The sequence below is a fragment of the Populus nigra genome, chromosome 1 (genome assembly GCF_951802175.1).
Source record: "Populus nigra chromosome 1, ddPopNigr1.1, whole genome shotgun sequence".
Classification (NCBI taxonomy): Eukaryota; Viridiplantae; Streptophyta; class Magnoliopsida; order Malpighiales; family Salicaceae; genus Populus; species Populus nigra.
The window spans coordinates 39169193-39296119 of NC_084852.1; the positions used below are offsets into that span (position 1 = coordinate 39169193).

The following is a 126927-nucleotide window of genomic DNA, read 5'->3' on the forward strand; positions in this document are numbered from 1 at the left end:
GTCACTCGGGCTTGCAAAAGATCCTACCATTTTCACATTGAAAAGGTAGAGAGGACGTCCCCAACAAACAAAAACGTGAGGTCTATATTAGGAATTTCTTAATTCAAATCTGGGAAAAGATGGAACGAGAATCTAATTTTTATTAATGATAATTGCAGAGCATAATCATGAAAAACATGAAGCCATGAGGGAGATGGCCTCAGGGCATGCATTAATGAAGTACCAAGGATGAGAAATTAATAAAGGAAAAGGAAAAAAATAAAGAGGTTTGGATATATACGTACGTAGAGAATTGCGTATCATGTCAACCCTAGCTAGCTAGTAATCTTTCAATTTATTTGTCTGTAAAGATCGATCCATTTAGACCGGCAGATTACAAAAGGGAGATGTAAGAATCTAAAACTTTCTGTAAGAAAAAGGAGACATGCATTCCTAGCTATAATCAGCCAAATTAAGGTTGCTTGACGACGTACGTTAACCTATCTAGCTAATCATCTGCAATCATGGCTTGGATAGAAACTTATGAAAGCAGTAATTAAGCACTAATGTCTAAAGTTATTGCTCTAACTATTATGCCCATAATAATTTATAGAAACGTGCTCCACAAACCAAGCACCTAGCGAGCTATATATATTCAATACTATTTTATTCTCTTTGTGTAAAAGCAGTGATGTAATTTTCCCTCTTTATAAGCAGCTTCTTCTTCAATTATAATCATGCATGCAGCAACCACTTTCGGCCATTTTCCTCGAGTACCTCTACATTTTTCTTCATTTTCCATTAAATCTAGCTAGGCCCTCTAACCTTTAACTGGTATATATTGGTCCTTTACAAAAATAAAAACCACCGCGCGCTAACGGTATTGAAAAAAATTTAAATTTGTTTTGCTTAAAATTTATTTATATATATATATATTTTTAGATTATTTTGATGATAGGGGCGGAAGAAAAGAGGGGCAAGCAGGGGTCAGGCCCCCCCTAAAATATTCCGCCCCTATATATATATATATTTTGCCCCTATGTGTGTGTATTATTAGGTAATTAAGTGTGAAGGAGGTTTTTTATTCTATAAAGGTGAGTTTTTTTACAGTAATTAAGTGTGATTTTTCAATTTGATTTTTTTAAATTCAATTTATGTAGCCTTAATATAAATCTTGTAAATATAAAATTATTATTTTACACAATAAATTCTACAGCCGGTCAAAAACAAAAATATAAATATAAATCATAAGTAAAAATTTTTGACGGAAAGATTGAAGCAGAGTCATCAATTAATTTATTTTTTATCAAAAAAAAATAAGGTAATTTAAATTTAAAATCTATTTTTATTTTGTTTTGAAATGTTTGTTAATAATTTGATGAGGTTTTTTTTATATAATTCTACAATTTTTGCTTCATTTTTTTTCTCAGATCTGCTATTTTTACCAATTTTTTTTAAAATTCTTGTTATAGTGCTTTTTTTAATTAATTAGATATATTTTATTGGTTTGTTTTGATTATACTTTGATTTTTTTTTGTTTTGTTTTTAGCAGAATCACCAAAATTATCAATTTGTTCTCACGATATATGTTTTAATTTTAGGTTGAACCATGAACAAAATAAGAAGAATTTGTTTTTTTAAAAAAAAAAATATTGATAACTTGCAGCCTAGTTAACCAACTCCAATGTGCAATGTTAAAGTTATGGTTGAGCAACTCCAATGCGCCTCAGTTTACAAAGAACCTGCGTTGATTAGTGAGAATAGTTCTTTATTATTTTTTGTTTTATTTCAAAGTTTATCGAACATAAATAATGCTTCGTTTTAACTAATGTTTCTTATATACTTTGTATGTTTATATTTGATAGATATAAAGACCAACAACATTAAAGTGATGAATATATTATGAAGATGAAATTATTTTCATTGCTTTGACTCAATTTGGTATTTTTTCGAACCTTTTACCTCATACAAAGATCAATATGTTCATAGTAAGTTATTTGAATAAAACTAAATTATATAAGTTTTTTTTACAACTCATGTATAATAAAGTAAAATAAATATTATATTTTATTATATTAATTATGGCCCCCCCTAACAAATAATTCTAGCTCTGCTCCTGGTTACCGTGATAGTTAAAATAAATATATATAAAACATGCTTTTGTGGTTCCTATAGCTTTTGAAATTGTTGATATAGAACTCCTCTAGACTCTATCAGATATGACTTCTGGTTATAAAATAGAATCAGGTTGTTTTATTGGGAGGAAAAACCAACCCCGTCCTTGATACTTTTTTTTTTCTAGATCTTGGTATCTAGAAGTTCACTAGACTTCAATTAATTTGATCGAGTCGAAACAATCTATTAAGAGGTAAACTTTTTTTAATAACAATATACTTTATTCACGAGACTCGAACTTAAAATTTTATTTAAAAAGAATTAATATCGAATTACTTAAACCAATCACCGATTATCCTTAATACTGAAAAGCGATTATCCTCAATACTGAAAAGCTACGAAGCTATGAAACCTCTTTTCTTTGGACTCAGTCAATAAACCATATTGTTTATGAAAAAAATTGATACAGCCATGCAGCATGGTATGGTGTCTGGTGTGTGTGTAATGGATAGAAGATTAATTGTTTTGATTTTAATTAAAAATAAGCTATTCTTTAAAATAATGAGAGGAAAAAACACTCATGGAGTAAGATTATTCTTTCTTGCAAGGAAAAAGAACACTGAGTGATCGGCACGACATCACATCCCAGAAAGTAAATTACTACTTGTTATTTTACTAATATGATTTACAAAAAAATAAGTTTAAAAAACTCTTGAGCTCTTTCAAGACAAAATAATGAGAGGAAAAAAAAAACTCATTAATTAATTAATAAAACCCATCATGTAATGACAGAATCTCAAAGAGAGATTGAATGACATCACATGATCTAGGGAGGTTGGCCTGTTGGCGCTGAAGTCAACACGTTACTAGAGAGACGCGTTATGCTAAGAAAGTGATTAGGCGCTTTTGTTTTTTACCTTTTTTCTTCTTTTTTTGAAAAAATTTAATTTTTTTTTATTTTTTTAAATTAATATTTTTTTGATATTTTTTTATATACTAATATTAAAAAAATTTAAAAATAAAAAAAATATTATTTTAATATTTTTATAAATAAAAAAACACTTTAAAAGACAACCACCTAGAATTCCAATAAAGTATTATCAAGAGACAACTATTTAGGTGGTGGCATGTTGGTAAGAGTTTAGGACCAAGAGATTTGCTCCCTCTGTGGTCTCAGGTTCGAGCCTTGTGGTTGCTCATATGATGGCTACTGGAGGTTTATATGGTTGTTAACTTTATGACACGTGAGATTAATTGAAATGCACGCAAACTAATCTGGACACCCACATTAAACTTAAAAAAAAAGAAAAAGAGAGATATTATCAAGAGACGTCCCTGCACTTTGATTTCTGGATTAGATAAATAGATGGAACATGGCACCAACAATCCCCACATGTCATGAGCACATCCATGTGAAAGAACCCTAACAATTTATCAAATGGCAGCTTTTTGTTGACTTGTGCCATGGTTCGTCCGGCAAGGAAGGTGAGAAGGAACTAGCCGATGCATAATACATCTCCCCTAATACATCTCACCTTACTCCTGTAACATGCAAGGATGAACGGTGGCACGAAATTATGCAAGGCAATCGGATAAAAATAATAAAGTAAATTTTTCAAACATAAAACAATTTAAAATTTAAATAATACAGATCTATGGTATAAAAAAAATTAAAGGTTAAATTAAAAAATAAAATAAATTAAGAAAATGATAAGAAATATAATTGAAAGAATGACGATTAAAATTAAATAAAAAATAAAATAAAATATTGAGAGATAAAATTAAAAAAATCAAGAAAATGATAAGAAAATAGAAGTCAAAAGAATATTGACCAAAATTAAATTTTAAAAAAATACAATAAAATGATAAATGAGAAAATTAAGAGCAAAAAAAATCAAGAAAAGTATATAAAAATAGATAGAGAGTGAAAATTGCATAAAAAATAAAAATCAGTAATTAAAAAAATAATGAAAAAAATTGATTAAATAACAAACTAGAGAACAATGTTGTTTTTTGAAAGGACTAGCGTGAATTTCAACGGTGTGAGAGAGGAAAGAGAGAGGAAAGAAAAAAACAAACTACAACCCAACCGGATTTTCACCGTGAGCACGCACCACATTGCTGGAAAAGGATGATTGGTTGCTCCCAACACCACCACATATAAAGAATTTTAACAACCGTTCAGCCTCGCACACGCTGTCTAAATGACAAGGGGCTGTCACATGCTGACGAGCGCATTGCATGTTTCAGCAATTTTTTTATAATATTTAATTACTTAAAATTATCAAACAGCACAAAACCAAATCCAAGAAATACAAAGCAACCAGAATGAAAAGACTAAAACACCCTTGAAACCAACTTTATTTTTTTTCTTAATTCAAGAGTAATTATGTAATTTAATTGTTAAAAAAATAAAAAAGATAAAGAAACCCCTCCATGTTTACGCTTTTTTTCCCCCAATGATATGACCGTAACTTTATTATGCACTTTCTTGAAAAAAAGAAGAAAAGACGAGCCAATAACAGAAAGGTTAATATTTATTTGCTTTCATGGGAAAAATTGGTACCTTCCGATGAGGTACAGGCTGAGAATATACAAGGAAATATGCATGATATCACATGTGGGTCGGTCCTATCATAATTTATTTAATGGACTAACTTTTCTTATAATTAGACATCGCCCAAGAGCCTAATCTTGACAAAATTCAAATGGGTCTCATCCAAATCCTAAGAGGCAATTGATGGCAATAAGAACCGACTAGATCAGAGGCCTCTTGCATGAAGTTATGAACGACGAAGCAGCTCATCATGGCATCATACCATGAGCTGTTCCCCTAAAACTGCATGGCTTACACTTGATTTCATGAACATAATTTTGTTTTCAGGTACCTCGTTCTCAACATTAAAAAAAAATAGGTAGCTTCCGATGAGGGTTTGGGGCCAAGGGGCGGATAGCAGCATGTCATTCGACATATATACCTTCATTATTTTGTTTCCCTTTCAACCATTTTATTCCTCTGCGATCCTCCAATATTGATCTGTCTTAGATTGCTTCTTGTCTAATTTATATCTCTCTTTCCCTTTACACATCCCAGACTGTCTTCTCATTTATCAACTGTTCTTTCTATCGTGGGGCATGCAATGCTGGTTTAATTTCATAAAGCTGCATCCTTTACTTGCAGGGTGGGTTAATATTTTATGCGCTTGCACGACAGCCGTGGCCAGATTGTGCATCCATGATCCATCGCTGTCGGTTTGGCAAATTGGAGAAGCGAATTAGGCAAGGGCAAGGGTAAATTCCCAGGAATTTTGTGTTTTAAAGGAGTGGGAAAACGAATGGACTCAAGAGGGCTTCGGCCCCCTCAGAATAGAAGAGCTCGAAAGCATGGTCCGCTAGAGATCATCAATTACTAGCCCATAAGAGGCAGTACCTAGCCACAGGCAATCGAAATCTGGATGACAAAGCCCATCTCCATAAGCAATAAAATAAAAAAACAAAACCATATAACTCAATTCATCAAATTCTAAATTATTTTTTAAAAATCACTAATTTGAGTTTCATAAATCTCAGGATCACTAAAGACTTACATGGTCGTTAACTTCAAGATCTATAAGATTAGTTGAGATTCTCGAAAGTTAGCTCGGACACCCACGTTAATAAAAATAAAAAAAAATAAAATATAAAAATAAAAATATGCTAAGAAAAAAGAAAACAAGACCACGTACGTACACATGACTTGATGCCTGTAGTGTCCAGGCAAATATATGGATAAGATTTTAATTCCACACACACACATGTGTTAAGAAATTGCTTCTCATTCAATCGACACCCACGTCCCTTTTGAAATAAAGAAACAATCCAATAAAATATAAATATTTGCTGTTATGATAAATACTCTCTCTTAACTACAGGAAATTAATGAGCAGAAGGATCATAAGATTGCAGCAAACAGGAACAAAAGGGTGGTGGTGAGTAACAAATAACAAAGCAAGACAAGTACTTGTGTCTTCTATTTTAAACTTCAACTACTGAAAATCATGTATTAGAGACCAGAAAGGAGGAAAACGCCAACTCCCTACTATTTTCAAACCACCCCAGTTCCATGTCCCCGTCTATGCTAAACTCTGTTCTACTCCGTTGCATCCACACGCCAACTCCTTCTATTCGCAACAACCATTGTTTTGTATCTTTTCTCATTCGTCCTTGGTTCCACGTAATTGGTCCAGTGCCTATCCTGACCATCCATCTGTTAGAGGACTGAAAGACATAAAATATCGTGTGTGACGGTAAGTAACTTCATAGAAATATTAAATAATTCACTTTCACACTTTCATTTTGAACACAAACGTTTCTTAAATATTAAATAATTCACTTTAAATATTTTAAATACAAATATGGATTATATATTCATATTCAAAATTAAAAAAAACTAGTTTCTCTAACCATCATAACAATTAATAATATTTCACCTTGCAACTAGCTATTAAATTCTAAATAAAAGAGTTGGGTCTAAAGTGTTAATATCTATAATCTCAAAGATCAGGTTTAAAATGTTTATATATAAACCTTAAAAATTAAGTTTCAAAAGTGATTTTTTATTTTTTTTGGATTTGACGGAATTCCACCATCCGTCCGAAAAACGTACTTTGTGGGTTCAGGTGAGCGAGTAAAACCCCGGCTGTTTCAGGCTCTTACAAAAAATACACGTCCTAACTCGAACTCGAAACCTACCGTACAGATTTTAAACTTTTTATCATAATACTACGCCTCTTGTGAACCTAATTTTTCATATTCCAACCAATCCACAAGCGATTTCATGATATAAAACATGTTTAAGTTCTTATTCAAAACATATTTGCAAGAATACATGGTATCCTTTCAAATCATATTCAAAATGCATTCATATTTTTAATTATATATATTAAACAAATCCTAAAAGGCTGGTAAAACATTGTGATAAAAGACACATTGCATTTTTAATTAACAATATAATGATATTTTTGTCTTTCTTAAAAAACTAACATTGTGATAAAAGACACATTACATTGTTAATTGAACAATATAATGATATTTTTGTCTTTCTTAAAAAACTAGCAAAACTTGCCGTTAGGGTAAAATCATCTTTCAAATGGATTTATTGGGCATTAAAAATTTGCTTGGGGATAAATTGATTCACATATGTTTTTTTAGCACAATGAAATGATTTTGTAGCTCTTAAAAGCAAAAACTAAAAAAATGTATAACTTTCATCAAGGGGTTTTTTTTCTTTCCAATATTTTTGCACAATGAAATTACATTAGCACCCTTAAAAGAAAAGAAAAAATATTAAACTTGCACAAAGAGGCTTATTTGTCTTTTTTTTTTTTAACAATGAAGTCATGGAATTGCCATTAAAAAATATATATATAAGGCTAGTTTCAAGGGCATTTTAGTTTTTTCATTATGTTTTTTTTTTATTATTTTAAGGTTTACTCAAGGATTGTTTAATAATTTTAAAATATTAAATATTATTAAAAAAATATTAACATGTCAGCCCATGACGACCCCGTGCCCTTCAAGGTTTTATCCCGCTACCAAAATCCACCATTCGTGAAGGTGTTGGGAGCGACGTGTTGTCCTCTTCGCTTTGGTGGGACGTGTGTTCATGATGGAGGTGATGTTAGGCTCCTATAAACTTTTTTTTCTTTTCTCTTTCTGAATCTAGAAATTTACCTCCACCCTTCCAAAAATCTATTATGTCCTCTAGTTTATATTTCGCTTAATTTGAGTTTTCATTCTTTTAATCATTATTTGTTTTGCTTTTAATGGTTTTTGAAGTTTAATTTTTCTTCAATTTCATTCATAGGCATTTTATTTCATTTAATTTTTTATCTAATTTGGTCCTCATTCTTTTAATTATTTTTTTTTGTATTTTATCCTTCTCTTGATTTTTTTTATTTCATCCCTTATCATTTTATGTGATTTAATTTTTTTATTTGATTTTGATCTTCAATTTTTTTATTGCTAATTTATCATCCTTTTCTTGAGGTTTTTTCTTTTAATTTTTTCTCTTTATATTTTATTTCATGTAATTTTTTTATTTAATTTTAGTTCTTATTCTTTTGATTGCTTTTTTTTTCGGGCCTTGAACTTCATTATTTGTTTCATTTTCATTTTTTACGTTATCTCGAATAGCGGTTTAATCGAGCTCCTTAATTGGCTTAGATTTTTTTCCCAATGTTTTTTTTATGAAATTGGTTTTTTATATATAATTTTATCATTTAGTGTTAAATTATTGGCTCTTGAGCTTTTTGATTATTTCACTTTTCTTTTTTTTATGTGGAGTTATTCCAAGTGTGAGTTAATGAAGTTAACTCAGGTTAACTTTGGGTTTTTTTAGCATTTTTTATTTAACTTTGATTTTTTTTACCAGGTTTTTTTAAATTTTTTTTTATCTAGATCTCATATCACAAGTATCGATGTTAGTTATGTTAAATCGGGCTAACTTGAGTATTTTTCTTTGGCGTTATTTTTTTTGAAACTATTTTTTTTATTTTATCCTTTGACTTTAAATTATTGTGCTTTGTAATTTATTTTTACTTTTTTTATTATGAGTTATCTCGATTTCATATCTTGAGTTGTATGTTAGTTAAGTTAACTCGAGTTAAAAAAATTATCATTGCCTAGACATTTTTTTTTTATACAAGAAAAAATTTGACATGATATGTGGCATAGCATGGACCAAATATATATATATATATATATATATATATAAAATAAATAATAATGATCATCATAAATCATAGGTTCACTTAGATAAAAATCAATGCGCGTGCTTCTTTTTAATTCTCAACTTAATCAAAATTTTTATACCACACCTAACTAGAATAACCAGTCCATTGCACCATATCTAGCTAATTGATCATAATTCTCTTTAGGAAATTCAAAATCATGTTTCAATCATTGGATTAGAATGAAAAAATTTATGATGCTCGGGCAGTCACCCTTCACTCTTTTAATAAAGAATTCTTTTTATGAATATCACATAAATACCCTTCACTCTTTTAATAAAGAATTCTTTTTTTATGAATATCACATAAATATGTCATTTACGGTATTAGAAACTAGACATTATAAGATTTCTATACATATATTATGTTTGCCACAAATAGCACCAAATAAGTGCGACCCTCTGCAAGCACCTAAATCCAATAATTTTAACTTTGTTTACTTGCTAATCCAGTCATTTCAGATCGTATAATAACTATTAAGGATTCTTAATCCAATTTTAATGATCTAATATTATCCATTACAATATTTAGATCTATTCCTATATATAAGTGCTCTTCAAAACTTTTTTTTTTATCCTAATATAACTTTTATGAAGAAAAATCCTAATTAATATATAATATTCTTTTAATTAAAAGAAATATATATTACTTATTTTAAATTCAAGAAAAGCAACAATGAAATTTCAATCCTTTAAGATTTGTACCTTATATCCTCCCACATGATTTCTTATTTGCTAAGCAAACTCTCTGCTTCTATCTTCTTCTTTTTTTATAAGCATTTATGTGGATTCTACTACAAAATCCTTGTAATGAGCTTAGTTATACTCTAACATAATACTATTTGGATAAAGAATTAATCAAGTTAATCTCATATCCCTAATTAAAATAAGAAGAAAAAAGTTAAAGTGGGTGCATGCCTCAGTTCTAGGCTTCTTTGGTTGATTTTATTTTACCTTTATATATATATATATATATATATATATATAGTAACTATCAATTTTTATTTAAAAGCTTATTCTCTCTCAATTAACTCTCTAATATTTTCTCTATTTATCAATAAAGTTCTTTTCACTCAGGGAGTAAAATGAAATTAATCAACTCAAGAGGGTAGAACCCTTTCAATTTTTTCACCGCAAATCACTGACCCTTGCTAATAATAATGGGAGAATTTAAATTTGATGGAAGTAACTCAACTGGTCAGGTGCTAAATTTATTTATTAGAGATCATTCGTTCGAGTTCTACAAATCTCAGGACCACTGGATACTTATATGATTGTTAACTTTAGGGCCCGTAGGTTTAGTTAAGGTACGCGCAAGCTAGCCCGAACACCTATATTAATAAAAAAATAAAAAAAATTAACTTAGAGCTCGTAAAATTAGTTAAAATATATATAAACTAACCAAAAATTTATATTAATTAAAAAAATAATGAGAGAATTTAATTGACGAGACTTTGATTGCTTATCCCATTTGGGCTCCCACCCTTCCATTCTTATCACAGGTTGAGGAATTTTATATATTATTATTTCCCATCAGTGATTTTATGTATTCGATACAACAAAATCAAACAAATTTGGTTTAAAGAGACAAAAAAAAATAACACAGTAAGCAGCCACGTGTCTCTTTTTTCACCAGTGGAAGGGGAACTATAAGACAAATGACCACCCTATCATTACGGAAAATGGTCCAGCTCTTTTTATTCATTTATTTGTCTTAAAACCAAAAGGCAAGTGTGTGCGTCTACTTAACACAATTAGGCTGTGTTTGGAAGACAGGACATGGAAAAGGTGGTTCGAATGAAAATAGAAAAGAGAGTTCGCACTTTTTTACTTCTTTCTGTTTCAAGAAGAAGCGCTTCACCTCAGATATGGACGGCTTGCCTCAAAAAATTAGCTTTCATATATGAGTTAACTCGATGGTAGTGTCTTCATTGTTAAAACAATATTCTCTTATTCATGAAGATAAATATTCAATGTGAAGACTAATTTATGGAAATAAATCTTTCTTAAAAAATACATATTCCTAAATAATTACTTATTCTTCAATTTTTATATTAAGGCAAGATCCATAATAATTAGATATATTTTATAAATAGAATGTTAGAATTATGTAAGATATCATATGATCATATCTCTCAACACTAAATATATAATTAAATTTATGACAAAATAGATACAGGATATTTACTCTTCTTTTATACTATCTCTAAATTAACTAAATATTAATAAGTACATATTTATACCAAATCCAATAATCACTCATCTTCTTGATAGAAGAAGATAAAAATTTAACTTTTTAACTTTTATAACTTACCTAAAACAGGTGTAAAGTTGTGTTAGTATTTAGAGTGTTTGTTTTCTCAGTGCTATAATTAACCAAATTCCTCATTTGCACATGATTATTCGAGTATGAAACCTAAATAGACTTTATGCTCAAAACTTTAATGTTGAAGAAGATTTATTTTGGAGGGTTTTTTTCATCATTTCAACTTTAATTTTTAGTAAAAATAATGTAATATTTATCCTTATATATATATATAAATAAAATATTTTTTTTATATATCAAATATATCAATATAATATTTTTTTTAATTAGTTTTAATATACTCACTTTCAATTGTCCATGTTAACTCAATGTTTTCTTCTCTGAGCCCTAAGTACAATCACAACTACAACTGCAACTAACCACTAAACTAAACATTAAATTAATGTTAATAATTGGTTTTTTTAATCATTGCTAGATTTATTATAAGTAAAATCACAACTACAACTAGAATTAACCTCTAAAACAAATTAATGTTTATAATTTTAATTATTTTGACAAGAAAAAGAAATCTCTTCTTATTTTCATGTACATTACCAAATAATAAAATTTTAAGAAAATGATACAAGATATCCCTATTCATAAATGGGATATATATATATATATATATATATATATATATATATACCTTTTCCATTTCAAATTCTTTTCTTTGAAATAACCTTTTCCATTTCCTATCTCCCAAACAGAACTTAATTTCCAACCACATGTCCAGAACAAGAATAACCCACGTGACAATTGACCTGCTAAGCCAGTCACTTACTGTTCATAGCCTATAATACCTGCAAGGCCCCGAATCGTTTCGTTGTGTAGGTGTCCGTGTTAACCACACGTCATTCCCAATTTTCTGGTTATTTCCGGCAGCAACCGACGCATCAACTTCTTCTGGTACAAATTTTTCTCCTTTTTTTCACCAAAATCCCACAAGACTTTTACCTCAGATTGGCTTCTTTATGCAATTATATTTCTGGCTATTATGTGTCATGTCATAGAATTATATTATTGCTGATTTAATTTATTTTTGGCATTAATTTGTTGTGCTTAAAGTTATTGTATTTATTGTAATCAGAATTTGAGATTGCGATGTGGTTAATGAATGAGAGGTGGCGAGGTTTGGTTTTTGAGATTACATGGTTGATCATGGTGATTAGTTTGTTTATTTATCTTTTTGGGAAATTCTGATTGATTTGTGTATCAAGTGATGCTCTTTATGAATGGTGGGTTTTGAGTTTTGAGTTTGTGGTGAGAATCCATGAAATTTTTATCAAGAAAGGATTGGGCTGTTGTTAATTTTAGCTAAGTTATGGCTTTATTGTTCGCAAGATTTATGATCAAAGTAGTGATAGGTTAATTTAATTCCATGTGATTTAATGAAGATAGAAACTTTGCAATATTTCTTTGTTTTTTTGCCTGTCGTGGTAGAGCGGATGTTGTTCATTTTACACTAAGTTTTTCGATTATTTGCTGCCATGGATGGGTAGAATACCATTTTTTAATTTCTGATTTCATGGAGTACTAGGGATTTTATTTATTTTGACTGTGATTGGAAATTTCATTTATTTTTCACCTTTTCTGTTAAGTTCTCAAGTGGGGTTTTTTTCTATATTGTTTCCAGAAAAGGAAGCAATGGATTTTTTGCTTGAGGGAACAAATGAGGACACATCTGAATGCCATTTTGATGACAAGGACATTCAGAGATGCCCATTTTTGAGGAACATCAACAAGCCAACCAGCTTTTCGTTCTCTCCTGTGAATTTCCTTAATCCTGTCAGTTGTTGACCTTTGAAATGAGCACCATCTTGCCTTTTGATCTGTGCAGTTGGTTTATTTTATTTTTTTGGTTGCAAAAGCTGGTTAAGTACCTTAAATTTGACCTCTTATCTCTGTTTCTTAAGGTACAAGGAGCTAAAGGTCCAATTTTTGAAGATGGTCCGAATTTTGGTATGGCGTTTAAGCTCTTTCATGGCAAGGATGGGGTTGTCCCACTCTCAAATCAGTCCAGCTTTCATGATAACACTTTGGAACCTGAGCCTGCACCTCAATTCAATCCCTTAGCTGCAAAAGCTGCCACCATCAGTCTCTCCGCATTTGGTCCTGGTGGACCATTTGGCTTTGGTTCCTTCAACGATAAGTGGAAGAATCAGAAAAAGAAATCAGAATCAGCTAGCAAGAAAGAACCATCTTCTCAGGTAGATGCACACTCTTTACCTGAATATAATTGATTTGGATGTAGGGAATCATTTTGAACTCAAATGTAGGAGGAAAATATGTTTCTTGTTCCCGTGTTATAGCAAACATATTTAATTCAGGTAAATGATCCAATCATGCCATCTTGAAACAAATATATTGAGGCAACAGATTTCAACAATGGCTTGTTTGTGAAACTTGGTATATAAAATAGAAACGGATATCCTCTTGCTTGTGAGGACTGAAATTGTTCTTTTTGACTCTTGAGTCACTTGTCTTGCAAATGACCATAACCACAGTTTTATTCACAATGTGTTTTGTTTTTTAATTTTCAGAAAGGAAACACATCAAAACATGAGGCAATGGGAAACGAATGGTTGGAAACAGGCAACTGCCCCATAGCTAAGTCCTATAGAGCTGTGAGCCGTGTACTCCCTCTAGTAGCATCGACTCTTCAGCCACCCCCTAGCATGAAGCTTAGGTGTCCGCCTGCTATAGTTGCGGCAAGGGCTGCCCTAGCCCGGACTGCCCTTGTTAAAAATTTGAGACCTCAGCCACTACCTGCAAAGATGCTTGTCATTGCTCTGTTGGGCATGGCCGTGAATGTACCGTTGGGCATGTGGAAGGAACACACAGAGAAGTTCTCTCTTCAATGGTTTGCAGCTGTGCATGCAGCTGTGCCCTTCATAGCCATGCTAAGGAAGTCTGTCTTGATGCCAAAAACTGCCATGGCTCTGACCATTGGAGCTTCTATCCTAGGGCAGATTATCGGTTCTAGAGCTGAAAGGCACCGGTTGAAAACTGTGGCTAGCAAGGACAGGTTGAAAGTAAAAACAGCTATTGCTGCTGCCGTTGACAGATACAGCCCAAGCCAGGTCAGTGGCAATGCTGGCAGTAATTGTGGTACAGAGATGTCATGGGACCCTCTTCTTATTAAGGCTAGTGGAAGCAAATCATCTACCAGTGTTTGTTTCTAACAACACAAACTGTGAGTGGAATGGAATAAAAAATACGGCAGCAGTATTCATGGCGAATAATGCCAAGATTTGGAGATTAAAACATCCAGTTAAGCCTATAGCATGTAACATATGAACTGTTTATTTCTTGTGCTTTTTATGTAACATGAGTTGCAACTCAACTATAAGGGCATCTCCATCGTAGGAGGCAAAAGAAAAGTCCTACATATCTCCATCAAAGTGGAAACAATAATAAAAAAAAAGCAGCCATGTGGGAAAAAAAAAAAAAACTTCAAACTCTTTAAAGAAAAAGTGAAAGTATTTCTTTCTCGCTCTTCAATACAATTAGTTCTTCAAATGATTTTTTTTATTGGAGTATACAATAAAAAAAAACTACATTTATACTATTCAAAATATCATATTAACATTTTGGGACTTCAAAATAGCATCTGAGATGCTATAATCAAACGATTCTCAACCTTGTAAGCAGACAACTATTTCCTTCCTGAAATAAAATATCAGAATTCATTTAACTTTTAATTTCGCCAGTAGCTGTGCAATTTCTGCGTGCACATGCGCGCGCACGTGAAATTTGCTGCTTCTTTTTTACTTGCATCCCTTGCATGTGTGCTGAAATAATGATGTGGTGTTTGCATTGCCTGACTATCTTGGCGCTTAGAGCTATCGCAAAGGCAAACTTGGGTGTTGGAACTGGCGTAATGAGTTAGAGATGGAGGCTGAATAATAGCACCTGCTATGTGGCTTCGGATATAAGAAAACCTACAGGCCACAAGGAACACTAAAGCAGGCGGCAGGAAATTCGCCATGTACAGGATCGTTCTTTCAATGCCTGGTCCTGCCGGAAGCTTGCTTTCCGGTAGGGGCATTTTACACTGGTACTTCAAACCCCTTTTCTATTGGCATTAGTTGTTTTTTGTTTTTGGAACTGATTTTGGCATGTAGCCCTAGTTTTAGTGTAAATCTTTGAGCAGATATCTACGAAGAAACAATGCCATTGATACTTGACAATTGCTCTCCTCTGAATATTAAAACGTGAAAGATTTTGAGACGGCGAGGTGGGAGTTTCGTTTCTTTTAAATTTGCTCTTTGTCCGAGGGTATTTGATTTCCAACTTTAGCACGAATTTTGGCTATTTAAAATAGCTCGCTGAAAATCTTAATTAACTGATGCACTCTTTTCTTATCTTTTCTGGTTTGATTAATAAATCGTCGTAAATCTTAACTGAGTTTCTGCACCATTTTTCCTCATTGTAGAAGCAGTGGGAGTAATGGATTATACCACGCCAATAAGATTAACAACACTATTGTTCTTCTCCATGTCTTCAATATCACTTACGGTACGGAAATGAGATTGCTGACTTGGAATTGTGCTGTCATCCTCAAAGCACAGCTGTATGGTTGAAGTGCTCTCCAGGAAAATTTCAAGATCATGACGGAGGTGATTGAAATTCTTTTGAGCAGGTTTTAAATTTCCCTTGGAAATCAAATAAATCCTTCCAGCTTCAATCTGGTTGTAGAATTGGTCAGCCACTTGATTAGAGCAGGTTGCTCTGATTTCTCCACCATCACAATCAAGAAGATCAGAGGAGAGAACTTCGCTATCCCCACGAGTATTATTATAGTGCCTGAGTTCTCCTTTTGTCATCGCCCTGGCCTTAATTGTCCACCTACCATGGTATGGATTCAATGCAGTAATTGGAACGATCCTAGGAGGAGCTTCTTTCCTGGCAACTGATCCTCTGTTACTGTACATCAGAGATGGTTCCTGGTATGCTGACTGCGGGGGGCAAGAATAACCGCCCATATGAGGCTGTGGAGTTTCTGATCTAGGGTTGCGGAAGCCTGCATTCTGATTAGCATACAACCCACTTGATGGAACTGATCCAGGTGATCCAGCAGCAGCTTCTACTTATAGATAAAATGGAGGAGCATTTGTTGGAGCAAACCTTCCTGAACCATAATTTCTAGAAGAAGTATCATGAGACTGGTTTATCTCAGGGCTGTGTGCAAATGGCAGAGACATATTTTGATTTTCAACCATGCCACCATGAACTGAGCTGGTACCAAATGACTGAAGACTTGCATTGACTCTTCCTGGTTGATCACCTGATGATGATGGAGGCCCTGAAGATTTTTGAGCCGATACCGGATTTCCAATTAGCACACATCCTTCTGCTATCAGAGCCAATTCAAGAACAATAATAATCCTGGATTCAATGAACAAACAACGACATCACCAACAAGAACATAGCATAGCACTAAAAAATGAAGTACAGTTTAATTGCTCCAAAAACTACCGGTATTATTAAGATTTCCACTTCAAGATGCGTGCGTAAGTCTACATTTTTCACATAGATTCCTGAGGCATATGCACCGGCACCCACACAAAAGCTTTCAAAAGAAAATGTTGTGTCAACACTACAGCGGATACTTAGCACTCAACGAGCAAGTTACATCAATAACAGACACAAACCTAATTTACCTATCATCATCAGTTTTCATAGTGGGTTTTACAAGTTAATATGTATTAACTTAAATTTTTATTAATTATATTTTTTTTAATTTTATCATTCAACATTAAAATTACTAGAATTAGACTTCATAATTTATTTTGATTTATTTTTTATGAGATTATAATAATCTCATAATTAAAATTGTAAATTTGACAGATTAACTCGAATCAATTTAATATTTTATCATTTTAATATTTTAAAAAATATCATATTAAATTTTTTATTTATCATTTAGATTATATTTAAATTTATCAAGTGGGTCGTTAATCCCATGTTATTTTTAAAAAATATTATATTAAAAAAGGCATTAGCATATATCCTGAATATTTTTTTAAGATTTAAAAAACAGGATCCGACTGACTCGAACAGTAACGCAAGCCAATTATCTGATACAATCGTATGTATCCTGGCAAAGTAAATGTGTGATAGATGTTCAAGAGTCTTTGGTATTTACCTAAGCAATGAACTACTTTTGTTTTATCTTTGCATCAAAAGGTATTGACTTCTAAAATATTTAATTTGACTGAAAAACGTTATTGTTAATATCTATTTTTGAAATAGAAACCTCTTTTTTCCTAGTTTGAAATAGAAACCTCATTTGCCCCTTCTGGGCAAAAGGTAATTTTCTTAAAGTTCTGCTATAATGTGTATGTTATTATAGGAGGAGGATTATTATTGAGTTTTCAGGGTAAAACATATTCCGTTGAAGTGTAGGAAAAATTTGTTATAAATAGTACTTTTTAAAAATATTTTCAAGTCATCTTGAATATCAATCAAAACTTAGTTTCTACTGTGAACCTAGTAATTTTTAAGAAATTAAATTCTCTTAAATAAATTCTAAATCAAATTGGGCTCAAGAGAGCTTTAGATCGACCTTGAATAACTTGGTCTGTCAAGGAAGGTTGATGCCAGACCTTACCGAACAAACGGGCACCAAGCAAAGCTGCAAAATGCAGGTAAGAATAAAATGAATCATCATCAAATCCTTTAACAAAGGCTTTTGTTTTGCCTTCACACGGCCAGCTAAGTTCACTTTAATTTAGCACGAGTTCGTAATTACACTAGGGGAACCTGAAACATTTTGTAATTGTCAAATTCCAATCATTGTAGCATAAAGCACATCTTTCCAGCCCAGCATGAAATTCACATATTCCAGTCCAGCATGAATGTACACATCTATCGATTTAGAACAGAGACAACCAGCCAGGCTATGATGGAAGAGACAAAACCATGCAATAAGAACTTGAGCATGTTCAATATATTAAAGCATGTCCGCAAACTACGAATCCTTGAAACTTCTAAAACTCAATTGGCATTTTAAAAAGTTATGGTAGAGACTAAATGTCGGAAATATGATAGAACCCAGTTCAAGATTAAACAACAAAAACTCCACATCCCATTCAAAAAACCCACTTGACAGTGTCAAACTCTACTTCTTCTCTTCCTTTTCAGCTTCTGCAGCCCTCTTCAACCTGACACCAACATGGCGTGCATTTGTACGCTCTGCACGGAGCTTGTCATAAGCCCTGAATGACTTCATCTCTTCAGTGACCTTCACAAGCTCCACAGATGGCTTCTCGCGTACAATAGGCATAAAATGTCCTTGCACTTGGGTAGCAGTTGCCAGTTCCTCAGGAGCAGAATCACCAGCCTGCAAAATACATGTATAAAAATGAAATTCCATGGAAAAAGAAAGACAATCATACTATTACTCTGCCATACCACAGAAAGTACCTTGGACTTGCGAGCGCGTCTCGGAAAGACGACCAATTTGGCCTTGTATGTTTTCAGCCTCTGAACATTAGTTTGGAGACCCTCCAAGGAGCGATTCCTACGACGGTGATCAACAGCAATTCCTATTGTGGGAGCTAGTTTCTTTGGAATACCAGCAGCCTGGTGTAGCAAAAAGAAATGGGTTATTCATCATACAATACTAATAAAAATATCCATAGTGGCCATATAACCACAAATATGAAAATATTAGATAGAAAGAGAAAACTGTTCTAAAGACTTGCAAGACCTAAAACAAATTTACATATTCCTGCTCACAAAGCAATGTACCACGAATACTAGATATATATACATATCCATCTCCAATTACTGTTAACACAAAACACTACATGTTATAATCTGAAACTGGGTACAGAAAAAACACAGCCCTGCATATGAGTAAATACAGACACCATAACCTGGAATATACAATTAATTGCAAAAATAACAATTAGCCATTTTGGAGCCTAGAAAATGATTAAACATAAAAAAGTAGTCAACAAAAACAGGAAAAAGAAACCCAACTGACCTTGAGTTCTTCAAGAGAAAACCCCCTACCAGCTCTCACTTTCATATTATACTTCAAAGTCTGGCCATGTACAATGGGTCGAAGAGGTCCAGCTGTAGGCCGGGGAAAGATTTTGACAGCCTTCTTCTGACGAGCTGAAAAATGTTACATAGATAATAAAATAGTTACTAAAAGTACACAATGGGTCACATGTGCAGTATATGCACATACAAGGATCAGGTATGAGCCTGTTCTATCACAGATATTAACAGGAAAGGTTAGCTAGAGGCTTCTCACCAATGCGTCTGCGGGTCTTCCGAGCAGGTTGGTTAAACCATGTCTTGACATAGTTTTGCCAGTGCTTCTTGAAGTGACCATTGGGCACAACATTGTTATGCTTAACCATGTCTTACCTGAAACAGTATGTGAGTTGAGGAGTTAGAAACAGGACATTGTTCTACTGATGCAAAAGGAATGGATCTGGCAACATCGAGAAGGCAAAACTTAAAGTAATAATAACACAATCACAGTAATTTCAATTTGTTCATACCAAAACGCTGTAAGCACTACCTTCTGAAAACAAAACTACTTAGTCACTTAGGGTAACCATTAAAGGTCTTCAAATTCATTCATAAATAAAAATATGAAACTTAAAAAAAGCATTCAATGGCAGGCTGGCAAGAAAGCAAGGAGAGCAGAAAATAACTCAACCCACAATTCTAACGACCTGTCGAGGTCGTTAGAACGCAATGACTCAATCATTCCAAAGCATTAGACTCATTCAAAAAATTGAGAATTTAAATATCGTGGTGACACTAGCGATTCGATACAAAATGAGCTACACGTCGAAGCAGCAGGATGGAACACAGAGACCAAAAAAAGGAAAAAACCCAAAACAGAAAATCACTTAGTAACTCTTGTGAAAAGTAAGGTAACAGACATCAACTAGTTTGAAAATAAAGTGAACACAATTCCACAAATAAAAGAAGTAAATCATAGTTTACTTTATAGCTCTTTACCCCTTTCACTTTCTCAGGGCCCAAACATGTATAAGCGATTACAGAAAGAAACAAAAGCATGAACAGAACAGTAAGAAATCCTTAAAAGTGATCAGATCCAACAACGTCCTTCGCAAAGGAAACAGAATACAAGGCAAAGATTACCCAAGTTCTGGGTAACTTACAAAATACAAAAAAAATCAAAAATCAAAATCGAAGTAAAAGAGGAGAGGAGATGCCGAGAGATACCTGTTAGCGAGAGAAGGGCGGCTATCAATTACAAATGAAAGCTGTAGAATTTTTTAGGGTTAGCTTCGTTTATATTAAATAAGCTTCTCAAAAAAACCTAGGAACGTTTGGGCCTGGGGCTCGGTTACTGCCTATCTTCAATGGACTCTTTTGAGCTATCAAATTCAGCCCAGCTCACCATAATTTTTAATTATTTTATAAGAGCTTTCCTAAAATATATCCTTGAATTATTTATTGGAATAATATTAATTTTGCTCTCAAACTATTTTTTATTAATTTTATTATTAAATTATTTTGATTTGTCAACTAAGATACTTTTGACTTAATAAAAAAACATTACGCTTTCAACACATAAAATTAAAGCTTTCATGAAAAATTAAATTGAAAAGTCCATGAAAAATATCATCCCCTGAAGTATGTTTTCGTACTAAATCTATAATTTTATTATTTTTCAAATATTATTTGATCATTTTTAAAAGGCTTAAATGATCACTGAGTAATTGATAATCAGTTTTTTTTATATCAAATAAGAAAAACAAATAATAAATAAAATTTAATTAGTTTTTTATTTGTATTTTGAATTTTAAAATTAAAATATTTTTAAGAGAATTCACTTTAAGCATCCCAAACTTTGCTTGAGATTAGATTTTCTCTTTATAATTTTATAAATCACAGTTACATGCTAAAGTTTCTAATTTGTATAGGAATTTACTTTCTCATTTAAGTAAGATTTGTTTTTTATTTTTAAATTATTTTGATATATTAATTTTGGTTTTTTAAACGACAATTAAAAAACTTCCAATCACCCCAGAAGTGCTGACTATGGATGTCACCAGTCACGATGATCACCAAGAGAAAATCCCGACAAAAACCTTACGCCATTGATCGAGTAGAGTGATTATTCTTGACTGTGCTTAGCCCACATACCTACCTTCCCTCTCAAAAAACAAAAAAACAAAAAAAATAGCTATATCTCTTCTTCCTTCTCTACACAAATAAAAGAAAACACTCTCACACCCGAATCTCCGATCACCGGATTAATGATTCCGGTGACCGGCTTTTTAACCCAAATCCCTGCAATCTGTGTGTACTGATAATAGTATAGTATAGTATAGTATAGCATAGCGGTAGTGATGGATGTTAGTGATGATGAAATGGAAAAGGAAACAGAAACCCCTGAAAATGGGAAAAAGGGTTTCATATATCTAGCTTTTCGATTAACTTTAGCTCTTCTTTTCCCAATCTTTGCCTTCCTTTCCTTGTCAATATTATTAGGCTTTTTAGCGATTTTCATGGGTCATTTGTCAATTACAACTCCCCTCTCTCTTCCCTCTCAGTGCAAGATACTCTCCAGCAGTACGTCCCTCTCCCTGTTACCCATGTGATTCTACACTTGAATTAATATCTGTTTTTTTATATTTTTTCGTTTTTGATACATTGAGTTTTTGTTGATTTATTCATTTGTTTTGGTTTGTTTTTGAATTGTGTAAGCGGGTTGTTTTGTTTTTCAGGTGTGGATCTTAGATCATCTAAGATTTGTGAGCCTGGGTTTTTGAATTATAAAGCCAAGCATGTGTTTTATCCATATAACAGAAGCAAATTTCGCTGTCGCTATGATTACTATTGGGCTTCAGTGTTTGAGGTGATTTTATCGTGTTCTTTTTAGCAAGTATACATGATTTCTATTTTGCAAGGGATTAGGAGTATCTGCTGCTAAAATGATTTCTTGTGATAACTGAGGTCCGTTGTTTTGCTAGAGTAATGCGTAGTGGGAGTGGAAAAGAAAGGGAGAATGTACTCCTTGAATACTTGAAATACCAAAAGTAGATTTGAACTTAAAATTAGTTAGACAGGTAACTTAGAAGTTGAGATTATGCAAGCTAAAAACTATGGTGATTCCAATAATTCATTCTCAAAACACGTGAAGTTTCTGAGAGCATGGTCTTGTGCCATGATGTGGAATGGCATTACTTGGAACGTTTCAGCTTGAAATTTGTTTTCGGGTTAATAGATGTACAGGGGCTGGTGTTTGTATGGAATGTCATGATCATTGCTGGTCTTGTTCATTATGCAGAAGTTCCAGTTGAAGGATATCCTAACTCCTTACTCCTTAGGAGTATCTTCTACTTTCAGTCATCACAAAGTTTGTATACTGATAAATAACATTGGTTTTCTAGTTTGGTTAAGATTAACATTTAATTGATAGGAGTCCAGACCCTATTCTAACTCAAGAGTATTCTAATCTTCAAACCTTTCAATGCAAAAAGGAATATTTTGTATAGTTCTTTTGTATTTGATTAGAAGCATCCATTATCCAAAGGGAGAACGGGTGTAAAATCTGGATACATCACTCCCAATAGAGGTGATATCAAAGGATGAAACGGGGGACCTCTCACTATGATATAAACTCTTCTCTATATCAGTGGGTGCTTTCAATCCTTTGTTTTATCACTAATCTCCAAGGATCTATGATCCAAAGGGAGATCAGGAAGTGCAAAATTTGGATTCATCATCCCCTATAAGAGGTGATATCAAAGGATGAAACAAGGGACCTCTCACTATGATATAATATCTTCTTTATATCAGTGGGTCCTTTCAATCTTTTGTTATGTAACAAATTTCTTAACTTTGTTATGTACTATTAAAGTTCCTATCTTTTTGTTTAAAGAAGAAACACCATATTTGTTGGGTCTGTGGAAGCTGTATTTGAAGAAAATTGCCTTGTTACTCATTACAAGAGGAATTTAATCAGTGGACAGCGGAAGGCTTGTTTCTTACATGCCACCTTAATAATCTTTATATGATGCAACACTGGTTTCTTGTTGTTTGCTATCGTACCTTGGATTATGGTCAATTTACCCCACATTCTTCGAAGGAACATGTGCAAATAGATAGTTGCCTCTGTTATTTTGTTGTCATCATTGTTCTATATGACTATTATTTCAGGTCATGCTTATGCCAATGTGAAAGCTGTCTTCTATGTGCCATCACTACATTTTCTGGATGAATTGGCACAAGACTTCACTTCCCCATTTTACTTAGCTTAGCTGATGATCTGATTGAAGACTTACTCTAGATGACTCATGATCAACTCTTCCCTCTTTCTCTCTCTCTCTCTAACACATAAATCCATAATCCTGCTAAATCTACACCGAGACAGATTAGATACACGAGAGGGCAACAAATATTCTGTTAATTTGTCTCCATTGCCTGTTTTTCAACCTTTCATAACTGTCTTTGATCAATAAATTCTAGCAGATTAGAAAATTTGCTTTTGATTTTTGTATTATATATCTGAACGTTCTGTTTCTTTATTTGCTTTGATGTAGCTATACAGTTGACAATATCGTAATATAAGTTTTACAGTGCACAGTCAATAGAAAAATTTCAACATCTAGCATATGGCTATGAAAGAAAATGGAAATATATTACATGTATATGAGCAGATCCTCTAATAATATGTTTGGAGCTCCTCATTTTCCCTAGTTCAGAAACCTGTCAGTGGCTGTAGTTTCACATGAATCCAACCTGCGCTTTTAGATCGGGTTGAGTTAGGATCTCAAAGTACCACTTCTGCAAGTTTCATGCTTGCACATTTCAAATTCTCATTACAACATATAGTCAAGTTTTGCACACTTGAGCATGTATCTGACTAGTTTTAAAAGTGCAATGGGTTGAGGCATTGGTGTAAAGAATGGGTCTTTTTAATATTATTTTTTGTCAACTTTCCATATGCAGGTGGAATACAAAGATTACTCTTTGGGTCAAACACAATTTGCATTAGCAGAGGCTCCAAATGAGGCCCTACCTCTAAATTGCCGGCCTAATTTTGGTGCTGCATGGTTGACCAAAGATAAATTCAAGGTAGGGATTGCAAAGCTTCCAGTCTCGCTCATTGTATTACATTTTAAGTCAAATTCCCTCAAGTCTATTATTTTATTCTTTTCTACTCATTCTCTTCAGGTTAATAAAACCTACGACTGCTGGTATACATCTGGCATTTTGAAAGTGAGCTTATATCGTGATGATCTTTTCAATTGTCAAGCAAAAGATCCATCTCAAGTTGAGATGATTAAACGTTTTTTCATCCTGTGAGTATTTTTTTAATAGAAAAATAACACTCAATCTTATTTACCTTATATATATTCTGTGCATTTCTATGGCATTTGATGTCTTCAATATAGATGGTGAATTTACGTATCCAAACTAGATGATGGATGGCCAAGGGATGATCTTGAGTGTGTAAAACAGTTTGATTCGACTGTCATGATAGATACGAGTTAATGATAGTTATGTATTTGTGCTAATAATAATGGCCATTTGTTAACGTGGATATGCCTTTTATTTTGACAGTCCTCACCCATCAGAATGACTCATCTATCATTGAATGAGTTGAATATAATTTTCATTTCTCCATATGTTCTGGTAGAAAGTGAATTCCTTGTATGATTAAACCTATACTGCTCCTATACTTTTGGAAATGGTTAGCTGCAAATGATGTAAATGCTAGGCATCTGTTTGCAATTGTTGTGTGGCTTTGGCAGTATTTAATGTAAAATCGCTGGCTTTTATATGTTCAGATCTAAAGAGATGTTACACTCCTCGTTGGTCCAAAAGAAAGGAAAGGCTGGCTATTGGAGGTGGGAAACCATAGCTGGAGTTATTGCTGGTTTTTCAACTTCTATAATCACCATCAGCTTTATAAGAATCCTACAGCACATAAAATCATGGTTTCGTCTACCCTCTGTAGCTAGGATGTTTTCTCACAACAATATAGTCTTCTTCAAGCGCGCTTGTTTTCTTGTGGCATACATTTCTTTTATGGGTTGGTTGACAATCCAGTATGGGAAAAGGCTTGGTCTGCCTGAGATTCGCAGAGTTTATAATTACTAGCAGCACTCTTTTTGCAAGTGCCAATTCCTTTTTTCTCTTCCTGGATCCTGGATGCTGCAATTCGAACACATTCCTGGCCCAAAGGTACATGATTCATGTGGTTGCTAGATGTGTTTTGATAGAGTAAACGCTGAGCAACTTATGGATGTAGCTGAGAAAGTCTTTCATGTAGAGGTATCATATTATACGGGAAAAAAAATCTCATTGATGTATTATATTGTAAAATCTTGTTTTGAAGGTCATGTTTAATAGAAGAGAGAATAACTGTCTTTTCTGCTCCCTGCGAAGGATACGAGCACGACAGAGTCTATGTCTACTAGTACTCTCTTATGCCTGGGAAAGATGTAAGAATAAACTTCCTCAATCCTAAATATGTTGAATGTGGTAGAACCTCAAGGGAAACGCAAACAATCTCTTACAAAAAGAGGGATGGAAGTGGTTCAAAATTATCCACGCACATCAGCGATCATCAGAAGCAAGTTGACTATTAAACACGGAGACTAGAACCATCTCTCAGGATAAAAGCCTCCCAGCTTGAGATTTACACCCTGCTGGTTCATCCTTCCAGAAATTTAAAAATTTATATCGCTTTCACAGTTTATCAGATACGGCTGCAATTACCAATACCATACAGTTACATTCATGCACATATGATGAACAAACAAGTCACAACACCTACACTGGAATATTGAGGGTAGGTTTAACATCTTGGGTAGGGTTTTCTTAGATTACTAGATTGGGTCTTCCAGAATTACTGCAGCTTTCGCAAAAGATTTGCCGCTTACACGTTGCACCAGTGTGTGGTATGCAAGAGTCAAAGGGAGAGTAACTTTTACCACATCTTTCCTGTGTCTGCTAGGATCCTCTCAATTTCTTCGAAGAGGCGTTCTTTTTCATCAGTCAACTCTTCATTCTGTTTCTGAAGCTCCTCTATCTGCTTAGTCTGCTCAGAATCCTTCCTGTAGTAGTATTTCACAGTAATTGATTACTAGACAAACAATTTCTAGATCATAACGCAGACAAGACCTACAACTTGGAAGCCAAATGTCCATCAAAATAAACATGATAGGAGAAATGAAATCTCAATGCATTCCTTGACAGCTCAATTGGAAGCAGTTTAGTTCTAACCCTGTCATTACCTGTTCATGAAAGACAAGTTCAGCTTGAGTGATCGTACTTCCTTCTCGAGATTTTCACATCGCTTAAGGATTGACTGCATATCGGTCGGGATTGCTGGTGTCATATTCCGTTCCTTTGCCTCCGCCATTCTAACATCACCAAAGAATTCAATGTAAATCAAACCTAGCAGGAAATAGCTATCCTCTAAAACCTGTACATGCTGTCTTTCTTTGTAAGACTAATTTCGAGTTACTTTTGTTATCCTCGTATAGCTCATGAGGTCTAGTGGTGCAATTTGGAGCAGTCTGGATCTTCCATATATCCTTATGCTAAAAACTTCAACGAAAGGATAATTAGCCATTTGATTTTCTCAGTTGTTTAACTGTAATGCTTGAGTCATGATATCGTAAGTATCTGACAGTACAACCGCTAACCATTAACTGACTGATCAATCTATTCCTGATGCAGGTCATATCAAAATGATTCTGAAAGTTTGAATAACAGAGCCAATAAAGCTGAGAGATTAAGTTCAGCTTACTTCCGCGAACGTTCCACTCTCCGCTTTTTAGTTGGGTCCCCCTTGTCCACTGCATAAATCTGGTTGGTCAGATATTGCATACCAATATACTAATGCAGCGAAGCATCTGCATAGGTTTTATGCTTTGCTTAAATCACAATAAGCATACCAGATGAAATGAATGAAGTTTTCAAGCACAATATTAACGGGTGATAATAAAGAAGAAGTACAGGAAAATTCTGTTCCGCAAGCAAAACTGGCAGTTGCAGATTTATGATGGCACGAGTGATTTTAGTATTAAGTTTTCCTGTTCAAGAACTACGTTTCTGTATCATGAACAAATCGAAACCAATAGTGCAACACATTCATGTTGACTCCTCCTTTCAGTAATGCCAGGCATAGGAAAGCCAACTGTCATGCTGGTGAGATTCTTAAGGATAAGGTGATTACCTGAACCTGCCGAAGTCTCGGATCCATATCGGATGAGCCCCCCCTTCTACAAGAGAGAAAGGAAGTAGGTAAAGAAATTCATATTTAATCAGAATACTTTATTCTCCATTGAAGCGTGTAAGATACCTTTCGATCATCCTTCAAATTGTCAATTATCCGTTCTCTAAAATCTGCGTTTGAAACGTAAGATGCACGAACAAACTTAGAAACTAAATCAATCAAGTTTCAAGATAAAACAGAGGCCATTCTTTAAACTGCACACCTTTGGCTCTAGAACCATTTTCTGAACTCCTACCATTTCCAACTCGTTTCCTTGAGCTCTCACAAACGCTTGGAGTTTGACTTGAGTTGCTGGGACCATCACATGCATCAAAACCAGATGAAACTACTGGCGCAGCAGCAGAAGATTCACTTTGAGAAGGTTCTCGAGAAACTGTGCCCAGCTGAATTGGGTTAATTGTATTTACAAAACCTTCAAAGTCAAGATCCATGGGTCCTTGAACTGTCTGCAAAACCCCAGGATCCTTAACTTGACCAGATGATATTTCTTGAAAACTTTCTGGAGGAATCTCATAAATGCCATTCCCTTTTCCTTGATCGGAAGTAGAGTTGATTGTAACTTCTTGAGAATGAAAAAATACATTAAGACTATCTTCAACTGTTTCCTTCTCAATTTGGCTACCTAGCTTCTTGCGTTCCAGTGTACCCTTTAGCATGTTAACAACAGAAGAAACTTTGTCTATGCTGCTCATTTGTGGGGTGTTAAAAGTAGATGAGGATGAATTGGATGGAGACATGAACGGGCCCAGCTGATTGGCTGTGTCATGCATAGGAGGGTCATTGAAACCATTTCGATTTCCAAACTCATGTTTCAAATTTTTGACACCATGCCCAGAAACATCCTGCATAGCTTCCATACCTATATTTGTCTGAGCACATTGCATAGCAGCATACCTTCTCCTGCAAAACAAGTTGGACAATGAAGCAAAGAAAACGATTTTTCTTTGTGTTGTTGGAGTAAAATTTATTTCTATGACTTAAAGAATGCATTCCACTGACTTCTGCCAGATGTAAGATAATCATCTGCGTGAAGAATTTGCAGCCAGTAGCACACTAAAGCATCACTAACTAAAACTTATCAAGGATGTGATTGTTGTGAATGTGTGCACCGTAATGCTAATACCTTAGTTCAGAGGATCGACTTCTTGTCATGGGCTGAGAGCTGTGAAACCATGTCTGCGTAAGAGATGAGACACTGTCAGAAATCCAGAGTCTTATTTGAACAAAAGTTTCTGCAGATAACAAATTATAACAGACCTTAGCCAGATATAAATTACTAGCCTGCATCGTCCTTTCAGCAGCATTCCTGCTAGAAGTAGTAACAACAAAATGATAAATCAGAATCGCTATTCTCTTGACGGCAAAGTATACCGACTCTCTTGGATCATACGATATCCATATAGATTATTGAATCTGGAAATCATGTAACCTTGTACAAACAAGAGCATATGGAAGAAGGGTGCAGCAGCTACCTGGCTGATTGTTGATTGAGGTCATTAGAAATATCATCAGCTATTGGATTATTTTGTGCGAATAAAACATCATTGCTCCTTTTCTTTTGTGGTATGCTTCCATGTTGCTGACTGGTCAAATTGACTAGTTCGGTGGATATCCTGTAATTGTGATCACTCGCATGTAATTGTCAGAAAGAAAACTTCTATTTCCTAACTAAACATTTTTTCAGTTATGGAATCATGATAGACAGAACTCGGTGCTCAGAAATTTTTCCAACTTTGAAGGAGCAACAAATTAGATGCAAGGTGTGAAGAATTTAAGGCTGAGATTGCATGACCATATTCCTTAAAGAGTATCACGTGCTACTAGGGAATATTTGAGGAACTGAAAGCTTGACAGAAGGAGCAAAGTAGCTGTGGTTGAGGGTGCAGAAAGAAGAATTCCCCACAGAATGGTGGAAAAATAGTTGTCCTCTATCAAAAACCGATCAGTTGGGAAGGATCTATTAAGCCATGCTTAGTTACAAGGGAAAAGAATTGAAGCAAAGGAGACATGCATAGTTGCCAGAACCCCCAAGAGGTTATATAACCTCAATGGCACATGAAGCATTACGTGTATATTCGATTACCGCCATTATGACTCACCTAGATGATTCCATAACAATCTCAAGCTGGCCATGTGATGAACAAGAAGGGTTTCAGAATAAAAGCTTTAAGAATTCAGAGATCTGCAGGGAAGGAACTCATATTTCTGCTATCCGTATTTCTTAACTCTCAAATATGGCATTGCTAAGTCCGTGAGCAAATTAAGTTTTCCTAACAAGCCAAAGGACATCAGGTTTCAATTTCAGGCATTCAACTCCAGAGGACTCAAGAAGAACTTGCCTTTCGAACGACAGTTTTCAAATTCCAATACAGAAACAAATTACCTATGAAGCGCGCCAATTGTTTAGATACTTAGAACTGAGAAGGGTAGATGATTTTCTACTATGTTGTTCTTATGCAAGGGAATTATGGGCCGGCCATGCATTTCAATCGGCTGGAACCTACTGGGTGTTTCCCAAGTTTGTGAAGGATGAATTGGTAATATAGCTTCCTTTAAGTCAAACAAACTTGTAACGTAGTTGCACGGAAATGTAGCTACATTTAGCTCCAGAGTGTGAGTTAATTATGCACTTTCCACCATTAAGATTTACTTTGCTGTGTTCGAGATTTTAAATTAATCAACACAAGGAAAAAAAAAAAAAACCATGGCAGAAAAACCCTTCAAAACAATCTTAAAATCGAGGGCAACCTGAATTTGGAGCATGGCATGGTTTCGTCGATTCTCTATCAAAATTTACTATTTCAGTCTACTCACCTTCTTGATGTTTGTCGCGTCCGATGTGCTATGCTTGTTGAGTTATAGCCATTCTGAAAGAGGAGATATCACTCGGTTAGGGGGGAAGAATCACAGGAGGAAAAGAAATATAAAGGAAAGTGAAAACAGTGCATGAATAACAGTTTATAATGGAATGTGGCTTATAACTTCATGAAAAATTCTTATTTTTCTGAATAACACTGCAAGGCAAATGCTTTATTGTTAAACAGTCATGTACAGATTTAACAGATGAGCTGTGAATTTTTTTGGTTTAATAACTTGTATAGCCACTTCTTCAGATTATCAACCACTTGACAACAATCAATGAATCGAAAGCCTGGCAAAACTCAAAGCTGACCAATTAAATGACAAAATAATTAGACCATAACCAAGTCCATTTAAAAAAAAAACAAATCATAATGTTTTGTCAGTCTAATATTGGTTTTCTGTCGAGGAAGATCTAGCGCTAAAAGGCAGCCAACTACATGTAATTGAGTTTTAAGTTTTGAAAACAAGAACAGAATACTCATAGATGATCAGTCAATAATCCTGCGAAGGCAGAAGAAGCATATGATGAGCTCGAGGTTTTGATGCTGAAATCAAGATTAAATTTTCTTTCTTGCCTCTCCATTTGTAAGCCAGCTTTTGAACAGCTCCTCACTGTCAGTACGAAAGTTGTGAGAGAGATTATTGAACCCCAACATCTCCATGTTGGGTACTGGCATCCCAATTGAGGTCTCCATCAAAGATTTGAGAAACAACTCCTCACTGGAATTCCTATACAAGTCTGCAAACCCTCTTCCGTCTGTCTCCATCACACTTTTCTCCCCCTCACGTCTCTGATAAAAACTGAAGCCGTGCTGCTAACCACTTTCTGAATTTACAGTTGAATTGCCTGTCAAGCTTCCCTTGTTTCTATCTATCATTGATCATATTACCTTTTCCAGAAGCAAGTAGATGTGTCAAACCTCCTCCCTCCTCAAAAAAGGACTAGTAATACTTGCGACAAAAGAAAAGGAAGAAAAAGAATCCTTTCAGAGAAAGAACGATCAGAAACTTCATAGGCCAGAGACCAAAATACGAAACTGGACTTTAGATCCCTATAATTAGGAGTTGAAAATCTAGTCAAGAGAACATGTACAAGGACAACCCTTGTTCAGTTAAAAACAAAATAACCTCCAATAATTTTGACAAATATAGGGAACACATTTTTGCAAGAAATGGCACCAAGACAACCTAACTTCTACTTTTGATGTTGCACAAAAGAGACAAATGTTTCGTTGTCCATCAAACCACAGGAACTCTTGATCATTAACTGATTATTATATTTGTCCCCAAGTTGACTTCTCCGATAACAGTAACAACAAAATAAAATAAAAATAATATAATTTAAAAAGGTATTTAAAGGTCTAATAACAGTGTTTTTCAAAATATTTTTTTATTTGAAATTTATTAAAATAATATACTTTTTATTTTTTTTAAATCATTCTTTACATCAAGACATCAAAACAATACAAAAAAATTAAAAATATATAATAGGTTGTTGATAGAAATTCTTTAAAATTATTTTTCAAAATTCTTTAGAAATGAAATTCCTAACAACCTCTTAATAAGCAATATAATAATAAGAAATCGAAATTCAAACCTAATTAAAGACATTGAAGAAGTAGATGCTTAGCTCAAACAAATTAAAGAAATGGCCTGATGGAAGCAATGAAAGGGACCTTGTGCACTTGCCATTTGTTTTTTGGCAAGTGATTATATAACATGGTGGCAGTTGAGAAGGCGTTTTCATGCCAGGGAATGCCTGATGTATGTCACTGTGTATCTTTCTGTAGGTCCTTTGACTAGCTTGCGCGTTTGATTAAGAAAATGACCAAAATTATTCCAACTTTTTCCTTTGATACATGAAATTAGACAGCATTATTACATGATAACTTCGTTCGTGTTAAAATAAAACGAGTTGCTTGTTACTAATACACCAACTTTGGTCCTTGTAGTTCTTATGAAATTTTATTTCGGCCCATTTTCATATTGAACTGAAGTTTTAGGTGAAAATCCATTTTAGTCCCTCAACTTTACATATTTCCACATTCATTCTCTATAGTCTTGAGAGCGTTTGGAAACACGGTTGTACCCGCGTTTTCAAAAAAAAATAATTTTTTTATATGTTTTGGATCGTTTTGATACGCTGATCTCAAAAATAATTTTAAAAAAATAAAAAAGCATCATTTTGATGCATTTCAACATGAAAAACACTTTAAAAAACAACCGCAAACACACTCCTAAACAGTCCCAGTGATAATCCTATAGCCATGCTCAAAAAAATTGCATATTAATTATTAAAAAAATAAAAATAAAATATTTTTGACGCTTCGTTTAACTTTGCACAAGTTCAATTCAAAGTGGATTGTACTTTAATAAAAAAGAAATTCTTATAAGCTCAAGTGACAAAAATGCATCCACTAACAATCAGCCCAAGGCTCAATTAGATGTACTCACTATGAAAACTCCAAACATAAACAGCAAACATGTTTCAAATTACATAAGTATTTATATTGGTGGCAGGATTTAAAGACCTAAAAATAACCCGAAAATCTAATGGATCTGGTCGAGTTGCTGTAGTCAACATAGAACTTGAATACTTTGGACAAAAACTATCTACCATGCTCGCGGTATATTTCTTAACTTCACTATTTGAAGATCCCACTACTCTTAGTAAATCAAGTAATTATGATTCAACTCTTCTTATTATTAATCACAAAGACTACAATGATGGGATAATTAATTGATTTAGGAGTCACTAGCCATGACATTCGATTAAAAAGACTTTAATGACATCACACCACTCAATATCTTTTTCCATGTGATATTGAGATTCTTCTCACATATAATCAAGAATTTTACAAATATTTCCACACACACACACACGATCTTTTTCATGAAATATTTTGTATTCAAACACCTTAATAGAATGATACTATAAAAAGAAAGAACATGCATCTTAAAAATAGTTAGGGAACTCATTATTAGAGCTCACTGCTATATTATCACTATAATAAGGTAGTTGTCATCACATTATACCTAATGAATCCAAAGCCTTCAAAGGTATTAGATTTTTAGACTTCAATCCAACATATCTTTACATATAAAACTCTCTCATCCATATTAATTCTTACTCCTTGTATCTTTAGTTACGTTGCCTTTGTTTATATCCATAAAAATTAATACACTAAGCTTGATCCATATGTTGTTTATTGTATTTTTCTAGAATATGAAACATGTCAAAAAAGATATTGTTGTTATCATCCACCTACTTGACATATATATGTCAATATAGATGTTATTTTTTGGAATTAGAACAATATTTATTAATAAGGTACTGACCTGAACCGATATCACTATAGGTTATTGAGACAAAAAAAAAAAGATCTTTTCTTTTCAAGAGTATCAGAAGACATCTCTCGAGAATATTCCTAAGAAAATTCACTAAACTTAATTTCCTAATATAATAATACTTCTAATAGATATAAATTACCTTTTAGGCATAATCAAGGGAAACCACCAAATTGATATTCTCTATAATATATAGCTAAGAAATCATAGTACCTAATTTTCAACCATGTATGATCCCAAAAGCTATCATAATCACTATAAGCTTTTGTACACCAATTCTCATTTATGCATGTTCCTTGCAACCTATAAAAAGCCCTTTTCTTTATTAGAGTGAACTTATACGATATAATAGAAATGGGGCGAAGAACCACACATGGAATTTTTTTTCTCTACCTAAAAGAAAGAAAATTATAGGATGCATATAGGTGTTTTATATAAAATATAAGGTAAACGAGACCATTGGAAGGTATAAATCAAGACTTATGATAAAAGAATATATTAAAACATATGATATAAACTACTAAAAGATATTCTCTGCAATGAAGATCACATGAAAACAGTGAACCAAAATCCTAGGTATTTGAGATTAGCTTCTAGAAAAAGGCTTATGATCTCAAAGAATAAGGCACTTGAATGTTGATGGATATACAAATATATATTAGGAAATTCACATCAACCTATTTTACCTATGTGGGAAGTAACCTTGTTTCATGGAGAAGTAAGAAGTAAGAAATAATAGCATTATCTAGTGTAGCAACCAGGTTCAAAGGAATGACAAAAGATTGTGTGAGAAGTTATGACTAGATGAGCTACTTACTAAAAATAACTACACATCGAGTTATAGGATAAGATTATATTGTGACAACAAGACAACCATAGAATTAGCTCACAATTCAATTCAACATGACTGAACAAAGCATGTTGAGATAGATCAACATTTTATTAAAGAAAAACTCGAGAACCAGATAAATTTAGTATTCATTCGTAAAATTTGCAAACCAGTTATCAGATATACAAATAAAAGCAGTCTCACTTAACAAGTTGGGCATCAAAGACATCTACGCACCAATTTGTGAAGAATTAGAAAATCATGACTAACAATCAATTAGAAAATATAAAAGTTGTAAGATAAGGAGGGAACAGAACACTCAGAAAAATTAATCAATATACAGGGATGGATCATGTGCAATTTGGTTGTTAATTATGGAAAAATCTTTCTTGGTAGAGCTCTTGGGAAACATGACATGAACAATCCATTTAAGGTAGTGTGCACAATAGAGAAAATTATGTGTAGTAACAAAACCTTGCAAATCCGAGGTCTAGGTGTGCAAGGGTCCCAAAAAATGAGAAGCTCAAAATTTCTAATTGTTTTTAATGAACAATTAAAAGACCTAGGATTAATATATTGCATTTCAGGATGATAACACGAGCAAAACAACACATCAATAGTTCTCTTTAAGAGAAAAGAAAGAACATGTGCTCCTTAACTATATCAAACAATTTTTAGGATGAATCGAGGATCATTGATCAAATGTCTATAATGAAGAGGAACAATATTTAAATGTCTAGTTATACCTTCTGTTTTAGGGACAAAAATAATTAAATTTTGTTTTCAAGAAAAAAAAAATTTCCGAAGGAAGATCAAGTATATTGGAGTTTATTTTGAGATTTTTAATAAAAACACTTAAAGAGAATAAGCAAATTAAATAAAATACTTAAATATCATTAGAAATGAATTGAAGAATGGTATTATCAATGTTTATTATGTCTATGACAAAATTGATTAAAAAAAATTTGATATTGATAATATGGTAATACAAGGTTAAATGTAGGTTTTCCCATAACTATTTTAGCATTTTGTTGTTTTGTCATGTCTAAAAGTGTGATTATTTTTTTATTCAAAAAATATTTTTTGAAAAAAAAATTAAATTTTTTTTTCTGCTTCAAATTATTTTTTAAAAAAATGAATCATTTTGATATGCTGATGTCAAAAATAAATTTTAAAAAATAAAAAAAATTATTTTGATATATTTTTAAATAAAAAATATTTTAAAAAATAACTAGTACTATGATCCAAACACTATTTAGGATATTTTCTTAGCTTTCTTTTAATCGAGATCCTTGTGAAGATGACATTATTAATTTAACTGTCCACTTTTCAAGCTTGTTTTGTAATATAAGAAGAATCTGGATAAAGTAATATTTTTGGATAATACAATATATATATATATATATATATATATATATAATTGTAACGAGGCATGATCACATCATGTCACGAAATTGAGTGATAAGACTACAGAAGTTGTTCAGAAATACGTATTAAACTGTGAACAACATTAGCTTAAAGTTAATTATGTCACAGACAACGAGCAGAGCCAATTTCTGCTACCGAGTTCTTAACTTGCAATGGTATCTGAGAATATATAGCAAATTAGGTCTTGGAATGCATAGAAGCACAGCCCCCGGAGAGTTCCTTGACCACCGTAAGCACATGAATTTGTGCCTCAACAACCAAAGTATTATTAACTAGAAATCCCTTTGCAAGAGTATTGAGCTCATCGAGAGACATAAAGTTAAAGTGACCCCAGTCGTTGATTGAATTAGAAAAATGGCAATTAGCTGCAGCATATGATCAATTAAACCATTGATTAGTAAGAATAAAATTAGTCCCACCTTTTGTCATTCCGCCATGCTCAATAAGAAGTTGAATAAGAATATCAAATTTATAGAAAAATTTCAGCTGACCAGTTTTTTCGAGGTGTTTTCCGAAAAGTTGGTCCCTCACGCGCAGCGTGAATTCTGCATACATTGTTCGTCCAGATGGAAGAGTTTCAGAATCCTCCAAGGTTAAGAAGATAGACAAGCTTTTGCCTTTAAATGTTGAATTCCCTTTGGGATAAACCAGCAGAGTCCTGCGTAAACAAATGTAATTGAAAACACATTAACACAATCATTAACCCGGCCCGCCCGCTTGATTAATGCGCGCGCGCGCACCATTTCTTTTAATTTTACGTACCATTTGTGCCCTCCAGTAGCAAACACTGGGGACTTGCAACATTCTTGATCCAGTGCTGAAAAGTTTTGAATGCTCCAGGTGAAAGAGCTGTGGAAAGGTTGCTTCATCAGGGACAAGCATTCACCTTTGCTAGTATGTTTTATAACAAAAATCTCAGCTCCAAATATGCAACAGTCATCGATTAGATATCCCTTTGACTCGTCATTGAAAAGAGTCAGTGGAAGTAATTGGTCAAAACCCATTTCTGTTTTCAATCCATGAAAGCGTCTCACCCTCCCATTAGCATCTGAACAGCAAATGTTCAATTACCAAAACAATTAACAACAATGGATAAGCCCTGTCTCACAGGACAAGTTGATGAGTTGACAAGTGGTGTGCTAGCCTACCTTGGATGGTCAAGTACTTGTCATGGATTTGGTTATAAACAAACAGCTTGAAGTCCACGTTAACTTCCCAACCAAGAGGGGGGGCATTCGATTTGGAAAATGCTAAATATAGAGATATGTGTCCATCCCCATTGCTTTTCTTGTTTCCTTTAGGATGGAGGCATAATCTCCTGCACGAAAAAAAATTTAATCATGGAATGAAAGGCGGCAAAGTAAACACAGAGGAAGAAGAAACCATTTGAGGCAAACTACATATGCGTGCGACTAAAGTTGAGCCCACGTACCATTTGTAGCCGTCAACTTCAAAGTCACCTGTTTCGACGATGTCTACCTTCGTATTTGAAAGTAGGGAGAAGTTTTCGATCTTAAATGCGTAGTGAGCAGGTGGAAGATCCCTTATTGACCTTGTATTTTCTGCTTGATCATTAACTTCCGTCATTCCTTCCATGACTGGTCTTGGGGCCGTGTTTGCTGATTATTGCTCTTCGTTCTGGTTTTTATGTGTATAAAAATGTTCTTAAATTTGTAAGTTAACCCGGTCCTTGGTTGAAGGAAAGAAAAGCATAGAATCCATGGAGGAAAGATATAGGGAAAGAACAGAATAATTCTTTTCCCTAGCCGGAAGAAGGGGCTTTGTTGTGTCGAAAGGAAGTACTTGGAGTGCTTTTAACTCTTCAAGAATAAAAATATGGAATGACCTAAATGAGTCCTCTTCCAGTCACCGAGCTGTTTACCCTGTGGTGGATATCTAGCAAGGAAATGCAGAGAGAGTAGGCACAAGGAGGGCGGCGATGCCCAGCGATGATGCATTAATCAACTCATTTCACCAAATTAGAATGCATCGTCCAGCTGACCAAATTAACTTCCAGATCCACCTCACCAAATCATCTAGCCGATTGGCCATGGTGGCAGATGAAACGCTCTCCAAGGACTATCGCTGAAATTACTCCTAGGACTCTTGTGGATTTTTTTTTTTCTTTTCCTGGTCGGGGGAGGGAATAAGGTCGAAAGTGAAATGAACCAGGACGGAGCTATTAAGCGTGTATCAACTTTAGAGGCTGTTTGTAAACATGGCAGGGGCTGCGTTTTGAAAAAATCACAAAAATAAACCGTTTGGTGTAAAACACGAATTATTATTGGTGGGACCCATGACTATTTTGCGTTTCTGCCGCAGGGTAGCAAAAAACACCTTCAGGCTGCTGCTTGACAGATGATGGTGAGGAATGGCCTGGTTAATCAATGCTGCTAGTGGTGAATTCAGAGTTTTTTTTAAATGAGAGGGAAAATTATTAATAAATATTATATTATATAAATATGTATTAAAAATTAATTTGAAACAAATATACTAACTCATATAAAACAAAATTAATTTAAAAATAGTTTTAAAATGAAAAAACTTACATTAGAATTGTTCTATTTGAGTTTTCATAATAACAAAATTCAGTTGAGTTACACAATAATTGTAAATCTTTCATATGAAATTCATAGTAAAATACACATCAATTGATCAAAATCCATTTCACACCCCATTACCATGTAGCATGTTGTACATAATGCATGGATATGAATCAAGATTGATAGTCTAAATTTATCATGAGAAATCATTTTTAAAAACAAAAACATTGTTTTTTTCTTTTTTTTAAAAAAAAAACCAACATGCACTGATTAAATTCAGGCTTGCACGCACGTGTTAATTCTTCTCCAGCAACGAAAACAAAAAAGAGAAAAAAAAACAAATAAAATATGAATTATTTAATCATCTGTCCTGATTATTTTATAGGAAGGCATAATGAAATTAACATCATAAAAAGGACCAATCTCAAGCTAAAACAATTTTAATTCTGCAAATATCAATCTTTACTTGCTGACAACAATTTGAATGTTTGCTTGTTCATCTCGTGAAAAAATTTAGTTTCATATCGTAATCAATTCAATTGGAAATGATATAACCTTTAATTAATTCAAAACAATCAAATCAATGCCTATTGTTTAAAATCTTGCATTTCAATTCACTACCATTTATCTTTAATTGATTCAAAATATTATATATATCAAAACCTCTAAATTATTATAAACAACATTTTCAATAACTAATTATAAAAGAATAAAACTAAAATTAAATAATGAAACAAATAAAAAAGATGAAAAAAATTTACCTAAAGTTACGTAACTAGACTCAAAAAAAAAATTGTATAAAAAAGAGAGAAGCTAAAAAAAAAGTAGAAAAGCTCTTGAATAGTTAGCAAAAAAAAGAGGGGGGAGTTTGGGGAAATAAGAAATGAGCTGGGGTGCTGCACATATATTATATATATTATTTATTATATTAAGACATAAGTCAACAATAATAATTGTGTGTATCAGCCCCTCACCATATTATTATATTAATATTCTAATATAAAAAAATATTTAAAAAAAATTAAGGGCAATTGCCCCCTTTTGCTTCTATGTGGCTTCGCCACTGAATGCTGCCTCCTCTCCTTTGTTCATTGTGCTTGCTGGATTCTCTCCAACTCTACTTCTCTCTCTGGTCTAGGGGACACAGTTGAAGACGTTGTCCTTCTCTTTCTCTTTCATCTTCAAGTTGCTTCCTTGTCTCCATTGTTTACGTTGCATGTGAACAGTGGAGAATGACTGACCTTCCCCTTCACTGCTCACATGCACTGCTCTTCCCCTTCCTCTGTGCTCCCCTTCCCTTACGTTGCTCTTCCCCTTCCCTTACGTTGCTCTTCCCCTTCCCTTACGTTGCTCTTCCCCTTCCTCTTCGTCTTCGTTTGGGCTGCTCTCCACTGTTCTGCAAAGTGAACAATGGAGAGTATCTCCACTATGTGAACCAGGTATGCGTTTGACCGGTCCAACCCAGTAAAATAAAAAATTTCAACAAAATTTCTCAGATATTGTATTTTATTAAAAGAAAATACTGTGTAACATTAATCAATGACACTATATAATTTCATTAGACAGAGATCGCTTGATGACATAGCATTTGTAGAATTTGATCGCAATCCCAATTTTGTTCCGATGATATTTTACCTGATGTTATTGCACGATCAGGAAGCCATGAAAACTATAGTCCTTATCGAATGGATTTCATACGTTATGGAATTACAGATAATTTAAAAGAACAACAAAAAATATTTTATATAAAGTATTGTTTATTTCATGATATAATATCAATAGTTAAATTTACAATATTAAAATTAAAAACCATCAATACAAATATATATATTTTTTAGTTATTTTATAACCTTAATTTCAAAAGTATTTTTAACTAAACACATTAAATTACTTTTTATTCGACCACAGTTTTAACCAAACATATATAAATACCAAACCAACCTCAACCAAAAATACCTTTTATAAAACAACTTTTTTAAACCACAACCATAAAAATTACCACAATACCAAACAGATTAAAATGCAATCGTAATCCTGTACCCACCGTCAAAAGGTCCACCCCTTCTACACATGCAAACTAGTCCCAGAGCGCGTTCATAGTACGACTGGAATAATGATACGCTTCACTTGAGTAGAAAGATTTGCGTCACTCGCCCTTTTCTTTTCCTGGCCGATTCATCTGAAATTAGTAACCAAATTTTTAAGCTCGGTCAAATGCACTAGTTACTCATAGTGAGATACAAATTGAAGAAGATAATCAAACAATTCTCTTTTTATGGAGAATATATCAAGGTAACAAGCAAGATAGTATCAATCTACTGAATTTGCTAGGGTCCAGGCTGGTCAGCAAAGCAAGAAAAACCGTTTCAAATCCTGCAGGTGACCCTTCAAATGCAAGGACAATTCATCAACTCCATGCCCTGATGAATATGCCTGGTTAAGAGAATTTCAAGAAGGGAAAATCCGATCAATATTTTATAAGTTTCCTTGATCATCATGCACACTCACACATAATACCCTACATCATAGAACTATGCTTTTATCCAAAAGTTCTCAGGATGAACAGTGGTATAGAGGATTGAAAATGTTATCAAAGTCTAACATTATTATAAACGAGCATTTCCAAGACAATGAGGCCTTAAACAATTCAAATGACTGGGCAATGAACAGTAGGGCAGGGAAGTAACTCGAGCTTCATATTTTAATAAGACATTTGTTTTTATCTAAAATGAGAAAATGATTTAAGAAGACATACAAGCAATCATTTCCTGCATCTGTTCTCAAAAAATCCCAGTTTGGCAAAAAGACAGTCCTCAAGTTATAACATGTAATTCTTAAAGCTTCATGGAAGTTTACGTTGCAAGGAACACATATAGAGTAAGATACCTGTAAAGAATGCTCTGAGCTAGTATATCTCACCATCAGGGACATCTGGATTCAAGAATTTCATTGGATCTTTACGCATGTCCTCATAATTCAGGGTTGGTGTCACTCTTTCTGGCACTAGAGCCAAAGGAATGATGATATCTCTATCAATAACTCCATCAATTATGCCATATATTCAACTGCTTCAATTGGAGACATATATCGATCTCTATCAATATCTTTTTGCACTTGCTCAATTGTGCGACCAGTGAAACCTGCAACAATTCTAATTACATTTTTCTTGTTTTGCATAATTCTCGTGCTTGAATTTCCACATTTATTGCTTGCCCACTAGCTCCTCCAAGAGGTTGATGAATCATTATCCGTGTGTTGGGCATTGCAAAACGCTTGCCTTTCATTCCACCACCAAGAATTATAGAAGCTGTTGATGCTGCAATGCCAAGAGCAGCTGTGGAAACATCAGCCCTCACAAGCCGCACCACATCATAGATAGCCATTGTAGCACTGTGCATAGTAGCATTAAAAGCGAATCGGCAAGGGCACAACTGTGCATAATAACATTAAAAGCAAATTAGCAAGGGCACAACAAACAAATTACATTTCCTTTACTGTAGATCAATCGAGTAGATCTACAAACATAAACTTCCCAAAGATTTTTATGCTTTAGTTCCCTTTTATATGTTTTTTATTTATCTTGTCCCCACAAGATGAAGTTGATACTCTATAATTGTTGGAGAGGACGCATGACATCATGAAATGGGAAGCCAATGTAAGAAACAAGACTAGCCCCGAATCCAACCATAAATCTATAATCAGTTCTCTTGCAAATGTGAAGCCTTGAAGAATAACTAATGACTGTTTAATTATATAAATTGGATTAAAAAATATATTACTAAACAAAATAAGATTAGAACAAATAATCATTCCATAGAATTTCTAGACCATTTTTATCCCTGTTGAGTAAGATTAAAACCTAATACATTTCCCTAATCCCACCTCAATTCAATCTCTTGAACCAACTAATACTGCTTCAATAAAAAAAAAAACAGCATATGGGTTGTTTCATTTTCAAAAGAAACCATTAAAAATAAAAGCAAGTATCTTCCTTATAAAAATGTAGGTGTAAGTAAAAATGGATTCAAACTTCAACCTCAAAATAAGAAAGTGGAAAATGGGTGTTATTTAAGATTACCTAGGAGAACCACCAGGACAATTGATGAAGAGACGGATATCTTTAGTAGGATCCTGAGCATCAAGAAGCAACAACTGGCTAATAATAGCATCAGCCACAAAATCATCTATACTGTTCCCTAGAAACACAATCCTCTCCCTCAACAATAGACTCATAGCGTCCGTCTCAGCCCCTCTCATGGAGGTGGCCGGTGTTTGAGGAGCGGCCAGTTGGGGAATTGGAGTTAGGGTCTTGGAGGATTTCAGGGAGGTTTTGAGAGGTGAAAGTTTTGGAGAAGATGGTGTTATGTGTTTGAAACTGAAGGGGAAAAATGAAGTGGGGTTTTGGTGGTGGTGGTGAGAGAGAGTGGGTTTTTTTGAGGAAAATTGTGAGGTTGCTGTGGAGGACGAGAACGAGAGCAGATCCATGGCCTTTTTTTTTTTTTCTTCTCTTCATTCTTTCCATTTGGCGTTTCAATGCTTTCATTTCATGTTTTTTTTTTTCCCTCTCAATTTACTTCCTAACAATTACGATTACGATTACATTATAAATTACAATCACGTTACATTAAAATTAAATTAAATTAAAAATAAACTAAAAGTATCGTTTTTTACTGTTCATCTTATTGTAACAACAGCAAGCATACAACGTGGCTGTTGTATATCTACAACACGAAACACAATTTAATCCTTCAAATCTTTTATTTTTTCATATTTGAACCCTATAATTTTAGGTATTTATATTTTATTTTAAACTTTATTTTATTATATTTTAATTCATGGATATTGAAAAAAAAAAGGTTTTTGATCAATAATCACATTTTGATGATAAAAAATGTCAATCATTGTGTCAAAATAGAGGAGAAAAAAAGTTCCCGATCATCCACTTTTCAACAATAAAAAACATCAATCATGAAGAGTCCATTGATATTAAAAAAGTATCAATCTTATTTTGATTTACATTATGAAATTTGATTTACATTATGACGTCAAAAGTAATCACGTCACACTTAGCTGCTGCATTATACATGATCTGTTGCTTTTATCGGAGACGAAATATAATGGAAAGATACATTGGCGTTAAGTGCAGGAATCATGCAAAATGCCTCGCGATTAGTAACTTTGTTTTGACTTTCGATGCATGAAAAGGATGGAAATATGAAAGCTTGCACAAAGTAAGATGACTAGTAAATCAATCGGAGGCGCACACGCAAATCCATGTCCAAAAGCAAGTGCAAAAGAAGGATTTTTTCAAGTCATACAAATGATATACCCTAAGACAAGAACATTGTTGCTGGGATGCTTGGTTAAAAGGTCGGTTAGCCCGCTATCTTATATACTATCCTCACAGGTTTTCTTCTTCGTGAGTGTCGTCTGCGCTCAGAAGATGATTGAGTGCAACTCTTGCTCTCTTCGGTTCTGACAAGGTTTCCTTAGTGTCATCTGCTTCACCCTTCCTCTTAACACTTTCATTCACTTGTTCTTCATGCTCCCCAGCAGTAGCTTCACCACCAGAATACTCTGATTTATCCTCCAATGATGTCTTTGGTTCAGATACTTCAGCTTTGTCTTTTCCATTCAGGGTTTCTTTCTTCGGTGTCTTTTCACTTTCTTCCAGAAACGAGCGGATTTCTTCATTGGTTGCAAGATCAAGAGGGGTCATTCCTGCTTTTGTCTTGACAGTAAGGCTTGCTCCTTTCTTTACCAAGTATTTGACTAGCTCAAGATGGGACCCTTGAGCACCATAGTGAAGCGGAGTAAGGCCCTTTCTGGTGGAAGCTTTGATGGAAGCCCCAGATGAAAGCAGAGTTCGGACAACTTCTAAATGACCCTTTTGGGAAGCAAAGTGAATTGCTCCCATGTCATCCATGGCAGCAGCGCCAACATCAGCCTTGTGCTTGCAGAGATAAGTCACTGCCTCTGCCTGCCCAGACCATGCAGCTAAATGCAATCTATGAAACGAGGGTACTGTGTCAAGGAAGCAAAATTCTAAATCCTGCAATTTCATTATCTTTTGAAGTTCTGATCAGAAATTAGCACGAAACACCAGAGCCAGCAATTTCATGAAAGAAAAGAAGAAAATGAAGAGCCAGCGTAAGATTGAAAACTGTAGATATGATGCCTGATATGATTATTTTCTTATTTCATTTCATGACACAAGTTTAAATGGTTCACAATTAGATAGGACATTAGCAAGTATCTTTTTTCCTTATAGATAAAAACAATTAAAGACCGATCAGCAAAGTCTGTATTTTGACTCCTACATCAGCGGTAAAACTTGCTATTAATAGCAAGTTCTTCTGCCACCCTGTTCTAAAGCACTATTAGTATGGATTCATATATATTCCTCTGTTCCAAAAATATCAATTTTTTATTTTTTTTAAATTTACAAATAGAAACATTTTCAATCAACTCTTGAGTATGACCAGAGAGGAATTCTACCGTTCCATTCCCCAAGACACCTCAAGGTTATCCGAGATTAAGAACTGTACACACCATAAAGAATATATATATATATATATATATATATATATATAACCTCAATAATTAATAACCTCAATTAAATAATATTTTTTTGGTGTCTACTTAAATAATATCTCAATTAATTAATAATGTTTTTTGAAAACTGTAGATATGATGCCTGATATGATTATTTTCTTATTTCATTTCATGACACAAGTTTCAATGGTTCAAAATTAGATAGGACATTAGCAAGTATCTTCATTTGTACAAAAAGCTTGAATTATTAACTTCAAAGAGCCTTTCCCTGAACTATAAATTTCAAATATGTCAATAACGCAAACAAGCTAGCAAATGGATATAGAGCAAACATAGGACTTCTCTCCAGTCAATCCTTCAGCTATAATTCCATTATTTTGTAGTCGATAAGTGCTTAACTATTTATTCCTTGTGCTGATATCTACATAGAAATTTTAATAGAGAACAAAAGAAAACTACATAGAAATCTAGATATACAAAAGACAGAAAAATTCATTTACTCTCTGAGTCCTTTCCGAAGATAATTGGACAACACAAAAGATTGTTCCACTCATATCTATTGTCTCACTAATGTGCAATTAGCTAACATTTCTACCAAGATTGACTGTGTTGGTATGAAAAATTGTAAGTAGGGAATTTCCCTTTCAAGTCATCGCCAAATGACCCAAAATACTAGTGTTGGTATGATCACACACCGGCTATCTTGACATGCAATTAATTCAGAGAAATTTAATGAAAAAAAAGGTTTGCCTTCATCTGATTGATAATCTAGTATTTCAACAATTGAAAATGAACATCACAGTAGATTAGCATTATATTATACATTGCAAAACACAACAAAAACCCACAAGTTTTTGTTTCGACTTAGCAACATGAAATATGAATATGAAAGAAACCCATGATTTATTTTAACCAATTAGCCAAAAGAGTATCCAATCAAAAACTCCAAAGTAGAGTTACTCTAAAGCTAACAAAATCTTGAAAAAATGCGATTAAATGGATCACAGTAACCCCAAATTCATAGATAAATTTGATTAAAATACTGCATCAACGTTTGAAAAAATAAAAGGGAGGAGGATACGGAGTTCTAGAGTGCTTATCTCTAGAGTTAATAGCCAAAGGGTTTGAGCTGACAATTGTCTCCATCGCTTTCATATCACCTGACCTCGCAGCCGCGTGAAGCTCGGCGTCTCCTCCTCCTCCTCCTCCTCCTCCTCCTCTGCCTCTACCCATTCTTGTTGCAGAACGCAGTTATGTGTTGCTGTTAAATTTTTAACTTTCATTTGTAGAGTCGGGCTCTCAATGAGCTAGAGCATCCTGTTTTACTTTTTGTTTTTTCTTGAGCCTAAATGACATTTTACTCCTCGCTAATTAACTAGCTCTCTTGTATTAACAAATAATTAATTACTTCCTCGACGTGCTCTCTCTCTTTCTTTCTTTTCTTTCAATAATGTCTTCTTCTTCTTTCTTTCTTTTTATCGTAATTTTATTGACAAAGTACTACGTTGTAGTCAAGATTCTTTTTATTAAAAAAAAAAACAAAGAGATTGAATAGATAGTTTCTGAAACTACAAGGATTGATTAATTAATTAACTTCAATAACGTATAAGGATTAATTTATGATTAACTCAACGTGTTTACAAAGGAATTAAAAAAAAAATCTTTCAAAATGTTGAATCTTGCTCTCCTTGCGTGGTTGTGGTTACTGGTTACTACTCTACCCCATGGTTGGAGTTTCGTAGATTGCAGGCCTTTACAGCATGAGCAAAGAGCTTAACATTAGGATTTAGGACTTTGCAGCCTGTTGGTTTGAGTTCTATATCTCAATGTCGGTTTTTTTGTTTTTTTGTTTTTTGAGGTTTTGCATCTGCAAAAGGATAGCTATGGAGCCTCAGGGTTCATTCTCATGTGCCAATAGAGACAAGTAATGATTTGCCTTTGAACACTTTCTCACTGAGTGTGGCCACCAAATTATGTGATGCAGCCTTGCTGGGTGGACTTCCTGCTATCAGAGCCTGGAGATGTTGAGCTGAAACTTCAGAATGTCCCATTTGGAGCTTTCATCTACGATGGAACGAATTCTGCCTTTCTCTTCCATTTTCTCCTCTTCATTCTTTCCAATCATATCACAAAGATGTATCCTCACATTCCTTATGGTCTATTTATCAGTACCAGAGCTTTTGGACCCACATCTTATCCAAATTCTCTACCCTCAATTCTCTTGGAGCATTCAACAAAAGTTTGTTTAAACAACCAGCATCTGGGACCTAAAACAATTGATGGAGTGAAATCATAAGCAAATGATATAATCGCCCATTTCAACCCCTTTTTTTTTTTTGTAAATCCTCCAGAGCAGATGACAAATACTCACACAAAGATATCAAAAAATCAATCAATCACAGCTTGAAGTCATACTTAAAACCCAGAGCAGAGAGAATTCAAGCAATTGAGATTCTTTCAAGTAAACATTTGACATTTGGAGCACATCCATAATGAAACAATTTTATGAGAAAACCTGCTTTAATATAATCAAATTTATGTCTTGTTGCTAGATTTCCTGGGTTTGTTTTTTTTTCTTATATAGCTCATCATCCAGTTCCATCAACATATTTCATCTTGAAAAAGATTGTAGTTCAAATTCCCGAGGCATAATAGAACAGAGAACAGACCTACATCCAATGACAGAAATTGTTTGATTGGAATTGTGAAGCCAGTTTCATATTTACGTTGTTTCCCACAGGGCAGATGCTAAAGTCACGATAAATGATGCTCACAAATGTTGCAAAAGCATACATAGGTTTCTTGAAAGTATTGCAACCCAAAGAACGGACAAGCAAAGAAATTCCATAAATTTGTCATAACAGTGGCTTGCACATATCATACCGTGGATAGAACAGTTTTTCTGTTCACATTTTGCTCAAAAGTAAAAGCGCCTTCATGATCACCATATCTAACAGGTTTTGCATAGTGTAACATTTAAAATCATGATATACCCAAGTATATAGGATTTCATAGATACCTTGCATGGATTGAGCACCTGACCAGATACTATGGTCTTAATTTCTTGGGTCAATTTTATTTTCTCCCTGTGATCTTACAGTCAGTACCCTCAACATTGCCCTCATTTGCTGACTTCCATTACCATCACAGAACACTATCATAAGATTGATTCACTGTAAAGTAGAAAATCCTAGATTATAATGAGGAATCCATAATGTTGCTCACTCCCTTTAATTGGTATAAAATCACCAAAATCACATCAGACCATTGAGCATTTCTTACGATTCAGATAAAATTGTATTAATATGTTCTTAAAAGAAACATCTTACTCCATACCAGAGGAAGGACTATGAATATAATTCCCACTTGATGGGGGCAAAACAGATTGTAACTTCTCTATCATCTGATTGAGCTCCCCCAGCTTGTCCGTCATGTTAGATTGTAGTAAGAATCTCTCCAACATTCGATACACTGCTTCGCTGACATGGATTCCTCTCTCCAATGATTGCTTGGAGCACTTAAAAGCTTCATGCGACCTCCCCCTGGAACACAATCCTGTTACCAAAAGGTCCAATGCATGATGATGAGGACAATACCCCTTCCCCACCAGATATCCCCAAAAATTCAAACCCAGATCAATCTGGCTATTCACGCAGAAGAATTTCATCAGCATAACCACAGTTCGTGTTTTGGGAACAAAATTTCTATCAATCATCTTGTGATAAAGCTCACAAACCCCCTCAATACTACCTGATTTCATCAAGCCTAAGAACATTGTATGATAGGTCATATCATCATAATGAATATTGTTCTTTTCCATCTCATCCATCAACTGAATGGCAGACTTTACTTCCCTACACTTAACTAGTGAGCTAATCAGTGCATTATATGCCCCAGTATCAGCTTGCAAATTCCTCTTAGGAATTTCATCAAACAACTCCCTGGCTTTCATTGCGCTTCGAGCAACCCCTGCTCCGTGAATCAAAGTGGTGACTGTTTCCAATGTCGGCAAGCAATTAGCCTTCTCCATTTCTTCAAAAATCCTCAAAGCATCAGCAAAATAACCCTTTTTACAATAAGCATCAATCCTAATACCATAACTTGAGCTACTAGGCTTAAACCCCCTCTTAACCATCTCATGATAAAACAACTCCATTGCAGTAACATCCCGAGATTCCTTGAACCCCAACAGCAAAATATTCATGGTCTTAACATTAGGAGGGAACCTCTCATGCATCTTTACAAACACAGATTTCGCCTCTTTCAATTTCCTCACAGTGCAAAATGCCCGAAGTAACACATTAAACTCTTCAACGCCAAATTTCCTCCGAACAAAAACCCTCTTCTCCATTTTCTCAAACGCGTCAAGGGTCTCCTCATAAGATCGAAATTTAGCAATTTTACATAACATTATGCTCATAGACTTAAGGGTAAGCAAAAAAGGATGCGTCTTTCCAATTTCAACCATTAAATCCCAAGCTTTATCAAAATATCTCATCCGGGCAAGTATGTGAAGCGTCTTTTCGAAGGAATCGGGACTTGGGGAAAAATGGGTTTGATTATTGAGCGAATATTTGAAGAATTCCAAGGCTTTAAGGCCATTAGAGTGAGCAGCAAAGAGGCGGCCAAGAACGTTTTCAACAAAAGCGGTGGTAAGGAGAGTTGGTGGAATATGGCGGGTGAGAGTTGGATGTAGAGGTTGATTTGGAAATGGATGGTCATTGATTATTCTTGCAATTCTTTCAACTTCTATGGATTGAGTTGATGTTGCTGTTGAGCTAAGAGCAACAAATAGTCTTTTGGGATTTTGGAAGAGATGGTGATTAGTACTATATGTTTTCTTTAAGGACAGTAAAGAGAGCATGTTTTTAATGCGTTTGCTTCTTCTTCTTCTTCTTCTTAAATGGAATTAAAACAGTATGCAGAGTTCCATTTCAGGGCTACGACGTGATGTGCCAAGAAATTGAGCAGAGATTTGCTTACTGAATTTGGGAGGTTGGCTTGAGGCAGAGAGGAATGGAGCATTGAGTTCGAGGAAGCAGGTCGGATTGGGCGAAGCAACAGCAAATTAAACCACAAGAGGGCTTATGAGGTTCTTGTCCTCTTCAACTAAACGGTCCTATGGGCCGTCAAAGAGGGAGGTCCTGTTCTCTTCACTTGGAGACTTAATAATGTTAAGGGTAGTATATGCGAGAAATATATTTTCATGAACGTGTTAATTAATTATATATAAAAAGGATTTAACTTGTTAATCTAGGTGTGTGGATGATTTACTAAATAATCATTTAAATAAAAACTTATTCTTAAAGCATTACTACTATGTGCTAAAACAAAACCGATTTTTAAATAATGAAAGTATTATTCATTATCAGGTGATAAAAAAACAGATTAAACCGAAAAAATTAAACTGAAAAAAAAATAATTAAATTTATTATAATATTTAAAAAGAAAACTCAATTTAATTTGGTTTCGGTTTTATAATACAGAAATTGGTTAATTCGAACCGAATTGAACCAGTTCAAAAAAATATATATAAATAAAAAATGAAGATTTGCTAACCCTAGCTACCACAGAGCACTCGCCCCCTCTCGCCTCTCCTTTCTTTTAGACTTTAAAAATAAAAATACAAAGATCTAAAACAGTTTGTATTTTCATCATCACTTGGAAACAGAGAGAAATAGGCCTTCGATTTGAATAAAAAAGGAAAAGGAAAAGGAAGAAGAAATCATGGCTTTCAGTTATCGCCTCTTATCCAGATCCAAACAAGTTTTGCCTTTCTTCTCTCTATTCCAGATCATTTACCTCCTTTCCAATCATCCATTCTCTTCTTGACGCTGGATTCTGATTCCTCTTTGATGTCTGACATGTTATCGAACAAAGTTAATCAAATTCTAAATCCATTTACTCTGATTTTTTTTCATTATTTTTTTGCTTTAGTGGACAGGAAGAAATATCAGGGATTTCTTTGGATCAATGTGATGCCTTTTCTTTTCCTATAATTATTTTTCTGATGAAAATGGAATTATAAGTTGGTTGGGATTTTTTTTTTATGGGAAATTCCAAATATCATGCGGGTTTTTTTTAGGGATATAATTTTGGAATTATTATCAATTTTTTATAAAGAGAGGTGCGGGGGTTCTTCGTTCGATTACTGGGATTTTGTATTCATTAATAATGATTTTGTGAATTTTGGGTTTATGCAGCTGTGTGGAAGTCAAGCCATTTTGAATCAGCAACTTGCTTTTCCAATTCGTTATCGTGCGAAAGAGGCGGCTCCCGATGGGTTTAAGGGAGACTTAGCAGGATTCCTCCGCGCTCAAATAAAATTAAAAAAAAAATTATTAGAAAAAGAAAAAAAAATATTTCCCTATTTTTTTAAATTAAAAATCAAAAATAGTTGATTTAATACAGTTTCAGTAATTTTTTAAAAAAAAATTATTATATTTTATAAATAAAAACCGAACCGAACTGAAAATAATCATTCTTATACACTTTGATACAAAATACATTTTGATCCCTTAATTTTTTTAATCTCTTTGGTTCTTTTGTTGTTTAGGTATTTACATTTAAGTCCTAAATGTCATTGTTCTCACGCTTTACATTTAATTATACTTTTATATTATCTATCAAAAACTATTGAGTCTTCATTTTGTTTTATTTATTTATTTATTGAAACTTGTTTTTGTTTTTCAAATAATGATATAATTTCATTTAAGAAATGATATTTATAGTATAAAATAATATTTTTATCAAAACAAGAAAGAAACATATGATTAAGGAATTGGAGCATTGATTAAAAGGGTATATTTCTCTCTTCTTAATTTAAACCATCGAAAGTCTTTATAAATATTTATTTTAATTACCTTGGTTTTTAATAATAATAAAACATATTACTAATAAAAAAAGATATATATTTCTTAAAAAATAGATGAATAAGAAAAGAAAGTCAAGGCTAAAAGAATTCATTTTTTTAATCTAATATTTAAATGGTTGTATTTTTTGTTATGAATATCCATTTTAATCATCAAAATATTAAATAAAAAGAAATTAAAATGCACCCCATAACATCATGCAGACACACTCACCAGTTTAAAAAAAAACTAAAAGAGCTCAAAATTTAATTTACTTACTTTTGCTGTGGAGACTCGAGCAGTATTTCTCGCAAAAGATTTCCTCCTGGCTCGCGAGAGATTTATTTTTTTTTTAATTTTTTTTTTTGGTGTGGAAGTGTCCCTTTCTCCTTCACATTTTCTCATGCCCTTTCTGACTTTCTTACAGTTGCCATCAGGTCTTTCAAATCAACATTTTAACTATGGAACAAAAAAGGAGAGAGGAGAGGGAAGAACATAACAGGCAGAGAAGAAGAAAAGATGAGAGGCGAATCGCGTACGGTTTTCATTTAATTCCTTCCCTCGAGTCTTTGAATCTTTCCACCCATCTACTGCATTTTGGTTCTTCCCTTCTGTTTTTTTTGTTCAGGTATGTCAGTCATAGTAAATGCAAAAGAAATCTTCAATTACATTCATGTTCATGTGATAGATAGTGTTTGGCAATGCTTATGCGACTGCGGTTAATAAAAAAGCAGTATTACACCTGTTTGGTTAACTACAAACCGCATGTTAATTTGGCGTGGGTCCCATTAGAAATTGTGTTTCAAATACAAAAAATGAAAAGTAATTATCTTTTGCTTTTCATGCGTTTCTGCTCTCTCTTATCACCGACGATTTCTAATTGCTTCCCAACTCTTCTCTCTCACCCTCATCAATTTGCAATAAACTCTTCCCAACGGTAAAAAAAAAAACCCAAAAAATTCACTGGAAAGCAGTGTTGTGTTGATCTACCAGTTTCCTTCATGCGATTTTCTCTCTCACCACCAAACTTGCCCTAACCACCAACGCCAGACAAGCTTTTCTTCCCCTCTGTCCATTCAAACACAAACCGTCACCGATCCGTCCCTCCATTGTTACAATTGCAGAAAAAAACCAAGAGATTGGTCCCGGGAAAGGTCCACGAGCGAGATACCAGGTACTGTCCGTTCCCTTTGTCAATTTCTTTTATGTTTCTCAAAATCTAATTTCTGTAATGGGTTTTTTATTTTGCAGAACACAGCTGCAACACCGCTGGGGTTTGCAGCACAAAAACGCAGAGACTGAGGTAAGTTCCTCCCTCATCTCCATCTTCTTTTTCAGTTTTTTAGATGAAAAATTTCATTGCTGCTGCATGCTCGATTATAAATTTTTTATTTGTAAATCTTTATAAAAGGAACACTAATGGCTTTCTGAAAAACCCAGCCCTAAACCGCCGTGAACCTTCTCCAAAAACCCCCTTTATCTTCCCCTCTTCTAATTATTGCATTGATTTAAACAATTCTTTGAATTTATTTTTTTCAATCTGGAGAGGCAAATGATGAATCTTTTTAATTGTTGAATGCTCAGACTCTTGGGTTCTTATGATTTATATGCTTGAAAAAAAACCGATCTGATGCTCTCTATCTTTCTGCTTTTATGTCTTCAAGTCTCAGCTTTCATTGTTTTTTTTTAATTACTATGCTGCCAGCCAATGATGCAAACCCTGATTTTCACTGAAAACAGGGCTATCGATCTGCCTAAACTGTTGTTAATTCATGAACTAGGACGGTCTGAGGCTTGAATGGTTTTAGTTTTTTTTTTGTTTTTCAAGATTTTGTTTTCTATCTTCTTGTTCGAAGGCTAAAAACTTGCTCTGGACTCTGTTTTGTGCATGATGAGAAACATAAAAAATAACAGTTATCCCTGGCTAATTCATCTGTGCTGATTCCTTAACCGGGAAAAAAATTAATTTTATGTGTGTTTGCTTGATTCCTTTACGGCAGCCAGCAGATTAGTTGTTCTACTCCTCTCTTTTTCGCAAAAATTCCCATGTTATACTGAACTTTATATTTACAGTAACTTTTTAAAGCTATTTTGAACAGAAATTTTTTGATCACCAAACGAGCTAGACTGAGGTAAGTTCCTACCTTATCTCCATCTTCATTTTCTTTTGTTTTAGATGAAAAATTACATGTCTGTGTACTTGCATGATCAATTACCGTGTGTTCGTCAATTGACAATTATCGTAATGAGTTCCTATTAGCATGTCGTGTAGGACTGCTTTTATTTATAAATCAAAATTTTTTGTTTAGTTTTGTGTGTTTGTATGCTGCGAAAGAAAGCTGGGTTTCTTTGAATGTATAAATAAATTCTGTTCTGTTTGTTTTTTCCCTCTATTTTTGAAAAAATAACAGCATGCTGGCAATGAAGTTTTGCATGATCATTCAAATATTATGGCTGAAACTGAGTTTCTGAACAGTTGAAAATTTATGGGTTGCAATTACATTTCATTACAAATTAACATGAACATTCTCATTGACATACATGCACGGTTAATGTTTTTTGCCAAACACACAGCTTTTGTAAATGCTAAACATTGAGTGCTTTATTATTGTATTAGTCCACGGTTTATTTATGTGCCACAATTTAATTGATATCATTTTTATTCATTTTAAACTTTTGTTAAATGTTTTAAAAGATATCATGGAAGGTCTTGAATCTTCTGATAAGGCTGCTTGGACAAAGGAAATGTTGCATATATTTTGTGATATATGCATTAAGGCAATTGATATGGGAATGAGACCTAATACTCATTTCGATAAACCGGGGTGGAAATTTCTTATAACATCATTCAAAGAACAAACTGGGCATGCATTTACTAAAACACAATTGAAAAACAAATGGGATGGATGCAAAAAGGATTGGAGGATATGGAATAAGTTGGTTTCTGAAACCGGTGTTGGCTGGAATAGTGAATTAGGCACAATTGCAGCTAGTGATGAGTGGTGGAAACAAAAAATTCAGGTACATTCCTTGTCATCGGCACAATTTATTTTATTATTTTCAAATTCCAGCCCTAAAATTTTACTAGTCTTGATCCTTCATTACTTTATTTAATTTATATGCAGGAAATTAGAGGAGCCAAAAAATTCAGACATGTCAGTATTGAGCCGTCTTTAAAGAATAAATTTAACCGAATGTATTCCAACATTGTCGCAACTGGAGCGTTTGCATGGACTCCTTCATCAGGTGTACCTGCTGGCAGTGGTGTTGATCCTGGTACAAGCAATGCCGACATTGCTGATGATGGTTTGGAAGAGGGCAGCGGTGATTCGGAGGAAGATGTGATTCCAGATTTCCAGACTGATATGGCTCGAATGGTTGGAGGGATACATATGTCTAGCAGCACCAATACAAAAAGCGGCGAGAAAAGAAAAGAACGAGATCATTATGATGTGCGAGGTAGAAAGAAGAAAACATCTGGAATTGGTGTTAAGTTGCTGACAAGGTGCAATCATCTACTTGAGAGTATGTCAACTAAGAGTGATTCGACGTCTGTTAATATGGATCGTGAAGGCTGTAGTATTCCCGAGGTCATGGCTGAGCTGCACTCCATTCCTGGAGTTTCAGTTGACGATGATTTTCATGACTTCGCTACGGAGTATCTTAGTCTAAGAAGGAAAAGAGAAATGTGGTCCAGTATGGGCGATATGCAACAGAAGTTGCGATGGTTGCAGCGAATGTATGAACGAAGTAAACGTGCTTAGCTGACAAGGTATTATTAAAGTATATTAACTGTTAATCAATTAAGTATGTTCAAGTGCTTACAATATTTATACATGTTTTGTTTTATTGTTGCAGAGTAATGGGATGCCGATTTTTAAAAGAGTAGTTTCCATTTGCCGAAGTTTGTTCGAGGCATTGTATTTGCGGTAATTGATGTACTGTTATATTTATTAAACTGCTTTACGGGATTTAACAGACTTGTATGAGAAATTGTTGGTTGTAATGTTGTATTTTATCAATGAATTACAATGTTCAATGGTTAATGTTCAATGGTTGACATTTTAATGGAATTGGTTGGTAATTTACCTTAACTGATTTGTTAACTATATATTTGTATTTGCTGCCGTGAGGTCTGCTGGGAATAATAATACATGCTGCTGTGTTTCTTTTCTTAGCTGTACTTTTTTCAATTTGTTAGCAACTGTTAGATTAGGCATGAAAGGAGAAACCAAGATATATGCTTTGTATGAGATGGAGAGAGTAATAATAATAAAGAATCAATAGGCAACATTTATGTGTGCTGAAGGAGGGAATATTTGATGATATTTGCTGCATTGTTTACCCCTTTAGGATTCATTGTCCAAATGGGAGAGAGGGGGATAAAAATGAACCAAGACAAATAAAAAATGACAGATTGTTGCTTATAATTTACCTTTACTGTTGATCCTTCTTTCTTTGCTGCCATGAGCTTTCATAATACATGCTGCTGTGTATCTTTCATTTGCAGTAATTTTTTCAATTGGTTAGCTAGAGATTGACGTGTTGCATACTGTTTTTGCCTTGGCTGTCTAGTGTTAGCTTGTGAGGTCTGAAACAACAACATCTTTTGCAAACTGTTTGTGTTTTTTTCATTGTTGCCGTGAGCTGTGATGGGACTAATGTTGTTGCTTTTTCTTCCTTTTCTGTGTTGATGGTCTTCCTACTGGTTCAGTGACTTGTAATTGTTAGGAATGGGCAACTACTGTTAGCATGTGAGGTCTGAAACAACAACATCTTTTGAGTAATTGTTTATGTTTTTTTCATGGATGCCGTGAGCTATGATGGGACTAATGTTGTTTCTTTTTCTTCATTTTCTGTGTTGATGGTCTTCCTACTGGTTCAGTGACTTGTAATTGTTAGGAATGGGCAGCTACTGTTAGCATGTGAGGTCTGAAACAACAACATCTTTTGAGTAATTGTTTGTGTTTTTTTCATGGTTGCCGTGAGTTGTGATGGGATTAATGTTGTTTCTTTTTCTTCATTTTCTGTGTTGATGGTCTTCCTACTGGTTCAATGACTTGTAATTGTTAGGAATGGGCAGCTACTGTTAGCTTGTGAGGTCTGAAAAAGCAACCCCTTTTGCAGTAATTGTTTGTGTTTTTTTCATGGTTGCCGTGAGCTGTGATGGGACTAATGTTGTTGCTTTTTCTTCCTTTTCTGTGTTGCTTGTCTTCCTACTGGTTCAGTGAGTTTTAGCTCTGTTTTTTTTCCTTTAAACATGTCAGGATGGTGTACATGCATGTGCTGTAAAAGATGATTATATGAGCTGTAAAAGATGATTTATATGCTACTTTCACAGCACATGCATACATGTGAATGTACTGATTTTGAAAGCTGAAAAATTGTAAAATATACGTAAAGAGGATTGAAATTTTCTATATAAAGAGGAATGTGTACATCATATTTTACAATGACATAGCTTTCTATAACAAGCTTCTAAAACCTTTCAATTGCACCAAATACAAGCAAGTAGAATACTTCTTTTTTGCTGGCTTTACAGGTATGGAAAAAAAATTATGTCGCACCAACTCTATGATAGTATTTTTATTGAATGTTATTTAATTATTTAAATATTTTTATTAACAACATATAATTTTGTTTTTGTTTCCATGTAATTGAAGTTATGGATGATCCACGATTTAATAACATATTTAATGAAGATTTCGATGGTAATTATGATGATGTAATGAACCGGATTGTAGATCAAATTAATTATCCTAGTTGTGGAGTTAGTGGTGCTTCAGTTGATGGTGCCGGAGATGATAGTAATGGAAACGACTCTGACGACAGTAATGATGACGACGATGATGATGCCGACGATGATGATGATGCCGACATTGACGGTGATAGTGATGATGACGATGCATTTATTATAAGGAGGCATTTTGATAGGAAAAAATTAAATTTATGCACAGCTGGAGCTATAAACGCGTATTATATTAATTATATGTATAAAGAACCATGTATGGTTTCCTATAACACAGGGATGCGTTGGTTGACGGAGGTTTTAAGAGGTCATTGGAAACGAAGTGTTAACATGTTCAGGATGGACGCAACAACTTTGTTGAGTTTGTGCACCGACTTGGAAACGCACCATGGCTTAAAACCGTCAAGAAGAATGAGCGTTATTGAAAAGGTGGCAATGTTTCTATTTACAATAGCAGTTGGGGCGTCAAATAGACAAGTGCAGGAAAGATTCCAGCATTCAGGTGAAACTGTTAGTAGATGTTTTAAAGAAGTGCTTAAATCATTACGTTTGTTTGCTGTAGAAATCATAAAACCAGTAGATCCACAATTTACGAGCACACCAAGAGAAATTGCTATGAATCCAAGATTTATGCCACATTTCAAGGTAAGATTAATTTTTTTATATATATAATTAAGTAGTTTAATTAAGTTGTTCGGAGGAGTATGAAATATATTATAAATGTTTATATGAGTACTATAAATGTTTTTGTGGCATGTAGAATTGTGTTGGTGCAATTGATGGAACACATGTTCGTGCATGCGTACCAGCTGCAAATCAAATTCCATTTATTGGAAGAAAAGGTGTACCAACACAAAATGTAATGGCCGCTTGTAGTTTCGACATGCAATTCATGTTCGTGTGGGCAGGATGGGAAGGCAGTGCACACGATACTCGTATTTTTCTGGAGGCTATTGACAATAGCACTATCAACTTTCCAAAACCTCCAGAAGGTTGTGATTTTGACTAAATTGAAGATTGGGTAATTGAAGGAATATAATTATTTTTTTTAGTTTTGTTTAAAATTACAATGTTATTTTTTTCAGGAAAATACTATTTGGTTGATGCTGGATATCCAAACGAGTATGGATATTTGGGTCCCTACAAAGGCGAGAGGTATCACTTCCAAGAATTTAGACGTCGTGGACAACCAAGTGGTCGGAAAGAAGTGTTTAATCGTGCACACTCGTCACTACGTAACGTGATCGAACGTTCTTTTGGGGTATGGAAACAGAGGTGGAGAATTTTGCAAAACATGCCTGCTTATCCATACAAAACACAAGTTGAAATTGTAGTTGCATCAATGGCACTACATAATTATATTAGAAGGAGATCGCAAGATGATGCAGTTTTTTCTGAGTATGATCGCAACCCCAATTTGATTCCAGATGACTTTTTGCCTGATACTGTTCAGGCTTCGGCCGTTCAAGGCTCACAGAGGCCTTCACGTATGGATTTTGTACGCGATGGAATTGCCAATAGTTTGATGGAACAATAAAAAAGTACATTAATGTATGACAATTTTTCATTTTGTTATGTAATCATAATTACAAAACACCTATGTTTTGGAATTATATATATGTGTTTATACATGTCATTTTAATTAATTCCAATCAAATATAAAACACAAACCATATTAACAAAATACAAGAAATTTTTTTTTGAACCACAGTTTTTACCAAACACAAAACTGCTTTTTTTCAACCACAATTGTTGAACCACAGTTTTGTAACCAAACACCTAAAACTGCTTTTTTTAAAACCACAACTTCAACCACAGTTTTTACCAAACACCAATTTTTTAAAAAATCAACCTCACAAAAAGTACTTTTTATGAAACTGCTTTTTACAAAACGCAACCACAAAAGCTACCACAATACCAAACACAACTGAAGGAGACAGCACAGCCCAAAAAACACAGCAAGAGCAAAAGCACGGTGCCCTGAAACCAATCCACCAGCTAGCAGACCAACAAAATATAAGCAACCGTGATGGTGAGAAATGTAAGGTTTCTCCGGTGTTACTAACTATTATACATGCACCTCCATAACTTTCTGTGACGTGACTCTCTGTTGAATTCCATGACAGTATCATGAACGAAATGCAAAAAGTAATTAATTCCATGGCTGGGCTGGTGAGATGAACAGAGGTCAAGTTGACTCTCTCTGCTCATTGATTCTAGAACTATGGATAGTAGGGTGTAAGTTTTGTTTTGCAAGCTTTGTTTTGAGTGTAAGGATTTTACTCGGTGCGTGCAAATTCATCAAGCAAAAATTTGGACGAATTTAGGCCTTGGAATCTTATATTTGAGTGGTGATTAATGTTGTTCGTGTGGAAGAAGCCGAAGTGAAGGAAAAATACGTGTCCAAAAAACAACACAGTAGCTGGGCAAGTAGTGAAAAGACAATGAGTTGAGATGTAAAAGAAAAACAAGACCAAGAGTTGAAAAAGTTACACAAACATCATCTCCATCCTATTTTAGTTTATGTGATAATTTTTAGATAGCTTTCTAACTATTTTAGCATAAATTCAGGAAACGTGTTGTTGGTATTTTTAAATTGTGTTTGGTTGGTGTTTAAGGTCAAATTAATATATACATAACAAAAATAGTTAGAAAATAATTTTAGAATAAGTTTTTTTACGTTTGCAAAATAGAAAAGGCACATGTAAACATGTCGAATATATTCCTCCTACAATTTTATTTTTTTTTTATCTTAATACAGTATCTGTTGAGTGCATCCTGGATGGAACGCCCCTGGCCCTTAACATTTAGTTCAACCAACCGAAACAAGCCACGTGTTGGAACAAGGTGAACTGACATATCCTCCTCAATCAGCAAGTGTTTTAACTCTGAAACTCTCGTGTGTAATGCACGCCTCTTCTTCTTTTTCGCTATCTGACACGCAAAAAAAAAAAAAAACAAGAAGCAGAGCGATTACATTCCAAGTAACGCGATGGGTTTGCAGGTGTGATAATCATGATCTTGTAAATTAATCTCTTGCTCACAGTAATCAGTCTTTCTTGATTAGATCTAACATGGGATTTGATCGATCGATCGATGGTATAGGATTGGCTTATGCATTAGAATTAGATCATGCGGATTTTTTACCTTTTTTTTTTTTTAAGGGGCAGTCTTAATTTTCATGCTTATTAGCGTATTTAGTGTGTCAGTGTAACTGCATGAAATTCTTGGTCACTCTGTTTAATATAAACCTTGATTCTTTGGTTTTCAGATCTTGTACTTGTAGTTGAGGATCTTTGTTTCGACCCATTGCAGTAATGACATCTTACTCTATTGCTTTAGTCAAATTTTAATATTCTGCAGTCAATCTTATCCATGCTTAGAGTCACGGTCTAGTCATGGATTAATATAGATTTAAAAATCAATTTCAGGCTCTGATCTCTTTAGACGGTGCATTTCTTCCTTCCTAATTTTCCAAGACAAGAGATTTATGAAATCTTATGTGCAGTTAGATGTGAAATGCAAAGAACTTTGCTTTAGCCAATCGGCTTCAGCTTGCTTTGCATGCTTGACGTTTAAGTTGTTTATTTGATGTCACAATTTGGGTTTGGTTTCGCGCAGGAGGAATTTCAGGAGCATGCTGAGAAAGCCAAGACTCTGCCAGAAAATACAACAAATGAGAACAAACTTATTCTCTATGGGCTCTACAAGCAAGCCACTGTTGGACCAGTGAACACCAGTGAGTACTTTGCTCCCCTCAGATAGTATTCCCCTGATGCTTTTCTTAAACATAAAGCGTTTTTTTATTGGAATCAACATTTTCTCTTCCATCTGTCCGTTTTGACCGACCCTTTCTATTTGTGGCAATTTGCAGGCCGCCCTGGAATTTTCAACATGAGGGACAGGGCAAAGTGGGATGCGTGGAAGGCTGTTGAAGGTATTGATTCTGAATTTATGCTCTTAGGATGTTGGTTTCTTGCATGGTTTTCTTAACGATTGCCACTCTCATTGTCTGATACATTTCTTAACTCTTGGATATATATCTTTTTGGTCAGGAAAATCCAAGGAGGAAGCAATGAGTGACTATATCACCAAGGTTAAGCAGCTGCTGGAAGAAGCTGCTGCTTCTGCCTAGTGTCTTGACCTTTTAGTTATGTTCTTCATGTTTCCTTGTGTTTGAAATAGTTAAAACGCAAGTTAATAATCTGTTGTATTGAAACTTTTACTCTGAATTCTGCTCCTTTGAGTTAGTTTTATTAGCATGTACTTTCATTAAAACTGGTTTGGAACAATGAAATATTGTCGGGATGGTTTTTATAGTGAATGCCTTTACATCATCTGATCCATACTGCCATACTGGGTTCCCACAAGAAGCCAAATATCAATCTACAGAAAAAAAGAATGCAGTGTTTACATCAGAAGATGATTTAAACTATATATTTACAAACTTATGGTTGATATATATGATGATTCGATTCACTTTAGCTAAATGAACCACTTTTGCGAGTATCTGAGGCGGCAGCGCCCCCTCCTACCTAAGGTTCTTGCATGAATTGGATGGCAGCTTTAACCCCTAATTCTTTTGGGAGACAAGATTAAGCATGTTGTTGTTTGCAGATTGTAGCTACTGTAAGTTGAGCAAAACTGCTGGATTTGCATTTGCAAGTCAAAAATGTAATATGATCTAACATAGTTAACATCACACGAAACAGAGTTTCTATGTGTTTCTTGCCGCCCTGTGTAACCTCTGTATGCACATGGATCCATGGATATGAATCAAACGGTGTGATGGGGGACTTCCCACCCAAAATTGTACTCCAGAATTAAATAGCATTTATACTTCCTCCATGTGTAGGTAGCTGTCGCTATCATTGAAAGCAACGGACAGAAAATAGGCAAATCCTGTTCAAGAAACAACAGTAAATTGACAAAACGACAATGTTGCAAACAGGGAAAAACAATAGCACGAAGTCTACAGTTAATTACTAGAGTCAGCGCTGCTTAGCGATTGGCCTGTTTTGACGGAGCTGTAAATCGACCATTGTTGGGGTCCTTTGCAGTGTCCATGAACAGCTACTTTCTTTCCTTCTCTATGAATGGACCACTTCATACCAACATATAGTTCCTGTTATCATGTAACAAAATGGTAATGATCCTTTCACTACCCCCTCGTTGCCAAATCTTTACATGAAAGAGCGTTGAATTTTGCCTTGAAGCAAACATACTAGACAAAAAAGTGTCTGTTTTGCATAATATCTTCTTTTGGAAGAGTTATTGTCGATCTGTTGTGTTTCAATTCCAAACCATATTTGTAAAGGTAGAAAGGACAGCAGATCAACTTTTAATAACAGTCCTAGAACTCCAGGATCAACATATTTACTATTCAACTAGCGAAGACAGGTTGAAGCATGGACAATTTGTTTTGACTGGTGATGGCTTATATTTAGATAGATTGGTATAGGAATGCTGCCATAAACATAGTGGAAAGATCATATTTCCATGTGACTGCTGACTGCTATTTTCAAGCCTTGGATCAGCATATTTACCAGAAAGGGCTAATATATTTCAGTTAGATCAGTACTCGAGACTACCAGTCAGAAGATTCTATTGAACAAAAGGATACCTAGAAATATAATATTCACGTTGACATGAGGCACCATCTCTGGCCAGAATCCCTTTAAGATCTCCAATAATTCTGGCCAACCATATTTCCAAGTTTCTCTGAACTTCTTTTAAATTGTTCCTTATGGCCTCGAAGGAACGTCTCGTGGTGAGCTTGGCCTGGCTCCCCACCTCGTCCCCAGAGTAGCTCTTACTGATCTCATTTTGTAATGCCAACAGCTTCTGTCCAGTTTCAGATGCCCGTTCCTTGAGCCGAAATGCTTCAAGCAAAAACTCTGTCTGCCTCTGTGTTCGAAACTCTGGACCGAGTGTAGGTTCACATGGATCACTAGCTTGCTGTAAAAGCAGGGAAAGATTTTAAGCAACAAGCCTGACATAGAAAAGAACTCAAAATAAATATTACAAGAGAAGCATAGGACACAGAATTACATTTCTGTGTGAATGTGTTTGTGAGAGAAAAGAGTTAAGATCAACATGCAGACTAGGGTTTAGTTTTGACCCCAAACGAATTTTCACAAATGAAACCATCACAAATGCACAAACTAAAACTACCTTCAACAGTGCATTTGAGGGAGCACGAGAGATTTGTTATAAGTTTCTTCTCTAGAGACACCTCCATAAATAAAAACTTATCCAAATGAAAGCCTATATGGAAAAAAGACATGTTGGGGCAGGTAGGAAGTGGAGCGAACATTAAACTCATCAACTCATGGTGGATTCACTTTAAAGCAGTCTACATATGTGCACTATACACCATATAAGCAATCATCCGGAAGAGATTTAATGGATTTCCTAATAAAAATTGTTCACAATGCGGAACTGAGAACTTTCCTTTCAATTTTTGTTCTCAAATAAGAATAAATAATTTCCTTGGAGACCATGCAACTTGCAATCAAAAAAGGTTTAATTAGATAGCTCAATGGGGCAAACAACTCATCATTTCAGCTTCATCCTAGGTAAACAAAATTATGAGCAAACCCATATCAAATGACAAGCATGCTCTACCATATCAAATGCTACATGCTCAAGGACAATGTAACTATGCAGTTTTTTTGCATATTTTAGGAACAGAATCATGCTTAACTTTAGGTAGATGGTCCTAAAAGTACTAAAGGATGAAAAACAAAACAGAAAATCAACTTATAAAAAACTATATGACAGCACATCATAAAAAATAGAGGATATATCACTTATGCATTACCATTCTTCTGCAAAGATCGTCAATCTTTCCTGCCAGAGCTTGATATCTCTTTGACTGCTTCCTCATTAGTGATGGAGCCTTTGATATATCTGTTTTTCCAGCTTTTTCCAAATTCAGAAGTTCCTCTTCGAGTAATTTTAACTTAGAGGACACACCTGTTGAATCACCATCTACCTTCCACGGGGACTCTCTTCTGATCAGGAAATGTAAGTTGCCCTTTCATTAGTTATAACACTGCAGCAACAATATATATATATATATATATATATAGAGAGAGAGAGAGAGAGAGAATGTTAGATTTACCTTGCTACAAAATGTTTCATGTGATAGAGTGATTCGTGGGAATCATATTGTACATCCTGCAAAAATAAATATTTAAAATTAAAAAACCATGGAAATAAACATTTAAAATTGAATTACTTTGAAAAAGAATTCTGCAATATATCGCTTTTTTGCATTAGTTTCTGAAAACTCAGAGAATCAAACGCCCCACCAACTGTTACAGTGGATACAAGGTAAAGGGTCAAGAAGCAGCCAATGGTCTCTTAACTAACTGATCATATTGGTACCAAGTTTGCCAAAACGTTAAAAGGCATTTGCTGTGCAAAACAGGTAGAATTTCAACTTACCATGAATTAGATTCTATGGGTAGAAATTTCACAAAACCATATCATTTTTTGTGTTTTTAAACTCTAAAATTTCAACTACATGATTTTTTGATGAAATCTAGGAAGGCCAAACTGAACGGGCACATGATCAGTGACTATGGAGTTTAGAGGGCCAAATGGGCCCTTGTGTTTCACTGACAAGTCATCTTTAGAGAGACAAGTCGCCACAACAATATAGGACAATAGTCTACATTCACATGGAAAAACAAGCATGATTATAACAGAAGCAGATGCCATGTTTCACCAGCCCCAGGAAAAAACTAATTATGTAGCTGACAAAAAAAACTTGCTTTAACCATAAGCAATGTTCCTGAAAGTATACTGGATCATCATCAACTGCAGGGTAACTCCACCGTAGCCAAGAGATTCATATTTGTTGTAAGAAGAGATAAGTGCCAGTTAACCGATAGATTTATCTAACTATCTTAGATACTCATAACCACTGATTTTGTCTATATAAGAATTTATTTGCAGATGTAGAGAAATCATAACAGACTTGTATTTTACCAGGATCATAACACCATCAAAATCATTTCATCCTTCTTAGTGGTTTTCGTGGTTATATCATGCATGATCACTTGTGTTAAGTTGAAATCTAATGCCACATCAACAGTGTCATTATATATAAAAACAAACTTCAGTTGTCATGCCTTGGATAAGCATGAGTGGTCCAGTGAAACAATGAACTTTATATGGTGAGAGTAGCACAACTAGTACATCTACTTTTCACGCAGGAACCAAAACTAACATATATCCAAAGCCATTTTTTAAGTGGGCACCAAAAACTAAAATATGCACCAACAAATCTCCTAGATGGAAAAAAAAAAGGGGGCAAAATGCAAATTAGGGATGGAGAAAGAATCAGACAATTGAAGGATTGTTTGATTCACTCAACAGAAGATGCAGTAAATTAATCCATGCTTGAGGCTAAGATAAAAATTGAATTGAAAGTCAATAGTGACTAGATAACTTTCTGGATTGGCTTGTGAAAAAGGAGATGACTTCAACCTTTTCTCTTCCTTCTCTTCAAAGAAAATGCAGGGATGAATTTCCATGTCAAAGGAAGATGTCTGTGAATGACAATTGACAAGGGAGATCCAAAATACCAAAACAGACAACATAAACTCATCTTAAGATCCTACAATTCTGTTAACTTTTCCTCCATTTTAAAATCCCAAGTCCAAACACACCCAGGAAGATAATATAACTTCCATCCCCAAAGTTCAAATGAATCTGAAGTGAAGGCACAGAAAAGATCAAAAGAAGAGCAAAACCTGCCAGAGAGTACTAGCTGTCTCGCTCCAAAACTTAGACGCAGAAGCTAATAAATCAGAACTGAAACCTCCATCACTCCCTTGCTGCTGCTGCTGATGCAATAAATGCTGATAATACTGTTGACCATAAACAAAACTGCCATTCTCCTCATCCTCTTCCTCCCCGCCATAACATTCCCCACTCCCACACCTACCAGATTCCTCCTCACCACCCACAAACTCACTACCACCAGCAACAGCATTTCGTGACATAAACCCAATCATTTCCTCTCTCTCACCAACCTCTCTCTCCAAATCTTGAATCTTTCCTTGCCACTCTTCCTTCTCTCTCTCAAAGTCTTCAACTTTAGCTCTTAATGAGGACACTTCTTCACTTGCAAAGTCGATCTGTTGAAGCAACCTCTTCTCTTCAGCTTGCCAGGCATTCCTGTGGCTAGCAAAGATCTCTACAACCCTTGCATTTGCTTTTGAGTCCTCTTTTCTCCTTGACTTCATTTGTTTTAGCTGTTCTTCTGCTTGTAAAAGGCGTATTGAGAGGTTTCTGATCTGGGTCTGGAGGTTTGGTATTAAGGAAATGGAGTTTGGAGGCAGAATCGCTAAAAAAAGAGAGAAACTCAGGCCTAAATAAGAAGAGAGGAGCTTGTCGTCTCTTGGTTTTTCTTCTTGGTCTTGTTTTGGCTTCGCTGCATCTCCTCCCTGGCCTGCCATTTACTTTCAGAGGAGCTTCGCTTGCTTTGGTTGGGTTATGGGAACTGTAGTGACTAGTGAGGGACGCCTTCCAGGTACATATATACACTGCCAGTGGCTGCTACACCTTTTTGTTTATTTATTTATTTTCGAAGACAGCTTTCTCTCAACTTTTAATAGTTTCTTTTGTATTTTATCCCTTCAGTTCGTGTGGACTCGTAGTTCATCTTGTTTATCGACAAATACATCTTTTTTTTTTTTGTTTTTGAAGCTTTTTATTATTAAGTGAAGTTGGATTATTTATTATTCAAGGGGCCCTTTGCTTAACGGGGCTCTGTCAATAACATTAATAAAAACCTAAAAGAAAAGGCATTTTCAACGTGTAAGTAAAATTGTAATGGTATTCCTTTTTTTTTTATCCAAGCATCAAATTTTTCTTAATTTTGATCTTTAATATTGCATTTTTTAGAAATTAAGATTTATAGTTTATTTTATTTTATTTTCTATTTAGTAACCTCAAAAAACAACTTAACATTAGGCTGATGCTGAATTTTATAAAAATAAATTTGTTTTTGTTACTTGTAAAAAATTAAAAATATAAAGATAAAAATTAAAAAAAAATTTGATTTTTGAAGGTAGCCCCATGTGTGCTAACCCTTTTTTTTACTAGGCCAAGCACATGCGACCTTGTCCTTTTCTATATATTTTTTTTTTCCAAATTTTCAAGGAATTGCACTATTAAAAATATTAGCATGATTTTTAAACTACGATTTCATGTTTCTTAGATAATATTATATGTTTCTATGGGAATGTTAACATTTTTTTATTACAGTGTACCTAACATTCTAAAAATAAAAAAAATGAACGATTGCTCCCGAATATTCACAGAAAAATAAAATTCTTTTTCTTTAATTTTTTTCGTGGATTTGTTACATTATTTCGTTAATTTATTAAAAAAATTTCCCTTCAAACATATACAAGATATTGATATCAAAAAATCATCTCAACTCAATAACTTATGCTATTAGGTGAGATCTCAAAATATAATTTATATTATTCTCTAATAATTGAGACATTGTCTTAGCTTTTTTTATATAAAAAAAAAACTTACTTTTAAAATCATAATAGGTTTTTATTTAAAAAACAATACTTAAAAAAAAACATGTTTTCATTCAAATCATCAATAGATGCATTAGTAAGGAAATTAAGTTTAGGTTGAAGCAATGCATTTCTCATTGATAATTTTATTCATTATCTTTCCTGTAAATATTTGTTTTTATAGTCATTTACTAAGATAAAAGATAAATCCCAAAAAATTAAATTATTAAATAAAGTTAAGGTCATGAACTAGATCATGGATTGAGAAGTTCAATTTAATTTAACTAAGATTGATTCAAAATCCCATCATTCTAATTTTTTTATTTTAAAAAATTAACTCAGCATTGTTTTTAATTTTTAAAAAAATCAAATTGAATCAATCATCAGATTTTTTAAGTTATAGCAGTTAAATCCCACGTAATTTACTTTGAAACTCAAACCAGCATAAAGACAAGATCAAATCACACATAATTTACTTTGAAATCAAATTGGATTATGGCTAGATGTAAGTGCACTCATCAGGTTTTTTAGATTAAAGCAGATTAATTCTCACATAATTTACTTTGAAACTCAATCTAGCATAAACACAAGATCGACAAGTCACCGTGTTAACTCAAGCGAACTTGACTGAACTCAATAACATTGTCAAAAAAAACAGAAGGAGAAAATATCTAGCATAAAGATAAGATCCACAAGCCACTCACTGTGTTAACTTTAGGAAAATGGCTGAACTCAATAACATTGTCAAAAAGAAGAAGAAGAAGAAGAAAATATCTCCGTTATGCATGCGAAGCACTGAATAGTAGTATCTCCTGTGGCCCTAAGAGACACGTGTCCTTATCCGATTTATTTTGGTTACTAAACAGGAGATGACAGGCAACCCACCTCAAGCTTTGACCAATGCCGATCTTACACTTGCCATTTACCCGTAATTGAAGGTGGCTACTGGCTAGCCTTACGTCACAAATTCACAAGGAGACAGGGCTCTGCTAGTTGCTATAATCCAACTGTGTTCATAAATGAGTCGTAATATCCGGTGTATTCAACCACTATCCTCGTGGCATTTCTGGGGTTTGCTGCAGCGATGAAGACTCAAATGGTCCTTTTCTATTATGGCACACGACACGACACTCTTGTCCGAATCTGTTTAACAGTAATTATTTTTAAAAATATTTTTTCATTTTTTAAAATTTATTTTTAATTCCAACATTTTAGAATAATTAAAAAACACAAAAAAAAATCAAAATCTTACAACACATGACGAGAACAAACATGCCCTAAACCAAAAAAATTATACACTAATAATCAGGTTTTAAATGATTTTAGAGATGTTTGTGAGTGTGAATCGTGCTGTGATTGTTTTTAACTTAAAAATATATTTTTATTTTTTAAAGTGTTTTTATTAAAAAAAATATTTAATATTAAAATATCAAAATAATTTTAAAAATATTAAAAAATATTAATTTTTTAAAAAAATATTTTTAAAGCATCAAAATAAAAAACTTCTGTCATTATTCAATTCGTCTGTGGACAAGCTTTGGCAGAAAGAAGCTCATTAAACGATCTACAGTTGAAAGTTGATTTTTCATCGACATTGTTGGGATATGTAAAGGCAATTATACCAGAATGTTGCATAAACAAAATATCGATCAAATTTTTCTAAAAAAAGTCGATCTGATTAAACTACTAAAGCTGAAAATCTGACCCCCCACCCATGCATGCATACAGTTGTTCTAGAAACGCCAGAAAATAGACAGCAGAACACAGATAACATGGAAAAAAACAGTGCAGTTTTGGCCATAGCGAAATGATTTTAATTGTTCTTCTATCTCTTTTTTTAACTTTTCATACCTATCACTCAGACTCTGATTAGTGCAATCAGCTTTCTCCTCCTTTCTACAGAAGAAAAAGATAAAACCAAGACGAAGACAGAACAACCAGCAGCCCCATCGTCCCATATGAAAAGATTCTGCCATGCAAAAGAGGTTAAGTAGTAAAGGGCCTTCTCCATTCCCCATAGAGATCCTTTCTTTTTCATTCCTTTATTTGCCACTGTAAGATGCACCCACATGCATCTCATAAATGGGTTTTTAAATGATCTAACAAATCATAGGTTGCTGCTTGCTGTATGTTGGGGATCGGAATTAAAAAAAAATGGAAAAAAAAATATCAAAGTTGCACTGAATTCAAATATAACCTCACAAGTTAACCTTGAAATCTCTTGACCTAATTTCTTATGTGACTCGAGTTTCAAATTAAATCATGTGAAAAATTATCTCAATATGATGTAATTAACTTAACGGGTTTAAAGACAACCTGGATGACCGGTAAAAATATAGTCTAATTTTTTTAAAAAAAATCAAGATGACTTATTATTTTTAAAAAAATATTAAAACGGTGACATATTAGATGGACTCAAGCTTTGTGGCTTCACCCTCAAACCCGTGACTTGATCATGAACTTCTATGAGTTTAATAACTCTTTTTAAAAACTTTTTTTGCCCTTACATGGATTGACTTGGTGGATCCTAAGGTTGTCTGAATGACCAGTATAAATATGGATTGACTTTTAAAAAAAATTCAAGATGATATCTTGTTTTTTTTAATATTAAGACGATGACATGTTAAATCGACTCTGACTTCGCATCTTAACTTGCGAAGTCCACGACTTGAGTCTTGGACTTCATTGGGTTTAGTAACTCTATTTTCTATACCATTTTTTACTTAATTATATGATACTAAAGATAGAAGCTCACAAAATCAAGTACCCACCAAATATCGGGATATTTGTTTAAGATTGTGATAACCTTATAAAAAAATCAAAATATATTATGAATAGTAATTTAAAATCAATCAATTATAGAAGAATGAAATTAAATAAATAAAGTAAAAATTAAAGTAAAAAAAGATCTCCTTCCATTATTCATGTAAGTAGTTTTCCCTCAAATCTTTTAATGTTGCTAGTAATTAATGTTAAAATTTTATTAATTAATTTCAAAAATAGTTTTCTATTTAACAAATGCACACTTGATAAATATGTGATATATAAATAGTCTATTTAGAAATAGGTCCTCTCTCAACCTTATAATTGTACGTTTTATTCCATCAGAAACCATAGTTGTAAAGTCCGACCCGGTCGGCCTAAGGTATGGGTCGACCATATTTTTTAAAAAATGGATTCAAAATGACATCGTTTTGACTATATCAGACAAATAAGTAATGCAGCTTAACCTAAGTAAGACGTATTGAGGGTGCTAATACCTTTTTTTATGTAATTAGTCCCCTTACTCGAACTATGATACTAGTTAGGATTCCTAGTGACCAAAATAATAAGTGGCGACTCTCATTTCCTCTTTATACCGATAAAGAACAAGAATTTTTTGTTCTTTCCTCCCACACCATTCCCGACAACCCCGATTTAGGAGGATAATTGCAAGGCCGCACACATGAGACAATATCAATGTTTCCTTCCCCATAGCTCAAGAAGTAGATGATTGGTGGTAAAAAAATCCAGCACTTGCAAAACAATACCTTTTAATATGATACAAGGATCCTCAGATAATAAAGCCAATAACTTTTAAGTAAGGAATTGTAATTAATGAGAGAATGAGATCTAAATTCCAAGAACAAGAGTTTGTTCTTGTTGTTGTATGATAAATGCTTAGAGAATTAAAGTATAAGTACTTAAATAATAGAAATTATAAACTATTTATCTAGGTGGTTTAAGGGATATTTATAAACCCAAAACCTTATCATGTTGCTGGAATAGAGGGGATGAAGAGTCATTTCCTCTTGATAATATTAATAAGAGATAAATATCTCTTACACAACATTAAACGATGGATAAATATCTATTATACAACATTAAATGAGGTATAAATATCTCCTATACCATATTAATGATGAATGTATATCTTTTACATAATATTAATGATGATGAAAATATGATAGATTATTATAAAACTTTTATATATTTAGAAGTGTAAAGAAATAATATTATTTACATTAATATTTTATGTTAAAAAATGCATAAACATACATCAAAGGTGGAAAAATCATAAAATTTTCACCGAATCAACAGTAGTAAAAAACAATTTCTGCCTTCGTGAAAAGTGCACACATGACAACCCCACCTCCTTTAGATCTTTATCAATATCAATATTAACAATTTAATTATTATTCAAATAAACTAAACTAAACTAAACTAAATAGTCTCTTGAAAGTGACATTGAATTTATGAAAAGGACTCCATGTGAACGTGCGATCGAGAATCTCAGCGTTCTTCAACATGCATCGACTTTAGTCGGGACCGTGGTTTATCCCGCAACCAACAGAAAATAAAAAGACTTTAACTAAGTCTAATTTTCAAATTAGTTGGGGTCAAGTTAAAATACCGAATTTCGGTTTTCTTAAAAACCAGCTCAAACATTGTAATAAAAAAATCAGTTCAATCACCAGGTTTTAAATGTAGGAAGCTTCGTGAATACGTCGAGATTTATTGGGGTGATGTCACTATGCAGATATTTTAAAGTATTTTTTATTTAAAAATGTATTAAAATATTTTTTTTAATTTTTAATGTAAACTCATTGAAATCATCATAAAATATTAAAAATAAATATATATATAAGTTGTTATAGTTGTTTTTTTTGAAAAACCCAAAAATAAATCTTGATTGGCAATATATTCACATTTTCACATGTGTGCGTTAATAATTAAATATATATTGAAATTGTCAAAATATTATTATTTTTTGAAAGATAATTTTAAAATATAATAATCAATATGTTCACCACATGAAATGCATGAGAAAAGGAATGATTAATATATAATTTAATTATCATCATTTAATAGTTTCAAAGAATTATAAAAATCAAATTATAAATAACTCTTAGATGTATATTATTTTGAGAAACAAAACTTCACTTATTTTCTATTTGTATAATATATTTTGAATTTTAATGAATACTTGATTTCATTTTGTTTTCAGCCTAACCTAGCATGCTTTTCTTTCTCTCTCTATTTCCCTCCTGATTTTTGCTTTTAATATTTAATTTTTGTTGATTTATTTATTTATTTTAATTTCATCGGTAAATATTTATTCAGTTTGGAATTGATTTTTATTTTTTTATTATATAACTAAATTAAAAAATATTATTGGATCCAATTAAATTAATGATTTAAATCATTAATATTTAATTTTTGTTGGTTTATTTATTTATTTTAATTTCATTGGTAAATATTTATTCAGTTTGGAATTGATTTTTTTATTATTATATAACTAAATTTAAAAAATATTATTGGATTCATTTAAATTAATGATGTAGATCATAAATTTAATAGATTAATATAAATTGATTTAAATATTAAATATATTGTTTTCTAAATTATCTTGAATTTTTTTATATTAATTAAAAATTTTGTAGCGGCCTCCATTGTATCACGATAAGCAACATTAAACCTCATTCACTACTAAAAACAATGGATAAACAAACAAATTGTCCTAACATGTGTATATATCACAATCAAAGAACAAAAAATCAAGAATGGATAAAAGACATTGATATACCTAAGAATGTGAAACCTGATGCTGAATAAATTTCACAATTGCATCATATTATTATTAACTTGAGCTTTTTTTATATGAGCTGCGAAGACCCTATCCATTTTGAAAAAAATTAATTTTAATATCAGGCTGACTTTGAATTAATCTTTATTAATTATTTAAATTTATTTTTTAAAAAATTATTATAATTTCAAATAAATATTTGGTTGATGTTCTTATGAGTTTCTATTATTATTATTATTATTAAGTACAAAATAGTTTCCAAACAATAAAGTTGTTAATCATAGTTTGGTTTATGATTCAAGTCGCATATTTTACAGGTTAAGCCGTGAGGTGTGGATTGATCAAATATATAATTGTTAATCATTTAGTAGGTGATTCGGTGATAAGAGTTTGTGACCAAAGGGTTTGCTCCCCATATGATTTCAAGTTCGAGCCTTGTGGTTGCTAATATGATGGCCACTGGAGGTTAACATGGTCGTTAACTTCAGGACCCGTAGGACTAGTCGAGGTGCGCGCAAGTTAGCCTGGACACCCATATTAATAAAAAAATATAATTATTTTAATATTAAAAGATATGTTATCTTGATTTTTTAAAAGTAAGACTATATTTTTTACTAATCATTCGAGTTATTTTGAACCTGTTAAATGAGTTATATTGAAGAAACTTCCACATGAATTGATTTAAAACTTGTGTTAAACTAAAAATTAAATCAAGTTAATATTAAATTATAATATTAAATATTTTGTTTTATAATATTTTTTTTTAATTTCAAATGATGGACGAATGAATTATTCGTACACTAAAATACATACGCATTAATTATAAAAATATTTGATATTGAGGTCAAAATACTATTAGTTAAAAATTTAATTTTTTTATTTAAAATTATTTTTTAAATATTTTTAAATTATTTTAATATGCTAATATATATATATTTTTAAATTTTAATAGTAAAAAATATTATCTTAATATATTTTTAAATAAAAAATATTTTTAAAAACCACTATTATTTAACTCGCCAACCCGCTTTATATTTTAAATGTTTCTCTATGACGTACGAGAAGATTTTAATATTTTTTTAACCAAAATTTATTTAAAAAGAAAGCATGTCTTATTAAACAAAGGAAAGTAAAAATCAAACGCAAAATCTGACCTTTTTTTCCTTGAACCCATTGTCCAGTCTCCACCCATAAGTACGACTTTCCTTTCAACAAGAGATACCTGTCTTGTCCAAGAAGCAAAACCATAGCGATAGAACCAAAAGCACAAAACACAACAACATCATCAAAAAGCACACGCCTTCCGTTCTTTCTTTTTAAAGCCATAGTAGATTCAGATTATATACAAAGACGTTATAAAACCCGAATACGGCACCATAAATATGATGTTTAGTGGTGGAGGGGAAGGAGATGGGCTAGGGCGGATAAATATGATGCCAACGGCGGCGATGCTAAGTCCAACGGCGGAGATCTCGCCGAGGGGTCCACCTCAACAACAACCACAGTGGGGACAACAAGAAACGAAGGAGTTTATTGGGATTAGAGCGGAGTTGGAGAAGGATTTTACTGTGACGAAGAGGAACAAGACTTTATGGGAGATAGTGAGTGCTAAAATGAGAGAGAAGGGTTACCGAAGGACACCCGAACAGTGTAAGTGCAAGTGGAAAAACCTCGTCAATCGCTACAAGGTATTGTTTTCATGTGTCTTTGGATATAATAAGAAATGGGTTTTAAGAAAGTTGTGTCCTTTTCACCTTTCTTCCTCTTTTTTTTTTTTTTTTTCTCGGGGGGGGGGGGGGGAGGGGGGAGATTATTGCTTGGTAAATCTAGGATTTGCTAGGTTTTAATAGGGTTGTAAAATGAGTGTGATTAGCTTGATAGGAGATATTTGTGACCCATAATTTGTTAATCAGTTGAGTTGAAATGATTGTGTAAAGTTTAGCGTGTAATACATAGAAATGATGCATAAAAGAGGGAATGAACTTAGTTAGGACACGGATAATGCTAGTGGTGGAACAAAAAGGGAATGAAAGGAACGGAGAAGGAAGATCATTAGAAGTTAAAAACTCTGACTTTAGGAGCAGGGCAAGCTTGGGGAGGTAAGTTCGATCTGTTCCCAGATTGAGTGTAGTTGTTTACACAATTGTGTTTTAGTGTAAAAGACGGTCCTTTTGGAAGCTAGATTTTGTATGGAGCGGTTAGCCTTGGATGATAGACTGTCTAATGATTCTGCAATTTGAATGGTTATCCAAATACCTTGTTGTTTTGAGGCGATTTTTTCTAGATTTAAAAATGCTAGGGCATGTTGCATGAGAAAAAAACAAATGCTTGAAATGTTTTTCAATGTCAGATTTTAAATATTACTTTTAAAAGTAATGGAGGAAAAAAAATGATTAACTGTGAAGTAACTCAACGGGGAAGGATACTAGTTGTGTTTTAGCTGTTAATTGCTGTTGCTTACTATAGCATACAACCTTGCAGTCTGTAAGCAAATTCTATATTTTGTAAAATCTTCTCTATATAAGGTTGTAGCATGGTCTTGAAGTTATATTGTGTTAGTTTGAATGTGTTATATTGGAAGTTTGTTTCTAGAGTTGCCAGCACCCCCTCAACCTATCCCATCTCCTCATGCTAGATTTTCAACATTCCTTCCTACAAATTCCTTTATTTATCTGATTTGGAACCAACCTGTGCTCTTTTACTCATCTATGCAGAAGGTTATGGAGAAAAGGGGATAGGATGTTATTGGATTCTCTAGCTATCAAACGCAGTTTCAATTATACAACAACACAATGAAAAAAAAACAAAAAACAAAACATGTGGCTTCTTGTACTTAACTTAGTAATTAAGGGATTCTAGACCACTAATTAGCTACATGGGATGTGACCTTCGTGCATCAGCTACTTACAACTTACAAGTTGCATGCTTTGAAGCAATTAAAAGTAGCTGCAGCAAAGGGCATCTAGCTTGCTTCACCTTGTAGGTATGTTACAGCAATTTACCTTGATAGTTTCACAGTCGATAACCTGTTTCCCATTTACCTTAATCAAGGAAACAACTTCAGTCTCTGAGAAAACATTAAATGTTGAACTGATACCAATATAAGTTACAAATCACGAACTTGCTGGTATCCCTAAATTTTGACTTTTCTGAACCTTCTGTAAAATAGGTCTGAAACAAGTTAGAAAGAGTTATGCGAACATCAAATTAGCTGCAGCAGACCTTTGTGTCCTTTTCAGGCTGATTTTCGCCATGGAGCACCTGATATCCTTTGGGCACCTGATATCCTTTGGTAATGTTTGGTAGAATGTGATGTGATGTAATGGAGAGAAGAAACAATCAGAATCTCCTTCCATTGTATTACGTTGCTTTCAATTACCTTTTTCCCCATGAGATATTTTACAGCCATGTTATGCCTTATACATCAACGTCTTCAAAATTCAACTTCAAATATTGGAAGGATTTTTCTGCTTTTTAAACTTCTTTCAGATACTGTTTATATTCTCATTGGTGAGTTTTGGTTTAGTTTAAAGATGGTCAGTTATAGGCTCTATTCTCCGTGATGCCTACTTACCTATTCTTCTAATACAACTGAACTTTCTCTTATAAAATTACAGGTAATGCTAAGGAGTGCCCATGTGGCATTAGTTAAGGTGCATTTATTGTGCATTGAAAATTATAATTTAATACTGAAATTTGATATGTGAATGGCTCAACAATGATTAGAATTGCATGTATTGATTACCAAACACTATAACAAATGCACCTTCACAAGTGCTCTAGGTGCTCGTTAGTAAAACCCTTCATTGTAACTTCTTGTTAGGAAGGACCATCCAACCACTGGCTTGGTTAGCCAAAGATGTTTATATGGGCATACATGATAAAAACTCCTTTGCTGCATCTTTTGGTCTAAAAACTAGAATATTAATGAATACCCTCTACTATATGTTCAAAATGGTTCCATTATTGTAGTCTCTTAGGTCTTTTGAGCTTTTCACCCAACAAGTGATTGATATATTAAATTGATGTATTCATCCATCCGGTGCAGCATGTGCTCTTTCTTAATCAGTACTGTTGATTGCAATTAATCAGGGAAAGGAGACATCTGATCCTGAGACTGGCCGACAATGCCCGTTCTTTGAGGAACTGCATGCAGTGTTCACTGAAAGAGCTAAGAACATGCAGCGACTACTTCTTGAATCTGAGGCAGGTTCTACTCAGTCAAGGAAAAAGATGAAAAGAACTAGTGGAGATAGATCCTCGGATGAATTCTCAGAAGAAGAAGATGAGGATGAAGATGATAGTGAGGAGGAGAAGCCAGTCAGAAGCAATTCTAGGAAGAGGAAGGTTGAAAAAATTATAGCGGAGAAGTCTCCAAGAGCAAGCAGTAGTACTGTTGGTGGCATTCAAGAAATGCTCAAGGAGCTCTTGCAGCAGCAACAGAAGATGGAGATGCAGTGGAGAGAGATGATGGAAAGGCGTTCTCATGAGCGGCAGATGTTTGAGCAGGAATGGCGACAGTCAATGGAGAAGCTCGAGAGGGAGAGATTAATGATTGAGCAGGCGTGGAGGGAGAGAGAAGAACAGAGGAGGATAAGAGAAGAGAGCAGGGCTGAGCGTAGAGATGCCCTGCTGACAACCCTTTTGAACAAACTCATCCGTGAAAATAATATATAAAACTAGCAGGTCAAAAAATTTCTCAGATTGATCTTTCGTTTGCTTTTAAATTGTATGGTTTGATTAGGATAGTCAAGAAAAGAAGTTTGCATTGTGGGTGACGAATAGCAATAGGAAAAACTGTAGTGAGAGGAGGAGGGAGAAGAAAAAACGTATGAACAGTAAACGTACAGACAGTTGCCTTTTGTTTTGGTATAATACCAGAGGAACTCTTTTGGCTAAGTTGGACATCAGCGGATGATGGAAGAAATTCTTTTGGTGTATCAACGTGGGGAAATCTATACATGTATTAATTCATGACTGTATCTCCTGGAGAGAAATGCTTTAAGGAACAGGTCATACCTGTTAACATTTTTCTTCTGTGGAGAAGATAGAACTGAAAATGATTGGAGCGTTAAATACAAGATATTTTTTTTCCATCTCATTGATGATTCAACATTATCTCATTGTTTTATTGCAGTGTTGTGTGCTTGCTCTTTGTGCGTTCATTTTTACTGCATGAATAAAGAGAAAATCCATTAAAAAAAATATAATGAATCAAGTCATGCGGTGACGAAGTGTTTTTTAAAAATATATATATTTTTATTTTAAATTATTTTTTTGTTTTGTTCTGATGTCTTGATTTCAAAATTAAAATTTTAATTTTGGGATGACAACAGGTGGAGTTGGGTTGAATTTTCATCTCTTGCCCCCACATTTCACGACGGGTCAGGACTCAGGATTATACAGCATGTTTGGGACGGATCAGGTTAATGTTTCGTCTCATTTTTTTATTTTTTATTTTTAATCTGTGTAAATCAAGCATCACCAATGGAGCCAAATTGGCGAATTGTAGTATATATCTCTTAAGCTTACAAAGGTATCACCTTTATGGTAGTATGATATTTGTATACTTGACTTGTATTAAATTAAATTAAAATAATAAATCTCCTAAAAAAATTATTGTAGCCCTTTTCAACGTGGATTACAATGGAAGGAGAAAAGAAGAAAATGAAAATAAATGAATAAAACTTGTTCTTTCTTGTTTTTATTCCCTTCATTTATTGTGTTTAAAAGGTGAGGAAACTTATTTGAGTTTGGGTTGAATTATTGATGGGAATTGATATGTTTTACAAGTTGGAGTTTTATGTAAATTGTGTTTAAATGAATAAATAATTAAATAGATGTCTTCGTGTTAGATTAACGTTTTTAATATGAGAAATCATAGGGTAAGATATTAATTGAAAAAATTAAAGAAAAACCTTTTTCCACCTTAGTGTGAGGTTCGACCAAGATAATGAAAAAAAGAGGATGAGGTTGTTTGAAATTTGAATTATCTTTTATGTATTTCATGTAGAATTATGTTAGTTTGATCCTAAACGAATAAACAATGCAATGATTTCAAAGAAATTTAAGAAAAAATTATGCATTCCTTTAAAAAAAGAAGTTTGGCCAAACATGCTAGGGTGAGGGGGTGAGTTTTTGATAAATTCTTGATTTAATATTGACTAATTATATGATGAATCATGTGAATTGCAAACAATCAAGTTTAATTTGCATGAAAAAAATTAAAAAATAAACCTTGTAATTTATGATGTAGGTTTGACCTACATAGGAAAAGTGATGAAAATATAATCCATGTATGAATAAGTTTAAATTGCATGAAGAATTTAATTGGAAACCATATTTCCTTGGTCAGTGCTAGACCAAACAAAGAATAATGGATGATGAAGTAAGTTGAATTGAAATAATAAGAGGAGTTGAAATGAAATGAGTGAATAATATTCCATGAAATGAAATTTAAAGAAATTTCATGAAAGATTGGAAATAACATATTAGAATCATTTAAACCTAAGTTGGCATAGGGATAGAAAATGAAAAAGTTTATGGTTATAATAAATTGATGTGAGTAAATGAAATTTGAGTTATCTGAAAATAATTGAATGTGATTTGAATGAGTGAAAGGATTAAACTACTTGAAAATAATTTGTGAAATTTCTTGAAAATAGATGAGAGTTGATTGAAAGTTGAAAAATGAAACTTTTGAAATAAAAATTTTGAATTAAAAATAATTCTGATTATGATGATATAAGAAAGGATGCAAAAGCTATACAACCGTTAAAAATAATAAGATAATAGTAGACTTGAGATAGATGCTAACACCTTAATAACTCTTATTTTTTTTTTAGAAGTCAATATTAACTGTTGCTTTCTTTGATTTCAAGATTTTATTGAAATCATAGTAGTTGGTAATATGTATGTTGAAGTAAGAAATTTATGCTGGAAAATAGAATTATTGGTTTCCAAACTGGAATGCTGGAATAATTGGCATTCAAGCAAAGTTGTTGGACTAATTGATATCTAGTTGGGATTATCAAAATTATTAGCTTTCAAACATGAATGCCAGAATAATTGATACCCAAGTAAGTTTGTTAGATCGATTAGTATCTAGTTGAGATTAATAAAATTATTGGCCTTCAAATAGAATTGTCAGAATAATTGACATCCAAATAAGGTTGTTGAATTGCTTGGTACCAAGTTAGGATTACCGGAACCTGAAATAATTGCCATCTAGGTATTGTTGTCAGATTGATCGGTATCCAATTGAAATTATATGAATTATTGGCTTCTAAACAGGAATTCTTAGATAATCGGCATCCAAGTAAGGTTGTTAGATTAATTAGTATTCAATTGTGATTACTATAATTATTGGCTTCTTAATAGAAATACTGAAATAATTGATAATCATGACAATTCATTGAATTTATGGATAACTGAATAATGGTTTCCAGATTAATTAGTATTTGTAATGAACAACCAAATTAATTAGCTATGAAGTAGGATAGTTGAGTTACTAAGCAATTAAAAAAAGATAACTAAAAGTTTGTTGTTTGAATGATTAGAATAAAAAGAACAAAGTATAAATAAAGAAAAAATTATAATTGGGAATGGATTCTTTAAGAATTATTTAACATAATATAAATTCATATTGAAAAAATATTAATGTATTGTCATTTTAATTCTTGTTTCAGGTCTTTTACAAGGTTGTCAAGAATGAACTTTTGTTATTACTTCCTTGTACTAATTATTAGAAACAAGATGTACATAATTTTCTATTTATGGGCAATGAATCATAATGTCTCAAGTATTTCTTTTGGTGTGTAAACTAAAGTAAATGAACTTTAATGTTTTATTAGAGAAGAACTTGTATTTATATAGTAATTATGTTTATCTTATACCATTTCTTTATTATTCAAGTTTTACATTGCTTTAATAGTGTAATATATTGATTATGTTAAAATGATGTGGTGGAATATTATTGAGATATTAATGTGATGAGATTCTGTATAAATTGGATTGATGAATCAGATTGATTTGCATAATTTATATTGATGTTGACACTTGGGATCATTATACATTAAAAAAAATTTTGCTTAAATTTTGATATGAATAAAAAGATTTACTCTGGTTTCAACAACCATGACTTTATATGTTGTTAGAAGTTGATATAAAAATTAGAGATGTTACATTTCCAATGTTTTTTGTGGGTATTGATTATGATTGAATTTGTCCATTTTGACAATGATTGCTAATAAAGATGTACAATTTGACATCCCGAACTTTTCAAATTTTGTTTTCAATACATGCCTTTGGAGATAGTTCTAATTTTTTTAAAAAATTTATGTTTGTGAATCTCTATACCAATGACTTAAGAGACTTTACCCAAATCCTCATATTAAAGTTTTGAGAAAGAAATTGTTTAGTCTCATGTAGCAAAACCAAGTTTTTAAAACTCCATCATTCATTAATTTTTTTAATTCTTTCAATGGAGATGTGACCTCATCTCTTATACCATAACATAGAGGGATTCTCATCAATTTCGCTCCTTTTAATACCAGAATTAACATGCATTGATAAATAATTGAGCTCAAAAGTGAGGTCTAGATCAATTTTATATAAACCATCAATTAATGTTTTATCACCAACATAAAATTTATTTTTTCAAAATACTAAAAATATTTCAATTAAATGAAAATCCTTAACTAATATTATAATGTTTGGAAATTGAAATCAAATTTCTAGAAAATGATGGAACATAAAAGATATTTTTCAAATCCAAACTAAATCTAAATTTTAAAATTAATCTAAAAGTCCTCGAAACTTCAATTTCAAAGCACATACTATTTTTTAAATAGATGCTCTTTCATTTTCTTTCGGCTTCCTTATACTCGGAAAGCTTTGCATGGCATTAATAACATGGATTCTAAAACTAGAATCAATTCACCATGTATTACTAAGAGTTTTAATAATAATAAAAAATATTCATCACTTATTAAAGATATGAGTTTACCTTTCTTGACAATCTTTCTTAACAGGTCCCTATTTCTTGCAGAAGAATTATTTTTTCCATGCTATTTGTTTAACATATCTATATGTTTCTTCTTTTAAAGAGTTATTTTACCCTTTTTGGCATTTCTCTAAACTTACAAAACCATATGAGCACTTTCAGATTTATCAAGTTTCAATAATTCATTAATTGATTATGTTTTCTTATGTATGTTATAAAAAAATCTTAGACAAATCATTATACATAGAGAGGGAGTTTAAAATGAAATGAACTAAGAATGAATAAAAAACCAAACAAAATTGAAGGGTAGTTAAGTAATTATCTTGTGAAAAAAAATAAAAGTTAAAAACACCCTTGCCACCAAGTTATTTTTTATGTGTTTTAAAGGGTAAATTAATAATTTTTTTATGCAATAAAAATATGAAAATAATGATTTACCTCATTTAAATTAGTAATGCCAACTAATAAAAAGATCATTTTACCTTTTAAAATTCAGCTCTCCACATGAAATTTTTTTAATGCTTTATAGCAATCCATAATGCACTTAATCTTGCTCCAATATAAAACATTAATGAGACTTAGGTTTTTTTCCAAAAAAAAACTTATATATAATAGAATTTTTAAGTAAAATACAATATAATAAAGAAAAAAAAATCAATATACATATTTTTTAGAATGTAAACTTGATATAAATCGTTTTTATTTCTTAAATAATAATCAGTTGGGTTAGAAACATTTTTAAAAACTCAATATACAAATTTTTTTAGAATTAGTGTATTTTTAGACGAGATGTACCTGCTGGGATGTAACATATACTACTGTTACTGAGGCCAGAAGGTAGCAAGGGTGGTTCCATGGTCTAGCGGTTAGGACATTAGACTCTGAATCTAGTAACCCGAGTTCAATTCTCGGTGGAACCTATATATACATCCCTTGTTTTTTTCAATTTAAATTTAGGTACCAATACGCAGCGTTTTGGAGGGAGGCACCAGTTAATAATAAGGAAATATAAAACACGCGATTTGTGATTGTGGGTGTCGTAGGCATAACCTTCTTTCCTTCCCCCAAAACAAACAAACATAACTCTCTCTCTGTCTCTGGGTATTGAAAATTATTTAGGGTTTGGTTTGGGCGTCAAAGAAATAAAAAATCAATTCCCTTTAGTAAATAATCTCCATATCATATCATATCCGGATTCATTGAAAATTAATCGCCTCTTAAATATCAATTAGGGTTCACAAAAATCCATTTTCATACTATGATTATAATCTCTTCACCTCTCGCCTTTCTTATCTGTGAAAATCTTCGTGTTTTCGGTCCCGGCCTCAATCCTTTCTCTCCTTATTGTGTTGATCATTACTCAACTTCTCGCTAAATCGATTTTCTTTTCTTTGAAAACTGAACATGTAAATCTGTCGTTTGCCCTTTTTCTTGCTGAGCTTTTTTGTTGTTTTTTTTAATTAAAAAAAGCTAATTGGATCTTATTGAGGACTTGATTGAAAAAGAACAGGCACACGCTAATTGTCGGATTGTGTTTTATTTTGGTCTCTCTGTGTGCGTGTGCGTATTTTTGTTGAAATTAAAAATTATGCCACAGGAAGATTGTGTTGCTGTTTCGTTGAGGCGTAACTTGTCGAGAAGACGGTCGTTTAGGTCAGTTGGGGGTGTTGACAGAGATGATAGAGGCTGGACTTCGCTTCATATTGGTGCTAGAAAAGGTGATCTCAAACAGGTAATTATTGTATCTTCCTTTCTTTTTTTGGCTTTATTTATTTTCTCTCACTTTTTTTTTTTTTTTCTCTGGGGCTTGTTAAGTTTGCTACTTTGCTACTTGTTGCGACACTGGTGTTTATACTTTATATTGATGAGGAGTTGTATAGTTTATATCTTGTTTATGTTAATGGATGTCCTTTAAAGATTTACTTGAGTCTTTTTACGAGTTGTTGTTTGCCAGGGCAATATGACGGGAATTTCTTTATAAGCTGCAAAATAATGTTCTTTCTTTCTTTCAAAGTTGTAACCTTGTCTTTAGTTACTGACTTTATTTTAGTGGATTGGACATCAAAAATTCGTGGCTCAATGAGGATAAAGTGTTTGGATTCTTGAATTAGTTAGTTAATCCCCGCTAGTTATTTTGAACAATTATTGGAAGGTTCTGGTCTGATTATTGGTAGCTATTTTGGCATTGAACAACTTTAATTAGCTGGCACCCTAAACACCAAGATGAGATCTTTCGCCATAGAAGTCTCCTTTTCATTTGAAGTAATTTGAGAAAAAAAAAGTCTCTGCTCTCCCCTTATGCCCATGCCTACATTAGATCTTCTACAATCTGCTACATACACGTGCTTTCCTGGAGTTGTTGGTACAATAATCTGTTCTATCTCTTCCATTCCAGGGGTGGAAAATTAGATAGAAGAATGGGGTTCCTCGAGAGCCAGTTTTTTTATGTTGTTTATGTCATATTATCCTCTCATTTTAACTTTAATTGCCTTGCATCATTGTGTTTGTGTATATTTTCACTTACGCAAGCTTCCATGTAAATATCAAGAGGCGCTCTTTTGTACTGAAGGAAGCTGTGCAAAGAATTAGACTGTGGGTAATGGGTAGTGTTTGTTGATTGAAGATTTTTTTTAACAGGTGAAACATTTACTCGATGAAGGAATGGATGTTAATGTGCCTGCATGGGGCCCAAAATCAAAAGGCCTGACCGCGCTCCACCTTGCTGCTCAGGGTGGTCACCTTGAGATTATGGATGAATTGCTCGCTCGTGGTGCTAATATTGATGCTAGAACCCTGGGTGCCTGTGGTTGTAAGTATCTTCAACTCATGGAAGAGAGTTTTCAAGCACCTAACTCCCTCTCTGTCCTCCTTTGTTTCTCTTCTCAATTTATATTCTGCGACTGTGGTAGCTGATACATATTTTTTCACATTTCACAGGGACACCACTTCACCGTGCTGCAAAGGAAAGGAAGAAAGAAGCAGTCAAATTTCTAATAGAGAACGGTGCATTCTTGCCAGATGATATGAATGATAGCAGATTTAACCCGCCACTCCATTACTGCACCGGTCTTGAATGGGCATATGAGGAGATGAAGCGTCATCAGAGAGAGAATTTGTCAGCAGGCGAAGCATCCTACAGCTCTGAAAGCTAATACCTTTAATCATCGTCACCTTGCTGCTTTCTGTATTGCACTAAAAAGTTCAGTGTGTTGTATTACTGTGCTTACCTGGGAGTCTTGAATGTTTTTCTGTTATGATGTGAAACTTTTCACATACACAGAAACTACGTTGTGTCTGATCCATCCAGACATGAGTTGTAATTTCGAAATTCTCTATATTTTTAATCGAATGGTGTGATTATTGTGTGCGTGCTTATTTACCCAATTATCCTATTAATTGAAAATATTTTTGGCATGTCTTGGTTTAAAGTTTGAAAACACTTTTATTCAATGTTTGCCACATTTTTTTATGAATGAAAAGGAAAAAAACATCTCACTACTTTTTTCAGGTTAATTGAAATAGTGTTTTCATGATTTTACTCCTCACCAAAAGAATTAAAATCCAAAAGAATTAAAATTGGTTATTGGGAGTATTGAGGTATTTTTATAAGGCTTATTAATTATTATTGAATTTATAAAAAATAAACGAGTCTTTTCATTTTAAAAGCAAAGTGAAAATACATTTTAAAGCAACAAACTTAAAAATAATATGAAGGGGTATTTTATATTTTTATAATTAATTATTATTATTATTATTATTAGGTTAGAAAAGAGGCAATTTGGTATTTAAATAAAATTTAAAAAAACATAGAGCACAAAAAAATGACTAAAAAGTCTTTAAAAACAAAAAATCTAAAACTTTTTTTTTTATTATTACAAATTAGTTAATAAACAATTTGATATTTGACTAAATATAAAAAATAAAAAATAAAAAAGCGACTAATGCATGCATCACATGTGTCAGCTTGTGGGAGGCGCCTACGCCATTCAACCGGTGCATGCGACGCCTCCTAGTAGCCAAAATCACTCTTTTATTGTGTCGTTAGAAGCGCTGTGATATCCTCTTGCTTTTAAAACGACACATGTGGTTAGTGGTGACACGTTTTGTCACTGACAACACTTGTTTTTTGCCCTCATTTTCTTTCTCATTAACTTGAAATTTGTGCTAGCCATACAAAATTTAAAAGCTATCCTTTGATTTCTTGGGATTTACATTTCGATCCTTATATTTTTTATTTTTATTTTTATTCTTGGTCCTTTTGTAAAATTTTGATTCGTTTTCAATTTTATCATTCAATTTTAATTTAGAATATGTGGTTTTGTCCAATTTGATTCTTAATTTTTTTATTGTTTTTTATTTCTTTTGGTAAATTGATTTTTCTTTTCAATTTCATCATTCAATTAAAAAATTAATTTATTTTTTATTTCAATTTTAATCCCATTCATTTGATTATTTTAATTTTTTGGGGTCTTTTTGTTAAACTAACTTTTCTTTACAATTTCACTCTTTAATAAAAACCAAAATTTATTTTTTGTTTCAATTTTGATCTGTATTCCTTTAATTGATATTTTTTTTTGTTTTTAATTCTATTGTATAATTGAATTTTTTTTTTCAATTTCATCTTTCAACATTTGATTAATTGAGAATTGAGCTTCATAGTTTTTTCTAGATAAGTTTCTTTTAGTCTAATGATTTAGGCCACTAGCTTGAAAAGTTAATGCGTGTTGAAATCGTTTCTATTTTTTCTTACTTATTTTTTTTCATTGTACTTTTTTATTTTATAAAAAAAGCTTTGTGGTTTTCTTTATTTTTTCTATGTTGAGTTATTTGATTTCATAACTTAAATCGTAAGTTTGACGAGATAACTTGGGTTGACTCGACCATAATTACTGAGGTTACAGGTTTGACATGCTAACTCGAGTTGACTCGATGAAATTTTTAAGGTACTGTTTTTACCCAAATTTATCCTTGTGTATTTAATAGGCGATAAACTGAGTTACATCATTTGTTCTCTTTTGAAAATTTATTTTTCCCCAAGTTATCGTGATCACTTCTATTTTTAATTTGGTTCATCTACTCTCATTGCTCATTTTTTATCATCTAATTAAAATAAAATGAACTTATTTGATCAAGTTAGGTTTATGACCAAGTCACATATTTTTCTTCCTTCTTTAAAATGCTAGGACACCTAAAAATTATTTTTTATGCAAAAAATAGTTTGGAACCATAGCGTAACACAAGTCCACACCTAGAAAAGGACTCTGTTTGTTTGCTAAAAATAGTTTCATTTTAGAAAGTGGTTTTCTTGAAAAGTAAATTCTTAAAAAGTGAATTAGTTTTTTATGTTTGACACTGTTATGGAAAATTGGAAAACACTTTTTAATATTTGATTGTGCTATTGAAAATAACTTATTAATGTTTTTTTAATTTATTAAAAGAATGAGACCAAATATGACAGATAAAAAAGTTAAAAGAGGATGAAATTGAAGAAAAAACAATTATAATTTCATAAATTATTTCAAATAAAACAAATAGCAATTAAAAAAAGAAGGATCAAATTGAATAGATAAAAAATTTAAAAGAGGATGCAATTGAATTTTTTTTCTTTCTACTTTTATAAATTATTTCAAATACAATAAATAGCAATGAAAAGAAACGAGACCAAATCTGATAGATAAACAAAATGTTAATTAAAAAATGATAAAAAAACAAATAACAATAAAAAATAGGACTAAAGTTGACATAAAAATCAAATTTTAAGGGAAAAATAAAAAAATAAAAAAAGATTCAAAACAAAATATATAGTAATCAAAAGATTAAAGATCAAATATGATATAATCAATAAATAATAAGATATTTTTGAAATTTTTCAAGGAGAAGAAAAAAAAATAGTTGGGGCTCAACTGCCGCACCTCTACTGAATCGCGCCGCATCACTAGAAAGAATTCGACGAGACGCTTCGAATGCTGCCGCAACTCTACTGAATCGCGCCGCATCACTAGAAAGAATTCAACGAGACGCTTCGAATGTCACACTGGAAGCCAACGTTTGGTTGACAGGGCACACTGCATGTGCTGATTGAAGAGTGTGGATACCTCCCACACATCGGCAAGTCCACTGCACGAGCCGATCGTCTTTTTTAAAACAATATTTTATATTTATCAAAATACTGAATTGCCCCATAATCCACTTGATAATTACAAAAAATAATGAAACGATAAAAAAAAATCTAAGGATATCAATTTAACAAATTTTACTTTTAATGGTAATTTAACAAAGTAATATAGTGATTTTACTTTATTTTTATTTGCTTTTTTAGAAGTGTATACCATTCAAAATTAATATTTTTCTGAAAATCAAAACATTTTTCTTTTTAACTGAATTGTGTTTTTCATTCAGCCAATTTTTTCCCACTAACTTTTCTAATGTAAACAAGTTTAACAAACAGGAAAACACCCAGATCAGTTAATTGATTTCTGAAAAAAAATCTGTGAAACCCATTTGGATCGTCCATTTAAGCCAACATTGAATAATGGATCGTCCTCTCATGGCGACACACACAAAAAAAAACTGGGTTTAACCCATTTGGGATTCTGCCCAAACCATAGGAAGGAGCTTTTCCCCATTCCCCATGCTTTGTTGTCTCTCTTACAAAACCAATCTGTTTTGTTTGTTTTAGCAGAAGACGACACCGAAACACAATCAGAATACCGGGAGCACTCTTTCTGACAAAAGAAACAAACAATGAAACTAAGTTGAAGCTGTTCAATACCAGATAAAGTTATTACTAGACAGAAAAGAGAAGTTGTACGAGAGAATCTGAATTGAAGTTTTTATTAGAAGCATGTAAAGCATCTCGAACTGGGAATTCTGTCAATGAACATGCTTCTCGCTCTTGTTCTTTGGAAGACAGGTCAGGTTCATTTGAGAAGGATTCTCACGCTGAGGATGTGCTTATGGTTGTTAGGTAATGCAAATATATTTTTAAAAAAGAAAAAAAAATTGCAATTCAGTGATAGACCGGATTGGATCAAATAAATTGAATATAGTTTGAAGAGATTATATATATATAAAAATTAAGTAATGACAACAAATGGACTAAATTAAAAAAAAAGTCATAACAATAATACGGGAAAAAATATTTTTGTAAATAAAAATAAATGATATAGTTCAATTCTTAACCATCTAAATACAGAAGGGTGAAATTGATAAAAAAATAGTTCAAATTAATCCAAGTTAACATGACAAGCCTGTAACTCGAGGAATAAGGAGCGAGTTAACCTGAGTTAACCAACTAAATCCACAACATAAGTCATGAGATCGAGATAACTTAATAGAAAAAAAAACGTAAAAATTCACAAAGCTAGAAAGAAAATAATAATAATAAAAAAGATGTCAACCCATATTAATTTTTTAAACTCGTGACCCAAGGAATTAGACTATAAACACCATATTTGAAAAAATTATGAAGTTCAATTTTCAATCAATTAAATATTGAATGATTGTAGTAAAAATAAAATATCAATTACACCTAAAGATCCAAAACAAAAAAAGATAATTGAAAGAATAAGAATAAAAAATAAAACACAAAATAAATTTTACTCTTGGATGAAACATGAAGTTGAAAAAAAAATTTGAACAAAAGGACAAAAAAATTAAAAAAATGAGGATTAGAATTGAAGTAAAAAATAAAAACAGATTTTTGAGTGAATGTAAAATTGAGAAGAAAATTCAATTCAATAAAAGACCTAAAAAAATAATTAAAAGAATGTGAAACAAATTGAAAAAAATAATATATGGCAAATTGAGATTGAAAGATGAAATTGAAAAGAAATAAAACTTATATAAAAAAACTAAGAACAAAAATAAAAAATAAAAAAATAATGACTGAAGTTGAAATACGTACAATAAAAATAAAGAAGGTGGTCCACATATAATTTTGAGAGGAGAAGAGACAAAAAAAAAAATTTTCACCAATCACCATCATCCACACACACCACATCACTAGAAAGATGATGTTACAATGCTTCCAAGTTCCAACTACATGTTAGAAAGACATTTTTTAACGTCTGAAAGTGCAATCTACACCGCTTGATTATGTAGACGTCTCTCATATGCCCCAACTTTTCTTTTTTAATATTTGTTTAAACACAAAATTTCTTTTAAACAAGCCTTATAATAATGAAAAACTATCGTGGAAAGATAAAAAGAACCATTGACATAAATTTTAAATTTTTTAAAGATATTTTGATCATTTCACTATAAATTTTTGTTTATTTATTTATTAATTTTTATATTTGGTCAAATATCAAATTATTTAGTTGAATTGATAATAATAAAAAAATCATTGTGAAAAATTAAAATACTATCTAATATAAATTTTAAATTTCTGACTTCTAAGAATATTTTGATTATTTTATTGTGTATTATAAAAAATCTTATTTTTCTCTTAGTTAATGAATTTTATAAAAAGATATAATTACCCTCAATAGTTAATATTTAAAATTTTTTAGCTGAAGAGTCAAAACTTTAAAAATCACTGTTTTAGTTATGATTTCGCTCTAAGATTCCTTCTTGGTGTATTTTTTTTTAGTTTAACGTGGGTATATAGATTAACTTGCGTGCATCTCAATTAATTCAACGAGCTCTGAAGTTAACGACCATGTAAGTCTCCAGTAGCTATCATATGAGCAACCACAAGGCTCGAACTTAAAACTATAAAGAAAACAAACTTCTTGGTCTCAAGTTCTTATTACTAGGTCACCATCTAAATGATTTGTGATGTAACTTTTGTTAATTCAAGTTCTTGTCTTTTTTGAGTTGCTTTGTTTAGTTTCTTTTTTTTTTTATTTTTTTGAAAAAGTTTAGACTGTTTCTAAATTATAGGGCTTTTTAGTTTTTTTTTTTTTTTATTGTGTGCTATTAGTCATTTCTCAATGTTATTGCATAAACCAGCTAAATCCCTCTTTTTTCATGCGGTTTCGCTTTAGAAAGGCGATTTTGTTTCTAAAGAAGCATAATAGAAAAGATGATTTTTTTAGTAAATTCGCAAGGGGGATTTGAGGGTAAGGATTTAAAAGGAGTCTAGGGCTTTTTTTTATATATTATTAATATGAATATTCAGACCAACTTACATATATCTTAATTAATCTTACAGATCTTAAAATTAATGATTATATAAATCTCTAATGACTCTAAAATTTATAAGATTCAAATTAGTAATTTTTATGGAACAAATTTAATACCTGAACGGCTGAACTATACCTTTTAAAATTAAATATATATATTTTTTGTTTGGTGGGTTGTTAAATATGTTGTTTGTTACTGGCATAATTTACTAATGCAGAGAGCAATGCCAAGTTTTATTTCATGCTTAGTTTTTTTTTTTTAATATTTGAATTTACTCGTTACAAGTCTAAATTCAACCAGATCATAAATGCTACCAGTGGAAGGGATGTGTTAGTGATTACGGCTGTAGGTGGTGGTAAGAGCCTGTGTTACCAACTCCCGGCTGTTCTTAATGATGGTATAATCCTTGTTATAAGTTATTATTGAGTTTGTTTTAAATTGTGGATTTAAGTGAGAAAAAAAATATCCAAGTAAGAAAATAAATATTTATGTATTTGATTCATAGAAGAATTTAAAGTTGTTATATTTTAGATAATGCTTATTTATTTATGAGTGTTTTTATTCTTATATTTTATTGGCTAGAGAGAGAAGAAAAAAAAAGAGTTTTAAATTATTATGAATTTTAGGTAAGAGTAATTTTGTTTAACACTTTAAAATATATTACTTTTTTTTATAGTGAATTTCTTTAGCCATCTGGTCTCGTGGAGTAAGTTTAATTTACTAAATCATGTAAATTTTACTTGTGTTTTTATGTAATTTATTTTATTTATATTTATATTTCTCTATTTACAAATTAATTTGAAGAAATTATGCAATATATTATTGATAAAAATATACATGAAGAACATCCTTACAATACTACTATAAAAAAACAAAGAAGATAAATAAAAAAACCGGTTAAGTATAATTATGCTAATTTAATTAATTAATTAATTGGTTTTTGTGCAAATATTTTTTTTATAATCATTTAATTGATTAAAAAATAATCTTTAAACAACATGAATAAAAAGTCAGACTATATCCATTGTATAGGCCACGTGGTTGTCGGGACACCAGCTTAATTAAAAAAAAACATCATATTTCAACATTTTTTTTTATAAAAATGTTAAATTTTATAAGTGATCTTTAAAAAAAAAAAAAGTTAATCAGGCGACACTTTAATCAGCTCTGACAGAGTTTACTTCAAAGTTTAAAACACGACCGGATCTAACGAGCAGGTCATGAGTCATCACAATGATTTATTTAGCTTCACTGAATTTAAATAACATTGCTGAGAAGTTATCCACGACCACGATAGCGCCGCCCGGGCAACTTCCTAGTATTAGCTAAAGAACCCAGCCCAGGTGCTGTTAAAGAATTTTAAGAATTTTCAATCAAATCCTTCCTTCCTCCTCGTTATTATGAATCATGAGCAACAGCAGCATATCGAAACACAGACGGCCTCGGACAGACAATAAATAACATGAAGCTCTCCTTCTCAATTCCATCAAATTCGAGTTCGAAGGCAAAAAAACCAGTCTCAGACAAAGACGAAGGCCAATCAGACGATAACAACGCCAAACAATATGTCACCGAATTCGATCCCACAAACACCCTACAAAGCACTCGAACCCCAATTATCCAACCTATACAAAACGAATACCAACCCCACAAAAAATTGAAAAACATCGATCTCCTTCTCCACCCTGACCCCTCCACCGACCTCCGTTTCGAACTCCAAACCCTCTCCCCCGACCCCCCCGATCCCATGTCTTTCGGCCTCAATCTCCGTCAGCCCACCGCCACCGCCACTTCTCTGACCAAAGAAGCTAGAGTTGAGGATGTGATGTTGGAGAAATTGAGGTATGATTTGAAGAGGTTGCCAGAGGATCGAGGGTTTGAGGAGTTTGAAGAAATGCCAGTTGAGGATTTTGCCAAAGCGTTGCTTAAGGGCTATGGTTGGCATGAAGGGAGAGGTGTTGGAAAGAATGCTAAAGAAGATGTTAAAATCAAGCAGTACACTAAAAGAACTGATAAAGAAGGTTTGGGCTTTTTTTCTGCTTCACTTGATTCAAAAAATAGTAATAAAAATGGTAGCATTGGTAATGGTAGTGGTAGTGTTAAAGAGAAAGAATCAGAGAAGAATAAAGATGAGTTTTCTGTGGGTAAAGAAGTTAGAGTGATTTTTGGTAAAAAGGAAAATTTGGGTTTGAAAGGTACGATTGTAGAGAGGCTGGGTTCGGATTCGATTATTTTGAGGGTAGAAAAGAGTGGGGAGAGTGTGAAAGTTCGGGTTTCTGATGTTGCAGAATTGGGGTCGGGAGAAGAGGAGAGGTGTTTGAAGGAATTGAAGGATTTAAAGATCAAAGAAGAGAAGAAATCGGGTGATGGGGATAGGGAACACCGGCCTGTTAATAAGAGGAGCGTGGAGAGTAGAGAAAGTTTGATACTTGAGAATGGTGGCATTGTTAAAGAGAGAGGAGTTCAGTGGCTTAGGAGTCATATTCGGGTTAGGATAATTAGTAAGGTCTTGAAAGGGGGTAAATTGTATTTGAAGAAAGGAGAGGTGGTGGATGTGGTTGGGCCTTACAAGTGTGATGTAAGTATGGATGAAAGTAGGGAGTTGGTGCAAAGTGTAGATCAGGATCTTCTTGAGAATGCATTGCCACGTCGGGGGGATCCAGTCCTTGTTCTTTATGGGAAGCATAAGGGAGCTTATGGGAATTTGGTTCAAAGGGACTTGGACAGAGAGGTTGGGGTTGTGCAGGATTATGGTAGCCATGAGTTGCTTAATGTCAAACTCGAGCAAATTGCAGAATATGTTGGAGATCCCAGCTACATTGGCTATTGATTCTCTTGGTGAGTATTGCAGACATCCCAGTTCCATCAATAGGTTTTTTGGGATACTTTGTCTTGATGCTTATAGTGATATATGTGTATCTTTTCAGAATTTCAGATACTATGAGGAATTTATGGGTCTTATGCTATTTTAATTGCTACTGTTGCTTCAGAAGATACTTTAGATAATAAATTGTTTTTCAATCTTGTTTCACTATTTTCACTAATTCTAATGCAAATGCATGTTGAAGCATATGATTAATGTGAACTTGGAATAAAAATTTCATCACAGGTGAATAAAATTGCTTGACAAACTCTTGCTATTCTAAAATGCTTTTACATTTGAATTGCTATTGTTGCGTCAGAAGATGCTTTAGATGTAAATCGTTTTTCTATCTTGTTTCACTATTTTCACTGATTCTAATGCAAATGGCAAATGCTGATGGCTCATGTTGAAGCATGATTAATGTGAACTTTGAATGAAAATTTCATCATATGTGAATAAAATTGCTTTTCAACAAACTCTTGCTATTCTAAAATGCTTTTAAATTTCAATTTTGAAGATCATAAGTTGCCTAAGCTTCAAGATTGTGAGTTCTAATCTGTTTGAATTATCTTTAAGTTCTTAGCTGGTAATTATTACTGGCCCCAGTTTTTAATCCTTATAGTGTTGATTGGGGCCATCTTTTATTTTTTTCATTGGCCTTCACTTAATAATCTTAGCCAAATGCCTTTTCTCGCTCAAGTTCCGAAGTTCGTGCAAAACTAATGAAATCAAGTTCCAGAGTTATTCTAGGCTTCTAATCATATAGGTCAAGCCACTGAGAATTCTTGTTATTGTAGGAGAATTTCAGACAAGATGTTAGGGGTTTTGCAAATAATTGGGAATAGGAAATAAGATTAGCGGGGTTGCATCTTACTAAAAGGAGAAAGTATTGACAGGCTTCCCTTTTTTTCTTTCCTCTTCCTGCTCCCCTAACTCATTTGATCACTGAAAGGGTGCTTGAAGGGAGCAGGGGCTGTATCTTTAAGATTCTGTTTGACAATCAAGTTTAAATGGAGAAAAAAAAACAATCAAATAATGAAAGACAGATAAACCTATTATCATACTAGCCTTCTTGGCTCTTTGGAATTAATTTGCTAGGAGTTTGTGGTGTCATGTCTAATAAAAAGGGTACATCATCTGATCCACGAGGTGCTAAGGCTGAAAATTACCACTCAAAATTTGGTTGTGATTTGAATCTTGCTATGTTTCAAAAAACTTTATCCGTTTCCTTGTAACAAAAGAAAAACAGAAATGGTTGTAGAACAAAGATAGTTTCTTCCATCATTATGAATGATTATAAAAATTTTGGTTTGCTGTTTTGTGCCATCATCCTTGCTCTCTCTCTCTCTCTCGCTCTCTTTCTCTCTCGATTCTCTTATCCCAACTTTTGAGCCCCCACCACCGTGTCTCCTTAAAGCAGCACCCGAAATCTTTGGTTTGAGGTGAAACTCGCTCTAGCATGTTTGGTTTTCAATGATAAAATTAATTTCTACTCTTATACCATTTTGAAACCAGTTATTGGTTTCGATTTTCTGTGTTCAGGAGTATAAATAAAAACCATTCTAATGGTAAGTATATTTACCACGCACTTTTGGTCTGATTTCATTATGGAATCAATTAGTTGCTCCTGCTGATATTGTTTGCTGCTAGATTTTGAATCTTGTGTTTCTTGTTGGCGTGATTATTGTAATTTCAAGTAGTAAACATATTGAACTCAAGCTTGCTTTGTTTTCTGAGTTTTTTTATTGCCGCTTATCTTTCTGATTTAACAATTTTAGCTCTGATATGTCTGCAGGATGAGTGCTGATGCATAACACAGAAGGAGCATGTTCAGATTTTTCCGATATTTGATTGTGGAGTCCCAAAGTTTGCCCATTCCTGTACACAACTATTGCCTTCCTGTAATTGCTCTTTTGGTTTGATGTAGTTACATGACATTCTGCAACAGGATTAAGATCAGTCAGATGGAGAGACCTTCCTCGGTTTAAAGATCTGAAGCAACATGTCATTAGCCATTTTCAATGGAAAAAACGAAATTAGAAAAGCTAGATTGCCAGTTTAATTGCTATAATTGCCTAATTGGTTATCTGAATGCAGATTGCATTTGGAATGGTAATGGCGACTGGAATGTAAACTGATATTGGCTCTATGGCTTGTGTGTAGAATAAAAACAATTGTAACACTGGTTGGTATAACAATGCAGTAAAAGAGATCACAGTAACTCGATGTGTAGCTGCTTACTCACGAAGAAGAAAGCATTGAAGCAGCCTCGTGAACATTGATCCGCGTGAAACAGGACAGTGTATTAGACCCCTGAGTGGCGCATTTTGAAAACTAAACATTTTTTCAAGAATGACAACGCCGTGAAACAGCATAGAGTCGATCGGACGTGTTTAAACAAGGCAATGAAGCATGAAGTTTCCACATGCGGTCGAAGCACAAGAGTGTTGATATAATTTCTTAGAGATTCTCGTCGATTTTTAGTTTTCAAATCCCTCTCTCGTAGAGATCAAATCTCCTTTGGTCAAGTAAATCATTTTTCAGGGTGAAAAATATTGCAACTTTCACGTCCCACTTCCTTTTCTCGTATGCTGCGGTGTCCATCACCAGTATTTTCCGAAAGCTGATTCTTTGCCACAAAGTCCAAAAAGAGAGGCAAAGGAGAAAGTGGCAGTTCCACGTGCTCCCTCTCTTTGCCTACCAAATTAAACCGCCCCTTCAATAATTAACAATTTAACACCGTAGTGGGGATGGAGGGATGTGTGTAATGACGGGCATTCCTGTTTTAAAAAAACAAGAACTCATTCTAAAATTAATCTATTTTATATTTTTGTTTTGTTCTTACAATCAAAGTACCCAATATCACTAGTGTAATATAATATAAGACAGGATTCTGGCATTTCCCATGGAAACAGTACTGGTGGGCAGTAGTGGACAACAACGTGGACTAACACCGACAATCTCAAAGCTTAGGCATCATCATAAACTCCCTCCTCCTCACTCTCTCTTCCCCACTTCAACAACCACCTGCACATCAGCCGTTACATTCGCTTCCAGGTTCTTCTTTCTCAACCATCACTCGACCATGACTTTTTTACTTCTGCTTCTTGATTGAGTTTAGGTAGGAAATATTAATTTGTGAATCAGCTGGTTGCAGTTTTGAAACAACAAGTTCATGTTAGTTCAGTTTTATATGTGATGCATGCATGCGGAAGCGTACCCACTTTCTGAAATTTTTTTGACCTATTAATTCTATTGATATAGGAATCATTATTTTGATATCTAAGATCATGTAGCATCCTTCATTCCCTTTAATTACTGAAGCAGTGCTTCATTTGTCCATGACTTTTTTTTTTAATTGTGCTTCTTTCACTGTTTAATTGATTGAATTTCTATTCAAACTTTGGCATGCAGAAAGAGGAGGCTTAATAAGAAGTTAAGTTGCAGGGGATTAATGTCAAAAATGGCTGATCATGATCAAGCTAAGGTAGTCGCTGCTGATGTTGTCTCGGGGGATATGATTTTTCAGCCTATCTTGGAGGATGGGATTTTTCGATTTGATTGTTCTGCAGAAGCTAGAGCTGCTTCATATCCCAGCCTTTCATTCATCCGTAGCAAAGATAGGGACACGCCAATCATGAGTCACAGTGTTCCTTCATATACCCCTACGTATGAATGTGTTTCTGGGAAGCAGATTGTTAAATTCGAGGTGGGTAGTTACAGATTTCCCGTAGTTGTACCTATCTAAATGTAAATTTGAAATCTTTTATGTTCATATTTTTGAGTTATTCCGAGTTTGACAGCTTACAATTTGTTTGGGGGTTTAGTTTCCTGATGGTACCACCTTTTATGGAACTGGAGAAGTTAGTGGACAGCTTGAGAGGACCGGAAAAAGAGTAAGTGCTTTTGTTTGATGCAACAGCCATGATTGATTTGTTTTTTGTATGTGGTTCTTTATATAGAAGATTTTTTAATGTAGGTTTTCACATGGAACACGGATGCATGGGGTTATGGTCCTGGAACTACATCATTGTACCAGTCACATCCTTGGGTGCTGGCTGTTCTTCCAAATGGAGAGGCGTTAGGGGTTCTTGCAGACACCACGCTACGCTGTGAGGTGATGTGCCAATAATGAAAACATTTTTTATTGTTTTATCCCTTGTATGTTTCCCTAATTTTAAATTTCACCCTTACCATCAATAAGCAGATTGATCTGAGGAAGGAATCAATAATTCAGTTCATTGCTCCCTCATCGTACCCTGTTGTTACATTTGGTCTTTTTGCTTCTCCCACAGATGTTCTGAAATCTTTGTCTCACGCCATTGGTAACTTCCTAACCATTTTAGATTTGATTTGCTTCTTGAATCTGTTCTCTGGTTCAATTGCTTTTTTTATGGATGTCCTGTTAATTGTCTGCTCATTTCATGTGTTATTGCATTTGTTCCATTTACTTATTGTGTGTGTTTATGGAAAGAAAAATATATTGTAAAAAATGGACTCTTACTTTACTGTTACAGTTAGCGAGGATTTTTGGTGACTTGATCTTTGTTTTTTGGGTTTTGGAATTGTTTTGGTGTTTCTGATGTTTTGATCTGGGGTTTCTTATGTGATAATGGCTTTTGTTATGAGCATGTAGAGAGGCTTGTGGAGAAATTAGAGAGTAGAGAAATGGGAATCAGTGTATATCCTCTTCCTTGGCAAATAATAGTGGAGGGGTAATGGCAAATTGACTTTTGAATTGGCTAAAACGAACAGAAATATGTGCGGGAAGAGGAGGGAATATAAAAGGTTGAAATGATGGAGTGGGCTGCATAATGATGGCGGCTTAACTGCCATGAAACAGTTGGGATCTTGCTAGGGGCAGGCTCCTAAGATGATGGGGGCATGGAACCTTGCCAAAATGAGAATTTGAATTAATTTGGCATTACTGACAAGGGTTTTCAGTTCACAATGGATGGCTTTCTTCTTTCCTTTTTTTTTTATCCTTAAATTTGGAACATCTAAGACTATTTTATTATATTTGAAAAAATCTGGTTTGCTAGTTGTTTATGCTGTGTCACTTTCCTCAGGAACTGTTTTTATGCCTCCAAAATGGTCGTTAGGCTATCAACAATGCCGGTGGAGCTATGATTCAGATGAGAGAGTTCGCGAGGTGTGCTTTTTTAGGATTCATGCATGTAAAATGTTAACTATTGCAGGATTTCAAGCTAGCCCCCTGTCCTGATCTCTTCTTCTTAGCTGTGGAAAGACAGTTTTCAGTGTTATCTTCCCAAAGTTCTGTTCACCCCATATTAGAGGCCCTCAATTGCTTAAAATTGTTTACTCCATTCATATTATTTGACATTGTATATCCGTTCTGGCTGCTGAGCCTTGTAAATTTGCAGATTGCCAGAACTTTTCGAGAGAAGGGCATACCATGTGATGTTATATGGATGGATATTGACTACATGGATGGCTTTCGCTGTTTCACATTTGACCAGGCATGTGCTTTGCTTGAATGATCCTTTGTTGACAAGTTCATTGTATTTGAGAAGAGGGTTTGGATTTTTATTTGGGGTGGGAAGGGGTTTCACTAATACAAAGGACATCAGTTTAGTTTCGATGTTTAATGAGGGGCAGATAAAGGAAATATTTATTGAATTATAATGTCATATTATAAGTTTATAACTAATATTTCCAGGAACGTTTTCGAGATCCACAATCTTTGGTAAAAGATCTCCATGATGATGGATTTAAAGCGATTTGGATGCTTGACCCTGGTATCAAGAAAGAAGAAGGATATTTGATCTATGACAGTGGTTCTGAAAATGATGCATGGATCAAGAAAGCAGATGGGGAGCCATTTGTTGGTATGAATGTAGCATAGCATGCTTTAGTAATTACCCTTAATTTTCTTACATTTACATTGACAAGTTATGGTTTTATTACCACGTCCAGGGGAGGTATGGCCTGGGCCCTGTGTTTTTCCTGATTTCACACAATCAAAAGTTCGCGCTTGGTGGGCTCTTTTAGTTAAAGATTTTACATCTAATGGTGTTGATGGCATATGGAATGATATGAATGAGCCAGCTGTTTTCAAAGTAATTCTATGCTTCTTTCTCAAGCCTTCCATTTCTGGCTGTCATTTCTTGGTCTCATTACTTTGCTTTTCAGACTGTTACAAAGACGATGCCTGAGAGCAATTTACATCTAGGAGATGAAGAAATTGGAGGTTGTCAGAATCACTCACACTATCACAATGTATTCCCCCAAAACTTTAATCTTTTTTTCCCCGTGGCAAGATAATGATATCTAAGAATGGGATGCCAGTGCTATTATTTTCTTCAGTATTATGCATTCTTGCCAGCAACCCTCTGGAAGAACTATTTCGTCTAATTTATGAACTGCTTGCTCTTCTGATGGTTTGTTTGCGTTCATCACTGTGAAGAAAATAATTTTTGAAATTCTAGTCATTGTTATTGGTTTCGCACTTATAGGTATATGGCATGCTTATGGCAAGATCAACATATGAGGGGATGAAGTTAGCTAATGAAAATAAGCGTCCTTTTGTACTCACCAGAGCTGGATTTATTGGTAGTCAAAGGTATGCTGCAACATGGACGGGAGATAACCTTTCAAACTGGGAGCACGTACACATGTCTATCTCCATGGTACTTCAATTGGTAAGCCTATTTTTTACCCAATGAGAAGTAGGCAAATTGACTTTGTTTTTCGCCTTTTAGTATGTTATAAGTTATGCTTTTATCTATCTCATATGTGTCCCTAGATCCTCACATCATCATTTTTGTAATGCTTTGATTTTTTTCCCTTCCAAGGCTAAAGAGTCATTTCCTAATAGCTTCTCTTAAAGGCCATGTGTAAATGGTAACCACTTGGATTTGACCATTGCACCATATGTTATAAAATTTATTACTTGGTTTTGTGTCTTTAGAGAGAGAAACTGTAGTCAGAAAAGGAAATGCTCCCTTTTACAAAATGAAATTAAAAGTTTTACTTTCTCTTCTTGCAATATGGTCATTTTCTCTAATTTGAGTTTTACACTATGGATAGGGACTCAGTGGTCAGCCACTCTCTGGACCTGATATTGGTGGATTTGGTGGAAATGCAACACCCAAACTTTTTGGAAGGTGGATGGGTGTGGGTGCTATGTTTCCTTTCTGCCGTGGGCATTCTGAAAAAAGCACAAATGATCATGAGCCATGGTCTTTTGGGGAAGAGGTTGGTGACACATGCTTGCAGTTTGATACCTCTCACTTATTTCTTACTTGTGATATGAACTTGGATGTTTCATTTTGTGCACAGTCTGGAGCAATTGATATTTGCAAGAACATTGTCATCTGTTGTAACTGCTAAAAGTTTACCTTCTACATATGTTCCAGAATCGCATTACCTCTTGTTAAGATCATATGTTTTTATAGCTTTGTTGCCACCATAATTTTTCCATGTTGCTGGTTAATGTAGCTACTTTTTATGTTCCACCATCAATTTTTATTGCTTACTAACTTTAGTTCCATTAGTGTGAAGAAGTGTGCCGTCTAGCATTAAAGAGGCGCTATCGACTTCTACCACATATATACACTCTTTTTTATTTGGCACACACAACAGGTATCCCGGTGGCAACTCCAACTTTCTTTGCTGGTACGTCGTACGTCGTTGTGCAGTTGAATAATCTTACTTCATTTAAGGAACTTCAGAATGTTTTTACATTCATTATGGTCACTTATTGTTTCCGTGTAAATTGCCCATGCAGATCCAAAAGATCCTGGCTTAAGGACCACTGAAAATTCCTTCCTGCTGGGTCCTCTTCTTGTCTTTTCAAGGTTCTCACTCTCCTTATTTAAAGATTCATACTAGCTTAAATGTGTTTGATTTACTTGATTTCCTCTCACACCATGTGAGCTGGGTCGTAGGTTTTAATTCAAATTGTAGATTGTAGATTAATAAGGCCATAAGAGGCAACAGTGTTATTGACAGCCATTTTATCAGCGGGAAGGTTCATTAAGGGGGTAACTTGTATGCATTATACACAGTTTAGAGATCAGTTGGCCAGTGTCTTTATTAACTGTCTTGGTGATAAAATCTCTATTTCTTGCAAGATGTGCTTGAGAGACAACCATTTTGAGGGGCAGTGTTGGTAGGAGTATTTATATAATACTATATATTTGCTTGCTTGATGCCTAACATTCTTGTAAGAAAGTAGAATATGCCTATACAGTATAATAGTTCTGTATGCATTGAGGAACAATTACAATGTCATCATCTTCACTAGTCATAATTCTTTTTGGTTGTGTTTGTCTCTTGGGTGATAATTGGTAGAGCTCTTTGTAGATAGTGTTTTCTTGCAGCATCCCTATGCAATTTGTACTAATCCTCTTTTATTTTCTTTAGCACCATTTCTGATCAGGGAATGGATAGATTGCATCCAGTGCTGCCCAAGGGAATCTGGTTGAGATTTGATTTTGATGATTCACACCCGGTATCTATTATTTTCATCTTGCTCTACTTCATCTAATTATATCTTCTTACTTACCTTTATATGTAACAGGATTTACCGACATTATATTTGCAAGGAGGATCAATAATTCCTTTGGCTCCCCCACATCAGCATGTTGGTGAAGCAAATCTGTCAGATGACTTGACACTCCTTGTAGCTTTAGATCAAAATGGTATTTCTCACGCTTGTTAGTTTTTATAAAGGGCAGGTGTTGAATTGTTTGCTCAAAGATGTGAAGTTTAATATCCTTATGATAGAAGTTTGATATATTGGACCTCATAAACTCCTAATTCCATTCACAAGCTTGCAAATTAGACCATGGAGTTATAGGGTGTTAAGCATGGTGAATTTGGATACTCTGAATAGTAACATGCCCGCCCCCCCCCAAAAAAAAAGAAAAAAAAAGAAGAGTATCAATTGCAATTAGCATGCCAGTATTAGGAATTGGGTAAGTTCGGGGAAACTATCATTTTCCCCTAAGTGTTCCCACAACCCGCATTATACTAATGCAATCATCATCACTTTTAACTGATGAGACATTTTTTTAAGCCTGTCCTACTGTTTTGTGAAGCAAAACGTTGGTTGATAAAAGGTACCTTCTGGTTCTTTACATGTGTGCACATGTATTGGTGGGAGAATGTATGTTGATGGATTGGTTTGACCTGGTTGCATTACATTTCTGCATTTGTAGGGCATGCTGAAGGATTACTATTTGAAGATGAAGGTGATGGGTATGAATTCACCAGAGGTGGATATCTGTTGACACGTTATGTCGCCGAACTTCAATCTTCAGCTGTTACTGTCAGAGTTTCCCAAATGGAAGGATCATGGAAGAGGCCCAGACGCCGTCTGCGTGTGCAGTTATTGCTTGGTGGAGGTGCAATGGTATGTCTTCTGTTGTCAATGAACATTGTTAGGGCATACTTGGAGTTCACTGTAAACTACCACTGGTGAAACATATTTTTAAAATGTTTATTAATCTTTTTATCCTTGAGCAGCTTGACTCATGGGGCATAGATGGAGATGTCCTGAAAATCAATATGCCCACAGAAGTTGAAGTTTCTACACTGGTGTCCACCAGTGAGAAACAATACAGGACCCGGTTAGGTATTGGTACTTCTTTTTGGTTGTCAATATCCTCTATTTTCCGCCTTTTTGTAATTTTTTAAACATTGGTTTTAAATTTTTTTTAAAACATATAGGCTCATAATTCTTGTTGGTTGAAAACTCATCATTTTCTTCTTTAGTTTAGTCTCCATTTTGATTTTCGTGAAGAGAATATTTACTTTTCTCAGGGCATATGCATTCAATATGTGGGCCAGAATAGAATATTCTCCTTTCGTCTTGTTTCTTCTTGAAATTTCACTTGCACATCTTCGTTTTAGTATGTCTCATTCATTCTCACAACTGTAGTTGTGTTCCTTTGGTAATCATATTTAGATGGCTATGATGCCCTCCAAGGATAGGGCTTTCTGTGTGTTTAAAGGTTTTCAAAAGGATAGACACTAATTGGCTTATTGTAGTTGAGGAGGCTGCTTGTGGTTTTCTAACTCTGCCTTTGTGTTATTGCTAGAGTTCGTGGACTTTTTTCCTTTATGGTGGTTGAGATGCAGGAATGATGGAAATCATTTCTTGTCTTCCTTGCAGTCTTTTTACGAATATTTAATGTATATATTTTAGGTAGATAGGTTTGTCATTCCACCCTTTTGAAGGCATCACATAGTTCTTTCCAAATGCTACTTTTTAGGTTTTATTTTTTATTTTCAAATCAGTTTGTGTCCTCAATAACTTCTCAAATGCAGAATGTGCCAAGCTTATTCCAGAGTTGGAAGAGGTTTCTGGACCCAACGGAGCAGTGGAGCTTTCAAAAGTCCCTGTTGAATTGAAAAACGGTGATTGGATTGCTAAAGTAGTTCCCTGGATTGGAGGCAGAATTATTTCCATGGAGCACCTTCCTTCGGGTAATGCTTACAACCCAGCAAAACTTTTCTTTCTTCTTCTTTTTTTTTTTTTAACCTGGCCAAGGTAATTTGAAGTTCTTGAGAGCAGAGGTTCACCTAATATGATCCAAAAACTCACTATCTCCTTTTATTGGCAATGATTGAAGGAACACAGTGGCTTCATAGCAGGGTTGAGATTGATGGATATGAAGAGTATAGTGGTACTGAGTACCGGTCAGCAGGATGTTCTGAAGAATATAGTGTCATTGAGTAAGTTGCTGACTTGTTTGACTAATTTCATTGTAGTTTTTGATCTTTGGGAACATAAATGATTCCAATGTAATTCCTTTCTGATACAAAGCCCAATTCTTTCTTATGACTGAATATTCAAGTAGTGCAGGGTAGAGAAAAAGAGTGAGTTATTAACTCATATAACTTCCTTGAGAATTTGTTTTGTTTTCGGAATATTAATTGCCATACAATCAACTATATCAAAAAAAAAATAAAAATAAATAGATAAATTTCTATTCTTGTCGCGTGGATCGAATTTATGGAGTTTCCCTATTTCAATATGGATAGTTTGACCTTACTGAGGCACTTTTTGGGGACCTCTTGTTTCCTTAATGCATTTGTTCTGTTTTCTCATACTTGAAAAGAACTGTAGTCCCTGGCTTTTTCATGTATCTGCTAGATACCCATGTTTATGCCTGTAATCGTTGCTTGTAGGCGGGATCTTGAGCATGCAGAAGAGGAGGAATCTCTTATTTTAGAAGGTAATATTGGTGGAGGGCTGGTTCTTCAACGGCAGATATCTATACTCAAAGATAATCCAAAGATTCTCCAGATTGACTCTGGCATTATAGCCCGCAGCGTTGGTGCTGGTTCTGGTGGATTTTCAAGGTTAGATCCAGAAACATTCCTTATCTATGATGATTTTAATTTCTTTCAGCTACCATTAAGAGGATCTGTGCTCTTTAGACTTTCTTTGCACCAACCCATAATGACATTGTCAATCCATCACATGGAGATATTGTTTAACTGTTTTTCCATCACAGTTACCATCTATATCATTTTGTTTTGCTAAACAAATTAACAAGAACATGAATTATGAAGTATGACAACATGCATGCTGTTTTGCAGTCTTTTACCAGAAGATGCATTCTGGAATTGGTTCTGAAATTGCATTTTACTTTGTTGTTTCTCTACAAAATCAGTCTTTTCACATGAGATAATCTTCAAAAACGTTAATTTCCCAGAAACAATTTTCTATTCATTGTTTCTCTACAGGATTGCAGTCTTTTTACATGACATTAAAAAGTACTCAATTTTCCTCATGTTTACTCATTTGAATATTCTTTGTTTCCTCCTGTTTGGTCCTCCCCTATGCTTAATGTGTGCTAGGGCTGTAAGCTCACATTCTTTTCTTTTAATCATTATACAACCATGCACCAACATGTATATAAAGCTATGAATACCAAACTATGGTTGTTTCTGTGTTGTAGACTGGTTTGCTTGAGAGTACACCCGACGTTTACTCTCCTTCACCCCACTGAAACTTTTGTCTCATTCACCTCCATTGATGGATCAAAGCATGAAATATGGCCTGAATCTGGGGATCAGTTCTATCAAGAGAATCTTCTGCCTAATGGTAAGTTCCTTGTCACCCTATTTTATGGTGTTTATACAGATTTTTTTTATATAATTTTTGTAGCGGAAAATGTAGAATGTAAATGGAACTGGAATGGATAAAGAAAGGAAACAAACCATGAGATCAAGCAAAGTTGGCAAAGGACTATTGCTTACAAAGCAGAGGTCCTGAAGTTGACTCAAGTCCCTGCTGTTAATCCCAAAATTAACAATAGAGATGGGAAGCTCCAGGGAACATTTCATTAACAAGTAACAATCCTTGAGGTTTGCTGAAATCACTGTGATCATCCTTCATAATTACAAAATAATCGTAATCACAATGCTAAAATTTTAGTTAATGCAAGTATCAAGAAACAGTGTAAAGTAGTAGCCAATGTAATTACAATAACCTCAGCACTGCTCCAGTCATTAAACATTTCATTAATTCTTGCAAGAACTGTGGGTCTACTAAAGTAACATTGTTTATTGAGAGCCTGTATGTGCATATGTTGAGCCTAATAATGTTTGAAAATTTTGATATCATTCATTGCGTTTCTTTTAGGTGAATGGATGCTGGTGGATCAATGTCAGGGCTTGGCTTTAGTCAATCGGTTTAATATTAATGAGGTTTTTAAGTGTTACATCCATTGGGGAACAGGGACAGTAAATCTGGAGCTGTGGTCTGAAGATAGGCCTGTTTCAAAGCAATCACCTCTCACAGTCTCCCATGGGTATGAGGTGAGAGGAATCTCTTAGTTACTTGTACAAGAGATGGATGCAGAGATATTCAACCAGCAGATATAAATTGTGAAGTTTTAACTAAATAATGCATCAAAACTTCTTTTGTGAAAAAGAATGGTAAAATGGATCTAGGAAGCCAATCTGTTGATATGTACTTCACTAGGTTTATAACATAAATCAGCATTTCTTCAATAGAAGTAGTTTTATCGCTAACCTTCGACTATGGGCATCCCGGATTGGATGGGGGTGGTTAGGTTTGTAAGCTAGATACTTTTTAAACCCAAGTAGCCTAGTGGCTTGAGCACCTCCCCACCATCCTGCACAACCGAGCTTGGGCTTGAACCCGGAACGTGCTCACAAAGATTACAAGATACTCCTAAAAAAAGCCGGGAATTGTGACGAAACAACACTCCTATTTTACTGAATGAAGAAACGTTGGTTTAGGTCTTTCAGAAACTGAAGCAGCAGGCGTTAAATGGTGGCTTCTCTAGTTATCCCTTAGCCCAAAGGCGCAGCCTTTGCTATGACCAAATATTCAACTAAAAATGTCTTTTGGAACTCTACTTGCAAAACTCTGTTATGAAAAAGCTTGAATTATATACAAAGAAATCATGTTGGTGCTAGCTGAAGCCACTAGCGAAAGATGATAAGTCTTTATTTACACAAGAAACTTTGCCTTCAATTTTTGCCCATGCATTTGCTCTTCAAAGTGTTCACGCGGAGCTCAAGGATCTCTATGTAAGGTAGGAGTAGGACTTGTGAGCATGTTAAGCTAGGTGCTCAGATTCTTCCCTTTTCTCTCTTGGCCTTCTCTTTCTCGAGCAGGTAAATTATTTCTGCTTCAGGCATATCCAAAAGGATTATTCACCTCCCCCACCTTTTCCAGTAGCCTGTCATTTGTTAACATGCCTAGGCAGGCCCTTTGGATGGTCACCCAGCTTTCCTTTAATGGTAAAGCAATAATCCCTAGAACACATCCGATGATTGTTCCGACAACGGCACCTATTGCATTTGCATTTTGTTTATTAGAAGAAACAAGTCTCTGTCAGGTTCCTTCCAGCTTTTCGCAAACACAAGACCAATCTTGCTTGTCATGGCCCAGTGGGAATGTGGTTCACAGTGCTTTGGTAATAAAGCAGAAACCAGGATTGGCCTTGACCATGAAGTTTCAAGTGTAATGACGTGCCTCCCATACCAATGTTAAGTCCTTGCCTCCTTCGTCAATGGGAAAGGACAATTGCAACACAAAAATATCCTGAAACTCTCAGTAGCAATCATAATCAAAGCAGGAATTTACTTTGGATTATCAATTCTATCATTAATTTTCTTTTCTTCTGTTTCCTCTTTCTTCATTGCATTTGCCTTTCAGTAATCTTGAGTCACTGGCAAATATAAACTGAAAATAATAACAATAATAATAATACCATAATTAATGTCGAATTTTGAGTCTCAAAAGCTGAAGTGTAAATGGACCAAAGCATAGATATATAATATTGTAATCATAGACCTATACAACTACATAAATAATTCTTGTAAAAACCAACGTCCACCATACAACAACAATAGCAAATTAGCTAGAAGAAAATATTGTTCTTCACATTTCTCTCCATCTTCGATTATGAGTCGGTGCACAGCAACATAGGTGTCCAGGTTGCTTCTGAGGTGATAGTTTTTAAGCAAATAAAGAAATCAGAAGAGATTAAAAGACTGCAAGAATAGGTGGTGATCTTCGTTTTAATCCCTCCCAATCACTGTAAAAAAAACAATGCAACACTCCTTTGAGACTGAGCGCCAAAGCTAACAGTTCTTAGAATTCATTTGGCTGCTCTTAAATATAATTCATTTGGACAATGCATGAAACGAGATAAAAAACTTATAGCATAGTCTAGTTGTCATTAGATACATCAAGCAACCAGTCATGCTTTTAAACTTTTCTTCATCAAATCTATTGGTTCCATCTTCTTTGCTAAATTTTTTCTTTTAATTCATTGAAGTAGTGTTAGTTTGTAATTCTCCATATAAAATTTCTTTAAATTTTCATTTTCATACTTCTTTTAGCATATAAATATTTCATTTTTACTTTGCTTGATTTTCATTTCAATAAAATATGTTACGAGACCAAGATCAACCATTTGAAAAGTTTGTATTATCTTCTGCTTGAATTCTTCAACTTATTATGCATTGCTTCCCGTGTCACTAGAAGGTTATCAATATAAAATGATATGATGAGAATATCATTATTATTTTTCTTTACATAGAGAGTTAGATAAGCTTTTCTGAAAGTCAAAGCTTATAATATAATCATTAATTCTGTTATATCAAGGTTGTAGATGTTTGCTTTAATTTATATGGAGTTTTCTTTAACAAGTAGACTTTATCTTTTTTTTTTTGCTTGAATCACAAATCATCTCACTGGTACACTTTCTAGTTCTTGTGTGCAGTAACAAGCAAACGATATATCTTAATCAAAAGTTGAGATTTTTAACCCATCTCATGACTATACTGACACGCACGGGATCCTTTCCATGCTTCTTCACTCCTGTTTTTTTGACAAGGAAGAAATTCCTGGGAACAACTCAAAAACACTGAAAGTTCCAATGGCTTCAAAAAGAAAAATGCAGAGCATTTTGCTTTTCAAGCTGCTTCTCTTAAAACTTTATTGTTGCAAAGCTTCTATTTGGACCGCTGGGCAATCTATCAAATTAATAACACAACAACATTCTCTTGTTGGTTACAACGATGCCTCTTATTCAATAAGATTATAATATGTAGCTAGACCATGCCAGTCTCAGGATCATAGAGATTGAATTCTAGTTTAAATGAAAGTGTGATAAAAATTATTTTTTAAAGTGATTTTTATTTAAAAATATATCAAAATAATATTTTTTAAAAAAATTATTTTATAAAAAATTTAAGATTTTCTCTTTATATATTTTTTTCGGATCATTTTAATATTTCAATATAAAAAAAATTAAACAAAAAATAATCTTCCACAGCCCAAAAAAATCAAAGCTGCAAAATGACTTGCTTCCCGTCACTGCTTTCATTCCTGAGCAAATGGAAAAATGGCCAGATGAGCACATAATTAGGATCAATATTCCTTCACATTTTCCTTTGTCTTGCTTTGGTTGTCACATACTCTACTGCCAACCAAGCAATAAAACCACATCTAGGAATATGTACGAGTGTCCGGAGACGAGTTTAAACTTTAAACTTCAATCAACCCTGCCTTTTCTACTCGTATTTTTCCCAAAGGCTTCTACATGAGAGCATTTTTATCTCCAATGAACAGTGTCTTCATCCAGATAATTAATAAAAATCATCCTACGGAGCAATTTGAACGCTTATCATGTTCATCTGATCTGGGATTGTATAGCACAAGTCATTATATTCTCATATTAACGACAGAACCATTGCGGTATCCGATAGCCCAGATTCCATTACAATTCTCCCACAAAGGACTTAATTGGTGCCTATTATCCCCACCATAACGATGTACTTCCATTCCCCACTTTCAAACTACACCTCCATGTTTCAAAAATTTCCGTCCTTCAATCATGTAGCCATACTTGCTGATTCTGAAAGAAACAGTTCTTGATGGTCGTTACAGACATCAATGACGAGAAAATCAACACCAAAGCCATACAAACCTAACGCTCGGCACATGAAAAAACAACAAACAAACATCATCAATTCCTAGAGTTCAGATGACAATAGTCACACACATTCATTGACATAATGTTTGACAGTTTTGAACAACTTCGTTTTTTTACACAAGTGACCAAGATATATCAGCTCGATTCAGCAGGAGGCTTCTCTTTTGGATGTTTGGAGGCATAATGATCACCTAGTTGATTACTATTCGCCAGCTGAACCTGAAAGTCAAAAGGCAACTTGTGTTTAGTATAAACCAAATCTATGAACCAAAAACACAAAGATCAACAATAACTACCATAAAAGGATTAGCAAAAACCTTACAAATTGCTTGTAATAAAGAAATTTGTAAAGGATTGATGTGCAAAAGAATGTTCTCATGAAGAACTGCTAATGGGGCAATTATACCGTCCCTCAAAACTGACCAAAACACAATCTCAGGTTGATCACTGAAAATGAACTCCCGAAACTACACATGCGAGATTAAACCTTGTCTAAATTTCTTATCATCTCCGTTGAAGATATGACCAATAATATGAACTTGCCATTACCTGTTGGCTGTTCTCCTTAAATTGCAGTTTGAGTAAAAGGCAAGTCTTTCCATAATGGGCATCATGACCCCACCAACACGTAGTTAATTGAATAAAAAGAGCGAGATTTCATATGTACCAAAATGAGATACATGCAGGCATTTCTAGACAAGAACACACTTCATGTGTGTGTTTTGTTCTGTGGTGCACGGTACTTTTCAAAAATGTTTTTCACTTAAAAATACATTAAAATGATTATTTTTTCAGATTGTTTTTTATTTTTGATATTAGCACATCAAAACCATCAAATAGCACTAAAAGAAAGCATCAATTTGATGATTTTTCAAGTGAAACACACGCTTTTGAAACGCACCCAAAAGCAAAAGCCAACGCACTCCTAAACACTCATTTCATAATTTAGCAAGTCCATGTTAGGGATTGTGGTTCGGTTTTTCAAGTTAAAATGCAGGCTCATGATCCCAAATGGGTCATTCTAAAAACCATAGTTCGGAATTTCAAGCCACTTAAAACCATTGCTTTCAAAACCCAATCCAAAACACTCCTTTTAAGTTCCTCAGATATCATAATTTTTAAAGCCTCAATCCTTGAATTGGTTGCATTCTAAACAAGAAAATAAAACCTTTAAAATATTTAACTATTGCTTATCTCAATTTCTTATTACAGTTTTGTGCTCTTGGAAGTGAATTTATGCTTTTTTTAAAGAAAAGATTTTAGGCAAGTCTGTTTGCACATGGATTATTCAATTTTTGTTAAAACATTACTATATGAGTTGCTTTATATTAATGAATTATATTCAAAATATTAAAAAAATATATAACATCCATAGCTTAAAATACTTAAAAATTAAAAAAAAAATCAGTCTTTTATTTCTAATAGCTAAAAATATTATGGAAATGATAGAAGCCCTTTTTAAAAATTATAGAGGGGCTGCTGAGCAATGTATTCTTCTTTTTATTGTTTATTGAATCGAATATAATAAGTGGAAGCCATAAAATTTAGTGAATAAAGAAAAAAGGGTTTTCCTAACATGGATTGAGAAAAAAAGAAGATTCTATGATGTTTTGATGCACGCTTAAAATCAAAGGTTCTACTACAAAAGTGTTCGGGAAAAAAAGTTTATGGTGTTATAAAAAAGGCATATTGAATGTGTTATATAGAAACATGAGATCGGATACTAAATTCAAAAAGGATAAGGAATATAGGAAACATGGTATAATTAGAAAAACAGGAAAAAAATTATATAGGAAACACGAATTAGAAAAAAGAAAAATAAATAGAAAACACATATTCAAAAAGTATTATAGAAATATATATGTATTAAATCAAATGTGTATAAAAGGCATTTAAAGGTATTATAGACTTTCAAAAGTATTTAAGGGTAACATAGTTAATCAAAAGTTTTTATGCACCTTGTGCCTTTATATATAGTTATAGATACATGCAAAAATATGTAAAAGAAAAGCATTAGGAGATTATTGATCATTGAAATCTTAAGAAATTAGTGGAAATAAGTTGTTCAACAAATTCTATTCTTTTTTTTTTGGGTAAATCTCACTAAAACACAAGGTAGTTTCAACTAGTGAAGTGAGAGCAGTTTATAGCACCCAATTTCACAAATGTTGGCCAATACAGCACTTGGAATAGGAACAAGGTATAAAGGTGGCATTTGGATCTTAGCTCGTGAAGTGACTGTTTATAATGAAGTAATATGAAAAAAAAAGTGACATAAGAGTTTACAAAAGGTTATGGTGAGAGAGTAATGGCACTGTGTTTTTACTTTAAAAACTTGCGTTAATAGTTAAAAAGGATTATAGTCAGAGTAAAATCACAATGTTTTTAGTTTGGAATGGCAAACTTTGGTTTTGAAGGAAAGATAAACATACAAACCACGCCATATCCAGATTGAAAACATAACAAATCAAGTAGTAACTCTAAATAGACCACCATAACTTTGATCCACAATTAAATTTTACAATGACATATACGTTGCAGCTTCTTCATTGTTTTCTGCTACATGTGTATATAATTTGCTGCACTGAGCAGCACTACAAGCAAGCATCAATTTCAGAAAGAACCCACATCAGTTTTTATGTGAAATCAACATGTAAATCATCAAAGTCCCGATGTAAAATAGTGCATCTCACAGTCCAAAGTGCGAATCATATTCAAAATCTTGTCTGGACCATCTGGTTTATTGACTAACCAAAGACAAGCTTGTAAGAGGATTTTCAACTTAAAGCTTCCAGAACAAGTAAAACCCTCGTGAATGAGCAATAACCTTACTGAAAAAGGTCGTCTTAAATAAGAATGCCGTCAGGCAGACCTCAAATTCTCAACTTCTAATTGAGAAACTAAATACACAGAGAAATCAAAGCCGTACCAAGAAAAAAAATGTTACATAACCTAATGACACAAAAACAACAGGACAAATAACCTAATACAGTCATATCGCTTCAAGTTCGTCTCTGTACCCTCCAAGTGTTTTTTGGTAAACAACAACAACTTGGGAGCTCTCTATCGGATAATAGGTTTACAATATCACCAATCTCCTCCCCCTCCACTATATTAATACTCAATAAATATAATTTCAAACCCACACCATTTTATCTGAAAACGCACCATATTGAAAAGGACACTCACAGTCTTAAACGACAGAGAAAAAGGGGGAAAGAACCCAAAATTTATCAAGAGTTAATTTCACGATTTATAATCGTTCCAACAATAAAAAAAAAAAAGCAGATCAGATTGAAAAAATAAAAGTGTATGATGATACGAAAGAAAAGAAAAGCAAAGGAGAGAGTAAAGTAGTGATAACCTTACAGATGGGGCAGGTAACTTTGAGAGCAACAGCTCGGGCTTCAAACTGAGATCCCTTAGATTTCTGATTCCTTTCTGCGTTTTTCCTCTGGGCTTCGATCTTCTGCTTTCCTCGAGTCATTTTCTCTCTTCTTCACAATCTATTCTTCTGATTTGATTCGATCTGTTATTAAGGAAAAATAAAAAGAATGCTGTGTGGTGGGTCCCCTCGCTTTGTTTATGTGACTCTGCGCGCGTGGGCGGCCATTGGTTTTTGCTGGCTTTTTGCCTAGCCATGCTATGTGTATATGGGCCGGATAGCTGTGCACTTCGTTTTGAAACATAACACTCGAAATATTTTTTAAAATCTATTTTTTATTTAATTATATAATAAAACAATATTTATAAAAAATTAAAAAAATTATATTTTATATTTATATAATTTTTATTTTATTTTAAAAATAATATTTTTTTCATTATCAACATAGTTTATTGAATAAAAAATAATAATAAAAAAAACATATTTGTAAAATATTTTTTTCTTATTCATGTATTTTTTGTCTTGATAAAAAATATTTTTTTAATTTAAAATTTATTATGATCATAAAAATAAATCTTAAATAAAAAATAAAAAATAAAAAATATATATGAATTGATGATTTGGATGCATCTAAAAAATATAAATATAAAAAAATCATGTAAAATTATAATAAAAAAATTATTTTATTCTCTCAAATTTAATGAGAATATTTTAATATATATATACATACATGTCACATAATTATTTATAAAATAATTTTTAATATCATAATTGGACAATCTCTTAGATACTCAATTTTCTTGGCATAAATAAATTATATAGGTATTGCTAATATTTTTTCTAACAAAAAAAAACATATAGGGGTTGACTTGGTCAACTTAATGAGTCTAAAAATAATTCAAATAAATCATAAAAATATAATTTGACTAAAAATATTCAAGAAGACATCGTTAAAAAAAATTAAGATGAAAACATATTAGATAATCCTAGGTCAACTTGTAAAATCCATAACCTAGTTATAAGACCATGATTATTTTTTTCAATTGAAATCATAGCTAAACATCCAATTAAATTAAGCACGACAGAATTGATCAAATCATATCATAATACAAGCTACAGTAAAGACCTGTAGAAAGATCATAAGGAAAATAGAAGATCTATCAAAAGAACTCCTGATTAAATCATAATTGGCTAGCCAATCTACCATTGAATATGCTTCTTTGAGATATGGATCACCTAAATATCTCATTCTTTTGCTAATAAATCTCTCGCCTGCATGATTAGATTATAATTTTTTGTCAATGATAATCTTAGCTTTAGTGTAAATTAACTGAATCGGATTCCAAATTACATAATTCTTTGGACCAAACTAATTGTAAGCCATTGGTAATTGCCCATAATTCAGCACTTATTGACATGCAAATCCCGATATTAATAGCAAAACCAACAATCCATCTGCCTATAGTATCCCTAATGAGACCATGATAACCCTACAGAAAATAAATCAAAATATATTATGAAGTCTAATTCTCAATCAACTCAATGTTGAATAATCAAACTAAAAAAAAAAAATACTAAAAAATACTAAAAAATAACTCAAGTCAACCCTAGTTAACTTATCAAACTTGCGACTTAGTTCATGAGACTAAGATAACCCCATAGAAATCAAATAAAAAATATATGAAATTCAATTATCAATGAATCCAATGTTGAATGATAAAATTTTAAAAAAATCAATAAAAAAATAACATAAAAAAACTCAAGTTAAGATAGATTATAATACCAAGATAACCTTATAGAAAACAAATAAAAAAAAACAATTTAGGCCAACTTACCAAACTCTAGACTCGGGGCATAAGGCCAAACTGGCCAGTATAACTCCATATAAAGAAAATTGAGATACATTATAAAACATGATTCCTAATAAATTCAATGTTGAATGATTAGATTAAAAAAAACATCAATTTAAAAAGGGACTAAAAAAATAACTTGAGTTAACCTGAATTAACCCACAAAACTAGTGACTTGAGTCATGAGACAGGATAACATCATAGAAAGCAAATAAAAAAATTATAAAACCTAATTCTGAGTCAATAAAAAGTTCAATGATTAAATTAAAAAAAATAGTCAATTAAAAAAAGAAAAAAAAACTCGAGTTAACCCTGTTTAAAAAAATTAAAACAAATCATAAAATTCAATCTCTAGCAAATCAAATATTGAAGGATGAAATTAAAATTGAAAAAAATATATAAATAAAAAAACAAAGGACTATTGAAATAAATAGTGCTTTGTAAGGTGGTGTATAGTAAAAGCATCACCCTTCAAGTGTTTTGTAAATTTTAATAAATTTATTTAAAGAGAATTTTATTCCATTTGTTTTAGTAAAAAAAACTTCAGAGATATTTAACAAAAAGTACCTTAAAGGATGGGTATGGGAGTCTGGACTTAAAAATAAAGCCTATGCACGTATAGGCATGCATTGTAGGACCCGCATGTCATTTTTTTTAATGGATCCTAATTTATCAATAAAACAAACGATGCATCATTTTCTAGCTCAAATTTCGGTCCTCTCTAATGGCTGAAAATTTAAGTTCTAAGTTTTTGGACTTTAAAAGTCCAATTTTCAACTTATTTTCACAAAAAAAACATCCCATAAACATAATTGAAAACTTAATGAATCAATTTTTAACCCCTAATACATCCTATAATTACTCTCAAAACAAAAAATCCAATCGAATCAAAATAAATTTATGGTCCCAATCTTTTTTTCCAACATGTTTTAAGAGAAAAACCATCTTTATTGAACTTTTATCTTCAATACAAACTCATTGACATCAAAATCAACTTTTTTATGATTGAAATGTGGTTACTCGAACCTTTTCTCTCGCTTTTCCTTTTTTTTAGCTCCTTTTGCTATCATCTCTCATTATTAAAGGACTAAAACATTAAAAAAAAAAATTAAGGATTGAAATGTACAAAGCTAAAACAACATGGAAAAAAATTTAAAAATAAAAAAATTTGGGGCCAAACTAAATTTATTGCATCCCATGATTAATAATAATAAGAAAGGTTTATGTGTTTTTTTAATATTAGCTTTGGTCCTTGTTATTTAATTTTTTTAAAAATAATCAAAAATTTTATTTTATAATATCGACTCTTAATTTACTATTTAAATGTTTCACAGCAGCTCAAATATACCAAAGTAAAAAACCAAAAACTTAAAATCATGTCAACATAACATAACATGGGAGGATGAAAGTAAAAGAAATAGAGTACAACTATTGTTTACAATATAATTTTAAATTATTTATTATGGCCCTCTTGGGATATAAGTCCTATATAATAATGTTGGAGTATAGTCACTCGCCAAAATGATTAGTGGCGTAATTGAAAACAAATGATATAACAAAGTATGTTATAAGTTAAAACTCTTAAAGATTAAGAGCATTATAACCATGAGAAGACACTCAAAATATTGAATTTTTAATTCATTAAAGTCTCACTTGTGAAAGGACTATCACAACTCTTTTTATATAGAAAAAAAACATAAACCCCTTTTTATAATAAATGGAAAAATAAAATAGGAAAAAGTTTTCCCTTTAAATAGAAAAACTAAAAAAGCCTAAAAATATTGAATATAAAAAAAATTTAAATTGAATAAGAAGAAATAAAAAGCAAAACCTCATCAGTAAAAAAACATCTTTCACTTTGAACACATCGTCTACGACCTTCAGCCATGATAATCATAGAGCTTAGTTATTGAAAGTAATGTTTTGAGGCAGAACCTCCGCATTTGAAAACCACCTCCTTTACTATGAACATGTTTCATCTGCTTTAATACTAATTGATGTTGTAAAAAATAAAGGATAACAAAGTTTGTTATAAATCAAAACCCTCAATTGAAAATTATTCTCCTCTACCACGAACATGTTCTCCTACTTTGATATTAATTTACATTGTCAAATAGGGGCTGATGGAGAATAATTTTCTAAGGAGGGCCAAAACTAATATAACAAGACATGTAAATTTTTTTTTTCTAATATATCATACATGAGTTATAAACACAAAAAGACTGCATGATTTAGTTTTGTGCCAAGAAAAACATAGAAAGATACAAAGTTTACTACAAACAAGATAAATAATATAAAAACTTACTACAAATATAGAACGACGTTTGTATGGGCTAAGAGGCTAAGAGAAATATTAAATTGAATCAAAGTTGTGAATTAATTTAATTTTCATAATGTATCTACCATTTTAATTTTGTTAGTCTTCATACCCATCAAATATAAACATATAAAGTCTATAAAAAACATTATCTAAAATAAATCATTATTTTTGTTAGCTAATTTTTTTTGAAATAAAGTACAATAACAATAAAATAATAAAGAAATTTTTTTACATATTTATTTTAATTGTCTTCGTTGCTCTCTCATAGAACATAAATCATTTATCATTATATTTATTGAGTATTTTTCAACAATCTCTTTTTATATATATAAACAATCAAATAATCTACAAGAAAATCATCCTCCATTAGATTACTTGTTTTAACCATCTTTATTGCTGAAAAATTTCATTTAGTGGTTTTTGTTGAAATAAAAAGAGTCAAAATAAACCAAATTAATCTATCAATTAATGGATAAATTATTGATTTTCCACTTTCTACCAATCCCTAGCATAAATTAGAAATTGGTGATAAATTCTTTAACCTTATATGATTGGCACTTTAAGCTCATAATGTTGCAACTAGAATCTCTACTTATGTTTTTTATCAGAAAAATCTTCAAGATAGAACTTATTAACGTACCTACATATATCTTCAACATTGAATAGTTTGTAAGCATCCAAAGTTGCGCCTAACATTATAAGCTCGTCTGTCTGCTAACTAAATCTATTATTTAGCTCTTGTAGTTATTGATCAATGGTAGCTATAAATATATTAACTCGATAGTAATACTCAATTGTTACTAAATTTGTTTTACGATGAGATCATCCCACAATAGAAAAACAAGCATCCATATTAGAAACTTCAATGTCTTAATACTTACAAAAATGATGTCACTTCTAAAAGAGTTTCCTAACTATCATGTCTTAAATTTTGAATCAACATCTTTGTAGTATATACCAAATGTATAACATTTAAAATGTCTTGGGATTTTTGCTGCAAGGCTTGGTAAAATAGATCAGTAATTCCGATAGCATTCTTCATTACATGTAAGATGAATGAAAAATCAATTTTTTTAACAACTTAACTGTAAAAGTTGCATCACCATGTTGAGAATAAATAGATGCATCTGAAATAATTTTCTCAGGAATCAATAAAGTTACCCCATATATTTTTAATATATTATAAATCAATTTGAAGTGTGAACTTCATCTACTATCTCTAGGTCGCTACAAACCACTTATTTGATTAATTCTTTTACCCATTTCAATCTTACTAATAACAATTAAATGTTCAATTTAAGCTACTTGAAAAGCCTGTAATTTATCATTGCGCTTGCAAGAAGCGCTAACAATGGTGACAATAAAAATCAAATTCTAAAAGAAAGTGTGAACATCAAATACTTCTCTAGCTGCAAGAATAAGAGCAAATTATAATTAATGGGTTAGACAATGTATGTAATATGCATAACAATAATCTTTAATGAGTAAAGTTTGCAAATTATTTCATTCTCCATCAGTGGCAGAACCACTGTGAATCAAAAGGGGGCAATTGCCCACTTAAATTTTTTTGTATATTTTTTTATATTAAAATATTAAAATATTAGTTTAGTGAATTATTGTTACACGGCTAGAAAGTTTTGACTCATATGTTTACACACACACACATACACACACATTGCCCTAATTTTCCTTTTTTTTTCTCTTTTCTTTCTTTATCTTTCCCTGTCTAACATTGTTTAGCTGTCGTTCCCTGCCTTTTGCTTTACTCATCAATTAATCTTTCTTGCCTTTTGCTTTATGCTTTAGGTAAATATTTTTTATTTTTTCTATTTATTTTATTATCTAATTTTAGTTTTATTCTTTTATAATTAGTTATTAAAAATATTAGAGTTTATGATAATTTAGGGGTTTTGATATGAATATTTTCAAATATATTCAAAATAAATGTTTAAATCTGCTAATTTAATCAATTAAGTGTTTCTTTACTTATTATAAAGAAATAAATTAATATTCATGCAAAACCACTATTCTTGGCATCTTTTGCATTGACAGAATAGTTTATTGAAAGATAGTTTGGTTGTATATATTGATAAAGATATCTTCGATAAGATTGATAATGAAGCTATTATGAAGTGGTTTCAAAATATGAAAACTCGAAGAGAACAATTATAACGTAAGTTTTTTTATTTTAAAAGTATTTTTAAATTAATTTTACTTGATATGAATTAATATACATGTTTTGAATTGATTTCTAATACATGTCTATATAATATAGTGTTTGTTAATAATTTGCCCCCTCATTTAAAAAACTCTGGCTCCGCCACTGCTCTCCATGCATATTACTAGCATCGTCGTAACTCTATCCTATAATATTTTAAATATCAAGATTATGATGAAATAAAGCATAGAAAATCTCTACCTTAAGAGTTAAAACAATTGTATCTTTGACATGCATGATATCAAAAAACCATTCTCATATAAATTCACTTCTATAAACAAAACCAATAATAAAGATCATTTGTTTTCTTTTGGATTCATCTTGAGCCTTATCAATATTAAATTTTTGTATCACCAATCTCATGACGAATTAAAGGCTAAACACTTCTAGCAAAGACTTGTAAAAATTCCTTTTGAGTTTGTTATGAAGTGGGTTATGTGTATTTAGCTTTGTATAGAACATTACCTAAAACAAGAGCATATATTTATTCATTGTATAATGCTTAAAGTTCCATCATTTCAAGAAAATTATCCTAGTTTTTTTTTTATTATGGTCATTCATCATGTCCTCTAAAATCACATGCTTAAAATATGAGTCAACAAATAATATCTATTGAGGCTTTAATACACAATCAATTATTTAGAATTTCTTGAGAAGTTTGCCTTTCAATCACCTTCTCACTATAACATGACTAGTTTTCTACATTCTCCAAGCATCTAACAACAAATCTATAAGTTGGGTTTGAACCTTTTTTTAATACGAGTAAAAAAACACATTGTTTCTCATCATTAACTTTCTTTCAATAATTTAATCATTTAAAAGTAAATATTGTTTGATCATGACTTTTCAATTGATTTACTTGAAAATAAATAGCAATGATAACAAAATACAATATTTTTCTCTGTATATTCAAGCTAAAAAAACCCTTGAACCAATGAAACTGAAATTAATGAGGATATTTTTTGGTAGTCAACGAATATCTAGACATCAAAGGTTGACCCTATATTAATATATGCCCTTTAGATTTTATCTTTTTGATTAATTGGGTATATCTAAATTTATGGTTGATTATCTAGATCTTGAATTAAATCAGCAATGTTAAAATTTTCATGTTTAATTTTTATAATTCTAGTAGAAGATTGTTCAAAAATCAATGCAGGTTCTTTGTGAGCTGAAGTAGGTTAGGGCTGCTTAATCACCAATTCAACATTACACACTAAATTTGGTTCATTAAGCTATAAGTTATTAATATTTTTCATTATTTTTCTAAAAACAAATAATTTCTTATTGTTTTGTTCATGGTTTAACTTGAAATCAAAACATTAACATGAAATAAAAAATTATAAATTTTCACTACTTCCTCTAACTAGGTTTAAAGAATCTAGACTATTCTACCCTAAAATCTCTACCAAGATATATTGATTTTTAAAATATGTTGATGCTTTTTCAACTTATTTTAAATGATTTTGATATCAATTTTATAAAAGACCTCTCATCCCCTAGTTCCACCATGGATTGTAAAAAATAAGGGATAACAAAGTTTGTTATAAATTAAAATATTTAATTTTTATTCATTCAAGTTTTACTAGTCAAAAAACTATTACATACCTTTATATATAGAAAAAAAATATAAAATCTAAACAAAAAAAAAAGAAAAAAAATTTAAATAGACTAGAAAAGTCTAATAATATTGAATAAAGTTTTTTTAAGTTAAACAAGAATAAATAAAAATAACAAAAAAATATTTATTTTTTAAAAAAAGTCTCATATTTGTTACACCAATTAATGTTAAAGACACATTAACCTTGTTTGGAAAGAAACTTTTTAATAGAAAGGAAAGGGAATAGAGGTTAATTTGTAACCTTCATTATCCTCCAAGTCTTGTCCCAAAATTTATAATTTTTTCACATTAACTTACTATTTTAAATTTATTTTTAGAAAAATCCAATCTTATTCTTTTAATAATTACATCCTTTCAACTTTATTTATGACTTCATCCCCATTCAACTAAAAAGACATTAATGATATTTAATATTTATTACTCTCCATTCTCTTTTCTATCCAAATAAAAAAAAATTGTATCTTTCATTCCTCATTCTTTTTTTTATTTATTCAAACAAAAAAGGATAAAACTTTTCTCACCACATCCCTTCCCCTCCACTCTTATCACAATTTCCCCCACCAAAAAAAGGTAAATCTTTTATCAAATTATATATAATATCTTATAGATAAATGAGTGATTCAATCATAATATTTAATGATAAACCACTAATTTATCAATATGAAAAAGGTATTATTTTAAAAGAGAATTAATTTAAAAAAATCTTAAAATTAACATGATTGGAACTTTCGTTTGTCATAATATCATAAGGAAATATAAATTTTAACTTCCTTTAATAATAATAAATTCATATCTGATAATTATTTAACTAGTTGCTATTAAATATATATTTGAAAGTGTAGTAATGTTTGCTTTTAGTTACTTTTAAAAGTATATTTATTTTAAAAATATTAAATTAATGTATTTTTAGTATTTTTTGATAATTTTAATATGCTGTTATTAAAAATATATATATCTATATATTATTTAATATATTTTTAAATAAATATTTTACATCGCACAGCTGAGCGTGTTTGAGAGTGTGGTTGTGATTGCTTTTCAAAGTGTTTTTTACTTAGAAAAATATGCCAATAATGTTTTTTTATTTTTTAAAAATTATTTTTGAGATCAACACATCAAAATAATTTGAAAATATCAAAAACATATTAATTCAAAGCAAAAAAAAAATTTAAATTTTTTTAGAAGCGTTTTCCAAACGAAACAAATAGCTTCTAATAAACACGTAAATGTTTAAAGAAAAAAAGAGAAAAATTCTTGAAATTTGTAGCCTTAAACTTAATCTGGGCTTCTATCTGATCAGTAACGGGCCAAGTCTCTCATTCCTAAAGGGTTTTGCCCATTTCTCTCCATCTCCTTTCTTTCTTTCTGAACGCAAAAAACACAGAATTACGCCACATTCTCTCGAAAGGAGTGGGAAAGATCAAGAAGAACCCCTTGACCAGCAAACAGCACCATGACGGATCCACCGCGTCGCCACCATGCAAATGCTTCATCCAGAATCAAGAAGCGGAAGCCGGAAGCCACTGAATGCTCCATATCAAGGCTTCCTGACGACATGCTCAGGGTCATCTTTTGCAAACTCCCAATCGGAATGCTTCTAAATGATTGCAGGTATGTTTGCAAGTCATGGGGAGCTATTCTCTTAGACCCTGATTTTGGCAATCTTTACCTATCCCTTGAAGAACCCTCCACCTTGTTTCTCTGCATGAAAGACTACACAACCCTCCACTGGCTTGAATTTCAGGGAGAACAATGCTTCTTTAATCCTGTTGCCAACTTCATCAAGAAATATCAGTTTGTCAATTCTTGCAATGGATTGCTTTATTTACGCGAATATAGGTCTAGAAATCCTTATTTTGACGATCTTGTAATGTACATTTTGAATCCTGTCACGGGGGAGTATATGTGTGTCCCACCTGCTGAAGTGGGGAGGGATTTGGAGACGGGATTAAGTGGACTTGGTTTTAGCCCCCAAACCAATGAATTTAAGGCTATTAGAATTTACAAGCTAGATGTGAAGAACGATTTGCAAGCCGATGTGTATACACTTGGCAATGGCAGTTGGAAAACTGTTGGGACTGCCCCAGATATTTTGGAGTCGTGTTTGTTTTACCATTGGGGTTATATGAAAGCATTTGTCAATGGTGCGTTTCACTGGCTTCTCGTGGATATGGATGATGATTTGGATCAAATAATCACTTTTGATTTTGAAACTGAGCAATTTGGATCGATTGCATTGCCTGAAATTGTTGAATTCGAGGGCTATCAAGTACTCAATCTTGGGGTTTTGGGAGACTCTATTTATTTCTGCGGTCATGACAAGATTGAAAGTGCAGAGTCTAAGGAGATATGGGTAATGCGACAGTATGGTGTTGTGGAGTCATGGACTAAAATGTTTGTCATTGAGAACGAAGTTGGGGTTCAGAATCCGTTTATTTTCAGAGCGATAGCTGTCTTCGACGATGGAGATATTTTGTTATTGTGGGATAAAACTCTGGTTTGGTATGATCAAGAAACTGAAAGTTACACATTGCTGAGTATAGAAGGAAGAGCAATTGTTCATGAACTGAGGTTTGCTTTGCTCAAAGATGATGCAAAGGGAGATGGCCCAAAGGTATCCAGAGTCTGAAGCAGGAGAGTGTGAGATAAATGTGGATTTCTCCTTTCGGATTCAAAATTTTGGCTTGCAATATCTTATACCCATCTATCACTGCTCAATATGGATGTATATCAGTGTTTTGGTTCTAACTTTTGGCTTGCAATATCTTATCCGCTTGCCCCCCCTTTTACCAATTAATAGCTATAAATCTCTCTCTTGGTTGAACTATAAATCTTTCTCTAATTCATTGCAACAATGGAGCTCTGTTTGTTACTGATTGCATCGCTTAGCCTGTGCGTTTTTCTTCTATCATTTCTTCATCTCTCCCATAACAACAAAAACTTGCCACCAGGGCCCCTTACCTTGCCCTTCCTAGGAAACTTTTCCAGGAATTTTTCTTCCTTGTAGCCTGTTCTTCGCAAACTATATGCTCAACATGGCCCTGTCATTATTCTACACCTAGGATCCGAGCCTTCCATTTTCTTAGCCACCCCTGAAGCTGCCCATATGGTGCCTGTACAGAATGGTTCAACCGTTGCTAGTCACCCGCCAGCTCTCGAGACAACCCGTGTCATGTCAAGCAACGAGACTACTTCTGTGACTACTGCACCTTATGGACCACAATGGCTCCAACTCCGTCAAAATTCCATGTCTGCTTTTCACCCTTCACGCTTACATCTGTATTTTGATTGTCGAAAATGGGCATTGAACATTCCAAGGAAAAAACTCCTGGAAGCTGCAGGACTGGACCACAAAGCAATTGTTGTTGTCGATCATTTTCAACGTGCCGTGTCTTGCTTGCTAATATATCTGTGCTTTGGTGATAAATATGAAGAGTGTTATTAGACATCACAGCAGTGCAACGTGCAATAATCACAAATTTTTTTAAAGTTTAATTTTCTAATTTCTTGCCTCGGTCGGGAAAGATTCTGTTTCACAAAGTTGTGGAAAGAACTTCTAGAGGTTCGTTGACAACTAGAGAACGTCCCCCTGCCTCTAATCAACGCACAACGAGAGAAAAGGCACAAGAAGTTAATGGATGAAGGAGAAGAAAGCATTTTGTCCTATGTTGCGCCTTGACTGATTTTCAGTTTCCACATAGTGGAAGGAAGTATTCGGATGAAGAATTGATGAGTTTGTGTTCGAGTTTTTTCATGGCGGGACAGACAATTCAATAACTACATTGCAAAGTGCCATGGCTAATATTGTTAGCCACCAGCACATACAACAAACCTTGCTTAAAGAAATCAATGCTGCAGTAAAACCAGGAGAAGAAATCGAAGAGGAGGGTTTGAAGAGAATGTCTTGTTTGAAGCCTGTAATTTTGGAAACTCCTTGACGGCACCCCCCAGGACACTTTACACTACGACATAGGGTCACGGAGGATACAAAATTAGAAGGTTACGATGTACCCAAAAATTCGATTATTAATTTCACGGTAGCAGACATGGCATGAGATGCAAATGTGGGGAAGATCCAAAGAAATTTAGACCAGAGAGGTTCTTAAAAAATGGGGACGATCGAGAAGTAGTTTATGATATGAAGGGCGTATAAAAGAGATCAAAATTATACCTTTTTGGTGCTGGTAGGAGAGCTTGCCCTGCTATTACCATGGCATTGCTTCACCGAGAATTCTTCGTGGCCAATTTGGTTAGAGACTTTGCATGGACTGCTGAAAATGGCTGTGACAATGATTTGTCAGAGAAACATGAAGAATCCGCTTCTTGTGCTCATTTGTCCAAGAACATGTTATCATCAAAGCAATCTATATCTT

At 33.1% G+C, this 126927-nt stretch overlaps 16 protein-coding genes, 1 long non-coding RNA gene, 3 other non-coding genes and 1 pseudogene across 29 annotated transcripts; 12 read left to right on the plus strand and 9 right to left on the minus strand.

Moving 5' to 3' along the window:
* Positions 1-11920: 11920 nt before the first annotated feature.
* Positions 11921-14511, plus strand: LOC133680808 (uncharacterized). Of its 2 annotated transcripts, none has more exons than XM_062103804.1 (4): positions 11921-12074; positions 12802-12953; positions 13082-13375; positions 13709-14511. In XM_062103804.1, the coding sequence occupies exons 2-4, from the start codon at positions 12813-12815 to the stop codon at positions 14348-14350; spliced, it is 1077 nt and encodes a 358-aa protein (XP_061959788.1). In that variant the 5' UTR covers positions 11921-12074; positions 12802-12812; the 3' UTR covers positions 14351-14511. The 2 variants fall into 2 exon arrangements, with proteins under 2 accessions (XP_061959788.1, XP_061959789.1); XM_062103805.1 differs by having other exon boundaries at positions 12802-12935.
* A 1111-nt stretch (positions 14512-15622) lies between these two features.
* LOC133681846 (replication protein A 70 kDa DNA-binding subunit E-like) lies at positions 15623-16851 on the minus strand. Its single transcript, XM_062105014.1, has 3 exons — positions 16832-16851; positions 16414-16556; positions 15623-16254 (listed from the first exon to the last, which is right to left on the minus strand). Exons 1-3 carry the CDS (start codon positions 16849-16851, stop codon positions 15623-15625), a joined length of 795 nt encoding a protein of 264 aa, XP_061960998.1.
* Positions 16852-18093: 1242 nt separating this feature from the next.
* LOC133679556 (large ribosomal subunit protein eL13z) lies at positions 18094-20502 on the minus strand. The gene is made up of 5 exons (XM_062102186.1): positions 20388-20502; positions 19438-19553; positions 19162-19295; positions 18597-18755; positions 18094-18513 (listed from the first exon to the last, which is right to left on the minus strand). The coding sequence occupies exons 2-5, from the start codon at positions 19544-19546 to the stop codon at positions 18292-18294; spliced, it is 624 nt and encodes a 207-aa protein (XP_061958170.1). The 5' UTR covers positions 19547-19553; positions 20388-20502; the 3' UTR covers positions 18094-18291.
* Positions 20503-21177: 675 nt separating this feature from the next.
* LOC133675651 (uncharacterized) lies at positions 21178-25561 on the plus strand. The gene is made up of 5 exons (XM_062097103.1): positions 21178-21743; positions 21899-22029; positions 24126-24251; positions 24351-24478; positions 24968-25561. Exons 1-5 carry the CDS (start codon positions 21521-21523, stop codon positions 25278-25280), a joined length of 921 nt encoding a protein of 306 aa, XP_061953087.1. The 5' UTR covers positions 21178-21520; the 3' UTR covers positions 25281-25561.
* Positions 25562-25842: 281 nt separating this feature from the next.
* Positions 25843-31533, minus strand: LOC133675637 (protein CYCLOPS-like). Of its 3 annotated transcripts, XM_062097089.1 has the most exons (12): positions 30864-31533; positions 30241-30293; positions 28899-29039; positions 28684-28735; positions 28550-28602; positions 28286-28326; positions 27629-28183; positions 27493-27536; positions 27367-27412; positions 26938-26986; positions 26420-26548; positions 25843-26239 (listed from the first exon to the last, which is right to left on the minus strand). In XM_062097089.1, the coding sequence occupies exons 1-12, from the start codon at positions 31053-31055 to the stop codon at positions 26113-26115; spliced, it is 1482 nt and encodes a 493-aa protein (XP_061953073.1). In that variant the 5' UTR covers positions 31056-31533; the 3' UTR covers positions 25843-26112. The 3 variants fall into 3 exon arrangements, with proteins under 3 accessions (XP_061953073.1, XP_061953064.1, XP_061953055.1); XM_062097080.1 differs by having other exon boundaries at positions 27629-28326; positions 28684-28732; XM_062097071.1 differs by having other exon boundaries at positions 27629-28326.
* A 4408-nt stretch (positions 31534-35941) lies between these two features.
* On the minus strand, positions 35942-37555 carry LOC133701045 (uncharacterized). The gene is made up of 5 exons (XM_062124816.1): positions 37326-37555; positions 37042-37211; positions 36656-36941; positions 36385-36551; positions 35942-36258 (listed from the first exon to the last, which is right to left on the minus strand). The coding sequence occupies exons 1-5, from the start codon at positions 37487-37489 to the stop codon at positions 36071-36073; spliced, it is 975 nt and encodes a 324-aa protein (XP_061980800.1). The 5' UTR covers positions 37490-37555; the 3' UTR covers positions 35942-36070.
* Positions 37556-40378: 2823 nt separating this feature from the next.
* On the minus strand, positions 40379-43015 carry LOC133694095 (ATP-dependent Clp protease proteolytic subunit 4, chloroplastic-like; annotated as a pseudogene).
* Positions 43016-43658: 643 nt separating this feature from the next.
* On the minus strand, positions 43659-46420 carry LOC133675677 (uncharacterized). Its single transcript, XM_062097132.1, has 2 exons — positions 46073-46420; positions 43659-44444 (listed from the first exon to the last, which is right to left on the minus strand). Exons 1-2 carry the CDS (start codon positions 46222-46224, stop codon positions 43838-43840), a joined length of 759 nt encoding a protein of 252 aa, XP_061953116.1. The 5' UTR covers positions 46225-46420; the 3' UTR covers positions 43659-43837.
* A 170-nt stretch (positions 46421-46590) lies between these two features.
* LOC133675660 (pentatricopeptide repeat-containing protein At3g61360) lies at positions 46591-50110 on the minus strand. 3 transcript variants are annotated; one of them, XR_009835452.1, is made up of 3 exons: positions 48328-50110; positions 48011-48164; positions 46591-47258 (listed from the first exon to the last, which is right to left on the minus strand). XR_009835452.1 is itself a non-coding variant. In XM_062097114.1 (2 exons), the coding sequence occupies exons 1-2, from the start codon at positions 49853-49855 to the stop codon at positions 47185-47187; spliced, it is 1602 nt and encodes a 533-aa protein (XP_061953098.1). In that variant the 5' UTR covers positions 49856-50110; the 3' UTR covers positions 46591-47184. The 3 variants fall into 3 exon arrangements, 2 of the variants coding, with proteins under 2 accessions (XP_061953098.1, XP_061953105.1); XM_062097114.1 differs by lacking the exon at positions 48011-48164; XM_062097121.1 differs by lacking the exon at positions 46591-47258 and having other exon boundaries at positions 47815-48164.
* Positions 50111-53401: 3291 nt separating this feature from the next.
* On the plus strand, positions 53402-53476 carry LOC133681200 (small nucleolar RNA snoR64a). Its single transcript, XR_009836450.1, has one exon. It is a non-coding gene; the product is annotated as a small nucleolar RNA snoR64a (small nucleolar RNA).
* A 70-nt stretch (positions 53477-53546) lies between these two features.
* Positions 53547-53636, plus strand: LOC133681203 (small nucleolar RNA snoR20a). The gene has a single exon (XR_009836453.1). It is a non-coding gene; the product is annotated as a small nucleolar RNA snoR20a (small nucleolar RNA).
* A 906-nt stretch (positions 53637-54542) lies between these two features.
* On the plus strand, positions 54543-55606 carry LOC133681855 (uncharacterized). The gene is made up of 2 exons (XM_062105027.1): positions 54543-54863; positions 54968-55606. Exons 1-2 carry the CDS (start codon positions 54543-54545, stop codon positions 55604-55606), a joined length of 960 nt encoding a protein of 319 aa, XP_061961011.1.
* A 1901-nt stretch (positions 55607-57507) lies between these two features.
* On the plus strand, positions 57508-59128 carry LOC133681864 (protein ALP1-like). Its single transcript, XM_062105038.1, has 4 exons — positions 57508-57815; positions 57930-58236; positions 58352-58583; positions 58677-59128. The coding sequence occupies exons 1-4, from the start codon at positions 57508-57510 to the stop codon at positions 59126-59128; spliced, it is 1299 nt and encodes a 432-aa protein (XP_061961022.1).
* A 1316-nt stretch (positions 59129-60444) lies between these two features.
* On the plus strand, positions 60445-61910 carry LOC133678546 (acyl-CoA-binding protein). Its single transcript, XM_062100896.1, has 4 exons — positions 60445-60595; positions 61213-61330; positions 61466-61528; positions 61647-61910. The coding sequence occupies exons 1-4, from the start codon at positions 60584-60586 to the stop codon at positions 61724-61726; spliced, it is 273 nt and encodes a 90-aa protein (XP_061956880.1). The 5' UTR covers positions 60445-60583; the 3' UTR covers positions 61727-61910.
* Positions 61911-62225: 315 nt separating this feature from the next.
* LOC133678530 (uncharacterized) lies at positions 62226-67220 on the minus strand. 4 transcript variants are annotated; one of them, XR_009835986.1, is made up of 6 exons: positions 66357-67219; positions 64718-64773; positions 64415-64607; positions 63215-63549; positions 62578-62716; positions 62226-62493 (listed from the first exon to the last, which is right to left on the minus strand). XR_009835986.1 is itself a non-coding variant. In XM_062100876.1 (5 exons), the coding sequence occupies exons 1-5, from the start codon at positions 67062-67064 to the stop codon at positions 62698-62700; spliced, it is 1311 nt and encodes a 436-aa protein (XP_061956860.1). In that variant the 5' UTR covers positions 67065-67219; the 3' UTR covers positions 62442-62697. The 4 variants fall into 4 exon arrangements, 3 of the variants coding, with proteins under 3 accessions (XP_061956860.1, XP_061956868.1, XP_061956846.1); XM_062100876.1 differs by having other exon boundaries at positions 62442-62716; XM_062100884.1 differs by lacking the exons at positions 62226-62493; positions 62578-62716 and having other exon boundaries at positions 63133-63549; positions 64415-64604; positions 66357-67220.
* A 7633-nt stretch (positions 67221-74853) lies between these two features.
* On the plus strand, positions 74854-78808 carry LOC133685377 (trihelix transcription factor GT-3b-like). Its single transcript, XM_062106898.1, has 2 exons — positions 74854-75395; positions 77800-78808. Exons 1-2 carry the CDS (start codon positions 75090-75092, stop codon positions 78382-78384), a joined length of 891 nt encoding a protein of 296 aa, XP_061962882.1. The 5' UTR covers positions 74854-75089; the 3' UTR covers positions 78385-78808.
* A 4751-nt stretch (positions 78809-83559) lies between these two features.
* On the plus strand, positions 83560-83631 carry TRNAQ-CUG (transfer RNA glutamine (anticodon CUG)). Its single transcript has one exon. It is a non-coding gene; the product is annotated as a tRNA-Gln (tRNA).
* Positions 83632-83751: 120 nt separating this feature from the next.
* LOC133681017 (phytochrome-interacting ankyrin-repeat protein 2-like) lies at positions 83752-86086 on the plus strand. Its single transcript, XM_062104101.1, has 3 exons — positions 83752-84443; positions 85349-85520; positions 85649-86086. The coding sequence occupies exons 1-3, from the start codon at positions 84300-84302 to the stop codon at positions 85861-85863; spliced, it is 531 nt and encodes a 176-aa protein (XP_061960085.1). The 5' UTR covers positions 83752-84299; the 3' UTR covers positions 85864-86086.
* A 6958-nt stretch (positions 86087-93044) lies between these two features.
* Positions 93045-96924, plus strand: LOC133675709 (protein MOS2-like). The gene is made up of 2 exons (XM_062097171.1): positions 93045-94678; positions 96499-96924. Exon 1 carries the CDS (start codon positions 93303-93305, stop codon positions 94668-94670), a length of 1368 nt encoding a protein of 455 aa, XP_061953155.1. The 5' UTR covers positions 93045-93302; the 3' UTR covers positions 94671-94678; positions 96499-96924.
* A 523-nt stretch (positions 96925-97447) lies between these two features.
* On the plus strand, positions 97448-107717 carry LOC133675697 (uncharacterized). Of its 2 annotated transcripts, none has more exons than XM_062097152.1 (23): positions 97448-97760; positions 98118-98412; positions 98531-98599; positions 98683-98820; positions 98911-99028; positions 99773-99855; positions 100088-100183; positions 100384-100552; positions 100641-100783; positions 100857-100943; positions 101180-101365; positions 101754-101921; positions 102221-102341; positions 102454-102523; positions 103092-103179; positions 103249-103369; positions 103889-104082; positions 104196-104304; positions 105000-105158; positions 105305-105407; positions 105864-106037; positions 106640-106785; positions 107326-107717. In XM_062097152.1, the coding sequence occupies exons 1-23, from the start codon at positions 97609-97611 to the stop codon at positions 107517-107519; spliced, it is 3183 nt and encodes a 1060-aa protein (XP_061953136.1). In that variant the 5' UTR covers positions 97448-97608; the 3' UTR covers positions 107520-107717. The 2 variants fall into 2 exon arrangements, with proteins under 2 accessions (XP_061953136.1, XP_061953145.1); XM_062097161.1 differs by having other exon boundaries at positions 97699-97824.
* Positions 107718-110872: 3155 nt separating this feature from the next.
* On the minus strand, positions 110873-114794 carry LOC133680998 (uncharacterized). Its single transcript, XR_009836410.1, has 2 exons — positions 114525-114794; positions 110873-111379 (listed from the first exon to the last, which is right to left on the minus strand). It is a non-coding gene; the product is annotated as an uncharacterized LOC133680998 (long non-coding RNA).
* Positions 114795-126927: the final 12133 nt, after the last annotated feature.

What these genes read in the sequence shown, in the direction of transcription:
- LOC133679556 (XM_062102186.1), bottom strand. Translation starts at nt 19,546, where the DNA reads ATGGTTAAGCATAACAATGTTGTGCCCAATGGTCACTTCAAGAAGCAC. An exon ending in GAAGACCCGCAGACGCATTG is followed by an intron (nt 19,296 to 19,437) that starts GTGAGAAGCCTC and finishes AACATTTTTCAG; the next exon opens with CTCGTCAGAAGAAGGCTGTC. An exon ending in GACGCGCTCGCAAGTCCAAG is followed by an intron (nt 18,514 to 18,596) that starts GTACTTTCTGTG and finishes TGTATTTTGCAG; the next exon opens with GCTGGTGATTCTGCTCCTGA.
- LOC133701045 (XM_062124816.1), bottom strand. Translation starts at nt 37,489, where the DNA reads ATGGAAGGAATGACGGAAGTTAATGATCAAGCAGAAAATACAAGGTCA. An exon ending in CAAGTACTTGACCATCCAAG is followed by an intron (nt 36,942 to 37,041) that starts GTAGGCTAGCAC and finishes TTTGCTGTTCAG; the next exon opens with ATGCTAATGGGAGGGTGAGA. An exon ending in AAAACACCTCGAAAAAACTG is followed by an intron (nt 36,259 to 36,384) that starts GTCAGCTGAAAT and finishes CATATGCTGCAG; the next exon opens with CTAATTGCCATTTTTCTAAT.
- LOC133675637 (XM_062097071.1), bottom strand. Translation starts at nt 31,055, where the DNA reads ATGGAGACAGACGGAAGAGGGTTTGCAGACTTGTATAGGAATTCCAGT. An exon ending in ATTTGAAGGATGATCGAAAG is followed by an intron (nt 27,413 to 27,492) that starts GTATCTTACACG and finishes TCTCTCTTGTAG; the next exon opens with AAGGGGGGGCTCATCCGATA. An exon ending in AGAGTGGAACGTTCGCGGAA is followed by an intron (nt 26,549 to 26,937) that starts GTAAGCTGAACT and finishes TGGTGATGTTAG; the next exon opens with AATGGCGGAGGCAAAGGAAC.
- LOC133675697 (XM_062097152.1), top strand. Translation starts at nt 97,609, where the DNA reads ATGGAAACAGTACTGGTGGGCAGTAGTGGACAACAACGTGGACTAACA. An exon ending in ACACCACGCTACGCTGTGAG is followed by an intron (nt 98,821 to 98,910) that starts GTGATGTGCCAA and finishes ATCAATAAGCAG; the next exon opens with ATTGATCTGAGGAAGGAATC. An exon ending in CATGGAGCACCTTCCTTCGG is followed by an intron (nt 105,159 to 105,304) that starts GTAATGCTTACA and finishes CAATGATTGAAG; the next exon opens with GAACACAGTGGCTTCATAGC.
- LOC133675660 (XM_062097114.1), bottom strand. Translation starts at nt 49,855, where the DNA reads ATGCTCTCTTTACTGTCCTTAAAGAAAACATATAGTACTAATCACCAT. An exon ending in TATTCATAGTCCTTCCTCTG is followed by an intron (nt 47,259 to 48,327) that starts GTATGGAGTAAG and finishes CAATTGTTTTAG; the next exon opens with GTCCCAGATGCTGGTTGTTT.
- LOC133681846 (XM_062105014.1), bottom strand. Translation starts at nt 16,851, where the DNA reads ATGAAAACTGATGATGATAG. An exon ending in ATGAAAACTGATGATGATAG is followed by an intron (nt 16,557 to 16,831) that starts GTAAATTAGGTT and finishes CATTGAATCCAG; the next exon opens with GATTATTATTGTTCTTGAAT. An exon ending in TGCAAGTCTTCAGTCATTTG is followed by an intron (nt 16,255 to 16,413) that starts GTACCAGCTCAG and finishes ATCTATAAGTAG; the next exon opens with AAGCTGCTGCTGGATCACCT.
- LOC133681855 (XM_062105027.1), top strand. Translation starts at nt 54,543, where the DNA reads ATGGAAGGTCTTGAATCTTCTGATAAGGCTGCTTGGACAAAGGAAATG. An exon ending in GGTGGAAACAAAAAATTCAG is followed by an intron (nt 54,864 to 54,967) that starts GTACATTCCTTG and finishes ATTTATATGCAG; the next exon opens with GAAATTAGAGGAGCCAAAAA.
- LOC133685377 (XM_062106898.1), top strand. Translation starts at nt 75,090, where the DNA reads ATGATGTTTAGTGGTGGAGGGGAAGGAGATGGGCTAGGGCGGATAAAT. An exon ending in ACCTCGTCAATCGCTACAAG is followed by an intron (nt 75,396 to 77,799) that starts GTATTGTTTTCA and finishes GCAATTAATCAG; the next exon opens with GGAAAGGAGACATCTGATCC.
- LOC133681017 (XM_062104101.1), top strand. Translation starts at nt 84,300, where the DNA reads ATGCCACAGGAAGATTGTGTTGCTGTTTCGTTGAGGCGTAACTTGTCG. An exon ending in GAAAAGGTGATCTCAAACAG is followed by an intron (nt 84,444 to 85,348) that starts GTAATTATTGTA and finishes TTTTTTTAACAG; the next exon opens with GTGAAACATTTACTCGATGA. An exon ending in AACCCTGGGTGCCTGTGGTT is followed by an intron (nt 85,521 to 85,648) that starts GTAAGTATCTTC and finishes CACATTTCACAG; the next exon opens with GGACACCACTTCACCGTGCT.
- LOC133678530 (XM_062100876.1), bottom strand. Translation starts at nt 67,064, where the DNA reads ATGGCAGGCCAGGGAGGAGATGCAGCGAAGCCAAAACAAGACCAAGAA. An exon ending in CAGCTAGTACTCTCTGGCAG is followed by an intron (nt 64,774 to 66,356) that starts GTTTTGCTCTTC and finishes TTATTTTTGCAG; the next exon opens with GATGTACAATATGATTCCCA. An exon ending in ATGAAACATTTTGTAGCAAG is followed by an intron (nt 64,608 to 64,717) that starts GTAAATCTAACA and finishes TTTCCTGATCAG; the next exon opens with AAGAGAGTCCCCGTGGAAGG.
- LOC133678546 (XM_062100896.1), top strand. An exon ending in TGTTGGACCAGTGAACACCA is followed by an intron (nt 61,331 to 61,465) that starts GTGAGTACTTTG and finishes GGCAATTTGCAG; the next exon opens with GCCGCCCTGGAATTTTCAAC. An exon ending in TGCGTGGAAGGCTGTTGAAG is followed by an intron (nt 61,529 to 61,646) that starts GTATTGATTCTG and finishes CTTTTTGGTCAG; the next exon opens with GAAAATCCAAGGAGGAAGCA.
- LOC133675709 (XM_062097171.1), top strand. Translation starts at nt 93,303, where the DNA reads ATGAAGCTCTCCTTCTCAATTCCATCAAATTCGAGTTCGAAGGCAAAA.
- LOC133675651 (XM_062097103.1), top strand. Translation starts at nt 21,521, where the DNA reads ATGGATGTTAGTGATGATGAAATGGAAAAGGAAACAGAAACCCCTGAA. An exon ending in ATTGGGCTTCAGTGTTTGAG is followed by an intron (nt 22,030 to 24,125) that starts GTGATTTTATCG and finishes TTCCATATGCAG; the next exon opens with GTGGAATACAAAGATTACTC. An exon ending in TGACCAAAGATAAATTCAAG is followed by an intron (nt 24,252 to 24,350) that starts GTAGGGATTGCA and finishes CATTCTCTTCAG; the next exon opens with GTTAATAAAACCTACGACTG.
- LOC133680808 (XM_062103804.1), top strand. Translation starts at nt 12,813, where the DNA reads ATGGATTTTTTGCTTGAGGGAACAAATGAGGACACATCTGAATGCCAT. An exon ending in CTGTGAATTTCCTTAATCCT is followed by an intron (nt 12,954 to 13,081) that starts GTCAGTTGTTGA and finishes CTGTTTCTTAAG; the next exon opens with GTACAAGGAGCTAAAGGTCC. An exon ending in AGAAAGAACCATCTTCTCAG is followed by an intron (nt 13,376 to 13,708) that starts GTAGATGCACAC and finishes TTTAATTTTCAG; the next exon opens with AAAGGAAACACATCAAAACA.
- LOC133675677 (XM_062097132.1), bottom strand. Translation starts at nt 46,224, where the DNA reads ATGGGTAGAGGCAGAGGAGGAGGAGGAGGAGGAGGAGGAGGAGACGCC. An exon ending in GATAAGCACTCTAGAACTCC is followed by an intron (nt 44,445 to 46,072) that starts GTATCCTCCTCC and finishes CTCGTTTCATAG; the next exon opens with ATTGCATTTAGCTGCATGGT.
- LOC133681864 (XM_062105038.1), top strand. Translation starts at nt 57,508, where the DNA reads ATGGATGATCCACGATTTAATAACATATTTAATGAAGATTTCGATGGT. An exon ending in GATTTATGCCACATTTCAAG is followed by an intron (nt 58,237 to 58,351) that starts GTAAGATTAATT and finishes TGTGGCATGTAG; the next exon opens with AATTGTGTTGGTGCAATTGA. An exon ending in CTTTCCAAAACCTCCAGAAG is followed by an intron (nt 58,584 to 58,676) that starts GTTGTGATTTTG and finishes TATTTTTTTCAG; the next exon opens with GAAAATACTATTTGGTTGAT.